Source organism: Giraffa tippelskirchi, chromosome 3 (assembly GCF_054371585.1).
Source record: "Giraffa tippelskirchi isolate mGirTip1 chromosome 3, T2T-mGirTip1v1.2.pri, whole genome shotgun sequence".
Lineage (NCBI taxonomy): Eukaryota > Metazoa > Chordata > Mammalia > Artiodactyla > Giraffidae > Giraffa > Giraffa tippelskirchi.
The window spans coordinates 115,243,915-115,388,093 of NC_137277.1; the positions used below are offsets into that span (position 1 = coordinate 115,243,915).

Sequence of the window (144,179 nt, forward strand, 5' to 3'; positions counted from 1 at the left end):
TAAGGGAGTCTGGTACTCCCATTTCTTTAAGAATTTTCCACAGTTTGTTGTGATCCACACACTAAAAAAGCATAGTCAGTGAAACAGAAGTAGATTTTTTCTGGAACTCTGGTGCTTTCTCCATGATCCAATGAATGTTGGCAATTTGATCTCTGGTTCCTCTGCCTTTTCTAAACCTGGCTTGTACATTTGGAAGTTTTTGGTTCATGTACTGCTAAAGCCTAGCCTGAAGGTTTTTGTGCATAACATTAATAGCATGGAAAATGAGTGTATTAGTATGGTAGTTTGAACATTATTTGACATTGGCCTTCTTTGGGATTTGAATGAAAACTGAATTTTTCCAGTCCTGTGGTCACTGCTGAGTTTTCCAGATTTGCTGGCATATTGAGTGAAGCACATTAATAGCATCATATTTTTGGATTTTAAAAAGTTCAGCTTGTATTCCTTCACCTCTGCTAGCTTTGTTCATAATAATGCTTCCTAATGTCCACTTGACTTCACACTCCAGCTATAGATAAGTGACCACACCATCATGGTTATCTGGGTCATTAGACCTTTTTTGTACAGTTCTTCTGTGTATTTGTGTCACCTCTTCTTAATATCTTCTGCTTCTGTTAGGTCCTTACTGTTTCTGTCCTTTATGGTGCCCATCTTTATATGAAATATTTCCTTGATCTCTCCAATTTCCTTGAAGAGATCTCTAGTCTTTCCCATCCTATTGTTTTCCTCTGTTTCTTTACATTGTTCATTTAAAGAAGGCCTCCTTATCTCTCCTTTATATTTTCTAAACTTCTGCATTCTGTTGGGAACATTTTTGATCCTTTTCTCCTTTGCTTTTTGCTTTTCTTCTTTCTCCAGCTATTTGTAAAAATTTCTCAGACAACTACTTTTCCCTCTTGTATTTCTTTTTCTTCAGGATGGTTTAAATCTTTGCTTCTTGTACCATGTTATGAACCTCTAGCCATAGTTCTTCAGGCATTCTGTCTGACAGATCTAATCCCTTGAATCTATTAATCACTTCCACTGTGTAATCATATTTGATTTAGGTCATACCTAAATGGCCTAGAGATTTTCCCTACTTTCTTCAATTTAAGCATGAATTTTGAAATAACAGTCTCTTAATATGAGCCACAGTCAGCTTCAGGCCTTGTTTTTGCTGACTGTATAGAGCTTCTCTGTCTTTGGCTGCTAAGAACATTATCAGTCTTCACAATTGACCATATGGTGATGGCCATGTGTAAAGTCGTAACTGGGGTTGTTGGAAAAGGATATGTGCTATGACCAATGTGTTCTCTTGAGAAAACTCTGTTAGCCTTGGCCCTGCTTCATTTTGTATTCCAAGGCCAAGTTTCCTGTTATTCCAGGGATTACTTGACTTCTTACTATTGAATTCCAATACACCCATCTGAATGCAGAGTTCCAAAGAATAGCAAGGAGAGATAAGAAAGCCTTTCTCAGTGATCAATGCAAAGTAATAAAGGAAAAACATGTAATGGAAAGACTAGAGATCACTTCAAGAAAATTAAATATACAAAGGGAGCATCATGCAAAGATGAGCACAATAAAAGACAGAAACGGTATGGACCTAACAGAAGCAGAAGATATTAAGAAGAGGTAGCAAGAATGCACAGAAGACTATACAAAAAAAAGATCTTTATCTAGATAGCCATAAAGGTGTGAAAACTCACCTAGAATCAGACATCCTGGAATGTGAAGTCAAGTTACCCCTAGGAAACATCACTACGAACAAAGCTAGTAGAGGTGATAGAATTCCAGTTGAGCTATTACAAATCCTAAAACATGATGCTATGGAAGTGTTGCACTCATTATGCCAGCATATTTGGAAAACTCAGCGGTGGCCACAGGACTGGAAAAGGTCAGTTTACATTCCAGTCCCAAGAAAGGCAATGCCAAAGAATGTTGAAACTACTGCACATTTGCACTCATCTCAGATGCTAGCAAATTATGCTCAAAATTCTCCAAGCGAGGCTTCAACAATACATGAACCAAGAACTTCCAGATATTCAAGCTGGATTTAGAAAAGGTAGAGAAACCAGAGATCAAATTGCAGACACATTACTTTGCCAGCAAAGTTCTGTCTAGTCAAAGCTATGGTTTTTCCAGTAGTCATGTATGGATGTGAGAGGTGGACTATAAAGAAAGCTGAGCTCTGAAGAATTGATGCTTTTGGACTGTGGTGTTGGAGAAGACTCTTGAGAGTCCCTTGGACTGCAAGAAGATCAAAGCAGCCAATCCTAAAGGAAATCAGTCCTGCATATTCATTGGAAGGACTGATGCTGAAGTTCCAATACTTTGGCCACCTGATGCAAAGAACTGACTCATTGGTAAAGACCCTGATGCTCGGAAAGGTTGAAGGCAGGAACAGAAGGGGACAACAGAGGGTGAGACAGTTGGATGACATCACTGATTTGATGGACATGAGTTTGAGTAAGTTCTGGGAGCTGGTAATGGACAAGGAAGCCTGGCATGCTGCAGTCCATGGGGTTGCAAGGAGTTAGACACAACTGAGCGACTGAAGTGAACTGACTGATGATTAAAATGACTTTTTTTTTTTTTGATGTTGGTTCTAGAAGTTATTGGAGATTTTCATAGAATCAGTCAACTTCAGCTTCTTTGGCATCAGTGGTTGGGCCATAGACTTGAATTATTGTGATGTTGAATTATTTTCCCTGGAAATGACCTGAGATCATTCTGTCACTTTTCAGGTTGCACTCAAGTAGGATATTGGACACCTTCTGACCTTGGGATTTCATCTTCGGTGTCATATATTTTTGCCTTTACACATGGGGTTCTTCTGGCAAAAATACTAGAGTGGGTTATAATTTCTTCCTCCAGTGGACCAGGTTTTGTCAAAACTCTTCATTATGACCCATCTATCTTGAGTGTTCCTGCATAGCATGGCCAGTAGCTTCATGGAGGTATGCAAACCCCTTCATCATAACAAGGCTATAATCCATGAAGGGATGAATAGTTTCAGGAAGCACTTATATTTTTTAAACAAATTTCAATAAATCTTATATTGTAAAACCAAGTAAAAATGACAAAAACAGAGTTTTAACAAATGTATGAGATACATAAATAAAGTAAAACATGTGAAATATGCAATCAGTACTGTAGGATACAATTTTGAGTAGTTTTACCAACAGTCAGAAGAAAGAGGCTAAGATAGTAAGAAAAGAAAAAGATGAACATTTTGTATAAAGTGTACATATTAATTTGTAATGTATAAGTAATATACTTAAAGTTTGTGTGTGTGTATGTGTGTATATATATATATATATATATATATATATAACATAATATGACAACAGGATAGAAATAATATACATATATATATAATTATATATATATATGTCCGTGGCCCGCCTGGACCGGTCGCCCGCTTAGCCGACCGAGCGCTACTGCGGAGCCCAGCCGGCGTCTGGGCCTCTGAGCGTCTGAGCTGCAGGCATGGCGACGCCATGGAGCACCTTGATAAAGCGGCGCTGAACGTGCTACAGCCGTCCGACTTCAGAAATGAAAGTTCATTAGCATCCACTCTGAAGACGCTCCTGTTCTTCACAGCTTTAATGATCACTGTACCTATTGGGTTATATTTCACAACTAAATCATACATTTTTGAAGGCGCCTTTGGGATGTCCAATAGGGACAGCTATTTTTATGCTGCTATTGTTGCGGTGGTCACCGTCCACGTGGTGCTGGCCCTCTTTGTTTATGTGGCCTGGAATGAAGGCTCACGGCAGTGGCGTGAAGGCAAACAGGATTAAAGTGAACATTACCTTTTGGTAGTGTTAAATTGATTTTTTTAAATGGTAAATCCATCTGGGATATTGATGATGTCAATAAAGTTGAAAGAACTTGTTAAAATCAATCTTGAGGAGTCACATTTGACCAGTGTAAATTTTGATCCTTCTAAAACAATGCCTTGTATCATCAGTTTTAATTGTCTGAGTCTCTCATTTCCAAACGAGAATTTGGAAAAGCTAAATTGGTTACAAATAAGTATGTGAAATTAATTATACATTATTCTGGGAAGAATTTGATTATCTTACAACAAAAAAAATGTTTTATAGTGTTTTGTCTTTTAGTTGGCTTTGAGTTTTACTCTCTGGTTGTATTCAGATGTACATAGTGGAGCAAACCTAAATTTTATTTTTCGCTGGAACACTTTGCCTGACTGTCATGAAAATACCAAGTCATTAGATTTTGGGTTGTAAATGTCAATTGAAAATTGCTTAAATTGTGGACACTGGAATTAATCTGAGTGTCACTGAGAAATTTTGTAGAAAGTAGTAGAAGGCAATGGCACCCCACTCCAGTACTCTTGCCTGGAAAATCCCATGGACGGAGGAGCCTGGCGGGCTGCAGTCCATGGGGTCACTGAGTTGGACACGACTGAACGACTCCACTTTCACTTTTCACTTTCATGCCCTGGAGAAGGAAATGGCAACCCACTCCAGTACTCTTGCCTGGAGAATCCCAGGGATGGGGGAGCCTGGTGGGCTGCCGTCTATGGGGTCGCACAGAGTCGGACACGACTGACGCGACTTAGCAGCAGCAGTAGCAGCATATATAATTATGTAGGTATGTATATATAAATATTATGTTTATAATATATGTGTATATGTATGACCATCAGTTCAGTTCAGTTCAGTCACTCAGTCGTGTCCAACTCTTTGTGACCCCATGAACCAGAGCACGCCAGGCCTCCCTATCCATCAGCACTCCTGGAGTCCATCCAAACCCATGTCTATTGAGTTGGTGATGCCATCCAGCCATCTAATCCTCTGTCATCCCCTTCTCCTCCCGCCCTCAATCTTTCTCAGCATCAGGGTCTTTTCAAATGAGTCAGGTCCTCACATCAGGTGGCCAAAGTATTGGAGTTTCAGCTTCAACATCAGTCCTCCCAATGAACACCCAGGACTGTTCTCCTTTAGGGTGGACTGGTTGGATCTCCTTGCAGGCCAAGGGACTCTCAAGAGTCTTCTCCAACACCACAGTTCAAAAGCATCAATTCTTCTGCGCTCAGCTTTCTTTATAGTCCAACTTTCATATCCATACATGACTACTGGAAAAACCATAGCCTTGACTAGACGGACCTTTGTTGACAAAGTGATGTCTCTGCTTTTTAATATGCTGTCTAGGTTGGTCATAACTTTCCTTCCAAGGAGTAAGCCTCTTTTAATTTCATGCCTGCAATCACCATCTGCAGTGATTTTGGAGCCCAGTAAAATAAAGTCAGCCACTGTTTCCACTGTTTCCCGATCCATTTGCCATGAAGTGAGGGGACCGGATGCCATGGTCTTAATCTCTGAATGTTAAGCTTTAAGCCAAGGTTTTCACTCTCCGTTCTCACTTTCATCAAGAGGCCCTTTAGTGCTTCTTCACTTTCTGCCATAAGAGTGGTGTTATCTGCATAGCTGAGGTTTTTGATATTTCTCCCGGTAATCTTGATTCCAGCTTATGCTTCATCCAGCCCTGTATTTCACCTGATGTACTCTGCATATAAGTAAAATTAGCAGGGTGACAATATACAGCCTTGACATACTCCTTTTCCTATTTGGAACCAGTCTGTTGTTCCGTGTCCAATTCTAACTGTTGCTTCCTGACCTGCATACAGGTTTCTCAAGAGGCAGGTCAGGTGGTCTGGTATTCCCATCTCTTTCAGAATTTTCCACAGTTTATTGTGATCCACACAGTCAAAGGATTTGGCATGGTCAGTAAAGTGGAAATAGTTGTTTTTCTGGAACTCTCTTGTTTTTGCAATGATCCAGCAGATATTAGAAATTTTATCTCTTGCTCCACTGACTTTTCTAAATCCACCTTGAACATCTGGAATTACACGGTTCACATATTGCTGAAGCCTGGCTTGGAGAATTTTGAGCATTATTTTACTAGCGTGTGAGATGAGTGCAATTGTGTGGTAGTTTGTACATTCTTTGGCATTGCCTTTCTTTGGGATAGGAATGAAATCTGACCTTTTCCAGTCCTGTGGCTACTGCTGACTTTTCCATATTTGTTGGTGTATTGAGTGCAGCACTTTCATAGCATCATCTTTCAGGATTTGAAATAGCTCAACTGGAATTCCATCACCTCCACTAGCTTTGTTCGTAGTGATGCTTCCTAAGGTCCACTTGACTTCACATTCCAGGATGTCTGGCTCTAGGTGAGCGATCACACCATTGTGATTATCTGGATCATGAAGATCTTTTTTGTACAGTTCTTCTGTGTATTCTTGCCACCTCTTCTTAATATCTTCTGTTTCTGTTAGGTCCCTACCCTTTCTGTCCTTTATTGAGCCCATCTTTGCATGAAATGTTCCCTTGGTATCTCTCATTTTCTTGAAGAGATCTCTAATCTTTCCCATTCTATTGTTTCCCTCTATTTCTTTTCATTGATCGCTGAGGATGGCTTTCTTATCTCTCCTTGCTATTCTTTGGAACTCTGCATTCAGATGGGAATATCTTTCCTTTTCTCTTTTGTTTTTCACTTCTCTTCTTTTCACAGCTATTTGTAAGGCCTCCTCAGACAGCCATTTTGCTTTTTTGCATTTCTTTTTCTTGGGGATGGTCTTGATTCCTGTCTTCTGCCCAATGTCACGAACCTCTGTCCATAGTTCATCAGGCACTCTGTCTATCAGATCTAGTCCCTTAAATCTATTTCTCACTTCCACTGTATAGTCATAAGGGATTTGATTTAGGTCATACCTGAATGGTCTAATGGTTTTCCCCACTTTCTTCAATTTCAGTCTAAATTTGGCAATAAGGAGTTCATGATCTGAGCCACAGTCAGCTCCCAGTCTTGTTTTCACTGATTGTCTAGAGCTTCTCCATCTTTGTCTGCAAAGAACATAATCAGTCTCTTTTTGGTGTTGACAATCTGGTGATGTCCATGTGTAGAGTCTTCCTGTATGACCATAGGCTTGAGGTAATAATTGAGTCTGGGATAGGACACCTTGTTGCTATTGTTTAGTCGCTTACTCATGTTGTTTGTCCCTTTGTGACCCCATATTTTGTAGCCCAATAGGCTCCTCTGTCCATGGGATTTTCCAGACAAGAATACTGGAGTGGGTTGCCATTTCCTTCTCCTGGGGTCTTCCTGTCCCAGGGATCAAACCAGTGTCTCCTGCATTGGCAGGTGTATTCTTTACCAGTGAGCCACCTGTGAAGCCAACCAAACAACTTACCTCAGCTTAAAGGTAAATTGAATCCTTAGCTTTCTTAGTTAAGCTGCAAGAATAATTAGAGAGCCTGGTGAAACTTAAATACATGGATTAAGAGAAATTTTAAAGACATTCAGGCAGGTAAAAGAAAGTTTACATACAAAGGAATAATGACGGCTTGACCTCAAGTTCTTTCTGTATCAATCATTTCAAAAGACATAGATATCAAAAGAATTTTGAGAGGAAATATTACCACCCAGAACTGTATAACTCTGTTATGTTTGACGGAATTCTCAAATACACACATGGATCAACAGTATAATTTTCACAATCTTACAAGGGGGAAAAAACCTTCACAGACATAGTCTTGTTTGAAATATGAGCTATTGTTTGAAAGCAGCATCAAAGTGAAGAAGTTAATATGTCAGTCATGATAAGAAAAGTCTTATAATCAGCATGAATTCGTTAAACATTGACTTAAGATAATTAATGTTTAAGCAGACTGAACACAAATGTCACAACAATTTTTGGACAAAGAGATACATAGTTTAAAAGTAAAGTGAATCTGAAATAAAAATATGACATTGTAATAAAAATGGAAAATAATTATGGGTGAAAGGTAAATAAATGTGTGTTATATTCTTCTTTGAAAAGGGTCAACATATAATTATCAATTTAACAGAGACAGCAAGAGAAATGTAGGCTCAAGTTTGATATTTCAAAATGTTAATCTCCAGTAGAATTGCAGAGAGTTTTTTCTTTCTTTTTGCTACAGCTATCAAATAAGTAAAGAAAGAAAACAGAATAAATCCTATCCTACTATCTAAAGAGAAAAAAATAATAAACACTTAAAATTTTTAAACAGTATTATAAGATTAATAATTAAATAATATATTACATATATATAATATATAAATTTAAGAATAAAAATATACTGTTTCCATAATGAAAAACAAAAAATGATTCTCCTTTTTGTCAGCAAATAAAATTCAGCCTCATTGTGATACATGTTCCTGGGATTTGAGGTTATTTACATTTAGTAAAATTAAGGAATTTTTGCTATGTATACAATGTAGAGGATTTAACAAGAAGTTCACAACCCAGTGGGCTTCCTTTGTGGCTCAGCTAGTAAAGAATCCACCTGCAATGTGGGAGACCTGGGTTTAAACCCTGGGTTAGGAAGATCCTCTCGAGAAGGGAAAGGCTACCCACACCAGTGTTCTGACCTGGAGAATTCCATGACTGTATAGTCAATGGGGTCTCAAAGAGTTGGACACGACTGAGTGACTTTCACTTTACTTACAACCCAGTAATCAAATGTCTTTTGTCACCAACTAGATATTTACAATAGGCAAGTTAAAATACTTCTCTTGTGTTATTGTTTGTCTGTAATATGAAAATAATAATAGGATCTACCTTACAAGCTGTTCCAAGGAGCTCAGAGAACAATTTGTTTTTAGGAAGTGCTCCATTAATACTGCTATGTAAGACATTCCGGAGGAGAAAAACTTGTAAGTGGGTAGTACTCTCAGATATGAAAACATCAAATCTATACTTGAGCTGGCACTGGCTGTGTGTACAATGTTTGATGGCAGGTAAAGACACTTTGTCCTAGGTGTTATAGTTCCAGATGTCCACTTGAGAGGCATTGAAGTCTCTAATAAGATTTTCTCAAATCTATTGGAATGGATATGGTGGCTCAGAAGGTAAAGAATCTGCCTGCAATACAGGAGACCCAGGTTCAATCCCTGAGTCGGGAAGATCTCCTGGAGAAAAAGGGAATGGCAACCCCTCCAGTATTCTTGACTGGAGAATTCTATGGACAGAGGAGCCTGGCGGGCTAAAGTCAGTGGGTTCACAAAAAATCACACACGATTGAGTGACTTAACACACTTTCGTACCTGAAATAGTGTCAAAATTCAGGGGGCCAGGAAGGAAAGATTTGAAATTAGAAATCTCCATTTAGCATAATTAAATTTTGACTATACTCTTATATCAGTCCGTTCCACCGACAGATTTTTAGAGTAGAAGCAGTCAACTTTCAAGAATAAAAACATAGATGTTCAATTGACTGATGAGAAATCTCATTTTCTTTCTAAAAGAGAACATAAAATAACTATTTATCACATTTTGACACAAAAATAATCTTGTTCTCTTTAAGAAAATGCAAAAATGTGCTGCATGATGTCTTGGGTGCTAAAATACACTGTTCGCCAGTATAAATGCATCCTCCATCTGAATGGGTAGGTGGGAGAGAAATGAAAGTGACAAGGGGAGTAAGCGTGGTCACGCAGCCCATTTAGCTTCCACTCTGATTATGGATTGAGCACTCCTCAGCGAAATGGATTCCACTTTTGAAAGTAGTATAGTGCAAAGATGAAAAAAGGAAGGTAATAAACAGGTTATATTTGTGATATGGCCCTTTGTGCTGAAAAAAAAGAGAGGGGAAGTATTTAAAAAATATAAACAATCATGCTAGAGAATTGTGAATGAGTGTCAACAGAATAAAATGCCAACTCAGAAGGTTGACACCCCAAAGTTTTATGACTTATTGAAGTTAAATATAGAGTAGAAACATACTCCTCATGCATACTGATAGGAAAGGGAAACCAGATAAATTTGGAAAAGAAAAACATACTGAGCTCTTTTAAAGTGGTATATTACCACTAGTTCAGACACAGACAGATATTGTCTTGAATATTATTTGTGGGTAATGAATATCATCCTGTGCAGAGTCCTGCAGACCCTTTCTTCTAGAACAGCAAGACAAACTCAAGCAAGCTTTAGTTAACATGACTGAAACTGCAGGTACAGAGTTATGTGTCTTATACAGAAGGTGAGATGTTATATACCTGACACTTCAATTACAAGGTTATGTGCTTGACACTAAAGGTACAAGGTTCAACACAGTCAGTACAGACTTCTGCTGCAGTTGATTAGCTTTCATATTTCAACATTTAAAAAGAAGATGACAGTGGCTAAAGTGTAAGGTCCTAATTCTTCCTGCTCATATTAATCCTCTGGTGAAGAGAATATTTCACCAAGGGAAGATTTAGAATGCAAAGAAGCAAAGGGTATGAGAAAGGTCTTGAGAAAATAGAAGATTAAAAGGAGGGAAGAAGTGTTTACAATTTGTATGTTGATAGTAATCAGAGGCTTCCTAGGTGGCTCAGTGATAAAGAATCAGCCTGCCAATGCAAAAGAGTCCAGGTTCGATGCTTGGGTCAGAAAGATCCCCTGGAGAAGGAAATGCAACCCACTCCAGTATTCTCGCCTGGAAAATCCCATGGACAGAGAAATCTGACAGACTACAGTCTATGAGGTCACAAAAGAGTTGGACATGACTTAGGACTAAACAACAACACAAGTAATTAGAAAAGAATGATGTGAGGAAGTGGAACTTTAAAATCTATCTAAGAGGAGGAAGGGAATCACATTAAGAGCAGAAGATGATATATGTCTTATTAAACACTTGCTAAAGTTTTGGTTTGAGGAAAAGGCATGACCTTGAGAAAAGGATTGCAGGGACTGTGTGGGAGACAGGATAAAGCAATTCATTTCTGAATATGTCAGAATATAGGGCTTTGGGCCTACTTATATTTAAGTGGAAAAAGAAGGATATGCTAATTACAACTGATGAATAATCACTCTGAATAGCATATACACAGAATAAAATATCTAGAGGCAGATGTTCCAGAAATAATTAATTAAATAGTAAAACAAAATGAAAAGTTAAAAAAAGCGAAGAGAAACTTTTGTCATCCAGTTTTCAGGTTTGGTATTGATATTCAATTTCTGTAGAAACTGTTGGAATTCTGTAGAATTTCTGTTGGATTGGCTCACGGGAGTTGGATTGTAAATATGTATAATACATAAATAACTTTAAGATATGTAAATAATTTAAAAAGAGGGATAATAGATATGAAAATGCTCCATAGTGAAAATCATTATAGACACTGGGATGTTGGAAGGAGTACCCAAAGAACATTTCCAATTCTTGTCTTATTTCTCCTGAAATGTATCTAATTGCCTACATAGGGTCACATATAAAATATAGTCCCTTCCTTATTGAATATATTTTCTTTCAACTTACCTTCTTTCGAGTCATTTCCTCTCAGGATTTCTGTATAGTGAAGATTCATTTGGGTGCTTTTCTATGTTTATATTTATTGTTTTTGTCATCCATTTTGGGCCCAACAATTCTAAAAGGCAGGAAATGTAGCTATTTACATTGCCTGGTCTGGAAAACATAAATATTATATGATAATAATAATCAGAGATTAATTCACAAGGCAGCATTTTAAACAATTCCATTTTAAAAATAAATTCAATTTCCTACATACAGCTTATATCTTCTAATAAAATTAACAGTAAAATTGGAGATGTGTTTAATATATAGTCAACTCTCAATATATAGGCAAATCTTATTTGCAAAATTTAGTGTTCTTCCAACAGCATCACTTTCATTATATTTCAAGGACCTTCAATGGTTTCTAGTTACATACTAAGTATGAATTCAGAATTTACAGCTTTAAAAAATCCCACTCAATATCACCATAGAATAACCAACCATAAAACTCTTGCTTTTGCTTTGATTAAATTTTGCCATGACTACTCATTACATTTTTTTTTCAGTCAGTCTCATGTTTTTCTTCACTGTTGCATGCTGATGTTTAATATATGACTTTACTTTGTGAAAAACACATTTCCTATAATAGCACCTTAGTACAGTGTTTCATTATGTCAGTAATAATCAATTTTTTCAACAGAATGAACATTGATTTAATTTTTTTGTATTTTGTAATAATTTACATGATAATAACTATAATTATAAAGGTGATTTGAAGTGTACTTCATAACTAAAGTTCAAAAGAAGAATGAGAAAAATGGAATATTCTGAAAGGAACCGAACTAAACATGATAAACTAATCATCGAGTTTTGTCCATTTTTCTTCCTAAGACTCTCGTTTCTCCTAAGACTCTTTTCTCCTAATTTTTCTATATCCACTTCCAGTTCTCAGTTTAGAACATCATATCTTGTGTGGATTTATAAGGCAAGGGTTAATAAGAACTCCTTGCTATCTAATTTCCTAATTTTATTGTTGCTTTTTCTGCAACTTTTTTAAAAATGTTTTTTCAAGAAAAAATAATGTTTCTAAAATGTGATCTGTTTCTGTTATCCTTCTACTTTAAAAACTCGCCAATGGCTCTAGCCTATCTTCAAGATAAAGTCTGATTTCTCACTAGCGCACCCAAAGTCCTTCACTGCCTGGTTCACTACCAGTCACTGCTCTGTTTCTTCTGTGAACATCGTGTCCTAATCTCTTGAATATGTTGGCAAGTGGCTCAGTCAACCATGTTTTCTATCGTCTATTTTATTTGGAAAGAATGCTCATGAGAACAACAAAAAAAAATGTTATGTGATTCTGATAAGCTCTAGTTTAATTTTTTACTTCTGTGACTTCCAAATAACTTTGAGGAGGCATGATGGAAAATTGTTAGATATGAGATAGCACTTTAAAAATTATATGGAACTAAGTAATTAATGTAACCTTAGTATAGTTGTTTCTATAGAGATAATTTTTATTTTGAACCTGAGCTCTTCCTAGTGGCACTAAGGCTTAGTCTCCATTTTCTAATTTTAAAAAGTTATGATAGGAGCACTACATGAGATTTACCTTCTAACAGTGTTTTCATATTATTTTGGGGGGGATTTCATTGAGATATAATTGAAAATGTCCATGGAAAATCCCGTGGACAGAGAAACCTGACAGACTACAGTATAACACTGTTTGAGTTTCAGGTGTACAGCGTAAAGATTTGACTTAGACTTATTGTGAATTGATTACCACAGTAAACTTAGTTAACAACCACCATCTTATATAGATATAATAAATAAAAGTGGGAGGGTAAAAGGAAAAAAACATCATGTAATAAGAACTCTTATGATTGATTCTTTTAACAACTTTCACATACAACAGTGGTAATTATAGTCATTATATGGTACATTATATCCCTAGTATTTATTTAGCAACTTTTTAAGTGTACAGTGCAGTGTTGTTAACTATACATATAGTGTTACACAGCAAATTTCTAGAACTCACTCATCTTGCATATCAGAAATTTTATACCCATATAATAACATCTTCTCATTTTCTTCCCTGCCTCAGCCCCTGGCAACCACCTTTCTACTCTATTTTGCTGTGAATTTGATTATTTAAAATACCTCATATAAATAGAATCATACTGTATTTGTTCTGTGACTGGCTGATTTGACTTTGTATAATGCCCTCAAGTTTCATTCATGGCATCAGGTTTGTCAGCCTTGCTTTCTTTTTTAAAACTAAATAATGTTCAATCATATGTATGTACCATATTTTGTCTGTTCATCTGTTGATAGATATTTAGACTTACTTTACATCTTGGCTGTTGTGAAGAATGCTACAGTGAACTTGGAGATGCAGATAGCTTTTTGATATTCTGTTTTCATTTTCTTTGGACATATCTGCAGAAGAGAGATTGCTGGATCATGTGATAATTCTTTTTAACTTTTTGAGGAAACTTCACATTGTTTTCTATAGCAGCTGCAAAATTTTACATTACCACTAAAAGTGTATAAGGGTTCCAGTTTTTCTATATCCTGACTAACTTATTTTGTTTTCTTTTTTTTTTTTACAATAACTATCCTAACAAATGTGAGGTGATCTCACTGTGATTTTAATTTGCACTGCCTTAATAATTAATGATGTTGAGCATCTTTTCATATGTCTGTTGGTAGTTGTATGTCTTGAAGAAATATCTGTTCAAGCCTCTTGCTCATTTTTTTAATGGTTACTTGTTTTTATTTGTCTAGTTGATTTTTAGTTTTTTGTTTTTGTGTTTGTGTATTTTTTTGCTGTTGAGTTTAGGATTACTTTCTACATTTTGTATATTAAAACCCTATTAGATATATGAGTTGTAAATATTTTTCCCACTCTCTAGGTTATTTTTCACACTGTAGATTATCTTTTTCTCTGCTGAGCTTTTGCTCCTTGTAATTTTGGTGTCATATCCATGAAATCACTACTAAGACCTTTGTTATGAAGATTTCCTCTTATTTCCCTCTCGAAGTTTCACAATTTTAGTCCTTATGTTTACTTTATTTTACTAATTTTGAGTTGATGTTTTGTATAATATATAATATGGGTTCAGTTTCATTATTTTGTATGTGGATATCCAGTTTTCTTAAGACCATTGCTGAAGAGACACTCTTTACCCTATTGTATAGTCTTGGCTCCCTTGTCAAAGTTCAGTTGACTGTTTATGTATGGAATTATTTCTAGCCTCTCTATTCTGTTCCATTGACCCATATGTCTGCCTTTATGCCTATATCAAATTTAGGCAGATTTCTTTTTTAAAAAATGTGTTTTTGCATCACTAAATCTGTATGAGAGTAATTTCTTAAAATCTGGTATTAGTATTTTGCTTTATCCATAATTTGCACCAAGCTAGCCCTTGTAAGTAATATAATCACAGAGTAGGGGAGTTACATGGTACTTGATCAGTGCTACTCAACTAAGTGGTGATGAAACAGGAATAACAACCTTGGTCAAATGAGATATTGCCCAGTGTTCTTATACCATATGACAAACCCTTTTTTCATATAATGATGAAAAACTTACTGTAGTTTTAACATATTAATTTTTTTTCATTTTCCTAGACCTAATTTTCATAATTAGTGAGTAAAAATAAAAACAGCAGATGGGACAGAGAAAGGAGACAGGCTGCTTCAGCAGCATTCCTTGGATAGCTGGACATGCAGATTGTGGGAACTGGAAAACAGTGATCAAATTACCAATGATAAAGTCACCAATCGGTCATAATCAAATAACTGTCAAACCTCAACCTTGTTCGTATTTCACATGGACCTTGGTCCTTTTCTAATTTGTAAATGAAATACACAAAAGGCAAAATTTTAAGGAGAACATATTGTAAGACAAAGGTTTAAAAATTCAACTTTATCCTGGTATTTCCCTGTGTCTTCAAATCTCTTGTCGATACAATTCATGTCATTCTTGCTTAATATGAAACTAAGTAAAATATGTGTAATTTTTAAAAAGCTGAGATATTTATTATTTACTCATAGTTTATATATTAAAAATAATAAAAAATAAAATTCTAAGTATTGTATTTTAGTGTAATATGTGATTCACACATGGCTGTGGTAAAGGGGAAAATTATTTTAGCTAAAGAAGGCTACTGCAGATTTGCAGAATGTAGAGAAGAATAAAAAGTAACAAGGCACAGTCAGTAGTCTGATCCTAAGTCTTATTCCTTATTCTTTGAAACTATACTTAATAAATATGTTCAGTCATTTATCTGATATTTAAAAATTTTATTTAAGAAATATAAAATGCTTATTGGACACACTGGACATGGTTTTCTTCTAGATTCACAAAACCAAAGCAACAAAAGAAAAAAGCTGAAATAAAGTAATATGCGTAGTTTAAGATGAATTGCTAAACATAATTCACATTTCCATTGTTAAACTAAGTGTGACCATGTGGCCATGGACATGTGAGAACATCGCAGCACTCTGAGGAAACTTGATGAAAATGACAGGAATGGCATATTTGAGAAGACGCACACTAGCCTGAGAAATATGGAAACAAGGGAGACAAGAAATCGATAGATATGCACATAATGAAGCTTGCTGACTAGATAGGCATCATAAAAGGACAAAGAGACAATGGAATAAATGCCCCCCTTACACTGGATATTAAGAATGATAATGATAGTAGTAATTAAAACAACTACTATATATTAGGCACTTACTTCATTCAGACTTCACAATGACTTGATGAGTTGGTGTTATCCCTCAACTTTATAGATGAAGAAATGTATGTTTTTTGTGGTCAAGCCACATGCCTAAAATTGTGGAGCAAGTCAAAGAACTCAGACCTATCTCAAAATCTTTGCTTTTAATCCATAATACTTCCTGCTCATACTGTTGACATTGCTACTGCAGAACCAGGTTAAGTTTGTGGTGCATAAATGACGGATCAGATATTCTGGATAGGTTAATAAATATTAGAATGCGATAAAAGGTGGAAGGTGGAAATCAGAAAGGAATTCTTAAGCAGTCTTCTTTGAAATTTTTAATGTTTTTACAGTTGAACAGAAGGTGTGTTATCTTCTGAAAAAAGCAAGCAAGCGAGAAAGGGGGGAGAAAGAAAAGTGATCCTTGCCTTCGTGTCTGGTGAGATTATCTTTAATGTGTATCTTTAATGCTATTAGATTCCTTTTTCAAAAGCCTGTCATCCCTGAACAGCTCTTTTGCCTTTCCTCTTAGCAATAATTTCTTTATTAGCTTTCTCTGTAATGTAAAGACTGTGAGAAATAATTTATATAGAGTGTACCATATTAAACACAAACAACTCTATTCTTATTCAGAATACAAAATAAAAGCTTTCCCTTGGATAATTGAATATTTTTATTCAATTTCCTGACTTAGCTGTCTATCCACTTTGTAGAGAAGTTCTTCTGTAATACACATGGAATAGATGCCCCCAAAGTGGCTAATGGATAAATCAGTGATTGAATAAATGTAATTTAAAAAGGAGATACTTACCTTGTTATATTCTCAGGGTACACTAAAGATAATGCATGCTTTCCTTGATTAATCAAAGGCTCTGTATTTCAAAACAATTGCTAGTTAATTGTAAACACTGTCTTATTTTACCTCAAGTTAAATATGAGCCGCTAAGAATTATGGTTGTCAATAAACGGGTATTACAATCTTAGGATGAATTAATAGAAGCATAGTATAACCTAAGAGAGAAGGAGATAATTCCTTTTTTCTTTTTTTTCTCTACCAATCAAATAATATGTAAAAGGGTACATAATACATAGGCTAAAACTTGATCATCATAAGAATTATCTATCGTGTTAAAAATAGAAAAAATACAGGCAAAAAAATGAAAAAGGGAAACATTCTTATTGAAACAGCATTATAAAAAATACTGAGTAATATTTGCAACAGACGTCTTAAACAAGATCTACCCTGTCTGAGTCTCACTTCAGTAGAGGGATAAGGATTAAGAATGAAGTAAATGTTAGGGCTATCTGAAGCACACTTTATAAATAGGAAAAATACTTTTTATACTGATTTTCAAGTGGAGAAATCACAGTATCAGAGCTTTGCATTTCGAATAGCATATTTGTTTATAGATGCTTCATTTTAAGAAGGAACATTTAAAATTTGAGGACTTGAAAACTCAAATGGTCATGACAATGTGGGTCTTCAAAATCTTTTCATTCAAGGGTATGTTTGAAGGATTACAGGCCCTGTCATGAGGAGAGGATATGAAAGGCAGAGTCACTATCATTTCTGTTTCATTATGAAATGGAAAAGATACTAATAGTCTAAGCTATCAATTCTTAGAAAGCATAAATTATTATTAATTTTAACATTTCTATTCTTCAGCAAATTTAAATATTAGTCACTTAATAATCACTGGACAGATGGATAGATGTATGTGTTTAGAGTAAATGGATTCTAAGTGAAAACTGAGTATCTGAAGAACTGTATCTGTGAAGGGTAGAAATTTTAATTTGTGAACGACTTTTAGTTGAACTGGAAAAGTTTCTAAGGCTGGATCTTAACTACTTCTTGATGGATAAATAATTGCAGTCATTTAATTCTGGACAGGATTATAACTATACCTAAAATAATTTGCAGAGTAGCAGAGTTGTTTAGTTTTGTTTCAGAAGAAAAGAATTATGTTGCTGAAGTTTACATAAAGAATTAAAGTTATAAAAATTTCTGAAATCTGAATCAGCTTCATAATATGTGAAAAAGATGTCACCAGAGTTTTCATAAATGTTGAGTCATATTCATTCATTTACCCAGTTAACAAAGTTCTTATAAACCTACCAAATGCTAGGCTCTATTTATATAAATGCCGAAGAATTGATGCTTTTGAACTGTGGTGTTGGAGAAGACTCTTGAGAGTCCCTTGGACTGCAAGGAGATCCAATCAATCCATCCTAAAAGAGATCAATCCTGGGTGTTCATTGGAAGGTCTGATGTTGAAGCTGAAACTCCAATACTTTGGGCACCTCACGCGAAGGGTTGATTCATTGGAAAAGACCCTAATGCTGGGTAGGATTGGGGGCGGGAGGAGAAGGGGACGACAGAGGATGAGATGGTTGGATGGCATCACCGACTCGATGAACATGGGTTTGGGTAGACTCCGGGAGTTGGTGATGGACAGAAAGGCCTGGCGTGCTGCAATTCATGGGGTCACAAAGAGTCGGACACGACTGAGCGACTGAACTGAACTGATTTATATAAAACATAATATAAAAAAAAACTATCTTCCAAGTACTAACATTTAATTTAAAACAGTTGTGTTACTAAATAATTGTAGGAACTGATACTTGCTAGTATAAAATTTGAGATGGAGATATTATAACCTAAGCAGGATGCACCAAACCTTGCTAGGACAGGTGAGCCTTGGTGCACCTGGTGACTCCCCAGAGGAGACAACGTATAAGCTAAGTCCTTGACCACTAGAAGCGGCATTCACCAGATGGATAATTTAAGAATGGGAAGTCCTGCCAGGAGCTGGGGTGAGGAGTAATTGCTCTCTCATTTTGGTGGAAATGGCATGAAACTTGGCAATGGATAAGAACTTCACTTTTCTGGAACACAAAGCAAATGGAGGAGAGGAAAACAAGAGTGTGCAAATATACTAGGAGCTAAATGAACAGATTGTGAAAGGGTTTGGATGTCATGTGCAGGAGTTTTACTTTGTACGGTGAATGATTTTTTTTTTTTTCATGAGAGTGACATGGTCAGATTTCTATTTCAGAAAGGCTACCCAGCACAAGTGTAGTGTCTGGATCACAAGAAGGCAGAGACTCTTGTTAGTGGGCTCTTACACCAGTCCAGATGAGGAATTGTGAGGGCTGAATCAAGGTAGGATAGACATGCTAATTTCAATTGCTATTGCTATTCTCAATAGAAAGAGGTTAGGGAAGATATGAAAATTTTGTACTGTGTCCCTTCTAAAGTAGGGAAATTGGCATTCACACTTGAAAATAATTAATACATAGTCTTTCATATTAATTGGGATCATGTGGAAGCCAGATTCTTTTAGTATGTCTGGTAGCTACACATGTAGCTACACATGTAATATTGGGTTCCAGGTACATCTCTATTTTACAAAAGAATGAACAGCATCAGGTATTTAAATTTTCTAAAGGTGATGTGACCAATGCTTTTATTGTGGGGGTGGGGGGACCTAATTATGTTAATCAAAACATATACAGCTTCTCTCTTCAGTCAGCACCTACACAAGGTAATAATACATCTTTGTCTCTTACCATCTTTTTTCTCAGTTGGGTTCTTTTGTTTCTGCCAATTCCAGGTGCTCCTTCTGTGTTGCTCATGATTATTCCTTTTTATCTTAAAGTGTATCCAAAGTTTCTGAACATCCTTCTTTAACCTTTTTGTAACTTGTAACCTTCCCTATTTGCCTACCCAATATTCTAGTTTTCATGATTTTCAGTAATTCAGACTGATTCTTCCTTTGCATATCTGACTTTACAATGGCACAGTAAGAATTCTTGTCTAAGAATGTGTTTCTTTGGTTCAGTCAACTAGTATTTGTACTGTACCTATTCTTGGTATAATATCATTTTTGAAATTTGGCATTTGTGAACTCATAAAACTTATCAGGTACAGGAGAGTCTCTGAATTTATTATATGTTCTTTAAAAGTGCTATCATGAAATTTATTTCTACTAGATTCAGTGCTACTGATTATCCATTTCTTTATTTTATAAGTTTATTATATTTAAGTTTATTGGTGGACATTCAAGATACCCTGATTATAAGAGGACATGAAGAAATTCCTGGTTTTTTATACCAAATGAGGGGGGATTACAAAAGTATATAAAATTGCATTAGTTAACACATTGCTTACAGTGAAAAAGTCAGTACATTCTAACAAATGCCCATGGTAGGTGATAGGCACGTATAAATTCTAAGATTCTACAGAGATGGTCCATAAATTCCTTCAAATTTTACATTTCCTAAGAATTCTCTCTTTGCTAAATATTCAATCTCCAAAATGACAGTGACTCTACACCCCTCAGCATGAAAATGCAGTTTCAAATACATGATGTCATCTTTTATTACTTTCTCATTATTTAACATAAATATGGTGGTGGACCAGCTACATGGAAAGCACTTCAAGAAAAGAGAACATGAAATTTATTCTGAAAGACTAAAGAATAGTCTTTAGCTTTTACTGTCTTTGATACAATGAAGAAGTAAAATGATATAGCGCAGTGAATTACACAATCAAAATTGAAAATAGTAGACAAAAGGGAAGAGGAGAAGTGTGTCAATAGAAAAAGAGGATGTGGTTAGGAAAATATCAGATAATGTATATTCTCTGAAGTTCTAGTTCCAAGATTTTACTATTATAATATATTATTAGCTATTCATCATGGAAAAGTTTTCTGGAAAATTTTGTTTCTTCTTTAAAAAACTATTTGAAAATGCTTAAGTGACAAGTATTTCATTGTTTAGGCTCAGATATTACTATATAAATCTAAAATAAATATTTTTAAAATTAATTGCTTCATTTGTAAATATTTTGATAAATATTATAATCCAAATAGCTATTATCTGTGTGTAAAGAGATCAATTTTTAATTATTTTATTTGTTTTCCTGGTTATTTAAATGTTATTTAAATGTGATCTAAGTAACTTAAGGTAAGAGGCATGTGATTTGTTTTTTTTTCTTTTTTTTGGCAGATATTTTCTACCACTAGATCTTTTCTGAAATATGTATTTTATTCCATTGTTCTATTTTTCAATCTTTGTAATTTTTCCATGTTGCTTAAATTATTGTATCATTCAAATACCTAGACAGACAAGCCACTACTTATTAAGTATTTTTTGGAATGCTTTTGGGGTTTGAATTGGCCTACAATTTTTATGTGATGTATAATTTTTCAATTTCAAAAGCTATTAACATATGTAAAAAAATTGTGGTACAAGTGAGTTTTAAATATATTGTCCTATACAAAGTGATTTTTAAGTTGTTCTTTAACTTCTTATAGTAATATTGTTGCAGTGAGTTTACTTCAAGAGTATATGCAAAAATAACTACTAGTGCATTTTTAAGCCTAATTTCCTACATTATATAAATGACTTCAAAATACATAAGTGTATTTTTTAAAATTTTCAATTATCAATTGTAATTCTAGTGTCTATATATTTCATAAGATAAACATTTTCTATTCTGAATCAGTGAACATGTGAGAATGTCTCTCAACTGGTAACTCCCCAAACTTGAAATCTTTACTAGCCAATAAATACAGCTTCTAAACTAAACTGGGAACATTTTTTTATATATATATTTCTTTGGGACTTTTCAGTACGTGTCATAGTATATATTTTTACAGCATTCTTGAGGTTTTCTGAATCAATCTTATTCACGTTACCTAGCAACAGACTCAATTCTCCTCTAAAAGAACACTTGAGGATAGGTGGGAGGGGATTTGCTTTTGGATGGCAAGCAAATCTGGGGTGCGTATTTTGCTGCAATTTTTTTTTCAATGTGTAGATATTTACTTATTTAAAAATAAAGTCTCAGACTGAGACCTGTGCTGTACTTGATCATTTGTTTTGAAGAAAGATTTGAGTTTTTTGTTTCTTTTTAATTTCAAAGTGAAGCTTTTCAATGTGAAGGCATGATTCACCACAAAACATTATCAAGACATTATTTATATTTCCATCTAAAATAAGTAATCAGTAAATTAGTCTTTGTATTTGGAAGTTTGATAGAAATACATCATATCACACACCAGAGATTGTAAACATGAGCGCTTCTACTAATAAACGTACATATATGGGTATAGTTAATAAAACATTGATAAATTCAAACAACTGAGACAATCTTACTATAATTAAGATGACAAATTTCAGAATCAAACACACCTGGCATTCAGTTGTAATTCTGTTATTTACATGCATGTAACTTTGACCACTTACCTCAAATCTGTAACTCTCAATTCTCTTTTCTTTAAAATTGGATAACAGCAGCATCTACTGAGTTCAGTTATTAGAGTAATAAATGACAGAGTTTATGTAAAACACTTTGAACGAAGCCTTATAAAGAAAAAAAGCTCAAAAATAGTAGCTATGAAAGTGAAATAAAGTATTTTTAATAAAATTAAAAATTAACACAGAAGGCATAAATTTGAGTGTTAAGTATTCTATACTAAAATTCAATTAAGGTCAAAATAGTTTTCATGGAAAATGTCCACAGAATGCTGCTTCATTCACCAAAACTAATGTTTTCTACAATAGCAAAAACAACAGAAAACATACCATAACTTACAGAAAAAATATCCATTTGCAGCTTAAATTTCCACAAGCATTTTAAAGACATGTAATACTTGTTCACCTGATTAAAGAAAAAAATGTGTTTTTTTTTTCTTTATGCTTAACTTAATTTCCTAGAGTGATTATTCTTATGCTTTGGTGAGTTGAAGGAGTTTTGAAAGTTAAGGGTAGAAACACAAATATTTAAGACTAAGAAAAAATTCGCAGGTAATTGCAGACTCTATTAAACCCTTAATTAAAAAGCACTAGGAAAGTGAATTAGCACATCTGAGATTTTAATCAAACTGCTGTTTCAACCAATTTATTAATTGACTGCAGGATTAGGCTGTAATTGTGCACTGTTAAGATGTATGTTTGTGATTTGAAAACCCCATGGTTATATCTTACTATTCTTATCTCAGGAACAACCAAATTGAAATGTGTGTTTAAAAGTAGTCTTCAAGGTTTATAGGGATAATTGTAGATCTTACAATGAGCATTGATCATGTTATGCCTACAATAGTTAAGCCTAAAAAATGATATAATCTGAAATTCAGCAGACAGTTGGTGAGTAGCTGGATGCTAATGGACATTTTGATTCATCTAAAGACAGAAACCATATTCTTGATGTGAAATATAGTTCAGGCAAGAGTTACAGCAAATGACTTGTAGAAGACGGGGCTTATGATTAACAATATGGTATTATACACTTCAGAACGTGTTAGGTGAGAAGATTTCATGTTAATTTTTCTTACCAGAAAATAAATAATGAAGGGACACAAGGAAACTTCTGAAAATGATGGATTGTGGCTTTGGTTTTGTATTAGGTATATTTGTATGTCCAAACTCAAAAATTGTATATTGTTCTGTATATTAAAAATAGTACAATAGAGCTTAAAAGATGAAAGAAATGAATTACTTCATTCTTGGCAGGAATACAAAAAAGAGAAAGTTTTTAGTTAGATACAAATAAAATTCATCTTCAAAATCTTTAAAGATAATTGTAGAAAAACCCAAAAGCATTTTCAAAATACACAGAAGAATCCTAAAATTCTAATCTAAACATTAAGTTTAGGGCCTTCTTTTATTTTTGGGGGGATGCTAAAAGAAATAACATAGATTGGGTGATTTAGAAATAATAAACACTTATTCCTCACAATTCTGTTGGCTGAGAGATCAAGTCACTGGCAGAGACAGTATCTACTGAAAGCTCCTTCCTATCCATGCTTCATTCCTTTTGCCATAGTCTCAACTGGTAGAAGAGATGAAAAATTTTGCTGACGACTCTGCCCTTATGGCATAATCACTTTCCACAAGCAGCACCTTCAAACACCATCACAATGCATATTAGGTTTCAGGGTATGAATTTGTGGTGGGTCCCAAACATTCAACCTATTTTACCCTGAAGTTGTCGATCAGTAGATTATTCTTCTGTATTTTTGAACCTGGAATGGTGTTCTGTTTCACATATGATAATATACATGTTTCAATGCTATTCTCCCAGAACGTCCCACCCTCACCTTCTCCCTCAGAGTCCATAAGACTGTTCTATGCATCTGTGTCTCTTATTCTGTCTCGCATATAGGGTTATCATTACCATCTTTCAAATTCCATATATATGCATTAGTATACTGTATTGGTGTTTTTCTTTCTGGCTTACTTCACTCTGTATAATGGGCTCCAGTTTCATCCATCTCAATAGAACTGATTCAAATGTATTCTTTTTAATGGCTGAGTAATATTCCATTGTGTATATGTACCAGAGCTTCCTTATCCATTCGTCTGCTGATGGACATCTAGGTTGCTTCCATGTCCTGGCTGTTATAAACAGTGCTGCGATGAACATTGGGGTACACGTGTCTCTTTCAATTCTGGTTTCCTCGGTGTGTATGAGTCATACCAAACCCATAAACATCTCAAAACTCACTACTGGAAACTCCATTGCCCTCCAGAGAGAAGAAACCCAGCTCCACCCACCAGAACACCAACACAAGCTTCCCCAACCAGGAAACCTTGACAAGCCACCTGTCCAACCCCACCCACAGCGAGGAACCTCCACAATAAAGAGGAACTTCAAACTACCAGAAAACAGAAAGGCCACCCCAAACACAGCAATCTAAACAAGATGAAAAGGCAGAGAAATACTCAGCAAGTAAAGGAAAATGATAAATGCCCTCCAAACCAAACAAAAGAGGAGGAGATAGGGAATCTATCTGAAAAATAATTTAGAATAATGATAATAAAAATGATCCAAAATCTTGAAAACAAAATGGAGTTATTCTTCTGTATTTTTGGACACACACCATCAAAGAAAGAAACAAGTCACATAGTCTTCTAAATAGAAATATAATAAAGCTTCAGAGTGAAGTGGATTTTCCTCTTCTGTATATGTTATATGTTACTTTGAAGGCAAAATGGGCATACTGAATTAGCTTATAAATTCTCATTCTCCCAGATGATTTTAGATATTAGCTTATATTCTTTTTAAGGTATTTTTAAATATTTATTTTAATTAGTTAAGTAATTTACTTGGCTGTGCCAGGTCTCCTTTGTGGCATGCAAAGAAATTGTGGCTTACAGACTCTTAGTTGAGGTATGTGGATTCTAGTTCCCCAACCAGGAATTGAACCCAGACCCCCTAAATTGGGAGCATGGAGTCTTAGCCACTGGACAACTAGAGAAGTCCTGACACAAGTTTATATTCTTGTCCCACTAGATAATCAAGAGAAAAAATACTCCTTTACATTAAATATTATTTTTTGAATTCATGATATGTTTTAAAGTTTTTTGAAAACACAAGCAAATGACAATTATGCATTTTCTAGTTTCTGCTTTCTCTCAACCTTAGCAACAAGAATAGCATTAGCCCAGGAGTTTTCAAGCTGTTAGTGAGATTAACCAGTTGGAGCTTGTTCTAAGTAAAAACAGGTTTGTCTTGCTTTTTTTTTTTTTTTTTCATTTTTCGGGTGAATAAAGATGGAGGCTTTGGAATTGAAGAATGTATTAATCCTGACTTTTTTATTTTTGATATTTCTAAAAGTTTGATATCTGGTGCCTTTCTGATCCTAGAGACACTCTTCCTCCCAGGGCTAGCCAGTTCTTAAAGACAATAAAAACGTTCCTACACATATGCCTTTCATATACAAACCAGCCAATCCAGAGCCCATGCTCCATCCACCTCTTGTATCAGCCTCTCACAGCACTCTTATAGTCCAAGCCATTATTCCTCTGCCTTTAATTATGTGGGACCAGGCACCAGACAATCAGAGAGCTGCTGCAACCTGGAACCCACTGAAATTATCCAGAATAGCCAATCCTAAACCTGCTTACTCTCCTTTGTCCATTCCTTTTCAGAGAAACCAGCAGGGAATACTTTGTCCCTGCCTTCTTCCTATCCCCTGTTCCCTCTGCCTCCTTATTGAACCTGTTGCTTCCCCAGATGGCCCCTGCGTCATATGGTATACCTCCACCTCTTGGACACTGTGAGCAGCAAAACTATCTCCTGATCTGTTGGCCCCACCATAACTAAGTAATAGTAAAATTTAAAAGTAAAAACAGTGAATACAGAACAGCTTTACTATTGAGAAAACAGATATAGCTTCCCACTTCTAGGCATGATCTGATTTTCTAGCCATACCTAATAGTAGAGCAAATAACGTTGCTTTAAGTAGATGTTTTTATGGTTTCTTGCTTTGTATAAACCAATCAAGGAGCCAGAACCCCTACTGCCAATAGATTTTTGTTCATGTTTACAGCAACAGCTCATGCTGCACTTGGCTAGAAGCAACATGATAAAAAATACTACATGAACATTCCATGGTAAGTACCTTTTGCAATGTATTAACTTAAGAATTAAAAGTTCTTTCACTGTCATCCCTAAGGAAAAATTACTGATAAGCATAGGACCAGTGAGAAATGTTTCATATATATGGATGCTTTAATTCAGCATTTTTGTTGTAATAATTTTGTTGTTGTGCTCAGTCATGTCTGACTCTTTACAATCCCATTTACTGCAGACCACCGGGCTCCTCTGTCCATGGGATTTTCCAGGCAAGAATACTGGAATGGGTTCTATGTCCTACTTCAAGCCAGGGATCTTCCCAAGCCAGGGATTGAACCCACATCTCCTGCGTATCCTGTATTGGCACTTTTTACCACTGTACCACCTGGAAAGCCTGTAAAAATTAATATATGTGAAAACAACTCATAGAATTCCTGTTTGTCATAATTATTTGACGTTAAAGTACAGCTTATGTCTCAATTTCACTTTATTATTATAACAGTCACCCTCTTTTCCTATTCAAGTCCACAACCTTTCCATTTTTAAAGTTCAAATCAAGAGCAGATTTCTAAAAGAATACAGAAAAAAAAATTAGTTTCTCACTTCTCAATGTGCCTGCACACAGGCCAACATGACAAAGTAGATAATAAATCTTAGTAGATACCATGGATTAGGTTATTTTATTTATTATGGTTTCAGTAAGTTTAAGTTCAAGACCTGAATGGTACTGGACATTTGCTGGCATTAATGGATATAAAAGCTACCTATGGATCATTTTAAGTACTTTTATAGACACCACTTTCCTTCATTATTAACTAATCTGTGCATGGCCATCAGTTTCTACATAATTAGTTAAATAAAGAAAGCCTCAAGTGGTTGAGCAGATCAATATTATTGACTTATCCAAAAAAAGATTGATATGTCTATGAGTTCAGAAATGTTTTAAGGATAATATATTATGAAAATAGTTGCTCATGGTCAGTACTTTGGATAAATAGAACAATAATCATCAACCATCCACCTATTGATAGTGGTCTGTAAAGTGTTCCTTCACTTTGGCCAACTTCATCAGAATAATTAATTGATTTTTAAACTGTCTAAATTCAACTTCCTCTGTTTCTCTTGTTCTGATTCTCCCCTTTCTAAAAAAAGATCAGGCTGGTTTAATGGTCCTCTGAACTGCCACAATTTCCTTCAAGCTAAGTCATTTTATCTGTATTCTCATCCCATAATAAATTTGTTCTTCAGAGTTCTACCAGAGAAGGAGGGCTAATATGTAGTGAGGAGCAGGTTTTTCCCATGCTTAATGTTCTTCAGTTATTGCTATTACTTATAGTGTATTGTAACAACTTCTTAATATGACGTAAATGGCCCTTTAAAATCTACTGCTTGCCCATATTTGATACAGTATGATTCAATAACAATTGACTATTACAAACTCACAAACACACGTGCATGCATGATCACGTGCATCTCTTCCACACATCATTTTCTTCTCTTCAGATGCCTTTTTACTAACTTATTATTGACTCACAAACACTCCCATGGCATTTTTCATGACTTTTTTAGAAAACTGGGTAATTTTAAATGGTAGATTTAAAAGAATCACAAGAAGTTTGATGCATCTACCCATTATGAGATGCAATCTATGTCCCTAACTTTGAATCTGGGTTGTGACTTGTACACTGAATGGAAGACAGTGGAAGCTGTAGCCTGTGATTCCTAAGGCTAGGTCCTAAAAAGTCATGCAGCTTCTTCCTGCATCTCTTGAACCCTTGTTCTCTAGACACTCTCAGATCTCATCTACCTTGTAATGAAAAGCTCATTTTTTCTATATGGAAATGAATAGAAATGACATATGTAAATGACAAGAGTAGGCGTTCCAGTCAAAAGTTTCAACTAAACCCTGGCTTTGAGTTATGCCAGGTATCAGTCAGGAGAGCAAAGACACCCCCTAAATGATTCCAGCCTCAAAGTTTCCAGTTACCCTTGGGTATCAGGACTTCCTTGAGCAGAGACAAGTTTCCCTGCTGTGCCCTGTCTGAATTCCTGACTCATGAAGAGCAAAATACTATGGTTGTTGTTTAGAACACTAATTTGGGGGTGGTATTTAATAAGTAGCAGCAGATAACTAGAAGAAAAAGCTTATTAAATCGTGAAGGAAAATTGAGCTTTTTTTTTTATAAGCAAGGGGAAAAAAAAGAGTTGTAAGAAATCAATCAATAATAGATCAGTCAAGGAAAACAGCATGGTTCTTGAGTCTACAAGAATGGTAGGAAAAACAGGGAAGAAAAGAAGAGTTGGCAGGAGTTGGCAGGTAAGGTCTCTTGGGATCTATAGATGACTGTCAGAAGATATTCAGGACAAATGTTGACTAGCAAGAGTAGAAAAATTATGCAACAGCAGTACTTATTGCGTGCCTGTGTCTCTGGGTGCTTACTTAGTTGCTTCAGTCATGTCCAGCTCTTTGCAAACCTATGGACTGTAGCATGTAAGGCTTCTTTGTCCATGAGACTCTCCAGGCAAGAATACCAGAGTGGGTTGCCGTGCCCTCCTCCAGAGTATCTCCCTGACCCAGGGATCAAACCAGCAAATCCTGCATCTTCTGCATTGCAGGCAGATTCTTTACCCACTGAGGCACCTGGGAAGCCCTAGTGAGTGCCTAATGTGTTCCAAATACAAGTTACCCCCCATATACACACACACTCACATATATGTCAGTTTTTGCCACCCACCTTAATATTGTTTATTGTCATGTTCTAATACTTCCTTTACAGTTCTTTGCACACTTGGAAAATCTTTTTAAAAGAAAAGTTTTCTAATATCTTATTATTGCTATTCAAGACATTGTTGCATTTGATTTTTCTTAAATTACAGTTAATGATGCCTGATTCATCACCCACTTATTGCTCCTTCCTCATAGACAAAATTAAATGTGACTGCTGACAGTTTACAAAGAATATTTGAGAAATGTCACAAAATCTCTCAGTCAACCATCTGTTCTAGGAACTGTTTCTTTTCAAAGAAAATATAAAGCTTATCAACAATTGGGACTCTTGATTTCTTACCAGCGGAGACTGAGAAGTGTCCAGCAAGTTACAGCCACTTGCTCTTCTAATGAATTCTTGGCATCAGTGAATAAGGCATGGCTATGTGTGCATGCTTAGTCATGTCCGACTCTGTGACCCCATGGACGGTGGCCCGCCAGGCTCCTCTGTCCATGGAATTTCCAAGGCAAGAATTCTGTAGTGGGTTGCCATTTCCTCCTTCCAGGGTATCTTCCCCAAACAGGAATCTAACCCACGCCTCCTGTGTCTCCTGCGTTAGCAGGCAGATTCATTACCACTGAGCCACCTGGGAAGATCTAAAGCATGGCTGCTAGGAACACTTTAAAATATCTTCTAAACAGTCAACTCATTTTCCACTTTCACTTATACATGTTTTAATACAGCTATGATGGTGGAGTTGCTTGTCTACCTGATAATACAAATGAGCAATTAAATCTTCGAAGTCTTTGTTGGCATGTTATCTGCTTGTAATGGATGGTAACTTCATAACTGTCAGTTACCATAAGTAAACATCTCACAGGTATTTGGATGAAAAAGTGGATATATTGAGCATCCTATTCAATCCAACAGGTATGTTAAGAAACAGTGCAGGTTTTTGAAAACATTAAATGAAAAAATATAGAGATTGCATATATAATAATGCAGATACTTTATGCCCTTTCCCTTTTGCCTTCTTGTCTTGATCTACTAGGGTCTCTTCTATGTGTAAAATTCAAATTCCTTCCATTGGTGGACACTGTGTCTATCTTTGTCTCTTTTCCTTCTATTCTCTTTGAGTAATATCCTCATATTTTTCTCATTTCTGGCAAACTCACTGTAAGTAGGGGACACTATTTTCTTTCACTTGACATTTTAATTATAAAAATAATTTGAGGATATATTCTTAGACTTCCCTCCTTAAACTGTTCTTTTGAAAATGTCTACCCTTTCCCACAGTTTACTTCATTTTTATTGTTATACTAATTCTGAAACAGCTAATATAGTGGTCCCAAACTTATATCTAGCAGTCTGTACATCAGTGTGGCTTAGAGTCCTGTTTTGTTTAAGGCCCACGGTTACTTAGGGCTTCCCAGGTGGCTCAGTGGTAAAGAATCTGCCTGCCAATGCAGGAGACATGGTTTCGATTCCTAGGGTGGGACGAGCCCCTGGAGAAAGAAATGACAAAACCCACTCCAGTATTCTTGCCTGGAATATCCTATGAACAGAGGAGCCTGGTGGGATACAGTCCATGGGATCACAAAGAGTTGGACACAACTGAGCACACATGCACAGTTATAAATTATATAGAGTAGTTTCCTTGTCGGTAATTTTAAAAAGGGAAGCCATCTATATATTTCTGGGTTAAATTAGAAAAGCAGGGTCTGCAATTGCAAGGGCACCAACCTATTGAAGTTGAGTGGCAGCTAACTCCTTCAGAAAGACACATAGTTTTTCATGGTGCTGTATGCCCCATGGCTTTATTGTTTGGAACATAGCCTATTACTTCAGTAGTCCCTGTATGCCTTTGAGTTTGCAAACCCTCTTCTAGTCCACATCTTGAGAGCAAAAGATTTAAACCTTAATTTTCAGCTACCAGTTGAACAACTTCATTCCAAAGTCTTGTCATTGTCCTTATACATAAAGATTTCCTTGCTTGGTCTGGTAAAAAATTCTCTTAGATACCAAGGTTGGAAGCTATGTACTTTTTGGTTTTTTTTTTGGTCTTATTTCTTTTTCCCTCTTCTATTGGCATTGATTAATGATGAGGACAGATCTTATGGATTCAGCTTCTATATCTTCTGTTAGCTCCTCCTTACCTTTTACCTGGAAACATTAGAGATTCTAAGTGATCCCCCCACAAGAATTAATCCTATGTATCTTTAGTAGATTAATCATCCAAATATATAACCTTAATCAGATTACTACCTGGCTCAGAAAAGTTTCAGCAAATTTCTGTTGTCTGCAGATTAAAAAGAAATTTATTGACTTACCATTCTAAGCCATTCAAAACAGGAACCAACCAATGCATTCTCTAGAGTATTTTAGAATAGGTATGATCTTAATGATTTTCCAATTCAATTTCTTCTGTGTGTCACTGACAAGACTAGGTCTACAAGGGCTAAGTGACTCAGCCATAATTCAATAGATAGTTGGTGGAGTGAAGATCAAAACTTAGCCCCCCAGATTAAGTTTTCAGGGCTACTTCTGCATTCATCAACCAACTAGTTGAAAGACTGGTTCTTGGCCTTTATCCCATTCATCATTACCAATACCTGAACCAATGCTGCCAAGACTATTTCAAAGGTACCTCCCTCCTTAAAGGTTTTGGTCATCTCTTCCCTTTGTTCATAGAATGAGATATATCTTAAAGTACATTATAAATTTTAGTTTTGTTAAGGCATTCACCACATTCTCTGTTACATTTCATCAGCCTGCTTATACCTATCTACTCTCTTACAAACACATTGAAGAAGGGATTGTACTCTTGTAGCAACTGGCACAGTGTCTTGAATGTAATGATTTAAATTACCATTGAGTCCCCAGCCCAGCCTCCTTTCTCCTTCCCAAGCTTATGGTCCACTAAAGATGTCTGTTATGACCTGCTGATTAGAAATTCCTTCCTCTGGCTCAGAATGATTCTCTTCCAAATGTTTGCCATGTGTTTGTCTCTTTCACATTTTCAAATGCTAAAGGTCATTCTATTGTTTTTGTTTAACACTTAACTGATTTCAATATAACTTTCCTCCCTTTGGCCTTTAAAAATGTAGATCAGGAACATTAACTACTTATGTTTTCAGTACCATTAGTGATGTGCAGACATATATAAAGAATCATCACATATCTAAAAGAGTATGGTTAGTATAAATTGTGATCAAGAATTGTTCAGCCACAGTCCCAAGTCACTGAAAGTCTGCCAGACTTGTGTTTGTGGCAAATTTATACTAATCCTCTGGCACGTGATATTACATCCTAAGAAATAAGCAATTTAATAATTGCTTAGTTTAATATCTATTACTAAGTAATTTTAATTTCATCAAACTGTTTATTCCAGTTATAACTCCATGCTGTGTTGTGAAATTTAATCAAATATTAATTTGAATTCAGGTCATAACGCTTCTAGTTATCTCCTCATAATTAAACTCTCGCTTCAAAAATAATTTTTTTAAAAAAAGAATATGCTTATATCTACAACTGCCTGTCTACTCCTACTTTGTTTTGCTGAAAAATATAATAATTAATGCTGAATACAATAGTAATCTGTCATATTTTTAGATATACAATTGAGGGTATTTTATATTTTTATTTAGATTGACTGAAGTAGATAAAAATCAAATTTTTTAAACTTTAACCTATGCTATCTTCCTGATATATGCATATACAAAGCCTTATTTTATCATTATATTTAAAATAAAAGTTGTCACAATTACCCATTCACTTAACACTTAAAAATATTTCATAAATGAAGATAAATATAAAATATTCAAATTATTGCTTATTTTCTTCATGATTTCTCTATCTTTTTTTTTTTTGCATTGCCTGCCAGCATCAGGCCTTTTAAATATAATCTTTTATATTTGATAAGCCTGATATCACTACCTCTCAAATTTCTTATAAGTGCATTAAAGGCAGGGATGGAATTCTACTTGAAATGAGTACAATGCCTTGAACCTAACCAATGTTTGAGGAATATTTTTTGAATTATTTTTGAACCCCAAGCCCTCCCTTTCCTTTATTTCAATTCCATCTTCTGTAGTTTTCTACTACTGCCTAGTACTTAGAAATAAGCTCTTTCCCAGAGAAACACATATGCAGTCAGAGTTTTTAATCATGAATAACAAGAACAAATATAAAATTTTAGTTCTCCAAAATACTGTAACTGCTGTATATGAGCTTAATCAAAATGTTTTAGATCACAGACTTTTAGTATTCTTTCTGACATTAATTGAATAGTCATACATAACGTGCTTACATGATACCAATAAATATAGGCCTAAGGGAGCCAAAGATGGGTAAAACATGCTCTTAATTGTGAAACACTTACCATATACTGGGCAAAAGAAACATACATATAATGAGAGTGATGTGTATATCATGCCATGGCAACACAGTGATGGGACCCAGCTGAATAAGCCTAAAGATGTAAGAGAATATCACAGTGAGAAGATAACATTTGAGATTAGTTCAGGAAGCATGAATAGCCACTCACGCTAGGTAAGGGAAATATCTTTGTCAGAGGAATTATGAGAAACAACAACAAAAGTGGTAAAAGAGAGCAAAAGAATGTCATGGCTTCACTTTCAAGGACCACAAGTGAAAGTTAAATGGAATTATGGGTTGGGGGCATGACAGGTCATGAGAGTATAAAGTACTTTGAAAAAAGACATTTTACTATCACATTGGCAATGAAGATCTATTGAACATTTTGAACATGGATAATCGTAAGATACAGTGTATTCTCTAGAGTCAACATAGGACTTAAAGTGAAAGGCATAATAGTTAATAGAATGTTAAAGATGAGAATTTGAACCAGGGGAGATTTGTAATATTTGGTTTATTTATTTTACATTAGAAAAAACAAAAATAGACTTATATGAAAAAACTAAAAGAAAAAATACTCTATTCTTTTTATATCCAACAATGGTTCTGTTCACCTATGTATAAAAACTTTTTCCATTTAGTCACTAATATTTTCAGTAAGTAATACACATCCAATAAGCATATGCTGGTAAGTGAATAATGAGTCTGAGTGATAAGTAAATGAGTTAAGTGTTACTATAGGGAATACATTTACACCTACCTCCATATGGAGATATTTGTTTTGATGTTTCCCATTACACTAAGAGGCATACTAAAATACAGCCCATCTAATCCTTCTCATCTCTAACTAGTAAGATTGTAATGTTCAACATCCCCCTTTCTCTTTGTTATCATAGTAACAATTGATAGTCTGGCTTCTTGATTTTATAACTCTTATTCCCTGAGATGATCTTGTTATTCATGTTCTTCAATCTATTGTTATGAAGCTAGAGAAGTTTGAGTCTCATTTGGTGCAAAGCCATCATATTGACCACTTAATGTAGGTACCCAAAATAGTTTAGTGTCCTACTGTATATAGAAAACTTTCTGTTTAGCACTGTTTTCCATCCCAAACCAATAGTGACTCCAGATAGCAAATAAAACTATCACTGACTTGCTAGACAAAATGACATCAATAACAAATATAAGAATGTTTCACATTTTAACCATGTGCATGAGAGCTTTAACAGCTGTAAAAAAGGTCAGTGTTAGTTTTTTAATGTCCATTGTGTCACGGGAAAGGGATATATTAGGCTTTTAATTTTCAATATTGAGGTAGTCAATAAACAAAAATACTTCATATAAGCACATATAAATAATAGAATGTATTTTCCTTTAAGTTAAAGTTTAGCTATATATCTCAACTTAAAATACAGTTATATATCTGAATATTAATTACTTATTACATATGTTAAATGTTTATTATTAAACACTACTTGTTTGATATTAAATAATACACACACACACTTACACATACACACACGCAAGAAAGTGAAAGTGTTAGTTGCTCAGTTGTGTCTGACTCTTTGTGACCTTATGAGACTGTTGTTGCCTGCCAGGCTCCTGTGTCCATGGAGTTCTTCAGGCAAGAATACTGGAGTGGATAGCCTTCCTTTCTCCGGGGATCTCCTGCATTGAAGGCAGATTCTTTACCATCTGAGAGGGAAGCCCGTATGTATATGGGCTTATATGTGTGTGTGTGTATATACACATACATACAGAAATGTTTATTCTGAGCTCTCTGGAGATTGACCTTAATTAGAGACAGCTGCCTTGCCCAAGGCACTTTCCCTTCTCACTGACAGCTTAAATCTAATGACTACTTAATATGTATTCAACCCCCTCTGTGCAACATGGTAAACCACTGAAGAACTTTCCAAACTTCAAGGCTCCCTGTGGGATTGACTAAGACCTATGTTGACATTGCATTGCCACAAACTCCTTCAATTATCCATTACTGCTTCCATCCTTTTCTTCATAGAAGTGTTTGATCCTAATCCCTTATCAGCGTTCAGTAACTACGTCATGTCTGACTCTTTGTGACCCCATGGACTACAGCACACCAGGCTTCCCTGTCCTTCAGTATATAGAAGAGTTTACTCAAACTCATTTCCACTGAGTTGGTGATGCCCTCCAACCATCTCATCTTCTGTCACCCCCTTCTCTTCTTGCAATCAATCTTTCCTAGCATCAGGATCTTTTGCAATGAGTTGGCTCTTCCCATCAAGTGGCCAAAATACTGAAGCAGCAGCTTCAGCTTAGTCCTTCCAACGACTATTCAGGGTTGATTCCTTTAAGATTGACTGGTCTGATCTCCTTGCAGTCAAAGGGACTGTCAAGTCTTCTCCAGCATCACAGTTCGAAAGCATCAATTATTTGGTGCTCCGCCTTCTTTATGGTCCAACTCTCACATCTGCACATGACTACTGGAAAAACCATAGATCTGACTATACAAACCTTTGTCAGCAAAGTAATGTCTTTGTTTTTAATATGCTGTCTGGGTTTGTCATAGCTTTTCTTGCAAGGAGCAAGTGTCTTTTAATGTCAAGGCTGTAGTCAACATCTGCTGTGATTTTGGAGCCCAAGAAAATAAAGTCTGTCATTGTTTCCATTGTTTTCCCATCTATTTGCCATGAAGTGATGGGACTGGATGCCATGACCTTAGTTTTTTGAATGATGAGTTGTAAGTCAGCTTTTCCACTCTCCTCTTTCACCCTCATCAAGAGACTCTTTAGTTCTTCTTTGCTATTTGCAGTTAGAAGGTATTGTCTACATATCTGAGGTTGTTGATATTTCTCCCAGATATCTTGATTCCAGCTTGTGTTTCATCCAGCCCAGCATTTTGCATGATGTATTCTGCATATAAGTTAAATATGCAAGGTGACTATAAACAGCCTTGACTTACTCCCTTCCCAATTTGGAACCAGTTTGTTGTTCCACGGCCAGTTTTAACTGTTGCTTCTTGACCTGCATATAGGTTTCTCAGGAGGCAGGTAAGGTGGTCTGATATTCTCAGCTCTTTAAGAATTTTCCATAGTTTGTTGTGATCCACACAGTCGTAGGATTTAGCATAGTCATGAAACAGAAGATGTTTTTTCAGAATTATCCTGCTTTTTTTATGATCCAATGGATGTTGGCAGTTTGATCTCTGTTTCCTCTGCCTTTTCTAAATTCAACTTGTACATCTGAAAATTCTTAGTTTATGTACTGTTGAAGCCTAGCTTGAAAGATTTTGAGCATTACTTGCTAACATGTGAAATAAGCACAATTGAAAGGTAGTTTGAACATTCACCACTGGTTTTCTTCGGTATTGAAATAAAAACTGAACTTTTCCAGTTCTGTGGCCGTTGCTAAGTTTTCCAAATATGCTGACATATTGAGTGCAGCACTTAAACAGCATCATCTTTTAGGATTTGAAATAGCTCAGCTGGAATTTCATTACCTCCACTTGCTTTGTTCATGGTAGTGTTTCCTAAGTCCACTTGACTTCACACTCCAGAATGTCTGGCTCTAGGTGATTGACCATACCATCGTGGTTATACAGGTCATTAAGACAATTTTTGTACAATTCTTCTGTGTATTCTTGCCACCTCTTTTTAACCTCTTGTTTTTCTGGTAGGCCCTTGTTCTTTCTGTCCTTTATTATGTTCATCTTTGCATGTTATTATCCTTTGGTTTCTCTGATTTTCTTGAAGAGATCTCTAGTCTTTACCATTCTATTGTTTCCTCTATTTCTTTGCATTGTTCACTTAAGATGGCTTTTTTATCTCTCCTTGCTCTTCTCTGGAACTCTGCATTTAGTTGGGTGTATCTTTCCCTTTCGCCTTTGCCCTTCACTTCTTTTCTCAGCTATTTCTAAGGCCCTCAGACAACCACTTTGCCTTCTTGCATTTCTTTTTCTTGAGGATGGTTTTGGTCACTGCCTCCTGTATATGTTATCAACCTCCATCTATAGTTTATCAGGTACTCTGTCAACCAGATCTAATCCCTTAAATCTATTTGTCACTTCCACTGTATAATCATTAGGGGTTAATTTAGGCCATACCTGAATGGTCCAGTGGTTTTTCCCTACTTTCTTCAATTTAAGTCTGAATAGTTTATAGCTGATCTATTATCCTGATGAAGATGCAAATGATTCACTTTCAGTTCACATAATAGCATAAAGTTGGGGATTAGCTGAGTCTAGTATGATGAACAAACCTTAGTACAATGAGAACCTTGGCCTATCATCTATTATTGTGAATAACTGAAATAAATTTTTATTGTTGTTGTTCAGTCACTCAGTCATGTGTGACTCTGCAACCCCATGGACTGCAGCATGCCAGGCTTCCCTGCCCTTAGCCATCTCCCAAAGCTTGCTCAAACTCATGTCCATGGAGTCAGTGGTGCTATCCAACCATCTTATCCTCTGTCATCCTCTTCTCCTACTGCCTTCAGTCTTTCTCAGCATCAGGGTCTTTTCCAATGAGTCAGCTCTTTGTATCAGGAGGCCATATTACTGGAGCTTCAGTTTCTGCATCAGTCCTTCCAGTGAATATTCAGGGTTCATTTCCTTTAGGATTGACTGTTTTGATCTCCTTGTTGTCCAAGGGACTCTCAAGAGTCTTCTCCTGAAATAAATCTGAAATAAATTTTAGAATTTACTATGTATATTTTTAAAATTTGATGATACGAGAATATAGAATAGATACTTCATTCATTAAAATGTTATTCAGTATCTGTCATCTTTCAGTGGGTTGTTAGATGCTGAGATTAAAAGAATAAATAACAATGCCCCCCTTTTTTGAAAGACATGCCATGTGTAAGAGCTAGATGATTTAGAGGAATCTTTAAATAATGACCTGAATATCATATAATTTATAACAGTTATTCTCAAATTTGGTCCCCAGAAAGCAGTATCAGCATTACCTGTTAACTTGTTGCCATTGCAGATTCTCAGACCCTATCCTAGACCAACTGAATCCGAAACTCTAGGGTAGATCCCAGCGATCTCTATTGACCAAGATATAAAATGATTCTGATGCTCATTACTATTTGGGAACCAATCCTTTAAAGAATTACAGCAAAGGAAGTTTTGAGAATGGTAATTAAGTTATGATTTTTCTTTATGAAGGTAAAAACTAATTTGAACTAAATGCATGTTTATCACTGCAGTGTATAGCAGTTTCTTAAATGAAATTGGAGAAAAAAATATCTAATTAAGATACCACATTCTTTAAAATAATTTTGTATATCCTAATAAATTATAAATACAGAAAGCAAATAAAAATAAAATTAAACCAAAACAACAAAACGCTCTCCTTCCTTTGCTGATTTCTTAAGAGTTTTCTTTTTTTTCCAAATAGGAAGACTCTCTCTTACGTAATACTCTTTGCCTGTTACAGTGGGAGGGATCCTTTTAAATCCTATTATTATTAGGGTATTTAGACTGATTTTATAAGGCATGGATTCCTTGACTACAGTTAAAGTGTCTGGAATTCACCTTAGTCCATCTCTGTCACTATTAGGAAATAATAACTTCTGTGGTATAGATGAACAAAAATGAAGTGGGAACAACAGTCTTCCAAATATATTTTATGACTTTTATCGTGGCGGGCATTTTGATTGAATGATTGAGGGAAATCCACAATCTTATTACATTAATGATTTTTGGACATACCTCCTTTTATTAAATATAGTGTAGTATTTGCAGTTATAAGGAATTCAGTTCAGCTATAGAGTATCTGAAATGTTCTGCATGCTTTTGTATTTATTCTAGATTCTATTACAGTTAAAATGGGGCTATGAATTAGTAGTTTGTAGACAATGGCTTGTGAGAAGTTAATAAAGTATATCACTTCTGGTCTCAGTTACTTGAAAAAAATGAATCTTCCACAGTCTCTGTTCCCTTGCCACTACTCTTTAATGTCCCATAATGGCAGGATCAAAATACAGAAGACACCTGACTTCTTGAGTTACCAGATGGACATTTAATCTAGATCATTATCTAATCCATATAACATTTGAGAAACACATCTTTGCTGCATTTAGATACTGAGATTTTTTTTTTTTTAGATACTGAGATTTATAATCTCGATGTAGCATAGCCTAACATCCTGTCTAATTATTCTGATTATTTTTAGTATGCTATGAAGCAAATTGTGTTCTCTCAAAATTCCTACATTGAAGTTCTATTCCTCAGCATGACTGGATTTGGAGACAGGGTCTATATGGAGGTAAGAAAGGTTAAGTCATAAGGGTAAGGCCTTAATCCCATAAGACTGATGTCCTTATAAGAAGAGGAGATAGCAGAGAGTTTTCTCTCTGAATGTGAACAGAGGAATTCTGATAGCCACTTTCTTATAAATATCTGCTTTCGGTCTTTTATTGAATCCATTTCTGTTTTTCAATATGTTGGCTTGAAGGTGATGAAGTATGATAACAACTCATTTATAGTTCTTTTTTCACAGATTATTTTAATAATTTTGAGGCATTTTTAGAACCATTGTTTGAAATAGATACTAACTTAGAATCTTTGTATTCCTAGTACCTGACACAAAGCTCTGATTGTGCAACAGATTTCTGATGTTACTTGAGAATACATGAGGCACTCTGAGACATTTTTGAGGTCCCGGTGCAATCAGTATATTTTTCTCCTGAAATGATCCATCCTGAAAAAATTATTTGGAGCCTTCAAGGCACCCACACACCTTTTCATACTTAAGAAAGTTCTGTGTATGGTTTGTTTTTATTGAAATAAATCTTGGATTTTCAGATGTAGTATGATAAAGATATTATGATTATTATTCATTAATTAAAAATTATTGAATGCCTATAATGTGTCCTAGGAATATAACAGTAAAAGAAATGAGCAAAAACTCTGTATCCTGAATCTGACATTTTAGTTTAGAGAAATCTACAGCAAAAAAAAAAAAAAAATCAAGTAGTAGTAAGTTATGTAAATAAAATGACATATCATCCCTTCCATAAAAGCAGAGTGCCACCCATCATTACTTAAAGACAAAATGTCAAAATATCATAAATCATTAATATTAGGCAGAATAAATTCAATGACCAATTTTAGTTATATGGTTTTCTTGAAATAAAACAAATTATCAACAATCCTTTTAAAAGACACTCTTTGAAGTGGGGTTAACTTATAAGTACATTACTCAGTGTACCCTCTACTTCTGAGTTTATGAAGTCTCATCTCCTTTATCTGAAGCTCATGAATTTTCCCTTCCTTAGCTAAGGATCCTTAACTAAGTCCCTTCCTTAGATAAGGACTCTCCATCCTGGCATATCGGAAGTCAATTCTTGGATGCTTCCTTTGATCATCTTCATTTTAGAGAAAGAAAAAAAAAAAGAAGCTTCCCACCTCTTTCTGAGAGTTCCTCTCTTTCTTAACATCTGTTAATTTTTAATAAAAGGTAAATTTTGCTTATAAATTTGAAATCTGTGTGTGCATCCTTGGGAAAGGGATGGGGGCTCTAACACAAGTGGAATTGACATAGCAAAGCAGTTCCCTCATGTAGGTATCTTTTCTGGTGAGATAATTCAACTGACTAATTGTGGGAACAGTTTGAAATACTTAGGTGGTCTTCTTTTTTGGCCACTCCCCTCTTATCCGTTTAAAGGTCTATATAACTAAACTGTTCCAGACATTTAAATACACGATTTGATCAACATGAGGAGATATATCAGAGAAGACTGCCCATTCACACTTGCAACAGAGGGCCAAAATATAAGATGTAAAAGGACTAAATAAACACAATAGAACATCGCCTTTTTCCTTCTTGCCTTCTATCTTTTGCCCCTTTCCCACTTGGCCCCCATATACTCAATTTATTTTCCTTTATGCTATCTTTCTGCCTTGTCTTGGGAACCATGAGTTGATTATACACTGTGAGGCTTCCAAAAGTCATTCTTGGAAAAACTGTTCTGATGGTTATTGTAACCCTGAGCAAAAGACATGACCTGCAACCATGAGTTTTGCTTAAAGTAAAAAATCACTGCCTAAATCAAAACTATGAAGGCAGCTACTCAGGTCTCCGCCTACGCTGTCAAAACTCTGAGTGCTTCAATTAGGAAGCTATACATCTTCAGATTTTTTGTTTCACAAAAGCTGAAGAAATCCTTTAACCTATATTGAAGTCACTTAAATTTCTTCTGAAAACTCAAGATCAGAGAGTTTAGGACATAGACACTAAAATTTTCATCGGGGCTTGGGGGCAAATGATAGGTGAACAATAAACTTTAGCACTGAATGACATTATGTAATAGTATAACATGTATTCTTATTCTTTAAAAATTGCCTAAATTTGCTTGAGGCAAATATCACGGTAATTCAAGTCTATGCCCCTAATGCTGAAGAAGCTGAAGTTGAACTGTTCTATGAAGATCTACAAGAACTTCTAGAACTAACACCCAAAAAAGATGTCCTTTTCATTATAGGGGATGGGAATGCAAAAGTAGGAAGTCAAGAAACACCTGGAGTAACAGGCAAGTTTGGCCTTAGAGTACAGAATGAAGCAAGGCAAAGGCTAATAGAGTTCTGCCAAGAGGACGCACTGGTCATAGCAAACAACCTCTTCCAACACAGGAGAAGACTCTACACATGGACATCATCAGATGGTCAACATCGAAATCAGATTGATTATATTCTTTGCAGCCAAAGATGGAGAAGCTGTATACAGTCAGCAAAAACAAGACTGGGAGCTGACTGTGGCTCAGATCATGAATGCCTTATTGCCAAATTCAGACTGAAATTGAGGAAAGTGGAGAAAACCACTAGACCATTCAGGTATGACCTAAATCAAATCCCTTATGACTATACAGTAGAAGTGAGAAATAGATTTAAAGGACAACATCTGATAGACAGAATGCCTGATGAACTATGGATGGATGTTTGTGACATTCTACAGGAGACAGGGATCACGACTATCCCCAAGAAAAATAAATGCAAAAAAGCAAAATGGCTCTCTGAGGAGGCCTTACAAATAGCTATGAAAAGATGCGAAGTGAAAAGCAAAGGAGAAAAGGAAAGATATTCCCATTTGAATGCAGAGTTCCAAAGAACATCAAGGAGAGATAAGAAAGCCTTCCTCAGCCATCAATGCAAAGAAATAGAGGAAAACAATAGAATGGGAAAGACTAGAGATCTTTTCAAGAAAATGAGAGATACCAAGGGAACATTTCAGGCAAAGATGGACTCGATAATGGACAGAAATGGTATGGACCTAACAGAAGCAGAAGATATTAAAAAGAGGTGGCAAGAATACACAGAAGAATTGTACAAAAAAGTTCTTCACGACCCAGACAATCACGATGGTGTGATCACTCACCTAGAGCCAGACATCCTGGAATGTGACGTCAAGTGGGCCTTAGGAAGCATCACTGCGAACAAAGCTAGTGGAGGTGATGGAATTCCAGTTGAGCTATTTCAAATCCTGAAAGATGACGCTGTGAAAGTGCTGCACTCAATATGCCAGCAAATCTGGAAAACTCAGCAGTGGCCACAGGACTGAAAAGGTCAGTTTTCATTCCAATCCCAAAGAAAGGCAATGCCAAAGAATGCTCAAACTACTGCACAATTGCATTCATCTAACACATTAGTAAAGTAATGCTCAAAATTCTCCAAGCCAGGCTTCAGCAATACGTGAACCGTGAACTTCCAGATGGTCAAGCTGGTTTTAGAAAATGCAGAAGAACCAGAGATCAAATTGCCAACATCCGCTGGATCATCGAAAAAGCAAGAGAGTACCATAAAAACATCTATTTCTGCTTTATTGGCTATGCCAAAGCCTTTGACTGTGTGGATCACAATAAACTGTGGAAAATTCTGAAAGAGATGGGAATACCAGACCACTTGACCTGCCTCTTGAGAAACCTGTATGCAGGTCAGGAAGCAACAGTTAGAACTGGACATGGAACAACAAACTGGTTCCAAATAGGAAAAGGAGTACGTCAAGGCTGTATATTGTCATCCTGCTTATTTAACTTATATTCAGAGTACATCACGGGAAACACTGAGCTGGAGGAAGCACAAGCTAGAATCAAGATTGCGGGGAGAAATATCAATAACCTCAGATATGCAGATGACACCACCCTTATGGCTGAAAATGAAGAAGAACTAAAGAGCCTCTTGATGGAAGTGAAAGAGGAGAGTGAAAAAGTTGGCTTAAAGCTCAACATTCAGAAAACTAAGATCATGGCATTTGGTCCCATCACTTCATGGCAGATAGATGTGGAAACAGTGGCTGACTTTATTTTTCTGGGCTCCAAAATCACTGCAGATGGTGATTGCAGCCATGAAATTAAAAGACGCTTACTCCTTGGAAGCAAAGTTATGACCAACCTAGATAGCATATTAAAAAGCAGAGACATTACTTTGCCAACAAAGGTCCGTCTTGTCAAGGACATGGTTTTTCCAGTAGTCATGTATGGATGTGAGAGTTGGACTATAAAGAAAGCTGAGAACCGAAGAATTGATGCTTTTGAACTGCGGTGCTTGAGAAGACTCTTGAGAGTCCCTTGGACTCCAAGAAGATCCAACCAATCCATCCTAAAGGAGATCAGTCCTGGGTGTTCATTGGAAAGACTGATGTTGAAGCTGAAGCTCCAATACTTTGGCCATTTGATGGGAAGAGCTGACTCATTGGAAAAGACCCTGATGCTGGGAAAGATTGAACGCAGGAGGAGAAGAGGAAGACAGAGGATGAGATGGTTGGATGGCATCATCGACTCGATGGACATGGATTTGGGTGGACTCAGGGAGTTGATGATGGACAAGGAAGCCTAGTGTGCTGCGGTTCATGGGTTCGTAAAGAGTCAGACACGACTGAGTGACTGAACTGAACTTAACTGAAAAGCAAACTGTAAAGACATATTTCTAACATTCATATAGACTTATTTGTGGAATTGTCATCCATGATTGGAGCATGAACCCTCTATTCATTTATTCATGTCTTTTTTAGTAGGTATTATGGTAATCAATTCCTCAAAGGTGTAATCTGTTGATAAACAGCACCAGCAGTCCAAGAAAATGCATCATGTTTTGAAATACAAGCGTATCTTCATTGTGGAAAAGCAATGTGATCACTGAAATGATGATCCAGGAAGAATTTTTAATGCTTCTAATTCCAATGCTATGTAACATTATTTTCTAATAGTCATTTTAACAAATCATCTACAGTTTCCTTTTGTGGAACTAAAATTTGACAAATATTATATATATCTAAGATATCTACTAAGTTAACCTTATCATTAAAATAGTTATATCAAAAATTGTAAATATCTTCATTTTGTTTACGATTCTCTTAGGAACAATGCTGGAATGTCCAGGTTAATACTCCTCTGTGTGTATGTATATGTGAGTATTCATGCATTTGTCCTAGATATTGCATTTATGCTTTAAGTTTATCTCTTTAAGTTTATCTCTGACTCAGTTTATACAGTTTTGAATTTGTAAACAGGCCATCAGAACAGAACAAACAGTGTTATCCAATGTAATCCTAAAGGAAGAGCCAGTAGCATGTCATTTAGAACTACAAATGTGGTTTTTGTATTTTCTTTTTTGTATAGAAAGATACATGGAAGGGAGGGAAAAGAAAGAAGTGAAAGAAGGAAATAAGGCGTGAAAGAAGGAAAGAAGAAAGAAATAAAAAGGGAAAACTCCAGAAGAGAGAGAACACATAAATAAAGATCTCCAGACCCAATTATGTACTTCAGGTGGGCTGTATATTTTATGACTTAAAATCCTACTGGTAATGGGACACTCTACAAAGCTACAAGAGTAAATTACTAGAGTTTTATAACAGTGTGATTTGTTTTATTTGGCCATTTTGTGATGTCTGCAGAGTTTTAAAATCAGTAGGATTAGGCAGGTACTCTGCTTAAGTAGGATGCAAGAAACCTAGCAAATACACATACAGCACACTTAGGGCTTCCCTTATAACTCAGTCAGTAAAGAATTTGCCTACAATATAGGAGACCCAGGTTCAATTCTTGGGTTGAGAAGATCCCCTGGAGAAGGAAATGGCAACCCACTTCAGTATTCTTGCCTGGAAAATCCCATGGACAGAGGAGCCTGGCAGGCTACAGTCCATGGGGTCGCAAGAGTTGGACATGACTTAACGACTAAACCACCACCGCAGCACACTTAAGATTCAGCACTTAAGAAGGGTCTATAGCCAGTGACTATCAGACATCCATTGATTTTTAAAATTAGAGCAATTTGAAAATTTCTAGAATCATAAAAACTAGTATCTTTGGAAAGAATTACATCATAGGTAAGAAAAAGACTGTCCAGGGACTAAATTGGAACAAATTGAAGATATTAACTCAGCAAAAATAGAGTCTGTGCTCAAACTGAAGCTATGCCAATTTAAGAGAAAGGGGCTAAAATTAAAAAAAAAAAAATAGAGTAGATGGAAAGACACTTATAATTGTTTCTTTGAAAACTATTGTGAAATTGTTTATCATAAAAGTGAAATGATTACAAAAGTATTTCCAGATTGCCTTAATATTAAAAAATGTAGGAGAGTTTCATGCAAAATGAATGAGATGAAGCTGTTCTTGCTTGACTCAGAGTTGGACTCTCGGTGTGAAGTACTGCAAAAGAAAGCTAAATATATTCAGGATAGAGGAAAGAAATCAGCAGCCTGTATTATTTCTTTTGGGAAAGTGGGTGATGGAGACAGAATGAGCATATGGGAGCCAAATCTCTGTAAAGGGACATTTATCAGTGGAACAGAAGGACTTTAGCTCTGCAATCTGCTTGCTACGTTTGTAGAAAAAGTACCATTTAAAATCTTTTCTATTTCATGAATCTTTTTTTACATAAGAAAACTCTGGTTGGAAATGTTACTATAAGGATTTGTTGCCTCATATGTGTATTATGTTCATCCATACTGTGAACTTGGTTGCTTAGATGTCATTAGGTTATCCTTGGAAGAGAGAACATGTCTGGAGAGTAAAATATTTTACCACAGTACTATTCCTCTTCTTGTCCATATTGCACATGCCAAATTACCCCTACCTCCTTTTCTCACAGTGCCCCACAATGGCTTCTTTCCTCCTCTTCCCTTCCCCCCACCATATGGTCCTATCATTGCTTGCAAATGTTTTCAATATGTTCCTACTCATCTTCTAAAGTGAAGGATGGTTCCTCTTGGTTCAGTTTTACCCACTATATCCTAGGAATGCAGGCTAAACTTAATAACCAATTTCCAAGTAAGGAAAACTGGCAGGGAAAAATTAAATATGCAAACATTCTGTGGGAAAACTTAAGTTAAACTTACAGGATCTGTGGGAAAGTTAAGATTTAAAAATGTGCCTTTTGCTTATACATCTATTGTAATCAAGACAGTATTGGGTTAGTGAGGTATGGATACATGGATCAAGGCAATAGAAGCCAGAAACAGATTCCCATAATTAACTGATTTTTTTAAACAAGGTCAAAGACAATTCAGTAAAAAATGACTAGTCTTTTCAATAAACAGTGCTGCAACAATGAGATGTTCATATATAAAATAAAGAATCAAACAAATCTGGGATCTTAGGTCACCTTCATTCTTTCTTTCCTCTATAAATTTTTGCATATGAGGTTCCTAGTAACACATGAAGCTATTGATACAGATCAGGGAACCCTTGATTATGTATTTGTAGATCTATCCTACATTGTTCTGTCAATTTATTTCTATCTTGTCTATGAAAGTCTTTAACAGTGGTTTACAGCCCAACTGAGATTAAGGCTTAGAATCAATCAAAATGAGCTTGCCCTGTCTTGAATTGACATTAACTTTAACAGACAGTTTATCTTTGTGAATCTCTTGTCCCCCAGAACTAGAAGAAAGTGGGTTAGGAAGAGGAGTGTAGGAAGAGTGTATGGAGGGGCATTTACATAACAGAAGAGCAAGAGTAGGATAAAAGCTGTCCTGTTCAGGTTAACTGTGTAGAAGGCCTGAGAGAATGAACTTAACATATTCACAGATTCTACTCATTTTAAGGGAAATGGTAAGGATGCAGTGTTATAAAATTATAGAATTTAGAAGCTCCGTCATACTAATCAAAAAGTGGAGATAAATAGGTGTTTGGAGTTTTGTTCCCTTTTTAAGACATCTCTCAAATGAACAGTTTTATTTATAAGTTCTCCAAATCCTACTGTAATTTAAAATTATCTCTGGTTAAAAATTGCCACTTAGAAATATACAAATTAGATTTATGATGTGAAATACATATTTTTTAAAATGCTAGCATCTGGCTTGGAGGAGACATACACTCAAATTATGAAAGAACAAGAATGGTTGATTATATATGTTGTTGGCATACTTCATGGCTTAGGCTCCCATGCTATTGGTTGGCTGCCTGAAATTGAAGATCCAGCAAATTCAGTGGATGGAAATTTTGATAGTGAGATCTACTACTAAGTCACACTCTCAGAAAATAAGCAAACAAATGAATAAAAACAATAGGAAAATTCTCATGCATTTTAAATAGACTACTTAAGCCAAAGTTTGTCCTGTAAGGACTGCCTGCTGCAACAAACCATTACATTGAAAGAGTATTAGAAGTTTTTCAGGATGAGGCAGTCAGTGGGTAATATTTATAAAATTTTGAGGTCTGAGCAAGAATGAGTAACTAAGATGGAGAAAATCTGTGCTATAACTGTTTAGCATTTGAATACACAGCATCAAGAGGCTTGAAGACCTAATAAATACATTGGTGTTTCAAAAGTGAGTTGTTTGACCAGATGAGCCATATGTTGTCCCAATGTTGTTGTAGTTCAGTCTCTAAGTTGTGTCTGAATCTTCGCCACCCCCTGGACTGTAGCACACACCAGGTTTCCCTGTCATTCACTATGTCCCGGAGTTTGCTCAACACTTTTCACTTTCATGCACTGGAGGAGGAAATGGCCACCCATTCCAGGGTTCTTGCCTGGAGAATCCCAAGGACAGAGGAGCCTGGTGGGCTGCCGTCTATGGGGTCGCACAGAGTCGGACACGACTGACGCGACTTAGCAGCAGCAGCAGCATGTCCATTGAGTCAATGATGTCATCCAAACATCTCATCTTCTGTCACCCTCTTCTCCTTTTGCCTTCAATCTTTTCCAGCATCAGAGTCTTTTCCAGTAAGTCAGCTTTTCATATCAGGTGGCCAAAATATTGGAGCTTCAGCTTCAGCAACAGTCCTTCCAATGAAAATTCAGGACTGATTTCCTTTAGGATTGACTGGTTGGATCTCCTTGCAGTCCAAGGGACTCTCGAGATTTCTCCAACATCACAGTTTGAAAGCATCAATTCTTCAGTGCTCAGCCTTCTTTATGGTCCATCTCTCACATCCATACATGACTACTGGAAAAATCATAGCTTTGCTTTTTAATATGCTGCTAGGTTTATCATAGCTTTCCTTCCACAGAACAAGTGTCTTTTAATTGCATAGCTGCAGTTTGCAGTGATTTTGGAGCCCAAGAAAATAAAATCTGTCACTGCTTCCACATTTTCACCTTCTGTATGCCATGAAGTGAAGAGACCTGATGTCATGATCTTAGTTTTCAGAATGTTTAGTTTTAAGCCAGCTTTTCCCCTCTCCTCTTTCACCTTCATCAAGAAGCTCTTTAATTCCTCTTCACCTTCTTCCATTAGAGTGGTATCATCTGCGTATCCGAGGTTGTTGATATTTTTCCTGGCAATCTTGAGTCCAGCTCAAGAGGACTGGAGAACTCCAGCTTGTATCCTCTCCAGTCATACAGTCATTCAGTCTGGAATTTCACATGATGTACTCTGCATATAAGTTAAATAAAAAGAGTGACAATATATAGGCTTGTCATACTACTTTCCCAGTTTTGAACCAGTTTTTCCATGTAAGGTTATAACTGTTGCTCTTTGATCTTCATACAGGTTTCTCAGGAGGCAGATAAGGTGGTCTGGTATTCCTATTTCTTAAAGAATGTTCCACAGTTTGTTGTTATCCACACTGTCAAAGGATTTCATGTAGTCAGTGAAGCAGAAGAAGATTTTTTTTTTATCTGGAATTCCTTTGCTTTCTCTATGATCCAACAAATGTTAACAATTTGATCTGTGGTTCCTCTGCCTTTTCTAAATCTTGCTTGTATATCTGAAAGTTCTCAGTTCACATAATGCTAAAGCCTAGATTGAAGGATTTTTGAGTATAACCTGACTAGTACATGAAATTAGGGCAATCATATGGTATGTTGGAACATTCTTTAGTATTGCTTGTCTTTGGGATTGGAATGAAAACCGACTTTTTCCAGTCCTGTGGTCACTGCTGAGTTTTCTGAATTTGCTGACGTATTGCGTACAGCACTTTAGTAGCAGCATCTTTTAGGATTTTAAACAGCTCAGCTGGAATTCTATCCTCTCTTCTAGTTTTGTTGGTAGTAATGCTTCCTAAGGCCCACTTGACTTCTCAATCCAGGATATCTGGCTCTAGGTGAGTGACACACCATCATGGTTATCCAGGTCATTGAGACCTTTTTGTATAGTTCTTCGGTGTACTCTTGCCACCTCTTCTTAATCTCTTTTTCTTCTGTTAGATCATTATAGTTTTTGCCCTTTATCATGCCCATCCTTGCAGGAAAAGTTGTCTGAGGAGGCTTTACACATAGCTGAGGAAAGAGAAGAAAAACCGAAGGGATAAAGGGAAAGATATACCCAACTGAATGTAGAGCTCTACAGAAGAACTAGGAGAGATATGAAGGCCTTCTTAAATCAACAGTTGTCATAATTAGAGAGATTTTTGCCAGAAGTAAACCGTTTGTCCAGATAAATTGGTTTACAGTAATTTCCCAAAACAAACAGTTAAGCCATGTCAACACAGATGGTCTGAATTTGGGGTCCTGATAGTTACATTTTGGTGACTATTATAAAGGTATCTTTAGTGTCATATTTAAGAGAACAAAAGCCAAAAAACAAAAGAAAACAACATACTTTGACGCCCAGTTCACATTCCAGTTTTACTGCATTCTGTTTGACCACCAAAGTCATTGCTATTTTAAGGCCATGTGTATAACATTTATTATAACTTGCACATTTTATAAAAGTCAATGTTAACTTAATCATGCATGTAAAGTATCTAAACCAGTATCTGTTATATAGAAGTTGCACACCAAAAGCAGTTCCTCCTCAGGAAGATTAAGATCAATAGAGGAAAATATTAATATTTAACTCCCTTGAATGTAGGAGATAACATCATACATTTTCTTTTATGTTCACAAGGAAGACTTCTTTACATGTACATTTGTACATTTGTGGTACTCATTAAATTGTGTTGATTATTGGCATGTGAGAAAGTTTATTAGTTACAAAAAATTAGAATACATTTATGACAGTTTTATCAAGTTAAATTTTATTTTTGTGTTGTCTATTATACAATTTATGCTATGAATTTATAGTTTGCTGAGTTTAAGGAATGGTTATTCAGTTGTTTAGTTGTTAACTTTGGTATGGATATACAGCATTGCATTATGTATCACATGTTGATGGGACATTTTGGTTGTTCCAGGTTTTGGCTGTTAGGAATAATGCTGCTATAAATTTACACACAAAAATAATTCTTTAGATGTATGTTTATTTCCTGGTAATTAAATGTCTGTATCATATGATAAGGATAAGTTCTTTATGTGTAAAAGTGGCCAAGCTGTTTTCCAAAGTAACTGTATAATGTATATGTGTGTACTCCTACCAGCAGCATATGAAGGCTCGAGTTCCTCCACATTCTTGACAATATTTAGATATTGCCTGTTTCTAATTCTAAATATGAGTTTATAGTAACATCTTACTGTGCGTTTAATTTGCATTTTCTTCTTTACCAATTTTGCTGAACATCTTTTCATAAACTTGCTACATTCATAACCTTTTTGTGTAGTGTCTTAACTCTTATTCAGTTGTGTAAGTGTTTAATATATTCTAGATACAAAGTTTTGTTGAACTTTGGTATACAATTAATTTTAACCAATCTGTGATTTGTCTAGTAATTTTCTTAAATGTTTGTTTTGAAAAACAAAAATTGTAAATTAACTGTATCTAATTTGAATATTTTTTCCTGTGGTTCAAATCTTTTGTATTCTAAGAAATCTTTTTAGAAGACTCAATTCATATGTTTTCTTCAGTTTCCTGTAGAGGTTAAATATTTTAACTTTGACATTAGGTCTGTGATCCATTTTCAGATAAATTTTGTTTATAGTGAAATGTCTTTCAGTTTCAGTTTTTAAGGATAGCTTTATTAAATAAAAAATATTGATTTATAGAATTTCATGTAATTCCAATGCCTTTTGGCTTTCATTTTTGTTAAAAAGTAAAAATTCTTATTCCTTGTATGTAATATATCTTATTTTTCTCTCTGATTTTAAGAGTTTTCATTTTGACTTTACTCTTAAGAATTTAAATGTGTCTAGAAACTTTTCATGTTTACCCTCCTGGAGTTTATTAAGCTTTTTTGAATCTATAAATTTTCAAAACAAATTTGGGGAGTTTTTTGACATTATTTCTTCAAAAACTCTTGTCATTTTACCTAGCTGTCTCTTTCTGTGACCCAAAATTACACATATGTTAGAATGCTTGTATTTTCCAAATAATCTGTGACTCTTCTTTTGTCATCTTTGTCTGTGTTCCCCAGATTCAATAGTTTTTGTTGGTTTATCATCACATACATTGATACATTTTATGTCATTTTTTTTCAGCTATCCTGGTTAAGTTACCCAGTAATATGAATTTCCTAAGGATGCTATAATAAGTTATTAAAAACTAGATTGGATGACTTAAAACAACAGAAATTAATTCTTTCACAGTTCCAGAGGTCCAAAGTCTTTTTTTTTTTTCCTTTTGTTGCCTCTTCCAGCTCTTGCTTACATTCCTTAGTTTGTAGTTGCTTTGCTCCAATCTCTGCTTCCATATTCACATATCATTTTATTTGTATGTGTGTCTTAAAATTCTCTCTACTTATCTGGTATAAGGATGCATGTGATTGTATTTAGGGGCCACTCAAATAGTCCATGATAATATCTTTCTCTTAAGAACCTTAACTTTATCACATCTTTTGCTGCATAAGGTAATATACAGTGATTAGGAGGCCATGTGTGAATGAAACACGGAACCATTCTTAAATTGGAACATTACGACAGTAGAGGCTTCCTAGGTGGTGCAGTGGTAAGGAATCTTCCTTCTAATGCAGAAGACTCATGATATGAGGGTTTGATCCCTGGGTCAGGAAGATTCCATAGAGGAGGAAATGGCAACCCACTCCAGTATTCTTGCCTGGGAAATTCCATGGCTCCAGTCCACAGAGTCACAAAGAGTCGGACCCAAATAAGAAGGCATGTATGTCATGCATGTCAGTGAAACAATACAATAGAATGTATATGCATGTGTGTGTGTGTGTGTATTCCATAAGCCCATAACTTTAAAAAATATATAATAATTTTTAAATCATCACACTAGGAGATCTTGAATATTAGGAAATGGAAACCCATTTATATGGTATCTAGGGAACATTGAAACATTTAACTCTACACAAAAATGTTATAAAACACAAATTGACTTCAGTTGAGCACTTTGGATATTTCTACACAGAGTTGAATGATCAATAAATTTCACATTTTGGAGTTCAGTTCAGTTCAGTTCAGTTCAGTCACTCAGTCATGTCTGACTCTTTGAGACCCTGTGAACCGCAACACGCCAGGCCTCCCTGTCCATCACCAACTCCCTGAGTCCACCCAAACCCATGTCCATGGAGTCAGTGATGCCATCAAGCCATCTCATCCTCTGTTGTCCCCTTCTCCTTCTGCCCTCAATCTTTCCCAGCATCAGGGTCTTTTTCAATGAGTCAGATCTTCGCATTGGTTGGCCAAAGTATTGGAGTTTCAGCTTCAACATCAGTCCTTCCAATGAACACCCAGGACTGATCTCCTTTAGGATGAACTGGTTGGGTCGCCTTGCAGTCCAAGGGACTCTCAAGAGTCTTCTCCAACACCACAGTTCAAAAGCATCAATTCTTCAGTGCTCAGCTTTCTTTATAGTCCAACTCTCACATCCATATGTGACCACTGGAAAAACCATTGCCTTGACTAGATGGACTTTTGTTGGCAAAGTAATGTCTCTACTTTTTAATATGCTATCTACAATGAAAGAAATTTTGATATACTCAATTATTGACAAGCAAGTAATCTCTATAGAGGGTACAATAATGCAATAAAATCAAAAGGTCTTGATTTTTGGAAAATATTTCAATTACATAGAGTATATTCTGTGTAAGATGCAGTTTGCTTTGAAAGGTATATAAAACCTATATTTTTAATTTCAAAATTGACTCTCTTGGTATTTCTCCAGTAGCTCCTTACTTACTGAGGAAAACTTCAACTTACAAAATTTTACATAGGAAAATTCAGAAAATTTCAGATGGAAATTATTTTCTAAATTAATAAAGAAATTATTAATTGTATTAATTCAGTATATAATTAAAATTTTATAAGTACACTAATAATTTATAATTTAAAAATCCCAATCTGAATACTAACATCAGTTTCATAAAATATATACTTACTTTCAAAAAATAGTGTAAACTGTTAAAACAAGAACCTTATAATTATTATGTAGTATCTCCAATTTTAGATTTTTCTTGATGACAGTTATCATTTGAAATAACATTAAGTTCAATGAATATCAAAATCTAAACAACCCAAAATTTTGAAAAGTTTCAGTACCTGTATTTGATTTTTCCAGCGTTTAAGAAATTTTCAAAATTACAGAAAAACTTTGAAAGAATATTTCGTTAGACATCCAAATGTTATTTTGCTTAAATCTAGCATCTCTTGATATTAATTTAATATTTATCATTTTCTGTCAGTTTGAACCATTGAAATTAAGTTGAAGTTATTGAAGATACTATGTTCATTGGATATCACAGAAAATGTCTGCTAAGAAAAGGACAGTCTCCTGCAAAATCTCAATATTATCACATCCAAATACTTGAACACTTTTCCTGACCCTGGGATTGAACCCTCGTATATCCCACATTGCAAGCAGATTCTTTACTGTCTGAGCCACCAGGGAAGCCTCTGTTACAAAAATAGAGCTTATATTCACGTTTTGGTAATTATTTCAATGATTCCTTTGTAAGCCACTAGTTGCTTTACCGGAGAAGGCAATGGCAACCCACTCCAGTACTTTTGCCTGGAGAATCCCATGGACGGAGGAGCCTAGTGGGCTGCAGTCCATGGGGTCGCGAAGAGTCGGACACGACTGAGCGACTTCACTTTCCCTTTTCACTTTCATGCATTGGAGAAGGAAATGGCAACCCACTCCAGTGTTCTTGCCTGGAATCCCAGGGACAGCGGAGCCTAGTAGGCTGCCGTCTATGGGGTTGCGCAGAGTCAGACATGAAGGACGCGACTTAGCAGCAGCAGCAGCAGCAGTTTCTTTACACCTTCAGCACTTCTCCATAGAAATAAAACAAGAACTATACTTTATGATTACTTTGTTTCCTTTGATTTACACCAGTCCCCCAATTAGTTTTGCCTTTCATATTTTCAACGTTTTTGAGAGTTTAATTCAATTGTGTTTAGTATATCACACAGTCTAAGTTTTGTTGCTTCCCTATGACTACTGCAAGCTATACATTTTTAGCAAGGTGCTACATAGGTAATGCTACATACTTCTCATTTCATCACATCAAAAAGCAAATGATACCGGTGTGTTTCATTATACAGTTCAGTTCAGTTCAGTCACTCAGTCGTGTCCGACTCTTTGCGACCCCATGAATCGCAGCACACCAGGCCTCCCTGTCCATCACCAACTCCCAGAGTTTACCCAAACCAATGTCCATTGAGTCGGTGATGCCATCCAACCATCTCATCCTCTGTCTTCCCCTTCTCCTCCTGCCCCCAATCCCTCCAAGCATTAGGGTCTTTTCCAAGGAGTCAACTCTTCACATGACGTGGCCAAAGTATTGGAGTTTCAGCTTCAACATCAGACCTTCCAATGAACACCCAGGACTGATCTCCTTTAGGGTGGACTGGTTGGATCTTCTTGCAGTCCAAGGGACTCTCAAAAGTCTTCTCCAATACCACAGTTCAAAAGCATCAATTCTTCTGCACTCAGCTTTCTTCACCATCCAAATATTACATCCATACATGACTCCTGGAAAAACCATAGCCTTGACTAGATGAACCTTTGTTGGCAAAGTGATGTCTCTGCTTTTAAATATGCTATCTAGGTTGGTCACACCTTCCTTCCAAGGAGTAAGCATCATTTAATTTCATGGCTGCAATCACCATCAGCAGTGATTTTGGAGCCCAAAAAAATAAAGTCTGACATTGTATCCATGGTTTCCCTATCTATCTCCCATGAAGTGATGGGACCGGATGCCATGATCTTACTTTTCTGAATGTTGAGCTTTAAGCCAACTTTTTCACTCTCCTCTTTCACTTTCATCAAGAGGCTCTTTAGTTCTTCTTCACTTTCTGCCATAAGGGTGGTGTCATCTGCATATCTGAGGTTATTGATATTTCTCCCAGCAATCTTGATTCCAGCTTGTTTCCTCCAGCCCTGCATTCCTCATGATATACTCTGCATATAAGTTAAATAAGCAGGGTGACAATATACAGCCTTGACGTACTCCTTTTCCTATTTGGAACCAGTCTGTTGTTCCATGTCCAGTTCTAACTGTTGCTTCCTGACCTGCATACAGGTTTCTCAAGAGACAGGTCAGATGGTCTGGAATTCCCATCTCTTTCAGAATTTTCCACAGTTTATTGTGATCCACACAGTCAAAGGCTTTGGCATAGTCAGTAAAGCAGAAATAGATGTTTTTCTGGAACTCTCTTGCTTTTTTGATGATCCATCAGATGTTGGCAATTTGATCTCTGGTTCCTCTGCCTTTTCTAAATCCAGCTTGAACTTCTGGAAGTTCACGGTTCACGTACTGCTGAAGCCTGGCTTGGAGAATTTTGAGCATTACTTTACTAGCGTGTGAGATGAGTGCAATTGTGCGGTAGTTTGAGCGTTCTTTGGCATTGCCTTTCCTTAGAATTGGAATGAAAACTGTCTTTCCAGTCCTGTGGCCACTGCTGAGTTTTCCAGATTTGCTGGCATATTGAGTGCAGCACTTTCACAGCTAAATATGATTATTTGGCTGAGGTGGTATACATCACATCTGCATTTCAAAAGTAGTTGTTCCTTCTCAATCAGTGGTACCCATGCTGATATTTTGAAATCTTGCAGATCACCTGTTTCACAACTGCCTTTATCCAATGATTTTGTATCCAATGATGATCTTTCCCTGAATTAATTTTTCTATTAAGATCTTCAAATGAGTTATTTTTTTAATTATGTCAGTCTTTTTTCTTTCATCTATTTCTTCTTCCCTCCTTCCCTCATCACTCTCTTTGTTTGAAATATTATACAACCATACATTTGTTTTTTTATTTCTTGTTATGATTTTTCTTAGGGGGCCCTTCAATCTAGATTTAAATGTGTTTATTATTCTTGGTATTTTCTGCTTCTAGTCCCTCTTAGTGGACATAGAAAGTGTATATACAATTATGTGTGTATGTGTGTGTACTTACATGATACTATATTTGTTGTAATATATATTGTTATATGTTAAATACACTTTCCATTTACAATATATTTGTATTCGAATACATGGCTTTGTTGAATATGTCTAATTCCTTCTGTAAAAGGAATTCCTTAAATTTTATCATCATAGAATAAAATATAAAATTTTCTCAAACACTTTGCAATAGAGCATTCTGATACTTTTTCATATCTGTTAGGCAAGAAATAATATTTAGCATAGTTTTGATTTTTATTTATTACTATGAATAAAGTTGAGTATTTTTCACAGGTTTAAGAGCCATTTGAGCACATATTTTTCCAAAATATTTGTAAATGTCGTTTTTCATTTTTCTCTCATATGTTTGAAGGAAAGAAAAGTGAAAGTGAAAGTTGCTCAGTCCTGTCTGACTCTTTGCGACCCCATAGACTATACACTCCATAGAATTCTCCACGCCAGAAGCAGCCTTTCCCTTCTCCTAGGGGTCTTCCCAACCCAGGGATCGAACCCAGGTCTCCCACATTGTGGGCAGATTCTTTACCTTCTGAGCTACAAGGGGAGCTCAAGAATACTGTAGTGGGTAGCCTATCCGTTTGCCAGGGGATCTTCCCAACCCAGGAATTGAACCTGGGTCTTCTGCACTGCAGGTAGATTCTTTACCTACTGAGCTATCAGAGAAGCCCATGTGTTTAGTCCTCTGCAATGTTTTGTGTGAGTTCTTTACAACTTAAGATTAATCTTTTACATATTATACAAATATTTTCTTCTGACTTTCTTTTGTCTTTTGATTTTGGTTTTTTGGTTATCATTGTAAATGTAACCAGATAAATCTGTTCTTTCTTTTAGTATAGCTGGATTTTAAATCACAAGTAAAAAGGTTTTTCCCTGCTTTCTGAAATTCTTTTTAAAAATTTGACATCTAGATCTCTGATCCCCTTGGAGCATTGTGGTTGAGTGATTTGGATATAGGAGCCCACTTATGTTTTCCCAAATTTCTGTCCATTTGTCTCAACCCTTTCTTCTTAGTGTTTTCTCCCTCTCATTAATGTGATCTGATCATCTTCATATTACTAAAATTTTATTATATATTAGAATCTATTTTTGAACTTTCTTAAAGCATTTTCTAGTAATCTAACTATTCGTGGTCAGTTTCATACTACTTTGTTTCTTGAGGCTTTGAAGTATGCTTTATATCTTGTAAGCCTTGTTTCCTCTCACTGATATCCTATTTAGAGCCTTCCTAGCTTTCCCTGAATGTTTGTTCCACATATACTTTAATGTAACTCATATCCTGAAAGTAATCATTTTACTGTATCTTTACATTAACTTTGGATGAATCTTTTAATTTTTTTATAATTTTATAATATTCTGTCATATATAAGTACATGAAACTAACCATACTTTTGTGGAATTTTTTTTTTAGTGTTTTCAAAGATTTCCTGTATTAGGGTTCTCAAATATGTTATTAAGTTTATTCACAAGTATTTAGTATTTATTTTCTTTCCCACTCTATCTTCTAACTGGCCATTGTTTGTATATATGAAAGCTACTGAGTTTTATGTGTTATTTTAGATCCTTTAACTACTTGGATCCTTTAACATTATTTGATCATTGTGTTAGTTTTGTCATTAATTTTCTGAGGTTATCTAGATAAACTGTCAAATCACCTGCAGATGAAAATATTTTCATTCAACTTATTTGCCTCTAATTGTTTCCTCTTTTCTGGTTACATTGGATAATATACTCAGTAAAATTTTAAATTGCAACGGAGCTAGTGGAGCATTTTTATAGTGACAAAAATTGATATGTTTATCTAGTGAAGTGTGCCTTTTTTAAATAAAATTTTTGGCTAAGGGATGTGTATGTGTAAAATTCCATATTAATATTTTAAATTAAAGTTGGTATATTTTAATCAAAAGCTTACAGCACAAGTACTTATATAGATATTTCCCCCTTTGTACTTACTTTTTTAATATAATTTATGTTTTCAAATGTTTTAAGACTCACATAAATTTTTAAAAAGAATGCAGAGAGTTTCTGTATGTACTTCACTCCTTTTTCCAGTGATATTATCTTACATAACCCTAGTACACTCTCAAAACTAAGGAATTAACATCAATAAGCTATTAGTAATTCAACTACGGGTGGTATTTGTAATTCACCAGCTTATACACACACTCTTTATTTGGAGGGTGTTGCATATTTTATAAAAATTTATTGTATCTATAAATTTGAGAAACCATTGCCACATTTGGCACATATAATTGTTCTGGCATCATATAGAAACTTATTTGTATTACCCCTTGATAGTTATATCTTTCTTTAATTTTAACCCCTGCAACAGTTGTTCTCATTAATAAAATCTTATTCTATAAGTGGAATCATATGAAATGTAATCCCTGGAGATTGACTTTTATTTTTTTCACTCAGTATGTTCCCTTGTGATATATTCAAGTGTTTGCATACATCAGTAGTCATTGCTTTTTATTGCTGAATGACATTCATGATATTAGTATTTTAATGTTTAGTCATTAACCTATTGAAGAACATTTGGGTTGTTTGAAACTAACACAAGTTATACTACTATGCACATCCATGTATAGATTTATTTTGTGAAGCTATTTTTTAATTTCTCTAGGACAAACACCCAGCAGTAGGGGTGTTCACCCTTCCTGGATCATTAGCAACTGTGAAACTTCCATACTGTTATCCAGAGTGGCTGTAGCATTTTACAACCCCTGCCAGCAATATATGATATCTATGTAGTTGCTCCATATCTTCAATAGTACATTGCATAATTAGCCATTCAAATAGATGTGTAATTATGCCCATAAAATTCTACTCGCAGTTCTCTGATGGTTAATAACATGAAACATTTCTTTTTCTTTTCTGTGTTTGCCTTCCACATATCCTTTTTGTGTAGGGTCTTTCTTACTATTGAATTCATGGAATTATTTGTATATTCTGTATACAAGGCTTTTGTCTTGAAAAATATGAAATTTGAAGTTATTTTCTTACAGTCTGTGGATTGTCTTTTCATTCTCTTAATAGAGTTCTTTGCAGAGCAATAGTTTTAAATGTCGATGATGTACAATCTGGGCTTCCCCAGTGGGTCAGCTGTAAAGAATCCACCTGCAATTCAGGAGCTGCAGGAGACTTGGATTTGATCCCTGGATCAGGAAGATCCCCTGGAGGAGGGCACGGCAACCAACTCCAACATTCTTGCCTAGAAAATCCCATGGACAGAGGAGCCTCGTAGGCTATAGTCAATGGAATTGCAAAGAGGCAGACATGACTGAAGTGACTGAGCACAGACACATATGTAAGGTACAATCTATTATTACCTTTTTTAAATGGATCATGCCTTTTTAGTCATGTCTGAGAACTCTTTGCCTATGAAATCATGAAGATTTTCACTTGTTTTCTAAGAGTTTTCTATTTTTATTTATAAATTCAGTCTGTAATTTATTTTGAGTTAATTATGTGTAATATAAGAAGTCAAGGTCACTATTCATTCTTTTTCACTTGAATATACAATTTTCTCAAAATAATTAGTTGAAAACAATATCCTTCCGCTATGTGTTGACTAAGGATAATGGTATTCTAGTTCAATTATCAAAATCAGGAACTATAACATTGATAAAATACTAGTAAACAATTTGTACATCTTATTCCAGTTGTGTCTTAAAAATGTGTTTCTAATAAAAGAAGATAAAGGAGGAAGAGGTAAAGGGAAAGAAAGAGAAGGAGGAGTAGGACATCCCTTAATGGGGGTGGGGAATGGCAAATAGGAAAAGTAATGGGGAGGAAAAAGAAATTTTAAAAAATCCCTGTGCAAGATCATACATTGTGTGTTTCCTTAGTTTCTTTGTGCTTTCTTAATTTCTTTCATCTGGAACATTTCCTGAATTTTTGTTTTTCTTGATAAAGGTGTATTTGTAAAGTGTCAGCCAATGTTTTGCTATTCCTCAGTTAGGTTTGTTCAGTGCTTCCTCATGGTTAGATACCTACATTTTTAGTTGAAATACCACAAATATGATATTTCTCTTTCTTTTTCTCTTATTTTTGTAAGAAGGCATATTATTTTTTAGATGATTATTGGTAATGTGAAATTTATTCATTTATTTAAAGTTGTGTCTTTAAGGTTTCTCTGTTCTACAGTTTATTTTTTTCCTATGATTAATTTGCAAAGTTCATGAGACAATATATTGGGACTATATACATATATATATGTAGATATACATATATACACACATATATATACATACATATATATCTCTCATAAAATTTTCACTCTCTAACATTTATATGTTTTTAATATGTGAATTAAGCACATACATATTTTATATTTAGTTTTTATTCATCATGTTCAGCTTCATTTGTGTCTGATTCTGCAAATCTATGGACTGTAGCCTGCCAGGCTCCTCCATCCATGGAATTTTTCAAGTAAGAATACTGGAGTAAGTTGCCAGGCATTTCCTCCTCTAGGGAATTTTCCTGACCCAAGGATGGAACCCACATCTCTTGCATCTCTTGCCTTGAAGTTGGATTCTTTACTGCTTTTTTTTGTATTTTTATTGTTTATTGTATTTATTTCTCTGTGTGATTTTCCTTGCATTTTGGTTTAAAATTTATTTTAGTATTTTCAAAGGTTTGTAGCTCTGCTTGGGTAGTTACCATTGTAATGCATTTTATAATGACATCAGTACAATTATATGTCTATAATTTGATTAAATAGCTTTAGTATATGTGTTGCCAATTAAAGCATTGATTATACAGCCTTAAACTGATGTCTTTTGATGTCAACCTGTTATGAATATTTTTAAAAATGTGCCAATTCAACTTATTTTTTCCTGCTCTTTGGACCCATTTATTGGGTTATATTATTTCTTTTTGCCCAAAACATATAAGATTTACTACCTATTAGCATCTTATTATGCTTCTATACACATTGGGCAGAATTCCCCCTATTATCTTGGATGTTGGATGATGTGCTTTTCCTAGTAGATTTAAGCACAGTGTGTGAGTACAGTGCTCCATGAGTTCTTTTTTTTTGTATTAAGAAGTTGTTTATTGATGTATTCAGAATATATTTACTATTCCTTTTTATATCACTGATACAAGATTAAAAGTTTAGAGGCATTTATTGAGATTTTGTGGATCTATTAAATATGATTTTTGATACAGAGGAAATCCCTGAATCTATTTAATCTATATTTGCAGCTCTGTTTAAGGAATATTGACTCAGACAACCAAACACTGTTGGTTTTTCCTAAACATTCAGCTGTTTACTCTCCCAGTTCTCTTCCTTCCTCTTCATTTTTGGACTGGATATCTCTACTTAGGCTCTCAAATTATTTAGTAGTCTCTGGAGAATTTCAAAGCCACTGAAGATCTGACTGCATGTTTCTCTGCCTGTATCACTGCTCTATCTGAATGAATAGCAGGGTATGTTTGTTATTTGTGTAGTGGGTGAGTTTCTCCCAAGCATCTCAGATGCATTGCTCCAAGAAAAGACCCAGATCTCCTGTTAGCAATATGATAGGAGTCCATGCCACTTCTAAAGACTTCAGGGGGAGCTCTCCAGTCAACAGAGAGAGGGTCCTTGTCTCTCTCTTCAGGTTGTCCACTGCTATTGCTGACCATTGCTATCTTACACATTTTATGTTTAAGATAGTTATGAATTCTTCCTCTGGACTGTTTTTTTTTTTTCCTTCTCTGAGAAGACTCTCAAACCATTTATTGATTCCAGTTTCTTTCCAGCTTTGCAAATGATCTTCTCTTGTTTCTGGAAACGCTTTTCCTTTTTATTAAAATTAATTTATTTTTTATTGGAGGACAATTGCTTTATAGATTTTTGCTGTTTTCTGTCAAACCTCAACATGAATCAGCCATAGGTATACATATATCCCCTCCCTTTTTAAACTCCCTCCCTCTCCATCCCACCCCTCTAGGTTGATACAGGATTCTGTTTGAGTTTCCTGAGCCATAGAGCAAATTCCTGATGGCTATCTATTTTACATGTGGTAATATAAGTTTCCATGTTACTCTTTTCATACATCTCACCCTTTCCTCCCCTCTCCCCATGTCCATAAGTCTATTCTCAATGTCTGTTTCTCCAGTGATGCCCTGTAAATAAATTCTTCAGTACCATTTTTCTACATTCCATATATATGTGTTAGAATATATTTATCTTTCTCTTTCTGACTCATTTCACTCTGTATAATAGGTTCTAGGTTCATCCACCTCATTAGAACTGACTCAAATGTGTTCCATTTTATGGTTGAGCAATAATTCATTGTGTGCGTGTGTGTGTGTGTGTGTGTGTGTATATATATATATACACATATACACATATATATTATATGTATATGCATACACCACAACTTCTTTACCCATTCATCTGTTGATGGACATCTAGGTTACTTCCACGTTCTAGCTATTGTAAATAGTACTGCAATGAACAATGGGATACATGTATCTCTTTCAATTTTGGGTACCTCAGGGTATATGCCTAGGAGTGTGATTGCTGGGTCATATAGTGCTTTTATTCCTAGTTTTTTAAGGAATCTCCATATGATCGTCCATAGTGGCTATATCAATTTAAAACCCACCAACAGTGCAAGAGTGTTCTCTTTTCTCCACATCCTCTCCAGCATTTATTGTTTGTAGACTTTGATGAGGGCCATTTTGACCAGTGTGAGGTGATATTTCATTGTGGTTTTGAATTGCATTTCTCTAATAATGAGTGATGTTGAGAATCTTTTCATGTGTTTGTTAGCCAACTGTATGTCTTCTTTGGGGAAATGTCTGTTTAGATCTTTCCCCCACTTTTTGACTGGATTCTTTGTTTTTCTGATATTGAGTTGTATGGGCTGCTTGTGTATTTTGAAATTAATCCTTTGTCAGTTGTTTCATTTGCTATTATTTTCTCCCATTCTGAGGGTTGTCTTTTCACCTTGCTTATAGTTTCCTTTCTGTGCAAAACTTTTAAGTTTTATCAGGTCCAACTTGTTTACTTTTGTTTTATTTGTTACTCTAGGAGGTGGGTCATAGAGGATCTTGCTTTAATTTATGTTATTGAGTGTTCTGTCTGTTTTCCTTTAAGAGATTTATAGTTTCTTGTCTTACATTCAGGTCTTTAACCCATTTTGAGTTTATTTTTATGGATGGTGTTAGGAAGTGTTCTAATTTCATTCTTTTACATGTAGCTGTCCAAGTTACCCAACACAATTTATGAAGAGGCTGTCTTTGCCCCATTGTACATTCTTGCCTCCTTTGTCAAAAATTAAGTACCCATACATGCATGGGTTTATTTCTGGGCTTTCTATCTTGTTCCATTGGTCTATATTTCTGTTTTTGTGTCAGTACCATACTGTCTTGATGACTGTAGCTTTGTAGTATAACCTGAAGTCAGGAAGCCTAATTCCTCCAGCTCCTTTCTTCTTTCTCAAGACTGCTTTGGCTATTTGGGGTCTTTTGTGTTTCCATATGAATTGTGAAATTTTTTGTTCTAGTTCTGTGAAAAATGCCACTGGTAATTTGATGGGAATTGGATTAAATCTGTAGATTGCATTTTGTAGTACAGTCATTTTCACAATATTGATTCTTCCTACCCAGGAATACAGAATATCTTTCCATCTGTTCATGTCATCTTTAATTTCTCTCAATAGTGTCTTATAATTTTATGTGTACAGTTCGTTCGTCTTCTTAGGTAAATTTATTCCTAGATATTTAATTCTTTTGTTGCAATGGTGAATGGGAATGATTCCTTAATTTCTCTTTCTGATTTCTGCGTAGTGATTTTATATCCTGCAACTTTGCTAAATTCACTAATTAGCTCTAGTAATTTTCTGATGCTACCTTTAGGGTTTTCTATGTACAGTATCATGTCATCTGCAGACAGAGAGCACTTAACTTCTTTTCCGATCTGGATTCTTTTTATTTCTTCTTCTTCTCCGATTGCTATAGCTAGGACTTTCAGAACTGTGTTGAATAATAGTGGGGAAAATGGACACCCTTGTCTTGTTCCTGATCTTAGTGGGGATGCTTTCAGTTTTTCACCATTGAGAATAATGTTTGCTGTAGGCTTATCATATACAGCCTTTATTATGTTGAGCTAGTTTCCTTCTATGCCCATTTTCTGAAAAGTTTTAATCATAAATGTTGAATTTTATCAAAGGCTTTTTCTGCATCTATTGAGATTATCATAAGTTTTTTATCTCTTAGTTTGTTAATATGGTATATGACATTGATTGATTTGCATATATTGAAGAATCCTTGTATCCCTGGAATAAACCCAACTTGATCATGGTGTATGAATTTTTTGATGTGTTGCTGAATTCTGTTTGCTAAAATTTTGTTGAGGATTTTTGCACCTATGTTCATCAGTGATATTGATTGGCCTGTAGTTTTATGTTTTTGGTGTCTTTGTCTGATTTTGGTTTCAGGGTGATGGCGACCTTGTAGAATGAATTTGAATGTGTTGCTTCCTCTGCAATTTTTTGAAAGAGTTTTAGAAGGATAAGCATTAGTCTTCTCTAAATGTTTGATAGAATTCTCCTGTGAAGCCATGTGCTCCTGGGCTTTTGTTTTTTGGGAGATTTTTGATCACAGCTTCAATTTCAGTGCTTGTAATTTGGTTGTTCATAATTTCTTTTTCTTTCTGGTTCAGTCTTGGAAGATTGAATTTTTCTAAGAATCTGTCCCTTTCTTCCAGATTATCCATTTTATTGCCATATAGTTGTCAGTAATAGTCTCTTATAATCCTTTGTATTTCTGCATTGTCTGTTGTAACCTCTCCTTTTTCATTTCTAGTTTTGTGGATTTGATTCTTCTCTCTTTTTTTTCTTGATGAGTCTGGTCAAGGGTTTGTTTATTTTATCTTCTCAAAGAACCAGTTTTTAGTTTTATTAATTTTTACTATTGTTTCTTTCATTACTTTTTCATATATTTCTGCTCGGATCTTTATGATTTCTTTCCTTCTACTAATTTTGCGGCATTTTTTGTTCTTCTTTTTCCAGGTGCTTTAGGTATAAAGTCAGGTTGTCTATTTGATGTTTTTCTTGTTTCTTGAGTTAGGATTGTATTGCTATAAACTTCCCTCTTAAGACCGCTTTTGCTGCTTCCCACAGGTTTTGAATTTTCATGTTTTCATTGTCATTTGTTTCTAGAAATTTTTTTATTTCTCTTTTGATTTCTTCAATAACCTGTTGGTCATTTAGAAACATGTTGTTTAATCTCCAAGTGTTTTAGTTTCCTACAGTTTTTTTCTTATAGTTGATATCTAGTCTCATAGCGCTGTGATTGGAGAGGATGCTTGATACAATTTCAATTTTCTTAAATTTACTGAGGTTTGATTTGTGACCAAGATGTGGTCTATCCTGGAGAATGTTCCATGTGCACTTGAGAAGAAGGTGTATTCTTCTGAATACAGATGGGATATCCTGAAGATATTAATGAGATCAATCTCATCTAATGTATCATTTAAGACTTGTGTTTCATTGTTAATTTTCTGTTTTGATGATCTGTCCATTAGTGTGAGTTGGGTGTTACAGTCTCCTACTATTATTGTGTTACTGTCAATTTCTCCTTTTATGTCTGTTAGTGTTTTTCTTATGTATTGAGGTGCTCCTATGTTGGGTGCATAGATATTTACAATTGTTATGTCTTCTCTTGGATTGATCCCTTGAACATTATGTAATGTCCTTCCTTATCTCTTGTAATCATTTTTATTTTTAGGTCTATTTTTTTCTGATATGAGGATTGCTACTCCAGTTTTCTTTTGCATCCCATTTGCATAAAATATATTTTTCCATCCTCTCACTTTCAATCTGTATGTCTTGAGGTCTGAAGTGGGTTTCTTGTAGACAGCATCCATATGAGTCTTGTTTTTGTATCCATTCAGCCAGTCTGTGTCTTTTGGTTGGAGCATTTAATCCATTTACATTTAAAATAATTATTGACATATATGTTCCTATTGCCATTTTCTAATTGTTTGGGGTTGATTTAGTAGATTTTTTTTTCTGTTGTATTTCTTGATTATATAAGACTGTTTAACATTTGTTGTAAAGCTGGTGTGGTGGTATTGAATTCTCTTAATTTCTGCATGTCGGAAAAGCTTTTTATTTCTCCACCAATTTTGAATGAGATCCTTGCCAGGTACAGTAATCTTGGTTTTAGATTTTTCTCTTTCAGTACTTTAAATATATCCTCCCATTCCCTTCTGGCCTGCAGAGTTTCTGCTGAAAGATCAGCTGTTACACATATGAGGTTTCCCTTTTATGTTACTTGTTGCTTCTCCCTTGCTGCTTTTAATAGTCTTTATTTGTGTTTACTGTTTGTTAGTTTGATTCGATGTGTCTTGGCATGTTTCTCCTTGGTTTTATCCTGTATGGGACTCTTTGTGTCTCTTGGACTTGATTGGCTATTTCCTTTTCCATCTTGGGGAAGTTTTCAACTATAATCTATTCAAAAATTTTCTCATACCCTTTCTTTTACTCTTCTTCATCTGGGAACCCTATAATTCGAATGTTGGTGCATTTGCTATGCTCCCAGAGGTCTCTGAGACTGTCCTTGGCTCTTTCATTCTTTTTACTTTATTTTGTTCTTCAGAAGTTATTTCCATCATTTTATCTTCTAGCTCACTGATTCGTTCTTCAGCTTCTGATATTCTACTATTGATTCCTTCTAGAGTATTTTTAATTTCAGCAATTGTGTTGTTTGTCTCTATGCTTATTCTTTAATTCTTCTAGGTTTTTGTTAATTGATTCTTGCATTTTCTACATTTTGTTTTCAAGGTTTTTGATCATCTTTACTATCAATATTCTGAATTCTTTTTCAGGTAATTTTCCTATTTCTTCTTCATTTATCTGGACTTTTGTATTTCTAGTTTGTTTCTTCATTTGTGCAGTATTTCTATGTCTCTTCTTTTTTTTTTTTTTTTAAGTTATTGTGTTTGAGGTCTCCTTTCCCCCAGCTTCAAAGAAAGTTGAATTCTTTCCTTGAAGAAGATTGAATTCTTTCTTCCTTTTGGTTTCTGCCCTCCTAAGATTGGCCCAGTGGCTTGTGTGAGCTTCCTATAGGGGGTGCTACTGGTGGTTGGGTGATGCAGGGTCTTGCATTCAAGTGGTTTCCTTTGTGTGAGTTCTCACTATTTGATACTCCCTAGGGTTAGTTCTCTGGTATTCTAGGGTCTTGGAGTAAGTGTGCCCACTCCAAAGGTTCATGATTTGATCTCTGGTGAGGAACGAAGATTCCACAAGTGGTTTGTTATGCCCTTAAGGAGAATAAAACAAATATTTAAAAATGAGAAACAAAAGATGAACCCCAAATGGCAGTTACAAAATCAGGCAAATAATAATTAAAATAATGGAATATACATGTATACATTATACACCTGTGTGCAAAGTGAAAACAATCCAACAAAAATAAAGTACAATAGATTGATCCAGCGATTAAAGCAAATCAAAATTTGTATTTACCAGTTAAGAACAAAACTAACTTAAGCACAAACTGGAAAACAAAACTAAAGCAAGGTACAAGTGGGGAATAAAGCAAAGACAATAAAACTAACAAATATGTTGAGAGGAAAGGAAAGCAAGAAAAAAAAAAAGAATAGATATGCAACGTTAAATTGAGGTAGATGAAGATTTATATACATTAAAGATTAACTGCAAGGGGAATAGAAGAGTAGGAAAACTAAACAAAGGAATAAATGTAGAAAAATGTAATAGGTTTAAGAAAATTAAAATTATAAAAAAGAGAAAAAATAAAAAATGGAGGAAGAAAGAAAAACGGGGGAAAAAGGGAAAACTCCACAGAACTGCAAAAGCACAATGTAGAGGCAGAGGTTTATAACAACAATAGAAAGTTTGACTGAATATACACATATACATTTACACCCTATAAGCAAAATCAGTACAGTCCAACAAAAATTAAATACAATAGATTGACCTGGTGAACAAAGGAAACCAAAAATTATATCTACTGGAACAAAACTAATTAAAGTACAAGCTGGAAATCAGAACTAAAGCAAGGTGCCAATTGGGGAATATAGCAATGAAAATAAAACTAACAAATACATTGAGAGGAAAGGAGAGAAAAGAAAGAAAGAAAGAATAGATATGCAAAATTAAATAGAGGAAGATAAAGAAGACTTATATGCATTAAAGATTAGCTGCAAGGGGAAAAGAACAGTAGGAAAAGATAACAAAGGAATAAATGTGGAAAAAATAATAATAATAAGAGGCTATGGTGATGGCCCCACCCCCTACACGTGACTCAGCAGTATCGCCTTGCTTCCGTGGCTGCCTGGCTTTCCTCCACCTGCCTAGCATTTCCCACCATGATCTCCTCCTTCACATCCCGTTGATCCGTCACTCCACAGTCAACAGCAGCCCTCGCCCTCGGATTGCTCCACAATCCCTAAACTCCAGCTCCCAGTTGCTGCCCCTTCCAGGAGACTCACATTCCTGCCCAGCATATGTATGGCTGTGGCAAGGACTGTCTGATTTTCATTCCATTTAGGCTGCCACAGAGCAGCTGTTTCACTCTCAGCCTTAAATGTTTCTCCTCTGACTCAGATAATTGCCCCCCTGTGGGGATCAGACCTCTACTTCTGTTTCCCCACCCACCGAGGGCAGGTCCAGTCCTACTAACACTCCTGCTTTTCCACCTAGTTCCTTCATCCTACCGAGTTTCGCATGGTTCTATATATTCTTTTCCACTGTCCAGGTCTTCCCGTCTGCTCGCAGCTGGTGTTCTGCATGCACTTCTGTGTCTGAAGGTGTATTCCTGATGTGTTCATGGAGAGAGATGTACTCCATATCCACTTATTCCTCCGCCATCTTGTTCTCTCCCAAGTTCTTACATATTTAAATTGTTTTACCATGAGCCGTATTCTTAAATAATGTTGAGAAGGATATATATTGGTTTATCTCCAGACAAATTTTTGTAGCATTTAAAAACAGGATGCATTCTAAAATTCTGAGTTTTTATTAGATTGGACAATTGATGTCAAAGATTTGGACCTCTACATGTTTGCCTCTAATACTGGAGCTCTCTAGATAATAGAGTTTTTTGGTTTTGTTTTGTTTTTTTAGAAAAAGAAACATATTCATTTAAAAAAGATTCCTTTATATAAAATGTAAAAGTTCTTAGGAACCAGAAATTTTTCTTATATAATATAAGTGGAAAAGAGTGTGTTTTAAGTCAGTTTTCAATGTCTTCATTTATATATAATGTTAGAAAAGTCACAGGTTAACATTTCACTTTTTGGATGGAATTTAAGCTCAACTGAAGCAGAGACAATAGGAGATGAGAAATGTAAGGATGATCTGGCTCATCCCTAGGACATAGTATAGCCTCATAGCTCAGTTGGTAAAGAATCTGCCTGCAATGTAGGAAACCTGGGTTTGATCCCTGGGTTGGGAAGATCCCCTGGAGAAGGGAAAGGTTACCCACTCCAGTATTCTGGCCTGGAGAATTCCATGGACGGTATAGTCCATGGAGTCGCAAAGACTCGGACACGACTGAGTGACTTTCACTTTCACTTGATAGAAGGAATGACATTGATATAAGGAATGAAGTGGCAGCCTATTCTATAAATATTCTATAAATACCTGTAACATCAATAGCCTACCAAGATGAATTACATAGTAGAAAGTATATTTAGTTAAAAGAAAGTTAGAAGCTCAAGTTGTGATTTTTCATTTTGCATTTAACAGGTAAAAAAGAATGGATCACTTATCTTCTCTGAATCTTTGTTCTCTTAATTTTCCAATGAGCATGATGTGCAGTTGGAAAGACAAAATCAAATAACATATGTAGAAATAATATAAATTCAAGTTGCTATTTTAACTTCTTGGCAGATTGATTATATTTTATTCATCTTTATTACTAAAGGATTTATAATATGACCTTGTAAACAAGAGATGATCCATAAAAGTTTGTTAATTGAATAAAATAATTTAACTTAAGGAAAACATGGTTTCTTAGTTGTGGAATGATGGTGCTAAACTACATACAGATTATGGCATGACACATCTGTAGAACATTTAGGAGACTATTTTTTTTAACGAGGATTTGTAGTAAACTCACAGTCCTCCTCTTCCCACATGGAAGCACTTTAGTGCTATCTCTAGCAAGTTGTGCTTTGCCATGGTTCATATACTGTCTTGAATTTCTTCATTTGTTTAGTTAATTAGTACTTCATCTACCTAACTGTTAAGACGGTCAGAATGATACAAGGGAAAACCCATTGTAAACTATGTATTCAAATTAACCAAAGAATTGAGTTCAAGCCAGTGAAAAAGCTTTAGTCTAACTTCCTTTAGTAGATGAAAGTATTTACGTACAATTAAAACAATAGTAGTTGTGTAAGATTCAATTTTCCCCTTTTTCTGTAATATTTTTTTTAAAAACTCTCAACTATTTAGAATAAAAAAGAAGATTTCAATTTTCATGCCCTTCTCATGAGATAGAAAGATTCATAACTACAGTAATATGAAAGAATACGTTTCAAATCTGGTTAGAAAGGCTTACTTCCTACTTTGCTGTGATAGCCTGTATCTCTTAAATGACTACTGAGATTTTGTTTGCCTTTGTTATATTCATCTTGTCAACTTCGTTTCATTTTCAGTTACCCAAATATAATATTATATACTTCCTGTAAAAGCCAGGAGATAAACCATCTAAGCCATCCTCTCCTATGGTAAGTTTTTTAAAATATCTAACCCACTTAAAAGTTCCTTTGATAATATACTAGTGGCCATTCTGTGAAATGTTAGTTTCCAAGTTGCCTCAGTGCATAGAATGAATGTGCAGCCTCTGTCTTCCTAAGTGAGAGATGACCTCATTTAGTTTTAATAGCATACTTAGGTGATTATTTGATGAATGCATTTTATATTTTTATTACATTCAGAGAGAGTCACTGACAATAAGAGGCACTTATGGTTGTAATGTATAAGCAGATATGAGTAACACATATATCAACCTGGTAGAAAATACAGTGCAACTCCAGAGTGTGTAGGGAGAAAAAAAAAAAAAAGAAGGTATTATTTTTCAAACACAGTGGTCCTTTGCTATTATATGCAAGCTATGTCATTGTTGTTCAGTTGTCCAGTTGTCTCTGACTGTTCGGAATACCATGGACTGCAGCACACCATCCACGGTGATTTTGGAGCCCAAAAAAGTAAAATCTGTCACTGCTTCCACTTTTTTCCCCATCTATTTGCCATGAAGTGATGGGACCAGATGCCATGATCTTAGTTTTTTGAATGTTGAGTTTTAAGCCAGCTTTTTCACTCTCCTCTTTCACCCTCGTCAAGAAGCTCCTTAGTTCCTCTTCACTTTCTGCCATTAGAGTGATATCATCTGCTTATCTGAGGTTGTTGATATTTCTCCATGCAATCTTCATTCCATGTTGTGATTCATTCAGCCCAGCATTTCGCCTAATGTACTCTGCATATAAGTTGAATAAGCATGGTGACAATATTTAGCATTTGCATAATTCTATCCCCATTTTGAAGCAGTCCATTGTTCCATATGTGGTTCTAAGTGTTGCTTCTTGTTGTGCATACAGATTTCTCAGGAGGTAGGTGAGGTGCTCTGATATTCTCATCTATTCAAGAAGTTTTCCATGGATGGTTGTGATCCACATACTCAAAGGCATCTTCAATGAAGCAGAAATAGTTTTTTTTTAATTCCACTGCTTTTTCTATGAAGCAATGATGTTGGTGATTTGATCTGTTGTTCCTCTGCCTTTTATAAATCCAGCAATTACATCTGGAAGTTCTTGGTTCATGTACTACTGAAGCATAGCTTGAAAGATATTGAACATTAGCTTGCTACCATGTGAAATTAGCACAACTGTATGGTAGTTTGAATATTCTTTGACATTGCCTTTCTTTGTAATTGGAATGAAAATTGAGTTTTTCCAGTCGTGTGGCCACTGTTGAGTTTTCCAAATTTGTTGACATATTGAGTGCAACACTTTAAGAGCATCATCTTTGAGGATTTGAAATAGTTCAGCTGGAATTACATCACCTCCATTCGCTTTGTTCATAGTAATCTTTCCTAAGCCCCACTTGACTTCACACTCAAGGATGCCTGGCTATAGGTGAGTGACCACACCATGGTAGTTATCATGGTCATTAAGACTTTTTTTTTTATATGTTTATCCTTTGATCCAGCAACTCCACTTTTTTTTAAATCAAAGTATAGTTGATTTATAATATTGTGTTAGTTTCAGGTGTACAGCAGAATGACTCAGATATATATATATATATGTATCTTTATCAGATTCTTTTGCATTATTGGTTATTACAAGATACTGAATGTAGTTTCCTGTGCTATACAGTAGGTCTTTGTTGTTTACCTATTTTTTTTTAATAAATTTATTTATTTTAGTTGGGGGCTAATTACTTTACAATATTGTAATAGTTTTTGCCATACATTGACATGAATCAGCCATGGGTTTACATGTGTTCCCCTTCCTGGACCCCCCACCCATCTCCCTCCCCATCCCATCCCTCTGGGTCATCCCATTGCCCCGGCCCTGAGCCTTTGTCTCATGCATCAAACATGGAATGGTGGTCTGTTTCACATATGATAATATACATGTTTCAATGCTATTCTCCCAGAACGTCCCACCCCCACCTTCTCCCTCAGAGTCCATATAATTGTTCTATGCATCTGTGTCTCTTATTCTGTCTCGCATATAGGGTTATCGTTACCATCTTTCAAATTCCATATATATGCATTAGTATACTGTATTGGTGTTTTTCTTTCTGGCTTACTTCACTCTGTATAATGGGCTCCAGTTTCATCCATCTCAATAGAACCGATTCAAATGTATTTTTTTTTAATGGCTGAGTAATAGTCCATTGTGTATATGTACCATAGCTTCCTTATCCATTCATCTGTCTGTGTGTTACTGCCACCTCTTCTCAATCTCTTGTTTTTCTGTTAAGTCCAAACTGTTTCTGTCCTTTATTATGCCCGTATTTGTATGAAATGTTCCCTTGGTATCTCCAATTTTCTTAAAGTGATTTCTAGTCTTTCCCATTCTGTAGTTTTCCTCTATTTCTTTGGATTGTTCACTTAAGAAGGCTTTCTTATCTTTCTTTGCTGTGCTTTGGAACGCTGTGTTCAGTTGGATATAACTTTCCCTTTCTGCTTTGCTTTGTATTTCTCTTCTTTTCTCAGCTATTTGTAAGGCCTCCTCAGACAATGACTTTGCCTTATTGTATTTCTTTTTCTTGGATATGGTTTTGGTCACCACCTCGTGTACAGTGCTACAAACCTCCATCCATAGTTCTTTGGGCACTTTGTCTACCAAATCTAATCTCTTGAATCTATTAATCATCTCCATAGTATAATAATAAGGGATTGAATTTAGGTCATACAAGAATTGTCTAATGGCTATCCCTACTTTCTTCAATTTAAGCCTGAATTTTGCAATAAAGAGCCCATGAACTGAGCCTCAGTCAGCTCCAGGTACTGTTTTTGGTGACTCTATAGAACTTCTCCATCTTTGGCCGCAAAGAATATAATCAACCTGATTTGGTGTTGACCATCTTGAGATGTCCATATGTTGAGTCATCTCTTGTGTGTTGACAGAGCATATTTGCTGTGACCAGTGTGTTCTCTTGGCAAAACTCTGTTAGCCTTTGCTCTGCTTTATTTTGTACTCTAAGGCCAAACTTGCCTGTTACTCTAGGTGTTTCTTGACTTCACACCTTTGTATTACAATCCTCTATGTCTTTTTTTGGTATTAGTACTAGAAGGTCTTGTAAGTCTTTATAGAACCATTCAACTTCAGCTTCTTTAGCATTAGTGGTTGAGACATAGATTTGGATTCCTATGATGTTGAATGATTTGTCTTGGAAACAAACTGAAATCATTCTGTCATTTTTGAGATTGCACCCAATTAATGCATTTTGGACTCTTTTCTTGACTGTGTGGGCTACTCTGTTCCTTCTAAGGGAGTCTTGCCCACAGTAGTAGATTTAATGGTCACCTGAATTAAATTCTCCCATTTCTGTCCATTTTATTTGACTTATTCCTAAAATATTGATGTTCACTCTTGCTATCTCCTGCTTGACCATGTCAAATTCAGCTTGATTCATGGACCTAACATTCCAGGTTCCTATGCAATATTGTTCTTTACAGCACTGGACTTTACATTCACCACCAGACACATCAATAACTGAGCATCAATTCTGCTTTGGCCCTGCCTCTTCATTCTTTCTGGAGCACTTTCTCTTCTCTTCCCCTGTAGCATATGAGACACATAGTGACCTGGGGCACTCATCTTCTGGTGTCATACCTTTTTGCCTTTTCAGACTGTGCATGGCATTCACGAGGTGAGAATACTTAAGTAGTTTGCCATGTCCTTCTCAGTGGACCACATTTTGTCAGAACTCTCCACCATGACCTGTCCGTCTTGGTTGGCCGTGCATGGCATGGCTCATAGTTTCACTGATTTGTGATTCATGTGATCATTTTTGTTAGCTTTCATGGACCGTGGTTTTTGTTCTGGAAGCTGGAGAAGTTTAGTTCTTGCTTCTTCTGTCTGCCCTCTGATGGATGAGGATGAGAGGCTTGTGAAAGCTTTCTGATGGGAGGGATTGGCTGTGGCTAAAACTAGGTCTTACTCTGGTGGGCAGGGCAGTGCTCAGTAAATGTTTAATCATGTAGAATTAAGGTTAACCCTATTGAAACAAACGAAGATGAACACCTGACCTTGTGCCCTTTGAGTGTTGTGTGCTGAGTTGCTCAATCATGTCCAACTGTTTGTGACCCCACGGACTATAACCCTTTGGGCTCCTCTGTCCATGGAATTTTCCAGGCAGAAATACTGGAGTTGATTGCTGTTTCCTACTCCAGGAGATCTTCCTGACCCAGAGATCTGACCCTCATTTCTTGTATCACCTGCATAGGCAGGAGGATTCTTTACCACTGCTTGACCTGGGAAGCCCAGAGATTTGTGAAAGCTGGCATGTATCATGAAACATTTACTCCTACTAAGTACTCCTTTAGTAAAAGAAAAAAAAAAAAACAAACCTAGAGGTGCATAGGTGGTTTAGGCTGTAGCAGTATAAACAGATATTTGCTAGCTCTGTTTCAAATAAACACAAAATATACTAAAAATTTTGGTGCTAGTGGTAAAGACCTTGCCTGCCAATGCAGAGACATAAGAGATGCGGGTTCAATCCCTGGGTCAGGAAAATCCCCTTGAGAATGAAATGGCAACCCACTCCAGTATTCATGCCTGGAGAATCCCATGGACAGATGAGCCTGGAGGGCTACAGTCCATAGCATCACAAACAGTTGGACACAACTGAAGTGACTCAGCATGCATGCATACTAAAAACATTAGTTACAAGACAGACTGGAAAGCGAATAGTGGTTTCTGTGTCCTAAAAGACCACAAGCACAACCAGAACTGTGGAATGAAGGCAGAAGGGAGCGATCTTCAGTCCTTGCTTTGGTTGAGGTTGGGGCAAGGACGGATTATGATCTGACTGGTCTCAGGATTTTCACAAAAGCTGTTGTAGACCTTTCCTTGATCATTCCTACAGGCTCACTATGTGGGGCTGTGCTGTAGAAAGCAAGATGCAGTAAGAAAAAGCCAGAAAAGTGAAGAATGACTGTTAATTAGACAGTGGCAAATGAACTGAGCAGTGAAAACATGGGACTGCCATACCTTGAGGAGAAATTTGGCAGATGTAATAGCTTGCACATTAGTGACAGCAAAGAATGTCTGCAAAGGATGGTTTTCTAAAGGTTGAGACTTTATTCTTGCTTCAGAGTTCCTTACATAGGAAAATGGTTTATCATTCACCTATCACTGTCACAAAATATAACAAGGGTTTTGTGATTTTCTACTGAACTTTAGGGGTGTTGGCAAAGCATTTATGCTGCTCTTAAAGGTACATGTGTTCCACCAGACTTACATAAACACTATTAGGAGGAGTGCAGCTTCTTAACCATTTTTCTCTTGTCAATGTCTTTGTTTCAAATATTATTTCTGAAATATAAATGGAACTTCCTTGTTCTCTTACTGTGGCATAGACTCAAATCTAATGTTGAAACAAAAATAGAATCATTGTGCCATTCAGTTGAGGTCCCTTTTCTGAGATCATATAATAAAAAATCTTTTGTGTGCTAAAAATTTGACATGGAAGCCTGAGAGTTTTAAGGAATAATGCGAACTTATTTAATGCATGCAATCCCCAGGCATTTTAATAGGATTTTTAGTCATAACATTTTACATAACCACACAGAAACAGTACTGTTTCAATTCTAGTCTTTTATCATCAGCGAGAAACTAGAAAATAGTGTTTCCTGTGCTAAAGAAAAATTTGCTGGTGATTATAATTTTTATAGTTGAGCTCCTTATAGACGATTCTTTTGGTTTGTAAAGAAAGTGGCAGTAACCATCTCATATTTTAACAGAGGTGCAAGAAAATAGATCCATTAGCATTGCATTGCATTGGGTCCAGAAAGATACTTCTCAGTCTAAATAGATTTTGTGTACAAAGATCATTTCTATATACTTGGCAATAATTTCAGTGGCTCTATAATTTACAAGCCTTCAAAAATATGAGATTGATAATGTTCCACGAATACAACAATACAACTGCTCTAGAGGAAACCTTTCCCTTCTCCCTGATCCAAGTTTAAATGAATGGACAACTTTTAAATATATGAAAAACTTAATTATAAAGTTGAATGCTAAGAGGAATACAATTTTGCAAATGAAGTTTGGGTGTCCACAAAGAGCAATGAATTGCTTTCTTGGAAAATTCAGCTAAGAATCTCTAAATATTTTTGTGGAAAATAGAAACTAAGAATATATAAAATCTAATTTATCTCTGTGCCTTGCAAGAAACGTAGAAAAATTATATAATTTGAAAATCTTATCTTCAACTGGAATGGAATCCAGATTAAATTTGGGAATTATAACTGGTATTAGAAATTTTAAATTCTTTTGATTAAGGAAAGTCTGTTTTATCAGAAATGCATGTGTAAATTTTTTTAACAAGGGTACACTCAACACTTTATGCTAATTCTAATAAGAACAATATTAACCATTATTATAAAATATTGAAGGTTTGTGATGTTCCATATAATGTAAGGGGTATTTTACATATATTTCACTTATACACAAACCGATTTTATGAAATAAGTACTTTTATCCTCAAATTACAAGTGACAAATCTAAAGTCACATGTAGCTAGCAAGTAGTAAAGTTGAAATTCAAATACTAGTAATTATGATTCCATAGATTCTGCTCTTGGCAGTTGTTTTGATTATATAATTATCATAATACGCTGCCCCAAAGTGGCATAGTGGTGTAAAATAACGTTAATCACTTATTAATATTATTTATGGTCCTGGGGGTTGACCAGGCAAAAGTAAATGGTTCTCTGTGGATCTCTCCTATGACTGCACTCACAACAGTGGGTAAAGTATTATTAACAAAAGGTTTCTCACTTACAGACCGCACTGTTGTCTGGAACATGGACAACATGTATAATCAAGACCTCTTCTTGTAACTTGGGCTATTTCAGAATATGGATGCAGATATCTAAAGGTGAATATGTCAAAAATAGAATCCAATGGAAGCTTTATCATCTTTCTAAAGTCATACAGCATCACTTCTCAGCATTCTATATGTCACAAGTTACTCAGTAAAGCCAGCATATTTTCAAATGGAGAATAAAGATGCTTCATTTCTCAATAGGTTCAGTGTCAAAGAATTTTATCATTTTATTAATATGTATTTTTTTAATCATGGTAAGCATATTTAACATAAAATTTGCCATCCTAGGCCTATTAAGTGTATGATTCAGGGGTATTAACTACTTTCACATTTTTTTCAACCATCAATCGCCATAACTCTTTTTATCTCGCAAAATATAAATTCTTTGACATTAAAAATAACTTTTTATTCCCCATTCATCCCAGCTCCTGGAAACTACATTCTACATTCTGTTTCTATGAATTTGACTGCTCTAGATACATTCTATACCTTTAGCTATTGTAAATAATTTTACTACAAATGAGAATATATAAATATTTCTTTAAGTGGTGGAATTGCTAGGTCATGTTAATTATTTTTTTGAAAAAACTGCTATACTGTTTTACTAAGCAGCTGTCCAAATTTAAATTTGTTCCAAGAGTACACAAGTGTTTCAATTTCTTCACATCTTCACCAACATCTGTTATTCGTGTTTTATTTAGAGTCACCCTAGTGGATATAAAGTAGTATTTCACTGTAGTTTTTATTTGCATTTTCTTAGCAATTAGTGATTTTGAGCCTCTTTTGATTACTATAGCTTTGTAATAAATTTTAAAATCAGGAAGTGTGAGTCCTCCAGCTTTGTTCTTCTTTTTCAAGATCGTTTTGGCTACTTGGTGTCCTTTGAAAAAAATTTTTAAAGAAATTTTATAAGTTTTTTTTTTTGGTTTGTTTCTTTTTAGTTTCTGGAAGAAATGTCATTGGGGTTTTGATAGGAATTACATTGTTTGTAGATTCAGTTAGGTTGTTAGTTCTATTTTTGCAATGTAAATGGGGTTATTTTCTTCCTGTTTCAAATTGTTCATTTGTTAGTTTATGGAGGCTTCCGTGGTAGCTCAGTTGGTAAATTGTCTGCCTACAATGTGGGAGATCCATGTCCATTCCCTGGGTTGGGAAGATCCTCTGGAGAAGGAAATGGCAACCCACTCCAGTACTCTTGCCTGGAAAATTCCATGGACAGAGGACCTAGTAGGCTACAGTCCACGGGATCACAAAGAGTCAGACACGACTGAGTGACTTCACTTTAGTGTAAGGAAGTAACTGACTTTTGTTTGTTGATTTTTGTATTCTGCTACTGCTGAATTCATTAATTAATTCTAACAGGTTTTTGAGGGTGGTCATTAAGGTTTTCCACGTATCAAACCATGTCATCTGTAAAGAGGGATCATTTTACTTCTTACTATACAATTTGGATGCCTGTTATTTCATTTTCTTGTCTAATTATTCAGGCTAGGACTGGCAGTACCATGTTAAATATAACTAGTGAAAGTTAGCATGCTGACTTGTTCTTGATCTAAGAGGAAAACTTTCAAGATTTCACCATTAAGTGTGATGTTGGCTGTTGTGAACATATTTGAAATTACCATAGTTATTTTTAATAATTTTGTTTAATTAATGTCATTTTCATAATCAGAATTTTATTGTATTTATAGTTAAGTCATAAGGAATCACTAAATATAACTTTTGTCTAGTTATGCAAGAATGAAAAGATAAAGAAAACAGTCAAAGTAATCCAGGGCTAATGACAAAAATGCTAGCTGTTTTATCTGGAATGGGAATATGAAACTAAAATTAATGCTATTATATCCAAGGCATGTTTGTTTATTTGGAAGTATTTTTAATTCTCAAAAGATTTAAGTTACTACCTTTATAAAACGAAGGAAATTGTTAGGCTAAGTTTATTAACCTTCAACATGTAAAATATAATTTAAATAGGTCAATGGTATAATTTCAAATAAGTGAACAAAGGATAGTTTAATAAATAGTGTTGGGGAAATTAGATACTAATTTTTAAAAATTTAATTTTAAACCTTAACTTATACTGTCCCCAAATCCATTTCAGAAGGATTAAGAAATTAAGCAGAACAATGAAACTGTTGAAGTACAAAATGAATAAACAAGACAGTTTTTATAATATTGGGGTACAGAATGTCATTCAAAGGATGACATAATGGTAAAGATTGGTATACATGACAAGATGAAAGTTAAAACTTCTGAATAAAAATAACATAGTAAAAAAGCAAAATCCTTATTTATGACAAAGTTATTAAGAAATGGATAAAGGAGATAAAGAAACTCTATCAAAAGATCTCAAAAACATTTCCCCACAGAAGTCTCAAATAATACAAGCAGATAATCCAGAAAAAAAAAAAAAAAAAAGAAAGAAAACAAATGACCAATGAACATTTTAAATCGTTTGAACTGGCTACAAATAAAATAAAGCAATATTTCCCTGTTGGAGTGGAAAGATTAAAAGACTGGGTAATATCTCATATCTGAAGTGTGACAGTTATTTGCCCATTTGCTCCCAAGTCCATTCCTTCTCTTTCTCCTCTTCATTCTTCATTGGAAGAGGACTGACTCCAAACACTCATGCCAGTTGCTTTCTAGCTGAATTTGCCAAAGGAATGAACTAGTAGGAGACTCAAATTATTTCTTCCCTCTCTGTCTCCTTAGAGCCGTGCTTCACTGAGTGACACTGCCTACTTGGCTCTACATAATTCCAGCTCATGATTCCAGCTTCCTAGTTCTGGTAATCTCTCTTCCAACTATCAGGTTTCCACCATGTCATACCCAGTGGGCAACATGGTATCAACAGTACAACTGGTTGCAGAATATTGGGGATAATCTGTGTGAAGAAAATTTAAAAAGCAGATTGAAACCAACTAAAAGTCAGCCAGAGAAACCAGAGATCAAATTGCCAACACCTGCTGGATCACCAAAAAAGCAAGAGAGTTCCAGAAAAACATCTGCTTCTGCTTTATTGACTATGCCAAAGTCTTTGACTGTGTGGATCACAACAAACTATGGAAAATTCTTAAATAGATGGGAATGCCAGACCACCTGGCCTGCCTTCTGAGAAATCTGTATGCAGTTCAAGAAGCAAAAGTTAGAAATGGACATGGAACAAAAGACTGATTCCAGATTGGGAAAGGAGTAAGTCAAGGCTGTATATCGTCACCCTGCTTATTTAACTTATATGCAGAGTACATCACGAGAAATTCTGGGCTGGATGAAGCACAAGCTGGAATCAAGATTGCTGGGAGAAATATAAAAAACCAGTACCATCAGTGAATGGCAAGTAGATGGAGAAAAAATGGAAACAGTGAGAGACTTTATTTTCTTGGGCTCCAAAATCATTGCAGATGGTGACTGCAGACATGAAATTAAAAGACGCTTCTCCTTGGAAGAAAAGCTATGACTAACCTAGACAACAGATTAAAAAGTGGAGACATTACTTTACCAACAAAGGACTGTCTAGGCAAAGCTATTGCTTTGCCAATAATAATTGTGGATGTGAGAGTTAGACCATAAAGAAAGCTGAGCTCCAAAGAATTGATGCTTTAGAACTGTGGTGCTGGAGAAGACTCTTGAGAGTCCCTTTGACAGCAAGGAGATCAAAGCAGTCAATCCTAAAGGAAATCAGTCCTGAATATTCATTGGAAGTACTGATGCTGAAGCTGAAGCTCCAACACTTTGGCCACCTGATGCGAAAAACTGACTCATTGGAAAAGACCCTGATGCTGGGAAAGATTGAAGGCAGGAAGAGAGGGGGACGACAGAGGATGAGATGTTTGGGTGGCATCACTGACTCAATGGACATGAGTTTAAGCAAGCTCCAGGAGTTGGTGATGGACAAGGAAGCCTGGTGTGCTGCAGTCCATGGGGTTGCAATAGTCGGACACAACAGAGCGACTGAACTGAACTGATCTGAAAAGTCAGCCTGTGTTTTCTATAACCATGAGCTAGCAATTGTAAACAATGTCAGTGACATTAAAGAAACACTCCTCCCACCAAGACCACCATTCTAAATGTTTTGCCTCTGCCACTCTTCTCGTGGGATGGGCATGCTACCAGTCCAGTCTGAGGAGTGGAAGTAGTAACTTCCTGCTGTTACTCATCTCAAGATTACCTAACCAGCCCATTTGGTTTCTCAACTCTTAGATTATCTGTTCTGTTTGGAATTGAGATGTTTCAGTTTCCATGTTGAACTCTGATGAATATAATCAAGTATGTGTAGAACTTGGTACTCTCATTCATGGTGAATGCTAGCAAAATAAATATAAACTGTTAGATAAAAATTTAGTCACATTTCTCCATTTTAAATTTACTTTTTATGAAATGAAAGTAAGAATCAGAGGGATTTATATTTTCTAGGTTAAAATTTTTTATAGTCTATTAGCTTTTTCTGTTACTTTTATAATGTACTTCTAATTTTAACAGAAAAAAAAATGCCCCATACTTCAAGCATGTACTACATTCTGTCAGCTAGAAAGAGTAAATGTGTACCCCTGATTGTAAGGGTGTGTCTACAGAAGAGAAATTTTTAAAAATAATCTTTAAAAATTTTAGTTAATGACAAACATGACTAGAATAAATCACAGAGACATAAAGGGAGGGCATTAATCAATGGGAAAGGATGGACCTGCTGCTAGTATGCAATTAATTTCCAAGCAAAAAAACTGAATGTACTCGGATATTCTAGTGTTACAAAATGTGCTGTGAAGTAACAGAAAATAGTAAGCATAGCTCAGAGGGAGGCAATATCCTGGTTTTCTCAAAAGAAGAAGAGGAAAGCAGGCTTTCAGGGATTACTTTTACCAGTGTGCAGGAAGCCAGTTAAGCGAGAGTCACATGTGTTATTGTAAAGCTCTGATGGATAATGTATCATCATATAAAGCATGCAGTGCTCAGTGGTGTAAAATATGACTTTTCAGACTATGTGACTCAGGCACTTGGGGAATTCGGTTATTGCAAGGATTCTGTATAGGCAGGACATTTTGGTTCCAGTATGATTGAATAGTACATCTGGCACACTACTATGAGACAGAGCATATCAATGTACTTGGAATCAGCATATCTGAGTTTGAATCTATTCCTTCATCTAGGAGTGAGGCACTGAACATATTACTTAAGTTACCCTAACTTACATCTTTTCATCTACAAAATGCAGATGACAATCCTTACATTATAAACTTGTATGAAGTGAGAAAGCACTTCTTATAATTGCTCAATACCCTTCTATTATGTAAGACTCCATATATTGATGAAAGAAATGAAAATTCATTAGTCCATTCTTATATTCAACATTGTTTTTTTGTCATAATGAAATCTTCTCTGTCAATCGTTATTGAAAATATGACTACTATGCTCTCAGTTCAGTTCAATTCAGTCACTCAGTCGTGTCCGACTCTTTGCAACACCATGGACTGCAGCACTCCAGGCCTCCCTGTCCATCACCAACTCCCGGAGTTTACCCAAACTCATGTCCATTGAGTCAGTGAGGCCATCCAACCATCTCATCCTCTATTGTCCCCTTCTCCTCCTGCCTTCAATCTTTCCCAGCATCAGGGTTTTTTCCAATGAGTCAGTTCTTCCCATCAGGTGGCCAAAGTATTGGAGTTTCAGCTTCAACATCAATTCTTCAAATGAACATTCAGGACTCATTTCCTTTAGAATGGACTGGTTGGATCTCCTTGCAATCCAAGGGACTCTCAAGAGTCTACTCCAACACCACAGTTCAAAAGCATCAATTCTTCACCACTCAGCTTTCTTCACAGTCCAACTCTCACATCCATACATGACTACTTGGAAAACCATAACCTTGACTAGATAGACCTTTGATGGCAAAGTAATGTCTCTGCTTTTAACATGCTGTCTAGGTTGGTCATACCTTTCCTTTCAAGGAGTAAGCTTTTTTTTAGTCCATGGCTGCAGTCACAATCTGCAGTGATTTTGGAGCCCAGAAAAATAAAGTCAGTCACTGTTTCCCCTGTTTCCCCATCTATCTGCCATGAAGTGATGCGACTGGATGCCATGATTTTACTTTTCTGAATGTTGAGCTTTAAGCCAACTTCTTCACTCTCCTCATTCACTTTCATCAAGAGGCTCTTTAGTTGTTCTTCACTTTCTGCCATAAGGGTGGTGTCATCTGCATATCTGAGGTCATTGGTATTTCTCCCAGCAATCCTGATTCCAGCTGTGCTTCATCCATCCCAGCGTTTCTCATGATGTACTCCAAATATGTTAAATAAGCAGGGTGACAATATATAGCTTTGATGTACTCCTTTTCCTATTTGGAACCCGATGGTTGTTCCATGTCTAGTTCTAACTGATGCTTCCTGACCTGTATACAGATTTCTCAGAAATCAGGTCAGGTGATCTGGTGTTCCCATCTCTTTCAGAATTTTCCACAGTTTATTGTGTTCCACACAGTCAAAGGCTTTGGCATAGTCAATAAAGCAGAAATCGCTGTTTTTCTGGAACTCTCTTGCTTTTTCAATGATCCAGCAGATGTTGGCAATTTGATCTCTGGTTCCTCTGCCTTTTCTAAATCCAGCTTGAATATCTGTCAGTTAGCAGTTCATGTATTGTTGAAGCCTGGCTTAGAGAATATTGAGCATTACTTTACTAGTGTGTGAGATGAGTGCAATTGTGCGGTAGTTTGAGCATTCTTTGGCATTGCTTTTCTTAGGGATTGGAATGAGAACTGACCTTTTCCAGTCCTGTGTCCATTGCTGAGTTTTCCAAATTTGCTGGCATATTGAGTGCAGCACTGTCACAGCATCATCTTTTAGGATTTGAAATAACTCAACTGGAATTCCATCACCTCCACTAGCTTTGTTCATAGTATGGTATTGGGCTCCACAAAATGTTTTTTTACAGTTCATACTTGTTGTTATCAACTAAATATAAATATCATGAATATGTGAATTTGTGACACTAAAGTTTTATTCAGGAGATCCTCATATTACAATAAATAAAAGTCATCATTTTAAGTGAAATCAATTTGAGTGAAGAAAAATTCCCACAAAATAACAGTTTAGAGACTGGCTTAAAGCTCAACATTCAGAAAAGTAAGATCATGGCATCCGGTCACATCACTTCATGGCAGATAGATGGGGAAACAGTGGCTGACTTTATTTTTCTGGGCTCCAAAATCACTGCAGATGGTGATTGTAGCCATGAAATTAAACGACGCTTACTCCTAGGAAGGAAAGTTATGACCAACCTAGACAACATATTAAAAAGCAGAGACATTACTTTGCCAACAAAGGTCCATCTAGTCCAGGTTATGATTTTTCCAGTAGTCATGTATGGATGTGAGAGTTGGACTATAAAGAAAGCTGAGCACTGAAGAACTGATGCTTTTGAACTGCGGTGCTGGAGAAGACTCTTGAGAGTCCCTTGGACTGCAAGGAGATCCAACAAGTCCATCCTAATTGAGATCAGCCCTGGGTGTTCATTGGAAGGACTGATGCTGAAGCTGAAACTCCAATACTTTGGCCACCTCATGCGAAAAGTCGGCTTATTAGAAAAGACCCTGATGCTGGGAAGGATTGGGGTCATGAGGAGAAGGGGACGACCGAGGATGAGATGGCTGGATGGTATCACTGACTCGATGGGCATGAGTTTGTGTTAACTCCAGGAATTTGTGACGGACAGGGAGACCTGGCTTGCTGCAATTCATGGCGTCCCAAACAGTCGGACACGACTGAGTGGCTGAACTGAAGTGATACCTTCATACACGAGCAACTCCAAATGATAGTGTGAAAACTTCTATTTTATGTAAATCTGTTCAGTTCAGTAACTCAGTCATGTCCAACTCATTGCGACCCCATGGACTGCAGCACTCCAGGCTTCCTTGTCCATCACTAACTCCTGGAACCTCTGCTCAAACTCGTGTTCATTGAGTCAGTGATAACTTCCACCCACCTCATCCTCTGTAGTCCCCTTCTCCTCCGGCCTTCAATTTCTCCCAGCATCAGGGTCTTTTTCCAACAAGTCATTTCTTTGCATCAGGTAGTCAAAGTAGTTGAGTTTCAGCTTCAGTATCAGTCCTTCCAATGAATATTCAGAACAGATTTCCTTTAGGATGGACTGGTTTGATCTCTTTGCCGTCCAAGGGACTCTCAAGAGTCTTCTCCAACATCGCAGTTCAAAAGCATCGTTCTTTGGTCTTCAACTTTCTTATAGTTCAACTTTCACATCCATACATGAGTATTTGAAAAACCATAGCTTTGACTAGATGGACTTTGTTGTAATGTCCCTGCTTTTTTATATGCTGTCTAGTTTGGTCATAACTTTCTTCCAAGGAGCAAAAGCGTCTTTAATTTCATGGCTGCAGTCACCATCGGCAGTGATTTTGGAGCCCAAGAAAAGAAACACTGTTTCCATTGTTTCCCCATATATTTGCCATGAAGTGATGGGACCAGATGTCATGATCTTCCTTTTTTGAATGCTGAGTTTTAAGCCAACTTTTTCACTCTCCTCTTTCATCCTCATCAAGAGGCTTTTTTGTTCTTCATTTTCTGCCATAAGGTTGGTGTTATCTGAGTATCTGAGGTTACTGATATTTCTCCCAGCATTCTTGACTCCAGCTTGTGCTTCATCCAGCCCGGCAGTTAGCATGGTGTACTCTGCATATAGTTAAATAAGCAGGATGATAATATGCAGCCTTGATGTACTCCTTTCCCAATTTGGAACCAGCTCATTGTTCCATGTCCAGTTCTAATTGTTGCTTCTTGACCTGCACATAGATTTCTCCACGTTTTGTTGTGATCCAAAAAGTCAAAGGCTTTCGCATAGTCAGTAAAGCATAATTAGATCTTTTTCTGGAACTCTCATTGGCATCACCATGTTTTTCATACATTTATGCAAATATATACCTTTTATCAGAGAAGGCAATGGCACCCCACTCCAGTACTCTTGCCTGGAAAATCCCATGGATGGAGGAGCCGGGTAGGCTCCAGTCCATGGGGTCGCTAAGAGTCGGACACGACAGAGTGATTTCACTTTCACTTTTCACTTTCATGCATTGGAGAAGGAAATGGCAACTCACTCCAGTGTTCTTGCCTGGAGAATCCCAGGGTCGGGGGAGCCTGGTAGGCTACGGTCTATGGGGTCGCACAGAGTTGGACACGACTGAAGCGACTTAGCAGCAGCAGCAGCATACTTTTTACGCAATTATATGTGTTTAAATAAAATGGGAGCAAATAAAGCTTTATTTACCCACATTTATTATTTCTAATGCTCTTTATTCTCTCTTGAGTATTCAGGTGTCCTCTTCTATCATTTTCCTTCAACCTACAGAATTTATTTTAGACTGTATTTCTATATCAGTCTGATGATAGCAAATTCCCTTAATTTTTCATTTACATGAAAAATGCCTATAAATCTTTATTCTCAGGGGATATTTTCGCTGAACACTGAATTCTTTGTTAACTTTTGTTTTTTGTTTGTCTTGTTTTGCTTTCAGTCCTTTCAAAGGTTCTCTGTTATCTTCTATTCTTCATGTTTTTGTTTAGAAGTCTATAATGGTTTAGATTGTATTTTCTTATTCTTAATATGTAACTTTTTCTATTTTTATTTTTTGCAAAATTTTATCTTCATATTAGTCTTTAGTATTTGACTCTTATATGACTAGATGTGAATTTTTTCAAATTTATCTAATTTAGGTTTTAATAGGTTTCTTGTACTAACATGCTAAGTTTCTTAAGTCTGTGAATTTATATGTTTCATCACATTTAGATACTTTCCTGCCTCTATTTATTAAAATATGTTGTTATCTCTAGTCTCTCTCTCTTCCCTTTTTGAGAAAGGAGAATTTTTTGATTAACCTTCCTTAGATCTTTAAAACTTTGTACATTTTGCAGTCTTTTATCTCTTCTTCTGAGTGGATAATTTATATATATATATATATATATTTATATATATAATCTGCCTTTAATTTTATTTTTTTCTTCTATTTCTTTTATTAATAAGTAAAACAAGTATTTTTTTTAAATTTTAAGTGTTGTTATTTTTCAGTTCCAAAATTTTCTTTAGATATTTGGTTGTTTCTTATATTTTTTACTTCTTTTCTAATATTCCTATCTAGTTTTTAATGAGCATATTTTACTTTACCTGACCACTAAACATATTTATATCAGTTTCTGATAATTCTACATCCTGGTCATCTCAAGTTTGGCACAAGTTTATTGCCTATTCTTAAAACAGAGTAATAGAATCTTGCTTCCTGTATGTTAAGGATGTCAATTTTATCCTGAACATTTTATATATTATGTTATGTAGATCATGAATTCTCCATATTTCCCCCCAAAGTATGCATGTTTTTGTTTTATTGGGCAATTAAATTGCCCAGACTCAAACTTTAAAATGACATGCAGTGATATATGGCAGTTCACATCTCAGTTCAGTGCTTTCAGCCTTAGCAGAAAGCTGCTTTCAGTTTTCCCCATGAAGATTTGGGGTCAGCTATAAATCTGGGTTGATACACATGGAAAATTTTCCTCTTTTTTGGCTCTCTCCTTTCTAGGGTTTTCCTAAATCTCCAGCAGAATTTTATTGCCCTGAATTCCTTCAGTTGATTTCTCAGGCAAATATATTCAGACTCTTTTTCCGGAAATGTGCCCCACATTATCTGCCATCATGGTCAAAAATTTATGGCCACCCTCAGGGAAACAAAAATAACACTGAGAAATTCACTTCAATATTTTTTTGTTACTACAAATTTTGACTTACTTTCAATATTTGACTACCTTTACTTTAAAACTTTCCAGAGCCCTAGATAGTTCTTTAATATATTTTGTTCAGAGTGTATAACTCTCATTTGCATAAGAATGGAACAAGAGTTTATAACTGATATTTGTGGGAAGATCCAGTATTCACTCTGTCCTATTGGTAACAGACTCTCTCTTCTATCTATTTTAACTAAGATTTGTAGTGAGAGAAAGTAAAGATAGTATAAAACCACATGGCATTTACTTACCTACTCAGGCTAGATCCTACGATTCCACACTGTTGAGTTATCATCATCATCAATGCAAGTATAGGTGATCACTCTACCAGTAAAAAAGATCAATTTATTCATATGTTAAAGTATAATTTCATTCTTTGTACTGTTTGTTAATTTTCCAGTATTTTATTTTCCCTAAGCATTGTGTATCTCTTTGGTATAACCAAACCACTTATCTATACTTCTGACCTTAAAATCATTGCTAAATTCATGTTTACTTTAGCAACTCCAGAATTATATTGGGCTTCCCAGGTGGACTCATTGGTGAAGAATCCACCTGTCAGTGCAGGAGATGCAGGTTTGATCCCTGGGTCAGGAAGATCCCCTGGAGAAGGAAATGGCAACGCACTCCAGTATTCTTGCCTGAAAAATCCCATGGAGAGAGGAGTCTGAAGAGCTACAGTTTATGAGGTTGCAAAAAAGTCAGATACGATTTAGCAACTAAACAATAACAATGACAGAACTGTATTATAATGTGAAAATAATGCTTGGATAATTTTCTGTTATTTCTTAAGATCAACTGCATAGAGTGATATCTATTTTTAAATTTTCAAACATGGCCCCAGACATTGTAAAAGCTGGTAATAATTTTTTTGTTTTATATTAACACAGTTTAGGGGAAAAAAATCTCTTTCTTGTACTTCAATACATCTAAGACAACATCACTTGTTGTTGTTGTTTAGTTGCTAAGTTGTATCTGATTCCTGGGGACCCCCATGAACTGTAGCATGCCAGGCTTCTCTGCCCTTCACTATCTCCCAGAATTTGCTCAAACACATGTCCATTGAGTCGGTGATGCCATCCAATCACTTCCTTATTCTTTTAAGGAACATCAAGAAAGTAGAAACATAGTTAATTTACATGTAATACAATGCTTTAAAAAATCACTTGAAATTTGTTTTCAACAACTATTGCTAATGAACTTTTCTTCTGTCTTGCTGTGGAGTTCTTTTTTCACTTCAGTCGCTCAGTCGTGTCCGACTCTTTGTGACCCCATGAATCGCAGCACGCCAGGCCTCCCTGTCCATCACCAACTCTCGGAGTTTACCCAAACCCATGTCCACTGAGTCGGTGATACCATCCAACCATCTCATCCTCTGTCGTCCCCTTCTCCTCCTCCCCCAATCCTTCCCAGCTAACTTTTCTTCTGTCTTGCCATGGAGTTCTTTTTTAATCATATATTAATCTGCTATATTGCCATATTATTCTACTCACACACATTTTTGTTTCCATGCTGAATCACAGTATCAAAATTTTAAGAGATATTTTAAGCTGCATTAAGTGCAACACTTTAAGTACAAATAATGCACATAACTCAATTGATGTGAGGACCATATGAACAACTCTGATTAATTTCAGGCTTGCTGAGGCTACATTGTAACTTTTGCCTGGTAAGCCTTCATCAATTTTAAGAATCCTCTTTAATTCAGAAATTTTTATGTTTGAAAATATGTTTATTAGTATAGTTAAAATGTTATTAAATATTTATTTATTTTTTAACCTGAAGATAAGCACACAAATTTCTTGAAAAAGGAGCCATGCCTCTAGATAAACACCTTTGTGTGTGGCACTTTTGTTTATTCACTACCTAACACAACATTTTGGGTTGTTTTCATTTCTTGAAATAACTCATTCATTGGAAGTTATTATTATGGACTCGTTTTCAAAAGTAAAAGCTAAGATCAAAGTTTTGGCTAATCTTCCAACCTAAGAGTAAACTAATTTGAGTTTTACCTTCTACCGCTGTATATTCCCTCCCTATATACCCCCTTTATATATACTATATTTAATCTGCAGAGAGGTTTTGATGTCTGCTGAAATAACTACACAGGAAAAGTCTGAAGCTGACCTTTTTATGTGCCAAGGCTTTTCTCTTTCATAAAATGAATAGGAAATTTCAACAACGGCCAACTTAGGATGTTCTTTTAAAAATAGAAACTATATGGTAGCATTTCTTAATGAGTCCTCTTAGTTCCAAATAAGCAATTGTGATCAGAGCACACACAAAGAACAAACACCCACAAGTCGTTATATTTCAAAGGAAGATTTTCCTTAGATATTTATATTGCAATTTTTCAAATATTCTTTAGCCAGTTGATATGCTGCTACCAAATGACCTCATCCCCCATCCTTCTTTGTTTCAAACTTCTTCCTTCATCCGCTTCTTGTTTTTCTGAGCTATTATGTTGTTTTATTGAGTCATTATCTTGTTTTCACCTTTATGGCTTCTTCACGTGACCCTGGTTCATGAAATGATCTCCCCACTTTTTTTTTCATCTTGGCCTAACTAACCTCTTTTTCATTCTTTAAAACACAGGCCATCACCTTACTCAAGGAAATTTCCCCTGATTCGAGCATATTTTATTTTAATCCAAATTCTAGTCAAGAGTTTAGGTTTCGGTTCTTTTTTTTTTTTCCCCTCATTCTTTTCCTTTTTAGTAAGATACTAGAGAATATAAGACAATATATTAACAGAGTTTTTTGGTTCTATATTAGCAGTTCAGGCTGCCATTACAAAATACCACAGCCTAGGTGACTTAAACTACATAAATTAATTTTCTCTCAGTTCTTGAGGTGAAAAAGTTTGGGATCAAAGTACTGGCTGATTAGATCATGGTTAAGAGGCTCTGTTTTGTGGTTTGCAGGTGCTGTTGTCTCACTGTGTGCTCACATGGTGAAGAGAGAAGGTGAAGGGAGAGGGAGGGAGAGAGAAAGGTAAAGCTCCCTAGTGTTTCATCTTGAAAATACACTAATGCTGCCAAATGAGGGTCTGTTCTTACGACCTCCTTGACCTTTCATACTTCCCTAAAGGCTTTATCTCCCAAAACTGTCACGTTTGGAGTTAGGACTTCAACATATACATTTTAGGAGGACGCAAACATTCAGTCTGTAACAGGTTATTTAAGTAATCCCTTTAGAATCAGAGAACAAAATGATGAACTTCTGGTTATTTAAATAAAATCACTCCCATACTCTTACTTAACATTGTTCAAATAAGTATTCACCTTGAGATGCAAAAGAGGGTTGCAGAGAGGCAAATGACAGGGACTCTGGTAGATGCAAGCTACTGTGAGAGTTTATTGAAGCTACTATTTTGGGTAGGTTTATTGCAAAGAAAAAATATCTCTCCTAAAAATAACTATCTTATATTTTAAAAAATACAAATACTATTTGTCCCATTGCTTTAACATAAAACAAGTCATGATCTGAGCAGTATTACCACCTTGTGCCTGAACTAGAAGTGAAGTCAGTACGAAGTATTATGGATAGTGCTAGAGACCGTCACAGGACTTCCCTGGTGGCTCATTTGAGAAAGAATCTGCCTGCAATGCAAGGGACCTAGGTTCAATCCCTGCTTTGGGAAGATCCCTTGGAGAAGGAAGTGGCAACCCATTCCAGTATGCTTGCCTGGAAAATCCCATACAGAGAGGAGCCTGGCGGGCTGCAGTCCACCCATGTGGTTGCAAGAGTCAGACAAGACTTAATGACTAAACCACCACCCCCAGGGACCATCATACAGTGATACTGTGCCCATCTGTTTCTGTCCTCTTCTCAGTTCCCACCCACCAATCCTGTATGACTCTTAAAATTTTCTACACAGTTTCATATTTTACTTACCAGATAATTTTCTGGTGCTGTGTGGATATTTTCATTTTGCCCTTTCAAGTCGACTCTCTTCTGCTTATCTAGTACACGGTGTTAAATGCTTTCTGCTCTAATTGGTCCTACTCCCCTGTTCTCTCTTCTGCTCATTCCCTTTCAAGTAGTCCCTTCATTAAACTTTCATCATTCACTTTTTTGATTGTGACATTTATTTCCAGCAGGACCCTAACCAATACATGCTTTTTGCCTATGTCTTTCCCCCCAGAAAACTGAGTTCCTCCAGGGTGTTATATGAAACATAATTAAATCTATGTTTCATAGTGCCTGGTGAAGTAAATAGTTAAATCAATAAATATATTCTATGTATATTATATTTTCAATCCTCATTATTTCTTTTGGTTATTGTTACAAATTCAGCCCAAAATGACTAGAAATATTTCAATGTCCACCATTTAGAGTGCACAGAAATTTTCTTTTGAAAAGAGTTTTTCAAAAGAGCTTTTCTTTGCATAGTTGCTGTTGTTGTTCAGTCACTCAGGCTTGTCTGACACTTTGCAACCCCATGAACTGCAGCATGCCAGGCTTCCCTGTCTTTCACCATCTCCTGGTGCTTTCTCAAACTCATGTCCATTGAGTCAGTGATGCCATTCAACCATCTTGTCCCCTGCTCCTCCTGCCATCAACCTTTCCCAGCATCAGCGTCTTTTCTAATCCGTCAGCTCTTCACATCAGGTGGCCAAAGTATTGAAGCTTCAGCTTCAGCGTCAGTCCTTCCAATGAATATTCAGGATTGATTTTCTTTAGGATTAACTAGTTTGATCTCCTCACAGTCCAAGGGACTCCCAGGAGTCTTCTCCAACACCATAGTTCAAAGGCATCAATTCTTTGGCACTCAACCTTCTTTATGGCCCATCTCTCACATCCATACATGACTACTGGAAAAACCGTAGCTTTGACTATATGGACACAGTCAGAGCAATAAATCAAACCTCCAAAAAAATGAATGTCCTTTGTTGGTGGTACCTAGCTTAAATAAAATTTTCTGAAGACCACTCGTTTGGCAGGTAGACATTAGATTTATACAGCTTGGACATTAGATTTGCCATCATGAAAAAGTGAAAGTGAAGTCGCTCAGTCGAGTACGACTCTTTGTGACCTCATGGATTGTAGCCTACCAGGCTCCTCCGTCCATGGGATTTTCCAGGCAAGAATACTGGAGTGGGCTGCCATTTCCTTCTCCAGGGGATCTTCCCAACACAGGGATAAAACCGGGGTCTGCTGCATTGCAGACAGATGCTTTACCATCTGAGCCACCAAGGAAGCCCTTCATATGTAAATAGAAATCAAGAGGGAACAGAGGAATATTACAGAGGAGAAGACAAACCAAATAATCATAGCAGAAACAGAAAGGGTAACAGGAGGATTGAAAGTCTGTCTTGGGACATATTTCCCAATGGCTCTTTTAAATTTGAAACATATTATTTTGTTTTCCTGTTTATCATTCACATGCATGCTGAATTATTGAATTTATACCATGCAGCATGCTTATGTAAATGCTTTGGCTTGATGACTCTTGCTAAATATAACTTCTTAAATAGAGGTACCAAGGAGAAGAAAAATACATGTATAAATCTCTCTAAGAAATTATAGTGGCCCTCTGAAATGAAGGCACAGATGGGAAAATATACTTCTCAGTATGTTGGCCCCTCAGTGTCTGTGGGAGATTGATCTCAAGACCCACATAAAACCAAAATTCTAAGATACTCTAGTTTCTTGTGTAAACTGGTATAATATTTGCATACAACTTATTGTATATTTTCCCATATATTTTGTATAATCTCTAGATTACTTATTATATCTAATAACATGTAAAAGCTATGTACATAACTGTTGGTGTGGCAAATTCAAGTTTTGCTTTTGGCAACTTCTGGAATTTCCTTTTTAGAAATTTTTTTATCCATTGTTGGTTGAATCGAAAGATGTAGAACCCAAGACTACAGAGAGCCAACTATATTCTTTCAGTGTTCTCGTAAAGATAGCTTTTTATTTTTTTGCTCTGTGATAACCATAGTAATTTGTTAGAAGGATAACACTAATACATTGAAACGGTAGATCCAACTACAGCTCACTCTGAAAATGATAAAGGTGATTGATATAATGCAGTTTAATTTGAAGATATTAATAGAATCACACTTGGCATTGTAGAAAACTCATTCTTTGTGTTTGGCCTGAGGAAAACCAAGGTGAGGATAAAATGATTCAATAAGCATCATCCTTTTACCTAGTCCTATTATAGCTGGGCTTCCTTGGAAGCTCAGACAGTAAAGAATCTGCCTGCAATGCAGGAGACTGGGGTCCAATCCCTTGGTCAGAAAGATCCCCTGGAGAAGGGAATGGCTACCCACTCCAGTATTCTTGTTGGGATAATCCCATGGACCTAGCAGTCTACTGGGCTGAAGTCCATGGGGTTGGAAAGAGTTGGATAAGACTGAGCAACTGACACACACATACATTATAGTCAAGAGTGTGGTGGGAAGATGGGTGGTAGATCAGGGCTCAGGTCCTCAAGTGCCACTACCTAGAACACACAGAGCTGTGACATAGGAAATTCTTCTTTTCTCAGTAACAGTAAAGATTGTACATACTAGATTCTGGAAATTTTGCATACAAATTGAAGAAAGGGTTAGTTAATCCATAGTCTCAGAAAACTGTTCTCGTGGTATATGGAAATTTATGAGTAAGTTAGAAAGCAGCTTGGAGTGAACCATGTAGCTTTTTTTCTTTCTTTTATTCTTTCCCCCCTTAGGTTTTTTTTTTTTTCTTTAATGTTTGTTTAAGAAATGTTGTAATATTCCATATGGTGCTTAGCTTCAGAAACTGAAGAATGTTTCCTCTAACTAACTTAACACCTTTATATTCTCCCAGAATATAGCCAGGTCTGGTAGGTTTATGGATTATGCTTGACTTTCCTAGGAGAGGTAGAACACACAGCTCTCATTGAGGAATCTGCTCATCAAAATTTCTCTCCACAGCAATGTAGTTTATTTCTAAATTTTTTAAAAAAAATGTTTATCTCAAATATTAAGTATTTCTTTTGTTCCTTGTGAAATAAAAGAACTTCTTATTACAATACTCTGAAAATCTAAATTAGCAATATAACAGCTCAACTGCATAAAGTGTAGTATGTATTGAAATTGCTGTGTTAAACTAGAGATCTAATGAAACCTTCATTAACTCGATCACTGAAATGGCAAACCCTTTTCCAAAATAACAGTTTCTATAGATACCACATGCTTATGATCAAAATTGCTTTTCTGAATGTGTTTTTCTCCTCTACTTGATTGTATTTTACATCTTCTTTCTGGCTCTAAGTTACAATTAAACATAAGGAAAAATAGTGCAAGGCAAAATATACTCTACATCTGTTATACTGCTCAAATAAATACACAATCTGCACAAACCAGATTTTTCTAGTGGGCAAATTGAAAATGACTGCCTTAATAGGTTCTAGATTTTTTTTTCTTTAATGCCACCAGGCGCCAACCAAATGTTACTGAAGAAATTTTCCATGTGTTCTAGTTAGCTACAAAATAGCATAAATATTCTGTCAAAACCATTTAACTTAAGCTATTATAATAACTGGTGCCACAAAAGATGGATTTTGGATAATGATATTTTTATCCTCCCAATATAAATAAGTTTCCTTAATTCATATTGGTTTGAAAACACACAGATAATTTGGGGAAGAAGTCTCTGAAACTGAAGGAAACTTTCTAAAAATCAGTGGAAAAGTTTGATTTGTCATTTCCCCTTGAAAATATCTTTCAGAGATTTTTATTGTTATTTGCATTTTTCTCATATACTATAATAATAAAAATAAAATCACTAATGGGAAATCCAGCACAATTCTATGCTATTTTCCATGAGACTAATTTTATGTTTAAATCTTAATATAAAACAATTTATTTTAGGTCATTTTTACCTAAACTGTGGAGAAAACTATGGCAAAGAACCAGTACCATGATCAGTCATACTAGAGCCTAAGAAAAAAGGAGAATTCAGTAATACTATTTTATTTAAAATTTTGATATTTTCTTTATCATAGACTTTCAAATTAACTTTTTAAAATATTTAATTACATATGATTCCTCTGATTACTGAGATTTTTATATTCCCTTAAACTTTTCACCTGAGGCACCTCATTTTCACTGTAGTCATTGTTGTTCACTCACTCAGTTTGAGACCCCTTGGAAGCATTCCAGGCCTCTGTGCCCTTTACTCTCTCTGCAGTTTGCTCAAACTCACGTCCATTGAATCGGTGATGCCATCCAACCATCTCATCCTCTGCCATCCCCTTCTCCTCCTACCTTCAGTCTTCTCCTGAGCTGGGGTCTTTTCCAGAGCTGGTTTTTCACATCAGGTAACCAAAGTATTCGGAGAAGGCAATGGCACCCCACTCCAGTACTCTTGCCTGGAAAACCCCATGGATGGAGGAGCCTGGTGGGCTGCAGTCTATGGGGTCGCTAGGAGTCGGAGACGACTGAGCGACTTCACTTTCACTTTTCACTTTCATGCATTGGAGAAGGAAATGGCAACCCACTCCAGTGTTCTTGCCTGGTGAGTCTCAGGGACGGGGGAGCCTGTTGGGCTGCCGTCTATAGGGTCACGCAGAGTCGGACGCGACTGAAGCGACTTAGCAGCAACCAAAGTATTAGAGCTTCAGCATCAGTCCTTCCAGTGAATATTCAGGGTTAACTTTCTTTAGGATGGACTGGTTTGCTCTCCTTGCTGTCCAAGGGACTCTGAATAGTCTTCTCCAGCACCACAATTTGAAAGCATCAATTTTTTTAGCACTCAGCCTTCTCCATGGTCCAACTCTTACAGCTTTACACAACTACTGGAAAAACCGTAGCTTTCACTATGTGGACACTTAGTGAAGTGATGTCTCTGCTTTTTTAATATGCTGTCTAGGTTTGTCAAAGCTTTTCTTCCAAGAAGCAAGCATCTTTTAATTCCATGTCTGCAGTCACCATCTGCAGTGATTTTGGAGCCCTAGAAAACAAAGTCTTTCACTGTTTCCATTGTTACCCCATCTATTTGCCATGAAATGATGGGACTGGATAACATGATCTCAATTTTTTTTTTGAATATAGAGTTTTAATCCCGTTTTTTTCACTCTCCTCTTTCACCTTCATCAACAAGCTCTTTAGTTCATCTTTGCTTTCTATCATTAGGGTGGTGTAATCCTCATATCTGAGGTTATTGATATTTCTCCTGACTGTCTTGATTCCAGCTTGTGATTCAACCAGCCTGGCATTCCACATGATATACTCTGCATATAAATTAAATAAGAAGGTTGATGAGATACAGCCTTGATGTACTCGTTTCCCAATTTCGAACCAGCCTGTTGTACCATGTCCAGTTCTAACGGTTGCTTCTTGACCTGCATACCAGTTTCTCAGGAGGCAGGTGAGATAGTCTGATATTCCTATTTCTTGAAGATTTCTCCACAGTTTGTTGTGATCCACACAGTCAAAAGCTTTAGTGTAGTCAATGAATTGTAGAAGTAAATGTTACTTTTAACTGTTACAATCTGTGAAAAGTATGAAATTTCACAACTGTGTTTCTGTTTGTCTTTGGCATTACAGTAATGTTAGCCATCTTAGTCCAAATATCTTTAAATAATTAGGCTTGTTTTGTCAACAGAATTTATGTCATTTTAGTGACATTTTATATAGTTTAATAAACTACTTTATAATTGATATGGAGTGCAAAACTACCACTTTGATCAATATACTTAAATTTAGGATATTTTTTATATTTACTTCAGTTATTTATTTTTAAACTGTGACCCAAGGTACAATTAAACTTTTTAGTATATCAGAAGTTCTTACAAAAATATTGTTCAAACTCAAATGATGTTTTGAAAAGCTGAAGAGGACACATTCCCAGGGAAGGTCACAATTCACATTTCTGTGTTAAATATGCTAAATTTATTTAAGAGGTGCATTTGTTTAAGTTTGTTTAATTCAATTTTCCTGAGTTATTGACTGAAATCTTTCAGTGCATTTTTCATGTGTAAAACCTGCTAATATCTATCAGGTTGTACTGATTTGTATAAACACAAGTATATGTACTGATTTGCCAAAACACAATTTGGGAAATAAAGTTTTGAAGGATATAAATATGCATTTGTTATATTGCTGTATAGTAAAGAGAGTGACTTCTTATCTTTAATATTATTAAAATGTAAATCTATATGTGGTAATATTTGACACGTACATAACTTTATTTTATAGCTTTGGAACCTAAAAGTAGAGTGAAAAGAAATTATACACAAAATTACATACTTTCTATCCCTAAATGATGTATTAATTCACCAGAAAATGATGTTTTAAAAAGCACAAGCTATGTATTCTACTTTTTAAATACAAATGCTTGATTGAAATATTTATAATCTCCAATATATCTTTTAATTTTCTTTTTAGGAAGCATTTTGCAATATATTCAAACATCTAGACATTCTAATATGAATGATATATTTTTCAGATTCTTTGACAAATCTTCCATGCCTTTCAAACCAGTTTAAACCTTTTCTTGTCTTAGTCCATATGAAATATGAATACTCCTCAAAGAAGTGTTTTATGAGTTATCTGAGCTGTTCTTTTATGTTTCACGTTATAAAATGTTATCATCTTAAACTATGAGTTTTTTAATGTTAATAGTTGTTTTCCTTCTTTAAACAAACCATGGTAGGTGGCACATTGATTTATGAATTAATTAAAGTCAAATTATTAAAATGTTAAAGCTCTGTTTAATTAATATACTTAATTGGAGAGTCATTTTATATCACTCTTCTTTTTAAAACTGCTTATTGAGAACTTATCAAGTTGTAGAAGGGAATAAAGTCAAGCATAGTTGAATGTATCTGGACCTCAGTAGCAGACATATGTGGTTCATTCAAATTTCAAATTTCAATTCAAATTCAAATTTCAATTGTGGTTCATTCAAATTTCAAGCTCTTTTATTTATAAGTTGTAGGAAATTAGGGAGTTATCTTGATTTTATATAATTATAAAATAGAGATTTTGCAGAGCTTCTAAGATCATTAAATGACATAATATATTTTGAAGGGAATAACTACTGTCAGTTTGATTCTAAAGAATTTTCCAAGTACTTACTAAGAGTAGTCCATAATGTTTGGAATCAACCTTCATAAAGGTATCTACCATTAATGTAGATATTCAACATAATCTTAACATTGTATACATAGGTCTTCACCCAGGATAAGCAAAAAAAGTTTTATTTTTCCTCCTATTTATTTACCCCTGGATAAGATATCACTCTAGTTCCATTACTTTCCGAGCTCAATTCAGTTCAGTTCAGTTCAGTCGCTCAGTCGTGTCCGACTCTTTGCGACCCCATGAACCGCAGAATGCCAGGCCTCCCTGTCCATCACCAACTCCCGGAGTCCACCCAAACCCATGTCCATCGAGTCGATGATGCCATCCAAACATCTCATCCTCTGTCATCCCCTTCTCCTCCTGCCCTCAATCTTTCCCAGCATCAGGGTCTTTTCCAACGAGTCAGCTCTTCGCATCAGATGGCCAAAGTATTGGAGCTTCAGCTTCAACATCAGTCTTTTCAATGAACACCCAGGGCTGATCTCTTTTAGGATGGGCTGGTTGGATCTCCTTGCTGTCCAAGGGACTCTCAATAGTCTTCTCCAACACCACAGTTCAAAAGCATCAATTCTTCGATGCTCAGCTTTCTTCACCGTCCAACTCTCACATCCATACACATCCATACATCACATAAAATAATAGATTGTTGGTCATTTTTATTTCACAAGGGGTTTAGTACATAAACTATTCAATCTAAGCATCTGATTTTCCAACTTTAAAGACATGGCTCTTTCCTGTCTTCCATCTCAGTCAAACAGTAGACTGGGAAAGAAGTGATCCGTTTCTCCCTTCCTGTCTACTGACTTGCTGACTGTAGCTCTGAGTTCTTCAGTTATGTGAGAGAAAGGGGGCAAAGTCAGGGGCAGCAAATGGCCTAATTGATGTCCCACTCTCATTTTGCATTGCTTTTCTCTAAGTTTGGTGGATTTTCTAAGCTGACTCTTTTTCTCATAGAAATAGTTTCTATTTCTCCAGGATCCCTTTGCTAAGAACATCCTCACTAAATTGAATTGCCGTGAATAAAATTAATTTCATCCTTCAGTCCCTCCAAGTATGGTTCATCGAAAGGATTTAAAGTGGAACCAAGTCTTTTCTCTTCACTGAGGCTTATATTCATCCATGAAATATATCTACATATTATGGTCTAGAATATGAAGTTGAAATCTGCCAATTTCCAGTTGCTTTAGTTTGCTAGGATTGCCATAACAAGATACCAAAAACCGAATAGCTTGAAAACCAGAAATTTATTTCCTCATAGTAATAGAGGTTGAAAGTCCAAGATCCAGTGTTGTCTCCCATCCAAGTATTAACCAGGCCTGACTCTTCTTAGCTTTCAAGATCAGACAAATCAGGTGTGTTCAGGGTGGTATGGCCATGAAAATGGTGCTGTCAGTATTTGTTTTGAGACCTCTCCTTCACTTGTAAATGCCACCTCTCTATGGCCTTACATACTCTTCCCTCTCTGTATCTGTGTCCTATCAATGCTTTAAAAACACTATTTTAAATGAATTACCTTTTCCAGAAACCATCGATGTCACAAAGTCCAGTTGAGTCACTTCTGCTCCTGCTCTTCTTCAGTATTCAGTTCCGTTGCTGCTCTTTTGTAATGGTATCTCTTGACAAAGTCAGTCATCAAATATGGTTTTCCCTAATCTGCAATCCATGCGTTGTTTTCACCTTGTGTAAAATTCTAATGAAGTCTTACTGAGGACTCTGCTTGCCATGAAAAATTCAACATCCATGTGGACTATGAAACCTTCCATTGGACTGTCTGGGTTCTAAGAAGAGCTGTTGAGATCTTGGCTTCCAACTTTTAGTCACACTTTGTCACTTGGTTCTTGAAGATATTCTGTTTGTGTCTAAAATCTGACCAAAATCAATAAAAAATGTCCACCATATTCTGGCTCTTTGACTTCCTACCACAGAGACTGAACCTGCCCACAGGACTCTTGAAACAGATAAGATACCAGCAACATCATTTTTTACCCTCTCTTCCAAATTCTCATTATTCCTTTTATTCCAGTTAAAATACTTGATTTTTATTCATATTGGTACAGTTAAGTTGCTTGGTCATGTACAACTCTGTGATCCCATGGACTGCAGCATGCCAGGCCTCTCTGTCCATGACCAACTCCCAGAGCTTACTCAAACTCATGTCCATTGAGTCGGTGATGCCATCCAACCATCTCATCCCCTGTTGTTCCCTTTTCCTCATGCCTTCAAACATTCCCAGCATCATGGTCTTTTCCAATGAGTCAGTTCTTCTCATCAGGTGGACAAAGGACTGGAGTTTCAGCTTCAAATTCAGTCCTTCCAATGAAATTCAGGACTGATTTCCTTTAGCGTAGACTGCTTGGAACTTCTTGCAGTCCAGGGGATTTTCAAGAGTCTTCTCCAACACCACAGTACAAAAGCATCAATTCTTCACCGCTCAGCTTTCTTTATAGTCTGACTCTCACATCCATACATGACTACTGGAAAACCCATAGCTTTGACTAGATGGACCTTTGTTATAAGGTCTCTGCTTTTTAATATGCTATGTAGGTTGGTCATAACTTTTCCTCCAAGGAGCAAGAGTCTTTTAATTTTATGGCTGAAATCACCATCTGCAGTGATTTTGGAGCCCCCCAAAATAGTCTGTCACTGTTTCCACTGTTTCCCCATCTATTTGCCATGAAGTGATGGGATTAGATGCCATGATCTTAGTTTTCTGAATGTTGAGTTTTAAGCCAACTTTTTCACTCTTCTCTTTCACTTTCATCAAGAGGCTCTTTCATTCTTCTTCTGCCATAAATGTGCTGTCATCTGCATATCTGTGGTTATTGATATTTCTCCCAGCAATCTTGATTCCAGCTTGTGCTTCATCCAGTTCAGAATTTCTCATGATGCACTCTGCATATAAGTTAAATAAGCAGGGTGACAATATACAGCCTTGATGAACTCCTTTCCCAGTTTGGAACCAGTCTGTTGCTCCATGTCCAGTTCTAACTGTTGCTTCTTGACCTGCACACATATATCTCAGGAGGCAGGTCAGGTTGTCTGGTATTCCCATCTGTTGAAGAATTTTCTACAGTTTGCTGTGATCCACACAGTCAAAGGCTTTGGCATAGTTAATAACACAGAAGTAGATAACACTTCTCCAAAGAAGACATACAGATGGCTAACAAACACATGAAAAGATGCTCAACATCACTCATTATCAGAGAAATGCAAATCAAAACCACAATGAGGTACCATTTCACGCCCGTCAGAATGGCTGCTATCCAAAAGACTACAAGCAATAAATGTTGGAGAGGGTGTGGAGAAAAGGGAACCCTCTTACACTGTTGGTGGGAATGCAAACTGGTACAGCCACTATGGAGAACAGTGTGGAAATTCCTCAAAAAACTGGAAATAGAACTGCCATATCACCCAGCAATCCCACTGCTGGGCATACACAGTGAGGAAACCAGAATTGAAAGAGACACATGGACCCCAATGTTCATCATAGCACTGTTTATAATAGCCAGGACAAGGAAGCAGCCTAGATGCCCATCAACAGGTGAATGGATAAGGAAGCTGTGGTACATATACCTTATGGAATATTACTCAGCCTTTAAAAAGAATACATTCGAATCAGTTCTAATGAGGTGGATGAAACTGGAGCCTATTATACAGAGTGAAATAAGCCAGAAAGAAAAACACCAATACAGTATACTAACACATACGTATGTGTTTAGTCAACATTTAGTATTTAGTCAATCGGTAAAGATAACCCTCGCCTTTTCTAAATCCAACTTGAACATCGGGAAGTTCACAGTTAATGTATTGTTTGAAGCCTGTTTTTTTAGAATTTTGAGCAGTATTTTGCTAGCATGTGAGATGAGTGCAATTGTGTGGTAGTTTGAGCTTTCTTTGGCTTTGCCTTCTTTTGGGATTGGAATGAAAACTGACCTTTTCTGGTCCTGTAGCCATTGCTGAGTTTTCCAAATTTGCTGTCATATTGAGTGCAGCACTTTCACAGCATCATCTTGTAGGATTTGAAATAGCTCAACTGGAATTCCATCACCTCCACTAGCTTTGTTCCTAGTGATGCTTCCTAAGGCCCACTGGACTTCACATTCCAGGATGTCTGGCTCTAGGTGAGTGATCACACCAGCATGATTATCTGGGTCATGAAGATCTTTTTTATATAATTCTTCTGTGTATTCTTGCCACCTCTTCTTAATATCTTCTGCTTCTGTTAGGTCCATACTGTTTCTGTCCTTTATTGTGCCCATCTTTACATGAAATGTTCCTTTAGTATCTCTCATTTTCTTGAAGAGATCTCTAGTCTTTCCTATTCTACTGTTTCCCCTTTTTCTTTGCATTGGTCACTGAGGAAGCCTTTATTATCTCTCCTTGCTATTCTTTGGAACTCTGCATTCAAATGGGTATATCTTTCCATTTCTCCTTTGCCTTTCACTTCTGCTTCTCTTCTTTTCATAGCTATTTGTAAGGCCTCCTCAGACAACCATTTTTCCTTTTTGCATTTCTTGGGAATGGTCTTGTTCACTGCCTCCTGTACAATGTCACAAACCTCCGTCCATAGTTCTTTAGGCACTTCATCTATCAGATCTAATCTATTTGTCACTTTCACTGTATAATTATATGGGATTTGATTTAGGTCATAGGTGAATGGTATTGTCGTTTTCCCTACTTTAAGTCTAAATTTGGCAATAGGGAGTTCATGATCTGAGCCACAGTGAGCTCCTGGTCTTGTTTTTGCTGACTTTATAGAGCTTCTCCATCTTTTGCTGCAAAGAATATAATCAATCCGATTTCGGTATTGACCATCTGGTGAAGTCTTTGTGTAGAGTCTTCTCTTATATTGTTGGAAGAGGTTGTTTTCTATGACCAGTGCATTCTCTTGGCAAAACTCTATTAGTCTTTGCCCTGCTTCGTTCTTACTCCAAGGCCAAATTTGCCTGTTACTGCAGGTATTTCTTGACTTCCTACTTTTGCATTCCAGTCCCCTATAATGAAAAGGATATCTTTTTTGGGTGTGAATTCTAGAAGGTCTTGTAGGTCTTCATAGAACCGTTCAACTTCAACTTTTCAACATTACTGGTCAGGTCATAGACTTGGATTACCGTTATATTGAACGGTTTGCCTTGGAAATGAACAGAGATCATTCTGTCATTTTCGAGACTGCATCCAAGTAATGCATTTTGGACTCTTTTGTTGACTATGATGGATACTCCATTTCTTCTAAGAGATTCCTGCCCACAGTAGTAGATATAATGGTCATCTGAATTAAATTCGCCCATTCCAGTCCATTTTAGTTCGCTGATTCCTAAAATGTTGATGTTTACTCTTGCCATCTTCTGTTTGACCACTTCCAATTTGCCTTGATTCATGGAACTAACATTCCAGGTTTCTATGCAATATTGTTTTTTACAGCATTGGACTTTACTTCCATCACCTGTTACATCCACAACTGGGTGTTGTTTTTGCTTTGGCTCCATCTCTTCATTCTTTCTGGAGTTATTTCTCCACTGATCTCTAATAATATATTGGGCACCTACTGACCTGGGGAGTTCATCTTTCAGTGTCCTATCTTTTTGCCTTTTCATGCTGTTTATTATTCCTTCTTTTCCAGTTAAAATACTTGATTTTTATTTATATTGGTAGCTGTAATTTATCCTGTGAGGAAGGAGGGTGAGGATTCAATTAAAAGAATATTGCCACTAAAAATATGTGTGCTGAATAATTCTTAATTTTTTGAAACTACTCGCCATCCCTTCACCATCTTGTTCCGTGCCCTTGAGGCTAAACTTTGTTGATTGTATCAACAAATTATCTTTCTTTAAGACTTGGGATTTGGTCAATGAGAGACAGGGAAGAGTAAGGTTAGATTACCCATTCTCCTGGACAGATCACAACAGGTGACAGCTTCTGTCTTCTTTCATGTGCCCTACTCTGGTAGCTATTTTATCTGATTTTCAAGTAATTACTCCTTCTTCTTGGCTTCAAATTTAGAACTTTGTAATGGTTCCCCATATTACTACCTCTAGGTTCTTTACTAAGTTTTGTTGGTTTTCTTTGAAATTTCTTCTCAATTTTCTTGTTTGTATATGGAATCTATTTTCAGCAAGAGGGCTTATTCAGTCTGTCCTCCTTTGCACGTGTGCTAAGTCACTTCAGTCGTGTCCAACTCTTTACAACATTATGGACTGTAACCCGCCAGGGTCCTCTGTCCATGGGATTCCCCAAGGAAGAATAGAATACTGGAATGGGTTGCCATGCCTTCCTCCAGGGGATCTTCCGGACCCAGGAATCAAACTCCCGTTTCTTATGTCTCCTGTACTCTCAGGTTGGTTCTTTACCACCAGTGCCATCTGGGAAGCCCCTGTCCTGCATTCCTGTGAGCCAAATGCTTCCCATGTTAGTGCTTAGCAAAGAAAAATATGACATTCTAGATCAAAATGTTTTGATGTCTCTTTGCCATCACAGCTAAGGAACTCAGCCTGGCTCCTCTAACTTCCTGGCTTCTCATCTTCTTCCAATCACATCTTTCCTTTCTTTCCTGGAAACTTTCTCGCCTAGCTAATAAGAAAATGTTAACCTGCACAGTTTAGTGAGTCTTTTGTATATCTACGAGTCCTTTAATAATGTAAAATAAAGCATTTGAAATATCAGATCAGATTTTTTCTGTATTGTGAAAGCTTCACGTTCAAAAACCTAAATACAATTTCTCAGAAAGTACTGCAAATGGAAAACAGTCAACACGGTTCTTTCTTACATTGTGGAGAGCATTAGGTCCTTGAATATTCACAGCAAGATTATTCTTCAGGGATAATCATTCTTTGGTGAGGGCTAAAGCACAGCCATGGATTTTGACAGATTTGCCACTTCTGAAAAGACTTGAGATTTGAAATAAAAGGCCACTATGAACCTTTGCTTCACTCTGAGAGAATCCCTTTTGTAAGTTCAGTTCTCTATAGGATTTGAAGCAGTATTTCAGAAGTCTATTTAATGTATGTTAAAATGAGTCATCTTCACTCTCACTATTCTGATACTTATAAGCTTAACTCTCAAAGGAATTTTTATACATGAAAAGCTATTTTTCCAGAACAACTTTCTAGTAATTTACAAATTAAGTTATTGGCAAACTTCAATAATAAAAGTAAATCAATGGTTTCCAAAAGTCATTTATAATTCCATTATCACAAATATAAATTGTTAAAATATTTTACTGGAGTCATATGTTTCATTTTCTAATATTGTGTAAATATTATGTTATTAGCATTGGTCATGTGAAAAGTTGCAAGGCATATGCATATTTTTAGCATTCCATTACATATAATTACATTGTGTAATTATATGACATGTACTGTAAAGTGTTAAGTGATTCCCTAACGTTGGATATTTACAAGGCTTTCAGTTCCTAATTATATTTTGGATTATTTTATGATTAGTTTCTTGAAGGATAATTCCTGGATGTCAAGGCACGAACATTTTTTAAACTCTTGATATTTATTGCTAAATTTCATTCCAAAGTCATTATTTATGCTCTCACCAAGAATTTGAACACAGATATTTTCCCATCTCTGATCTGTTTCTTAATCCTAAATGGAATTACCTTTTGGAGAGTTTACATAGTAAGTGTCCAGCGAAGAGGAAGCATATCCATTCGATTAGATAGATTTCATATCATTTTGTATCATAAGACTTTGAAAAAATTTTATATTCTATATTCTATTTGTAAGATTATTTATATGCCATTTTTTGAACTATTAAATTTTTGAACTAGTTTATATTTTTGTCTCAAATATTACCATCTATTCTGACTCTTCTAATTTTCTATACCAATATAAATGAATAATATTTTAGTTATCTTGACAAAACAATTAACTTCTTGGGGAATACTAAGTTTTATCTTAGATATATCTGTAATTTTAAGCAAAAAGAAAACTTTGAATGTATTTCATTTCATTTGGAACATTCTAAAATGTTAGTTTTAAGATTTTTGAGAGAGTGCTTAAAACATAACAATGCAAAGGCAAAATCAGACTTTCACTGCTCTCTCTACTTTCATTTCCATTATATTTTCACTTCTAAAGGTTGACATATACAAAAATATATATAGTATTTTACCTTTATAACCTTAAGACATTCATTCAAACTATTCAGCAAAACAATTTTCAGTTTCTGACCTTCTGGTTGGTCATCTGATATCCAAGACATCCAAGCATATTGCAAAATGTTACAGCAAACTGCTTCCTAAAAATGTGGTACATGATGCCTGTCTTTATTCACCCTAATGGCAAGTAAAGGTCCAAGATACCACTTTCCTTAGAAAGGAAGGAGTAATAGAAAAATTGGCAAGCTCTGTTTCTCACAGCAGAATCATTCCCACAGTTGTATATTTACTTCTGTTTCTTAATTAGATTGATCCTCTGACATATTAAGCCCAAGTTAGGACTCACTTAATGAGCAAAAGTTATTTCTTTCCTCATGTGTGAGAAGAACAAATTGTAGTAGAATATGAGTTGCTATTGCCTGGGACAGAAATAATTAGTCTTAAAAAGTCCCTGTTTAACTTCCCTGTCCAATATTTAGTGGCACACAGGGAAGTCAAAGCCAGAAATTCAAGGAGCCAGCTGGCAATGCAGAGAACAATTTGGCCTTGAACTTGACCCTTTGTGAGAATGAAATGAGAAAAGCCTGAAAGTTTCTTTTAAAAGATAAAAATGTTATAGACAAATGGAAGATTATTAAGAGTTGGGTGAAATCAATTGGGGACAAAGAAATCTATTTTCCTTGCATCCTCAGGGCAGTGCTGGGAGTAGAGTTGAGCTATACAGCATGGACTCTCTTAGACTTTAAGACAATTTCTGGACAGAAATAAGCCCTATGGCTTTTTTTATGCCTTTTGAAGGCATACAAGACACATAAAATGAGAGGTAGGCTCCAGAACAGCAGCTATGTAGAACCAAACAAAGTAAAAAAAAAAAAGAGTCACAAATAGATTTACTTTATGTGTTTTAAACAGAAGTTAACTTTTTAGAAGTAAGAAGTAGATGTAGAGATGGTTTTATGTGGGAATCTACTGCATGTGTGTTATTCCTTTATGTCTCTAGGACATAAGGAAGGCCAAAAATATTCTTTTAAGTCAGTAAATGTGAAATTTGAAACCTATTTTTTTTTTTTTTTTAGAGATAGTCCCCTAATACTCTTTAACAGATTACCCTTGAGATTTTTCCTCGTCCCTCCCAACTATGTCTTAAAGTAGAAACACAGAGTGTAGGAACAAGTGAGCTGACTGTCTGGGTAAGCAGAATATGCCTCTGCCACTGACTTTAAAATGACGTTTTCACTTATTTAAAGATATTTCTTCTTTCTACTGCTCTTGAGCCCATATAGCCAAGTTCCGCTCCATCTGTTTTGTCATGACATCTCAAAGGATCAGTGCTTTTCAGGTTTGTACAGTATTTCCTCTGGTAAGTTTCAGTTTCTTGGTAGCTATTCATATCCTTTACACATATCCTTTTAACTTTTAACTCTTACGCTGTTCTTGGTTTGTGCTATAGTAAGTACTAAAGCAGCTCAGAGAAGCTGGGTTAGTTTGTAGTCATTGTAAACATGATACTTTGGACTTACCCTTCTACTAAACTTTCACACTCTGGTGACAGAGAGCAACAAAGAAAAGTTCAAAATATGGAACAAGGACATGCCCCCTCTGGGGATTCCTCATGGAGGCTTTTGGCAAAAACAAAAGTTCTCACAAGCTTGACACCTGTGCAGTTAGTTAACTGGCCAGCGAGGACTCTGTAATCCAGCCTGGCTCCTGGGCACAGGATTAATGCAGTTCTCCTCTGGACTCTTTTATCCATGGCTCATGGCCATGGTATCTATTACCAAATCATTTATCTAGCTCACTGATTATATGACTTTCCTAGGGCTGCTGTAATAAATTGCCACACACTTGGAGGCTTAAAACAACAGGAATTTTTTGTCCTATAGTTTGGAAGCCAGGAATCCAAAATCAAGGTTTTAGCAGAGCTACACTCCCTCTGAAGTCTCTTGGGGCAAATTCTTCCCTTCTTCTTCCAGTTGCTGGTGATTCCATGCATTCCTTGGCTTGTGGCTTTATCACTACAATCTCTGTCTACCTCCACGTGTAACTTGCTCTCTGTCTCCTCCTCTGCTTATGTCACTTGGCAATGGATTTGGGGACCACTCTAATTCAGGATGACTCCATCTCAACTTCCTTAACTTAATTTCATCTTCAAAGACCGCTGATGCTGCTCTGGGGTTCAGATGAGGATTTTGGAGTTCAAAAGCTGGAGAATGGATAGTATGTTTACATCTTTTATAATTTAACTCAATACTAGGGTTTCTCAGGCAGTACTTTTTTACATTAAAAAAGGTTTTTGTTTTAGTCAGGATTATGGACTAAAATTATGTTTTTTCTTGTTGGATTTCAAGAAAACCACATACTATGTGTTACTTATCAGAGTGAGAAAAGTGACATTCCTATTATCATATCACTCAGTCAGTTTTTCCAGCTAGCTCTGTGACTGATCCTGAGAAGGATAAAGGATGGGCCTTTTCACTGTCTCTCAACAGCTGCTTATAGATAGTCAAATTGTAATATACTGTTCTTCACTATATAATTGTCATTCAAATAGAAAAAAACATTGTATAGGAAATTAATACGAGAGGAATAATTTAGTTTTATGCTTAGTCTACACACATAAAGTATACAGGGATACTTAGTTCTGAAATTATCTAGAACAGTGAAGTAAAGAACATTTGAACATCAGTTATCTAGTATGTTATAGTGTTATAGACTGAATTGTTTCCCAAAAAATGCATATTTTGAAGCCTTAAACCCCCAGCATTACTGTATTTGGAGATGGGGACTTCGTGAGGTATTTGAGACTAAATGAGATCATGAGGAGGCAGAGAGTCTATTCAGATGGAACTATCCTTGTAAGAAAAGAGACACCAGAGCTCTGCTTCTCTCTGTTTCTACATGAGTTCAGAGGAAAGGCCACATGAGGACACAGCAAGTAGGTAACTGCCTGCAAGTCAGGAAGAGAACTCTTCTCTCAAACTGAATTTCCTTGCACCTTGATCATGGACTTCTAAGCTCCAAAATGTGAGAAAATAAATGTCTATTTAAACTAGCCAGTCTTTAGTACCTTGTTATGGTAGCCCAGGCAGACGAATCCACATAGCAAAGTGTGATTGGTCTGTATTACCTTAGATAATTACGCTGCTTTGCACTTCACTGTCCACCTCTCGTTGTCATGTCAATGTCAAAGTCTGATGGAAATTATTTCATCTGTGACTTTGCTGAGACATAGACAAGCATTTCATTTTGCAGAGTGTGGGAAATGATTTTGAGTTTAATCCAGTTCTTAAAAGACAAAAGTTGGCATCACAAAAATTCCCATCATCTCTGGTACTAATTAGTCTCCTCCTTGACAGCTAGCTAAAGTAGGTATGACTAGGATTGAATATTAATCCAGATGCAAAAACCTGCTCTTTTCCCCAGAGCTTATCTATCCTTCCTATGGTTAGGATATTATTTCTTAGAAGCCAAAGGAAACTTATTCTTAGCCACCCTGGTTTTCTGGTCTATTAGAGTATTTTCTTCTTCTGTTATTATGACATATTCTACCAGAAGATAATATCACAGCAGAGGAATAAAAAATACCTTATAATCCTATATAAAAATGACATACAATTGTAGCATATTTTGAAAACTAAAACACTTGAATAATATTTTTATGTAAGAAGTGATGCACAAAGTGTTTTATTCCTTATGTCTTCAAGGTGAGTTTAAAACAATACCAAAATGGATTTGCTTTATTGCAGAATGGAAGAAAGTATTCATGAGATCCATAATCATTGATAATTCAGATCAATCAACCATAAGGTGGATCTTTTCTGTTTAGCTTACTTAGCATTTATACTTTGTGCTTTGAATTTGCAAAGTGCTTATCAGCCTTATTAATTAACCCTTGTAATATATCCATGAAGTAGATGGATGGCAAGCATTAGTGTGACATACATTAGTGTTCTCCTTTGAGAAATGCCAACAATGAAGCACATAGAGGTTAAATGATTGCTACATGATTGCCCATCAAGACTGACAACAACAACAAAAAGGTATTGGTCTCAATTGCCTACTTTCTAACTCTTAGCAATAACAAGAATAAAACTAAGCATAACATCATCTACAAGAATTCAATGTGTAGTCTCCTTTAAAAATGAAAGTTCTCAAATGCATTTTCATAGGGTACTGAAAATCTATCCAATGAGCAAGTATATTAGATACATATTTCTTTGTCACTGCCCCATTTAAGATGGGATCAGCTTAAAAAGCTAGACATAAATTGTTGTGGAAAAGATCGATTAGCTTAAAAGCTTTTCCCTTTTAACAGATCAGATAGTCATTATATCTCACTCTTTTGTGTGTGATCCTCATTGAGCCATTTTAATCACTTATTCATTTGAAAAAAATTCACCAAAACTATGAGGTTTTACAAATCTATTTTTCACTTCTGGCTTTTGTTGCTAATCACTAGATTCTAACTTCTGGGAACTAGGGATAACTGCCTGATGCTGGAATCCATTTCTCTAGAAGTAGACTTTTTTTTAAGAGCTCTTCAATTGTCTTCATGGATCAGACTCACTAATTCATTTATTGAATTCTTTCTTTTATTTGAGTACATCATTAAAGCAATGTCTATGAGATATGAAAGAATGACATTTTTTGAACCTGAGGGTAAAGAGAAAGATCTTGTAGTCAGTTTGATGGAAAGAAGCCTCAGTGATTCACTTTTTAGATAAATCCATCCTTTAATTTTAAATCTGTTCACAGGATTTTATTCCTTTTGTTATTTTACACTTTTATTTGGAAATGAATACAGAGGAAAAAGTGTTTAGAGTACAGTTCATAGTTTTTCCTTGCCTCTTTTTTAAATGACAAACTGATGGGAAGTACAGTTAAAAGGAGTTTGACACAATGAAACTTACAATTATGTATTATACATCTCTCTTGAACCCAAACATGGAAAATACAGCTCATTGAAATAGTCGAAGAATATCATAATATAATGACTGATATTTGCATATGTTTTTGCATTTTACAAAGTACTCATACATTCAGTATTTATTTTGATCCTCATATTAAGTTTGAGGATTAGCATTATATATTATCATTTATAGTTGACAGGTAAAGAAAGCCCAAAGAATCTGAGTCTTGTCCAATTCATAAGGTTGATAACTTATAAATCCTACTACCAGGATGTGAAGTCCAGAGGATTTCTTATTGTTATTTATTCTAATTATTTTATGCTATTAATCCATGAAGAATATTCATGAATAAATCTTGGAGTATATACAATAAAACATGTTGCTTCTAAAACAGTAAATATGAAAGGCTTGACTGAGAAAATACCAATAAAAATCTTGATAAATATTTCTCATAATAACCTGCAAGGATATAGACCAAAATATCTGATATTTTCAATATGCTGTTGAAGCTTTTCATCCTCTTTTCTATAATTAACCAAGTGAGTAGTTTCCAAATTAAAATTGATCCAAAATATTTCATCTGATTATCACACAAGAGGTAAAATTACTTTTAAAAGCTCCAATGAATAACTTTTTCGAAAAGTACTTGAGTGTAAATTCAGTGCTTGTCTACTCATCCAGGAATCTTGTTATACAGCCTAAAAATGTTGATACTTCACATATCACCACAGTGGGCTATTTATGAGAGTTAATGTGCTTCCAGAACAACCCACTTCATGGAAAACAAAGTCTGTTTACCTTATGAAATCATGCCTGCAGGTAGCAAGTCTTTAATGACAACTTGTTGGCTATAAAATCAAGTCTAATCAAATAGATTCCTGCAAATTGGTCAACTTTATGATGGTAAGCATAGTATATTATTAATTGTTTGAGTCCTCTGTAAATTTGTTGTAGTTTCTTATATGTAGTAAGAGTGTAAATAAACTGCATTGGATAAATTGCATTTTGAGAAAGATAATTTGGAAGTGACTTTTGACGTCAAGGTAGATTTTCACATAGGCATCTTCTTTCTCTCTACTTTTTCACCAATAGTGTCTAGGAAGATGACCAGTAAGATGTATAGCTGTAGTCTGTGGTTATTAGATGAGAGAGCTAAATGAGTCATGTGATCCCAAATATATGATACATCACAATGTCATTAAAAATCTGACAGTGAAGTTAGACACTGTGGAGAATAAAATCCACTATTATGCAATATCCATCACCCAAGAAATGTAGATTTTGAATTCAGAATAAAAGGGAACAATGGGATGTTTCTTCTGAAACATAAAACTAGACTTCTGATTTTTTTTTTTTGAATATTTCAAACTGCTCAGAATCAGGCTTTTTAAGAACAATTTTATATTTCTTAGCCTGAATAAAGGGACTGTTTGTAAAAACTGTTTTTAAAAACTCCACTCCCTTCTTTTGATTTTCAGAGATTCCCTGATAACTGAATAATCATATCACATAAGACATCAAGACATAAGAAATGTGACTCCATAAAGGCAAAAATCTTTCTCAGTCCCAGACTTCTTTCTCAGTTCTAACAGCAGCTTGCTTGTCATTACATGCTTTGGCTGCAATTGGTAAAGAAAGTAGCCAGGGATCCTGACAGATACATCCCTCCTATGTTAAGAGTTCATCTCCTGAGTCTGAAGGTTGTTTTTAGAATTAACCCCCCAGTGTTAGTGTGCCTTGACTCATTGGTGGATGTAACAAATCAGTGACAGCTGAATTAGAATTCTTTGCCCTTGACACTGCAAAGTACTGCTCAGCCCAGTGAGTTAATGGATACTGCAATGGCATATTACAGCATCCTGATTTTCAAATACTTTCATACCTAAGAACAGAGTGACAGGACACTTTAAGTCATCAACCAGGAAAGATTTCTCCACTCATGCCTTGAAAATGGGAATAAATGTGCAAATCTCTACAATTGTGCTTCCCTTCCCATTTATCTTGTCAAAATGAAAATCGACGTGGGAATCAAGTCAAATGTACTTCAGCAGATTAGAAAGAAATAATGTATATTTTTCCTCTTGAGTCACGCAGAGCAGCTATCACTTCTTGCTGTTCCAATTTGTCTTGGGCTAGTGATTCTGAAGGTGAAATTGTGAAGGTCCTATGAATGAAAAATCAGTATTAGAACACAGAAAGAGCAATGTGTGTAGAATAAAATGTAGATTCCATTTTCTTTTTTTTTTTCTTTCAAGAGAATTCAGTGTTATATTGAATACTTTGAGAATTAATTTAAAAAGAAGCTTTAAAATTATACATAAAATATTTTTCTAATATAAAATTAAGAAAACTATGTAGTTTTTAGTCTTCATTCTATACTCTGTTATTTGAATCACAAGTCACTCTGTAGCTTCCTTATGTAAGAAAGTGTATGCGTGTGGTTGAGGAGGTTCCACAGGAGGGTCAGGGAGGCCTATGAGAAGAAACAAGATATAACTAAGGAATTAAACTTGAACGATTTGAAGAATGGATTTTGGTCAGTGTCAAAGCCAAATGTGATTCACTGTAAAAACCACTCATTCATCACACTGCCTACATGTTTGCTTTCTCCGTTAACACTTTTATGTTCCCTTTACTATCCCCTACCACCATGATAATTTACTCACTTCTGTACAGATCCTTTTTCTTTTTCAAGGAAATGGCATGCTGTTATCATTTCTAAGCTGCAATGTATTTTTTTTTCTTTTTTAAGGAAAAGGCATTGACCTATTCAAAGTGAAGCGCAGATAATTCTTAATTATGTTTTGCTTTGGTGAGATCACTTTTTGAAATTCATCAGGTTGACCTATATTGAAAACCAAAAATATTGTACTCTCCCTTAACCCTTGGGACTCACCAGCATGTCAAGTTGTCTAGGAAAATCTCATTACTCTTAACTCACTGTCTAAGCCACTATTAGCAGAGAGAGAAAGCAGGGATGAAAGTAACACAGGTAACTGTCTGCAAATTGACACATATTAACTGCCTTTTTTACTTTTTTTGTCCATATTCTGGTGGAATACTGGAGAGCTGCAAAAAGTCATTTTCAGATTAAACATTGAGAATTGAGCTGAAAGATGATACATACCTTGTATGAATTACTAGTGCCACACAGCAAGTACATCAATAAGTAAAATTAATCTGATCTGAGACAACATCCCTAGGAACGGTTTTAAGCAAGCTCTAGCATGTTCTTGAAGCTGACAGTTTATTTAATTATGAAGGCTATTAGCATACTTGATTGCAGTAGGCAGAATTCTATGAGATTGTAGAACCTTATACATAACCACAGGTTTATCTTTATTTCTCCTTGTATTCAACTGGGGACACTAATTGAATTCATCTACAAAGCACTGGATTTTATTGTGGATGGAGTTGGTTTCTTTCCAGGAATCAATTCCCATTTTAAAAGGAGACTTAGAGTGTCTGGGCTTCAGCCAGATGTTCCTGAGAAGAGGGTGATTAAAATGGTTTCTAATCCCATGGTGAATATTTTCCTCATAATTCTTGCATTCCACCTTGAAGGGCTGAGACAAACCACCCTTCTGGATTATAGATTTCTGAGATAGTGTTAAAACGTATTAATTTAAAACAAATCTTAACATGTGTAAAAAGAATTTGGGGAGAACATAAGCTTGATAAGGACTTGCATACAATATTGGGGCTAATGAAATATTTATTTTTGGAAAGATAACAGTGTATATTCTGGGATTATGATCATCTCAGTTAAAATAAGATTTTTTGTTACTTGTGATCACTAAGAATTTGGAATTTTTCTTGCACTTAAACTTTATTAAGTCTTTACTTCCAATGATATTTCATAGTATAAGTTTGAGACCAACTAAAAATAGATGCATTTTTGAAAGAGTAGTAGAAGTAAAAATGACAATTTTCCCTATGGGAACCCAAATTTGAGGAGTAACAGGTACACATATCAACACCAAAATCACAAACATTCAACTTATGAGTGATATAGGACACTTTATTAGTCTATGATTTTCCCAGAAGTTTTCTTGTCCAGTCATTTTCAATTTCTGTAATTGTACGATACAAAGAGCCCTGATCTTTCTATTGGTGACTTCTCAGCATCCACACTTTAAAATTCAGGCAACTGCTATAACTGTTTTTGACATTTTAATTCTATTACATTTGATACTTAAATTTCAGTCTTTAAATACTGTTGCATAAATCTATCCATTTCAGGCAGGTGACTCAGCAAGTGTGATTGTCCCTTGTAATTTCTTTCCATAGAAAAGCACTAAAGGAATTTCAGTCTGCAATGCGTAATCTTGTATAAGAAGTCTGGAAATCAAATTGGCCTAAAGTGGGAGAAATTTTAATATCATGACCAACCTATAAATATTATTTCTGTACTCCAGATGGGTAAATCAAAAAATCAGAGGAAATTATCATATTCAGTGAAATCTAACAAATAAGGCAAGCAAAGCAGAAAGGCTATGATGTAATTACAGGCCTCAGAGGATCCTTGGAAAAAGGAAGAGGTGATGAGGTTGGGTTGATTGGGAAAGCTTTAGCATCTCTCATTTAGAGCAAAGTAACTTCATGTACACATGATGATATGTTGGAATTTTAAGTAAAATTTGCTATAATAACAGATAAAGATCTTAGAAAATGTGCTGTGCAATGCATACAGTGATGAACGATTCTGGTTTGCCTAGAACTAAGGCCATTTAGGACACAAGAGTTTCAGTGTTATAATAGGGAAAATCCAAGAAAAATGAAGATGAGTCGATTGCCCTACTAATTCACCTTCCTATACTATATTGACTTGTTGAAACCTAAAGGCTTAGCAGATGGGAAACAGTGCACACTGAGGGCTCTAATTTATGTGGAACATGACCTTGGTCTATAGCTTCATGTGATGAAGCATTGAAAGAATATGCATATCTCTCTATGTTTTGACTTAGCGCAAAAGAGATATAACTGTGTATTGACCCATCTGAATTTTTCTGTGCTCACTCTTCAGAAACAGGCATAAATACTTGTATCAGTTCAGTTCAGTTCAGTCACTCAGTAGTGTCTGACTCTTTGTGACCCCATGGACTGCAGCATACCAGGCCTCCCTGTCCATCACTAACTCCTGGAGTTTACTCATACTCGTGTCCATTGAGTCGGTGATGCCTTCCAACCATCTCATCCTCTGTCGTCCCCTTCTCTTCCCGCCTTCAATTAAAATTCTGTTTTTATAAATAAATATCTGTGTTGTTGTTGGTTCAGTTGCTGTGTTGTGTCTTCTGACTCTGTGACCCCATGGACTGCAGCACTCCAGGCTTTCCTGTCCTTCACTGTCTGTCAGAGTTTGCTCAAATTCATGTCCATTGAGTCAGTAATACTATCTAACCATCTCATCCTCTGCTGCACTCTTTTCCTTTTGCCTTCAATCTTTCCCAGCATCAAGGTCTTCTCCAATGAGTCGGCTCTTAGCATCAGGTGGCCAAAGTATTGGAGCTTCAGCTTCAGCATCAGTCCTTCCAATGAATACTCAAGGTTGATTTCCTTTAGGATTGACTGGTTTGATCTCCTTGCAGTCCAAGGGACCCTCAAGAGTTTTCTCCAGCAACACAGTATAAAAGCATAAATTGCTTGGTCCTTAACCTTCTTTGGGATGGGCCAACTCTCACATCTGTATGTGATTACTGGAAATTATTGACTCTATGGACCTTTGTTGAAAAAGTGATGTTTTTGCTGCTTAATAGTCCGTCTAGGTTTATCATAGCTTTCCTTCCAAGGAGCAAGTGTCTTTTAATTTCATGGCTGCAGTTACTGTCTACAGTGATTTTGGAGCCTAAGAAAATTAAATATGTCTCTGCTTACATGTTTTCCCCTTTTGTTTGCCATGAAGTAATAGGACAGCATGCCATGATCTTAGCTTTTTGAAGTTGAGTTTTAAGCCAGCTTTTTTCACTCTTCTCTCTCACCATCATCAAGAGGCTCTTTAGTTCCTCTTCACTTTCTGCCATTACAGTGGTATCATCTGCATATTTGGGCTTCCCTGGTGGCTCAGTCTATAAAGAATCCTCCTGAAACGCGGGAGACCTGGGTTCGGTCCTTGGGTTGGGAAGATCTCCCTGGAGGAGAGCATGGCAACCCACCCCAGTATCCTTGCCTGGAGATAAAAGGAGCCTGGAGGGCTATAGTCCATGGGGTCTCAAAGAGTCAGACATGACTGTGCAACTAAGTACATCTGCATATCTGAAGTTGTTATTTCTCCTGACCACCTGGATTCCAAGTTGTATATGTATGCAGATATTAATATTATATTGTTTTATTTTTTTTATTTCACTAGAGCAAGGGTTTTTTCAAATATTTTTAACTCAGCCCACAGTAAGAAACGAATTTTATAATGCCGCTCAGTACACAGACCTTAAAGAACTGTTACAGAGGTTTCATAGAGCATTTCATTGTTTGTTACTAGTCTTCAGAATAGCACATAGAGGGCCTTCAGGTGCTGCCGAAGTTCAATATCATAGGCTTCCATTCCTGGAATCTTCCCCTCATATTTCATATTTATTTTATGGCCTGAGGCTATGGTTATCAAACTATACGGAACATGAACATCACTGTGGAGCATATTAAAATTCACAATATGATGGTACATCACACAGACCTTTGTTTGGGGCTTGATTCTGAGCTGGGACCTAGGGACTTGTGTTTAACAAGTAAGGTAGACACAGAGTTTCTCTCTCCATGCTAAAGAATACAATTTAAAGGCGATAGTACTGAGCTATCCCATGGATTCTACATTGTCATTGATTTATTGTTCTGCTGTTAAGTTATTTAAGAAACTAATATGTGTTCCATATCTATGAGAGATACTCTGGGTACCAGTGTCACATGCTGGAACAGAGTTGAAAGAAATGCAAAAATTGGAATATAATATCATCAGTTCAGATCAGTCGCTCAGTGGTGTCCGACTCTGCAACCTCGTGAATCACAGCATGCCAGGTCTCCCTGTCCATTACCAACACCTGGAGTTTACGCAAACCCATGTAAATCGAGTTGGTGATGCCATCCAAACATCTCATCCTTTGTCGTCCCCTTCTCCTCCTGCCCCCAATCCTTCCCAGCATTAGGGTCTTTTCCAATGAGTCAACTCTTGGCATGAGGTGGCCAAAGTATTGGAGTTTCAGCTTCAACATCAGTCCTTCCAATGAACACCCAGAACTGATCTCCTTTAGGATGGACTGGTTGGATCTTCTTGCAGTCCAAGAAACTCTCAAGAGTCTTCTCCAACACCACAGTTCAAAAGCATCAATTCTTCGGAGCTCAGCTTTCTTCACCATCCAACTCTCACATCCATACATGACCAATGGAAAAACCATAGCCTTGACTAGACGGACCTTTGTTGGCAAAGCAATGTCTCTGCTTTTAAATATGCTATCTAGGTTGGTCATAACTTTCCTTCCAAGGAGTAAGCGTCTTTTAATTTCATGGCTGCAATCACCATCAGCAGTGATTTTGGAGCCCCCCAAAATAAAGTCTGACACTGTTTCCACTGTTTTCCCATCTATTTCCCATGAAGTGTTGGGACCAGATGCCATGATCTTAGTTTTTTTAATGTTGAGCTTTAAGCCAACTTTTTAAACACTTCTCTTTCACTTTTATCAAAAGGCTCTTTAGTTCTTCTTCGCTTTCTGCCATAAGGGTGGTGTCATCTGCATATCTGAGGTTATTGATATGTCTCCTGGCAATCTTGATTCCAGCTTGTGCTTCTTCCAGCCCAGCGTTTCTCATGACGTACTCTGCATACAAGTTAAAAAAGCAGGGTGAAAATATACAGCCTTGACGTACTCCTTTTCCTATTTGGAACCAGTCTGTTGTTCCATGTCCAGTGCTAACTGTTGCTTCCTGTCTTGCATACAGGTTTCTCAAGAGACAGGTCAAATGGCCTGGTATTCCTATCTCTTTCAGAATTTTCCACAGTTTACTGTGATCCACACAGTCAAAGGCTTTGACATAGTCAATAAAGAGAAAATAGATGCTTTTCTGGAACTCTCTTGCTTTTTCGATGATCCAATGAATGTTGGTATTTTGATCTCTGGTTCCTCTGCCTTTTCTAAAACCAGCTTGAACACCTGGAAGTTCACGGTTCACGTATTGCTGAAGCCTGGCTTGGAGAATTTTGAGCACTATTTTACTAGCGTGTGAGATGAGTGCAATTGTGTGGTAGTTTGAGCATTCTTTGGCATTGCCTTTCTTTGGGATTAGAATGAAAACTGACCTTTTCCAGTCCTGTGGCCACTGCTGAGTTTTCCAGATTTGCTGGCATGTTGAGTGCAGCACTTTCACAGCATCACCTTTTAGGATTTAAAATAGCTCAACTGGAATTCCATCACCTCCACTAGCTTTGTTCGTAGTGATGCTTTCTAAGGCCCACTTGACTTCACATTCCAGGATGTGTGGCTCTAGATGAGTGATCACACCATTGTGATTATCTGGGTTGTGGAGATCTTTTTTGTACAGTTCTTCTGTGTATTCTTGCCACCTCTTCTTAATATCTTCTGCTTCTGTTAGGTACATACCATTTCTGTCCTTTATCGAGCCCATTTTTGCATGAAATGTTCCCTTGGTATCTCTAATTTTCTTGAAGAGATCTTTAGTCTTTCCTATTTTGTTGTTTTCCTCTATTTCTTTCAATTGATCACTGAGGAAGGCTTTCTTATCTCTCCTTGCTATTCTTTGGAACTCTGCATTCAGATGGAAATATCTTTCCTTTTCTCCTTTGCTTTTCACTTCTCTTCTCTTCCCAGCTATTTGTAAGGCCTCCTCAGACAACCATTTTGCTTTTTTGCATTTCTTTTCCATGGGGAAGGTCTTGATCCCTGTCTCCTGTACAATGTCACGAACGTCTGTCGATAGTTCATCAGGCACTCTGTCTATCAGATCTAGTCCCTTAAATCTATTTGTCACTTCCACTGTGTAATCATAAGGGATTTTATTTAGGTCATACCTGAATGGTCTAGTGGTTTTCCCTACTTTCTTCAATTTAAGTCTGAATTTGGCAATAAGGAGTTCATGATCTGAGCCACAGTCCACTCCCAGTCTTGTTTTGGCTGACTGTATTGAGCTTCTCCATCTTTGGCTGCAAAGAATATAATCAATCTGATTTCGATGTTGACCATCTGGTGATGTCCATGTGTAGAGTCTCCTCTTGTGTTGTTGGAAGAGGGTGTTTGCTATGACCAGTGTGTTCTCTTGGCAAAACTCTGTTAGCCTTTGCCCTGCTTCTTTCTGTACTCCAAGGCCAAATTTGCCTGTTACGCCAGGTGTTTCCTGACTTCCTACTTTTGCATTCCAGTCCCCTATAATGAAAAGGACATCTTTTTTGGGTGTTAGTTCTAAAACCTCTTGTAGGTCTTCATAGAACCGTTCATTGTCAGCTTCTTCAGCGTTACTGGTCGGGGCATAGACTTGGATTACCGTGATATTGAATGGTTTGCCTTGGAAATGAACAGAGATCTTTCTGTCTTTTTTGAGATTGCATCCAAGTACTGCATTTCAGACTCTTTTGTTGACTATGACGGCTACTACATCTCCTCTAAGGGAATCCTGCCCACGGTAGTAGATATAATGGTCATCTGAGTTAAATTCACCCATTCCAGTCCATCATTCTCCTTAATAAATTTATATGAATGTATATCTTCAATGTAAGATTTTATTTTGTCTCCTCTGAACAACAGGTAACCATTAGAGAAATGTATGCAAAAATGTAGCACCATTTATTGCTGATTATAACTTCATTTGACATGACAAGGGTGAGACAAGGATGAGACAAGGTTTCAGGAGTCTGTTGCAACATCCCAGTTGAGTGATGGTTGGTTAATGTTCTAAGGAATAAGACTGAAGATAGTTGTGGGTTCTCAGGACACAACAAGCTGTGAGAAGCATAATTTCTCATTGTTAATAGGTGAGGTAGACAAGCAGATGGTCATCCCGATGCAGTGCAACATGTTCTGTGCTAATGGTATTTATAAGTTACAGTGATTGCAAAAGGCAGCAACCCACTCAGAAACACTCTGGTATGCATTGCAGCTGTGTCTCAGAGCAAGGATTAGAGGGAATGAAGATGAGCATTTGACACCGAAATCAAGATGGCTGGAAAATAGAATAAGCTCAGAATCTTGAATTACCTTTTAATAAATGTCAGGATATGATACCATTTAACAATGTGATAAGTGACAAAGTGTGACTTCTTTTTTATATCTTCAGTAGTGAAACCCATAGGATGTAAATCTAGATTTACAAAAGGTATGGATGCTACAGTGTCTTTCCCAATTTTTATAATATTTTTTCATGGCTAACAGAATCATTTGTTAAAAATCCTCAGGACCCTCTTCTCTAAGACAGCCTGGAGATTGATGACTCTCCTCCCCTTGACATTCCTGTTCTGTTAGGTAGAGGTCAGGGAGACATCTGCTTCATATTTCACCAGTGAGTATTAAGGACTTCAGTGTAAGTGAAGTTCCCTAATTTTAGGTCTTGGCACACAAAAGCAAATTCACCTTCACTCATTTTACAAAAAGAAGTGCTAATTAGTCAACTTTCTCAATCAATTTCTTCATTTTAGATTTTCCTTTAAAGTCTGCTCTCAATATTTATTGTCTTATTTTGCTAGTTTTAACCTCTCTTTCCAATCTTCCTGTTTGCCTCTTTTGTATACAGCTTGACTCTGGATCATATACAGCGGAAGGTCTCATTAAATGCTGAGCAGGCAGTTTTGACAAACTCTACTTTCACACAAGTTACACAAGAGAAATACATAATATAATTTTTTATGGTTGACTGCCTTGAGAAAATTTAGCACACCAGTAGCATAATTCATTCAAGAGAAAAAAGTCTGTTTGGCTGACTTATTACCTAAGTGCAGCTCTGTAGCTGGAAATAAAGTTTGAAAGCTTCTACATACATAAGGAGTTCAAATGGATTTGGGTCACAATAACGTGACTAAGTTTAGCATCAGAGTTTAAGGGATTTCCTCTAATGAGCAATAATAGCATTCACTGTATGTCTGTCTCTTATGTGACAAAGTCCCTGTCCTATACTTTAAACATGCCATCTCACTATAATTCTAAAAGTTCTATCATATGAACACTGTTATCCCCACTTCCAGATGAGAAAGCTGAGGATGAAGAAGGTTAAATAAACTCCCATAGGGTCACAGCACTGGTAAACATTGAATCCAAGTCTGTTGAATTCCATAGCCAAGGCTTTTCCTAGGACTTCTGTAAAATTTTTACTTCTCCTTCCTGACCAGAGGGTTTGTTTATCAATGAGTGCCTGTAACCCATCTATTTGATGTTCTGTTTCTTGATGCAAGCAAGAGAGAGTAGTAGAAGTACAGCAAGTGGTAATCTGTCCAAAGAAAAGCAATCAGAAGATTTTAGACTCAGAAACCCCATGCTGCGATCCTACTCATCGAGCTATAGATGACGAGGAGGATGGGAGCCAGAGCTGATTTTGATGCTGATACTCAAACTCATGGGAATGTGTATTCCTTGCCAAATCATATATTTGCTGTTGTTTGCAAAGTCTAATTGTATCACACTACAGAGTGTGAAATGCTAAATAAAATGTGTCTTTGCCATATCTATCTATATATAGAGAAAGCTTTGATTTCCTCAATGCAATATTTGCGTATATCCAATATAGTTATAAAAATAGAACCACACTGCTGTGACATTTTAAGACAGAGTCATTTCACATGTAAATGAGAAATAAATATGAGACCTATAGCTTGAAATATATTATGCACTATTTTCTACTGATTCCTGGCCTACTCCCTTTAACCATCTAATTCATTTCTTCATCTATATTAGGACTTTTTGTTGCAAGAAGTAAACTTAGTTATTATTCTTTAGGAAACAAAAAGGATGGAAAGTGGTTAGGTATGAGAAGAGCAACGAAATTTCAAAATGCATAGGCATGAGGCCCTTGGATTACTAATAGTATCTCATCTTCACTGCTTTTTGTGATTCTTACTCACTCTTTATCTGTGAATTTTTTCTTATATTCAGCCTACCTGGCAAGCAAAAGACAGTCGTGCAATGGTTGCAAGTTTTTATATGACTAGATTATAATAACAACATGAAAGGACAGATATTTTTAGTACTAAGTTCAATTTTCTTGAAAATCAACAGAAATATCCTCATTTTTATTCAAATCTTCACTATTGTCCTGATTAATGTGGTCTGGTGCTCAAAAAATACAAAGATGATTTGGGATAACCCCATTTGGTGGTCACTTGAGAATCACCCTCAATATAACAAATACTCCAAAAATGATCCACTACAGCTTCTTTTGTTGACTCATTGAAGTTAGGGCTTCTGTGCCCAAATTATCTTCTTGTTTCTAAATTTCTCTCAAAATATATTTGTAATAAACCTTATCTGATTATATTTCTCTACCCACAGGAGGAGTCTTGGCAAGGTTGATGTGAACACTGTGGCTTTCCAATTAACTGACCAAAATGGATTATACATGACTGACCATTTAGGTCATGACAACTAATGTCAATTAAAAAAGTTTAAATTAGTCACAGTGATGTCTTGCTGTGATTAAAGAAACTCTGTTTTTGTCACTTATTACCTAGCTTATAACCTATTTCCAACCTATGTGATCCCTACATAAGAGCCCTACTATCTAACTTTTAACATAATAGTTTTCTCATGTTCTTGATGTAATCATTTTGTTTTCTGCTAATGGTAAAAAGTTAAGGCCATCTGTTTTTACACTGTATAACTCTTAACCATGGGAGTGGCATTCAAATTGTTTCATCTAAATACTCATAAATGTCCTACAAGAAGGACTTGATAGCTTTAGCAAAAATATTTCCTCTCGACAGAAAGGATGTCTTTTGGAGGCCTTGCATCAGTACTGGTCTGAACAAGGTCTATTTTCCCTTGATCATATTCAATAAACCATTTTTTTCCTCAGATGTCACTGCCTTCCTGCCATTATCACCTTAGGACTAGACTGTAGAATTTGATCACCAGCCATTTAAGCATTAGTATCACCTCTTCGGTGAAACATCCATAATAAGATTTCAACTCAAATTCTACTTTTGTCCCTCTATATAGATCACTTACCAAAGTCATCTTTTCCCTTTTCAACTCAGCCTTCAACTTGTACAGTTTCCTCCTGCAATAATTTGAAATAGAGATTTATATGTAAACTAGATATGAATAAATACACACTCTTGAATGCAGTAGAGAGCAGGGAAGCTATGGACAGTCACTAATGAAGACTCAGGCCTTGGAATGTCTTCTATTATACAGTAAAAAAATGTACAAATTAACTTGAACTTTAAACTTTATTCTCTTTATATTGCACTCCTCTTCTAAGACTGCACTGCAGTTTCAGTAAATAATTCCACATAACTATCACAGTCTATTGTGTTGTTGTAATGATTGTGAAAGGATACAAAGAATGATTTTTGCCAGCCTCGTATCATATTGGGCTCTGAAAGAGAACACACGGTGGCAGCTCTGGGTGCAAGGAAACACAGATTCTCCAGTTCCCAGCAGCAGCTGTGGAGAGACCTTCAAACCCAGAGGAGCCATAGAAGACATTCGCCATGAACACATTAAGACCAAACTTTTTCTCTATAAGTTAATGACAGCTTTGGAATGGGTAAAAAAAAGGCTGAGAGATGACAGCTTTTATTTTGTGGATTGCTGGACACTTGAAGACGAAATAACATTAAAAGGAGAAAGATAAGTTTTATATTTAAATATAAAGACTCAAGATCTTTCATGGAAATTAAAAAAAAAAAGATAGTATACTGTCATATTCCATAAAATCAGGCCAGTGAGAATAAGTGGCTACTATAAGAAAAGCATGACAGTTAGAGAAAATAGAGGACTAAGACCACTCTCCACCATCTAGCTCCAAATTGTGACTGTTAGTCAAGCAACTTTGGTAGGAAATAGAAAGGCAGGGCCTTCAGCTTCTATAACGGAATGAGGTCTAACGAGGTACTTTTAACCAGAAAAATGCTGAGAGGGTTGGGATAATATAGTAATGCCTTGATGGCTAAAGATCAAATTCCTAACAGAGAAAGCAGAGAAAAAATTATATGTACTAGAATTTTAGCAATAATAACAGGGTAATATGGAAGTTGCCATCGAGATTGGATGTACCCTCCCATGGAACTGCTCAGTTGTCAGGAGTAAAGGAGAAAAAAGTGTGTTGGGAATGAAATGTTGGCAGTGTATAATTTCATAGCTTCTGTGACACTCAGAATTATCAAACTTAAATTCATAAAATGTTTGATTTGGCTATTTCGGATTTTTGTTGTTGTTGTTGTTGTTTTGTTTGTTTCTGTTGCATCTGTTGAAAGCAAAAAGCTTATACCACATCTTGTGGGGCAGAATTTAAGCAGTAGGTATGGATGAAAGGGTAGGAAGGAGAGGCATCAGAGGAAGATCGTAGGTGTACAATAATGATAGTTAAGATCTGGATTTAATAAGTCATGAAACTAGCAGTTGAGCCAAGCTGGTAGCCATATAATGAGGACTAGAGATACAAAGTGAAATGTAGTTTACATATAACTTGCCCTTATATTTTATTTTTTAACTAAAGTATAGTTGGTTTGCAATGTTGTGTTAATTTCTGCTATACAGGAAAACGATTCAGTTAGCCATATATATATATATATACACTTCTTTTTCATATTCTTTTACAATAATGGTTTATTAAATGATAGTCAGTCTCTAAGTTGTATTCAACTCTTTGCAACCCCATAAACTGCAGCATGCCAGGCTTCCCTGTCCTTCACCGTCTCACTGAGTTCACTCAAACTCAAGTTAATTGAGTCAAGGATGCCATCCAACCATCTCGTCTTTTGTCGTCCCCGTCTCCTCTTGCCACAATCTTTCCCAACATGAAGGTCTTTTCCAAAGAGTTAGCTCTTCACATCAGGTGGCCAAAGTATTGTAGTGTCAGCATTAGTCCTTCCAATGAATATTCAAGGTTGATTTCCTTTGGAATTGACAGGTTTGATCTCCTTGCTGTCCAAGGGACTCTCAAGAGTCTTATCCAGGACCACAGTCCAAAAGCATCGATTCTTTGACACTCAGCCTTCTTTATGTTCCAATTCTCACATCTGTACATGACTACTGCAAAAACCATAGTTTTAACTATATGGATCTTTGTTGGCAAAATGATGTCTCTGCTTTTTAATACACTTTGTCATAGCTTTTCTTCCAAAGAGCAAGCGTCTTTTAAATTCGTGGCTGCAGTAACTGTCCACAGTAACTTTGGAGCCCAAGAAAATAATATTGAAAATAATTCCCCGTGCTATATTGTTTATCCATTCCATATATAATAGTGTGCCTCTGCTAATCTCAAGCTCCCAGTTTATCCATTCTCTAACCCCCTCCCTCTTGGCAACCACAAGCCTGTTCTCTATATTTGCAAGTCTGTTTCTGATTTGTAGATAAGTTCATTTGTGTCATATTTTATATTCCACATATAATTGATATTATTTGGTATTTGTCTTTCTCTCTCTGACTTACTTCACTTAGTATAATGACCTCTAGGACCATTTCTGTTGCTGCAGTTAGCATTATTTCATTCTTTTCCATGGCTTCCTTATCCATTTATCTGTCAGTGGACATTTAGGTTGTTTCCATGTCTTGGCTATTGCGAATAATGCTGCTATGGACATAGCGGTGTGTGTATCTTTTGGCATTATAGTTTTGTCCAGATATATGCCCAGGAATAGGATTGTTGGATCATATGGAAATTCTGTTTTTAGCTTTATGAGGAATCTCCATACTGTTCTCCATAGTGGCTGCACCAATTTACATTCCCACTAACGGTGTAGGGGGGTTCCCTGTTCTCTATACCTTCTCCTGCATTTGTCATTTGCAGACTTTTGAATGATGACCATTCTGACCAGTGTGAGATGGTACCTTATTATAGTTTTGATTTGCATTACTCTAGTAATTACCAGTGAGTAGTAACTGGGCAGATGGATTTTCTTCCCCTCAAGTTCCCTATATGATTATCAAACCCAACCAAATTTGAGAACTTTGACACAGAAGTGCTGAATTTCCACTCAAGAATTACAGCCTTAACTTCAACTGGATAAATGAAGGCAGAATTTTTGTTGTTTCTGGAATTTGTTTCTTTCTGTTATCATTTTTTATGTATTCATTATATCCCTTAGGGACTGCATTTCTTTTAGATACCTATATTATATTAGGTACTGAAGATGAGGAAAAATCTTAGCCCCAGACTTAGTGTAGTTGATAGTATTATGGAGGAAATTTATGAGCCAAAAGTCACTAAAATAAAGGTATAATTACAAATTGTAATACATATTTTAAAGGAAAGGTGTAGGTTTTGATGGGCATGTAATAAGGATCCCTGATTGAGATTGATGAGGGAGTGGGAATAATTCCTATGGAATTCTTTAAGCAGAAACCTAAAAGGATGAGTTATGAGTTATTGTATTTAAAAGGGGGTGGGAGGTAACTGGATTCTGAGCAGAATAATCAACTCATGCAAAATCCTGGACTAAGAAAAAATAGCCATCTATTGGAGGAAATGAAAAAAAACACCATGTTGGAAGAGAAGATGAAAGATTAGTAAGAAGTAACAATGGAGAAGTAACAAATGCCAGTTGAAGCAGGGTTTGGACACCTTGCTAAGAGTTTAGATTTTTAAATTGCTATTTTTTTCTTCATAATAGGTACTATTAAAATAACACTTAGCTTTTGTGGCAAAGCAAATTGCACCACATAGAACAGCATTTCAAAATTATAAAATTAAGGACTTATTTTGTTTCTAAAACTTATTTCTTGGAGTACTACTGATATAATTTGTAGAAAATGTACAGTGCCTGGAGTTACTTATTTTTTTTAATAAGATTGACCAACAATTAGCAGTAGACAGTACCATGAAAACACACTTATAATACAGCAGTGATGGCTATAAGGAAGATGAGGGCTTAGATCATGGTTACATCTTCTTCCTAGAAATATCCAGCTTTAAGCTTCAACTCTGAGTAACAGTGCATCCAGTTCTTGTTGTCTATATGACATTAGTGGATTACCTCAAACCATTCAATGTTTCTTATTAGGTTTTTAATCTTACAGAATTATTAAAATAACAGTTTCCTGATTGATTGACTGGTTTTCTGGGGATTTAGAATTTGGAAAAACACTTAAATTTCCAGAGAAATGACAAAAGAATAAGTGCGTGAAACACTGGATGTAGGAAAGTATGTTGGTTCCTATTGCTATTTAAAACAGGTTACAAGATCATGGGTTTTGTTGTTTAGTTCTAATATTTGATGATGAACATTAAGCACTTAAAATAGTCCCTCAAAAACATTAAATGCTGAATTATTTTATGTGTAATTATTATTGTTGAAGCAACTATTTGATGAAGTAGTCTCTTACTGAGCAAAGGATCTGGTTGAGAAAAGAGGGAAATGTGAAGAGTTCCATTTGGGGTGTGAAGTTTAAAACGTCTATTAAATCCTCTAAGGGAGATATCAAAGAAGTAGTTGGGTATAGGGTGGGTGCAGTTAGTAAAAGTCTAATTTGGAGAAATACATATTACTTGTATATAGATAATATTTAAATTTACAAATGAGATAAAGCACATACACAAGTAGTACAGTGTGAGGAAAGAAGAAGGCCAGGCTCAGGCAACAACCGAGATTTCTGGTTATCTGTATATCTCCTGAACTGCATTTTCCACCTATGTCATTTTAACCTTTTAGTGAAAGTTCGCTGCTTTTTAGTTTTTCCTAAAGGTAGGCTACCTGGGCTTGGAAAATTGCTTGGTCTAGAACCTAATATGCTGCCTAACTCTTCCTATTATCTCCTTGAGCCCGAACCACATATCCTCAAGTCTTTTGTTAAGCTCCTGTCCCAATGTGATTGGATTCAGAACTTTGTCATTGACCTTAAGAGCTACCCCTTTTTTACTTACTTTGCGGCGTTCACTGCACAGGCAGTCTTGACCACACACTGAATCAAACCCTTGATGGCTTTTGAAGCCTTTCCTGTTCTTGATCCCCCCTATCATCTGTTTGTGTATTTCTAAGAATGCTTTATGATCATCTGCATTATGATATTACTGATGTGTTGACAGTATTTGCATAAGACAGTCATTTTAGGAGAGGAGGCATTGAATCATGAAGAAAAATAAATGTATTTTGTATTATTTCTGTTTTAAATATTTTCTATACCTGAGCTTTATTGGTCATACAGAAATATCACAGGATGGAGCCAGAATTTGTTGTGATTTAACTAATATAAGTTTTACTATCAATACACAGTATAATTTTAGGCAAAAAATAATATCTCTGCTTTTCATCTGAAAATTGAATGTGATAGCATTTTCACAGGTGCCTCCAACATATTGGTAGAAAAAAACAAAGTGAAATTGCTTTAAAATTGCAGTTGCTAAATGAATTAAATCTTTTATTGACATGAATGATGAGCATATTTTCAGAAACAAAATAGATATTTTTCTTCTCTGTTTATTGTTTTTGTGTTTAACATACATAATTACTTTTAATTTATTTTCTTATGTAAAAGAAAAAAATTTAAGAACTTTGAGTGCAATGGACACAATGTGTTCTTTCAAAAGAAGCTTTAATTCCAACATGACTTGATTTAGAGATAGGAGACATGAGGAAATAATTAATGTTAAATGCAATCATAGAATGGGGACCTAATTCAATACAATTAGTACTTTTATGAGAGGAAACAAGAGAGTGCTCTATTTCTATATACACATAAGGAAGAAGTCAGGTAGGCATACAGGAACAAGGAAGCTATCTGAGCATTAGGAAGGAAGCTCTTCCAGAAACCAAACCCTGCTTGAACAGGAATTTCAGGTTAGAGAGACATAAATTTCTTTCTCTTTTAAAAAAAAAGTATTATTGTTTCAGACAGATCATGGAGGAGAGGTCTGACAGAATGTGGTCCACTGGAGAAGGGAATGGCAAACCACTTCAGTATTCTTGCCTTGAGAACCCCATGAACAGTATGAAAGGCAAAAAGAGGACAATGAAAGATAATCTCCCCAGGTCAGTAGGTGCCCAATATGCTACTGGAGCTCAGTGGAGAAATAACTCCAGAAAGAATGAAGGGATGGAGTCAAAGCAAAAACAACACCCAGTTGTGGATGGGACTGGTGATAGAAGCAAGGTCCAATGTTGTAAAGAGCAGTATTGTATAGGAACCTGGAATGTTAAGTCCATGAATCAAGGCAAATTCAGTTCAGTTCAGTCGCTCAGTCGTATCTGACTCTTTGGGACCCTATGATGTGCAGCACGCCAGGCCTCCTTGTCCATCACCAAATCTTGGAGCCCACCCAAACTCATGTCCATTGAGTTGGTGATGCCATTCAACCACCTCATCCTCTGTCGTCCCCTTCTTCTCCTGCCCTCAATCTTTCCCATAATCAGGGTCTTTTCCAATGAAGCAGCTCTTCGCATCAGGTGGCTTTCAGCTTCAACATCAGTCCTTCCAATGAACACCCAGGACTGATCTCTTTAGGATGGACTGGTTAGATCTCCTTGCAGTCCAAGGGACTCTAAAGAGTCTTCTCCAACACTAGAGTTCAAAAGCATCAATTCTTCTGCACTCAGCTTTCTTTATAGTTCAACTCTCACATCCATACAGGACCACTGGAAAAACCATAGCCTTCACTAGACAGACATTTGTTGGCGAAGTAATGTCTCTGATTTTTAATATTCTATCTAGGTTGGCTATAAATTTCCTTCCAAGGAGTAAGTGCCTTTTAATTTCATGGCTGCAATCACAATCTGCAGTGATTTTGGAGCCCAGGAAAATAAAGTCAGCTGCTGTTTCCACTGTTTCCCCATCTATTTGCCATGAAGTGATGGGATCGGATGCCATGATCTTACTTTTCTGAATGTTGAGATTTAAGCCAACTTTTTCATTCTCCTCTTTCACTTTCATCAATAGACTCTTTAGTTCTTCTTCACTTTCTGCCATAAGGGTGGTGTCTTTTGCATTTCTGAGGTTATTGATATTTCTCCCAGCAATCTTAATTCCAGCTTGTGCTTTCCCCAGCCCAGCGTTTCTCATGATGTACTCTGCATATAAGTTAAATAAGTAGGGTGACAATATACAGCTTCAATGTACTCCTTTTCCTACTTGGAACTAGTCTGTTGTTCCATATCCAGTTCTAACTGTTGCTTCCTGACCTGCATACAGCTTTCTCAAGAGGCAGATCAGGTGGTCTGGTATTCCCATCTTTTTAAGAATTTTCCACAGTTTATTGTGATCCACACAGTCAAAGGCTTTGACATAGTCAATGAAGCAGAAATAGATATTTTCTGGAACTCTCTTGCTTTTTTGATGATCCAGCGGATGTTGGCAATTTGATATCTCAATCCTCTGCCTTTTCTAAAACGAGCAGGAGATGGCAAGAGTGAACATCGACATTCTAGGAATCAGCGAACTAAGATGGACTAAAATGGGTGAATTTAACTCAGATGACCATTATATCTACTACTGTGGGCTGGAAACCCTTAGAAGAAATGGTGTACCCATCATAGTCAACAAAAGAGTCCAATATCCAGTACTTGGATGCAGTCTCAAAAATGACAGAATGATCTCTGTTTGTTTCCAAGGCAAACCATTCAATATTTGATATGATATTGATATGATATTACACAGTAATCCAAGTCTATGCCCCAACCAGTAATGCTGAAGAAGCTGAAGTTGAACAGTTCTATGAAGACCTACAAGACCTTTTAGAACTAAACCCAAAAAGGATGTCCTTTTCATTGTAGGGGACTGGAATGCAAAAGTAGGAAGTCAAGAAACACCTGGAGCAACAGGCAAATTTGGCATTGGAAAACAGAATGAAGCAGGGCAAAGCCTAATAGAGTTCTGCAAAGAAAACGCACTGGTCATATCAAACACCCTCTTTCAACAACACAAGGGAAGACTCTACACATGGACATCACCAGATGGTCAGCACTGAAATCAGGTTGATCATATTCTTTGCAGCCAAAGATGGAGAAGCTCTCTACAGTCAGCAAAAACAAGACCAGGAGCTGACTGTGGCTCAGATCATGAACTCCTTATTGTCAAATTCAGATGTAAATTGAAGAAACTGGGGAAAACCACTAGACATTTCAGGTATGACCTAAATCAAATCCCTTTTGTCTATACAGTGGAAGTGAGAAATGGATTTAAGGGACTAGATCTGATAGAGTACCTGATGAACTATGGACGGAGGTTCATGACATTGGACAGGAGACAGGAATCAAGACCATCCTCAAGAAAAAGAATGCAAAAAAGCAAAATTGCTGTCTGAGGAGGCCTTACAAATAGCTGTGAAAAGAAGAGAAACAAAAGGCAAAGGAGAAAGGGAAAATATACCCATTTGAATGCAGAGTTCCAAAGAATAGCAAGGAGAGATAAGAAAGCCTTCCTCAGTGATCAACGCAATGAAATAGAGGAAAACAATAGAATGGGAAAGACTATAGATCTCTTCAAGAAAATTAGAGATACCAAGGGAACATTTCATGCAAAGTTGGGCTCAATAAAGGACAGAAACGGTATGGACCTAACAGAAGCAGAAGATATTAAGAAGAGGTGGCAAGAATACACAGAAGAACTGTACAAAAAAGATCTTCACACCCTAGATAATCACAATGGTGTGATCACTCACACTCACCTAGAGCCAGACATCCTGGAATGTGAAGTCAAGTGGGCCTTAGGAAGCATCACTATGAACAAAGGTAGTTGACATCATTAAATTCCAGTTGAGCTATTTCAAATCCTAAAAGATGGTGCTGTGAAAGTACTGCACTCAATATGTCAGTAAATTTGGAAAACTCAGCAGTGGGCTCAGGATTGGAAAAGGTCAGTTTTCATTCCAATTCCAAAGAAAGGCAATGTCAAAGAATGCTCAACTACTGCACAATTGTACTCATCTCACATCCGATCTCATCATTTCATGGCAAATAGATGGGGAAACAGTGGAAATAGTGGCTGACTTTATTTTTCTGGGCTCCAAAATCACTGCAGATGGTGATTGCAGCCATGAAATTAAAAGACGCTTACTCTTTGGAAGGAAAGTTATGAGCAACCTAGGCAGCATATAAAAGCAGAGACATTACTTTGCCAATAAAGGTCTGTCTAGTCCAGGCTATGGTCTTTTTCCAGTAGTCATATGTATATGTGAGAGTCAGACTATAAAGAAAACTGAGCACTGAAGAACTGACGCTTTTGAACTGTGGTGTTGGAGAAGACTCTTGAGAGTCCCTTGGACTGCAAGGAGATCCAATCAGTCCATCCTAAAGGAGACCAGTCCTGGGTGTTCATTGAAAGGAGTAATGTTGAAGCTGAAACTCCAATACTTTGGCCACCTGATGGGAAGAACTGACTCACTGGAAAAGACCGTGATGCTGGGAAAGACTGAAGGCAGGAGGAGGGGACGACAGAGGATGAGATGGCTGGATGGCATCACAGACTTGATGGACATGGGTTTGAGTGGACTCAGGGAGTTGATGATGGACGTGGAGGCCTGGCTTGCTGCAGTTCATGGGTTCGCAAAGAGTCAGATGCCATTGAGCGACTGAACTGGAACTGGACTAGAAGGATAATTGCTTACAATATTCTGTTGTTTTCTGCTACATATCAACATGAATCAGCCATACATATACATATGTCCCCTTCTTCTTCAATCTGACTCCCGCTTCCCACTCCATATCACCCCTTTAAGTTGTTACAGAGCCCCAGATTGAGTTCCTTGAGTCATGCAGCAAATTCCCATTGACTGTCTATTTTATATATGGTAGTGTATGTTTCCATATTACTCTCCCTTTGTCCCACCCTCTCCTTCTTTCCCCTACCCTCCATGTTCATAAGTCTGTTCTCTATGCCTGTGTCTCCTTTGCTGCCCTGCAAATAGGTTCATCAATAGTGTCTTTCTACATTCCATGTATATATGTCAATATACAATATGTGTTTATATCTTTCAGACTTAACGTCACTCTGTATGAGGCTCTAGGTTCATCCACCTCATTAGAACTGACTCATATGTGTTCCTTTTTATGGCCTAGTAATATTGCATTGCATGTATGTACCACAGTTTATTTATCCATTCATCTATTGATGGATATTTAGGTTGCTTCCATGTCATAGATATCGTAAATAGTGCTGCAGTGAACATTGAGGTAAACATGACTTTTTAAATTTTGTTTTCCTCAGGGGGTTGAAGAATCTTCATACTGTCTTCCATAGTGCCTGTCTCAATTTACATTGCCACCAACAGTACAAGAGGGTTCCCTTTCCTCTACACCCTCTCCAGCATTTATTGTTTTTACAGTTTTTATGATGGCCATTTCTGATTGGTGTGAGGTGATATTTCATTGTAGTGTTGATTTGCATTTCTCTAATAATGAGTGATATTGAGCATCTTTTCATATGTTTATTAGCCATCTGTATGTCTTCTCTGGAAAAATGTCTCTCTGTGTCTTTTGCCCACCTTTTGATTGAGTTGTTTCTTTTTCTGGTATTGAGTTGTTTGTACATTTTGGAAATTAATCCTTTGTCAGTTGTTTCATTTGCTATTATTTTCTCCCACTCTTAGGGTTACATTTTCAGCTTGTTTATAGTTTCCTTTGCTGGGCAAAAGCTTTTAAATTTGATTAGATCCCACTTTTTTTTTTTTAAATTTGCATTACTCTAGGAGGTGGGTCATAGAGGATATTTCTGTGATTTATGCCATACAGCATTCTGCCTGTGTTTTCCTCTTACGAGTTTTATAGTTCCTGGCCTTACATTTAGGTCTTCAATCCATTTTGAGTATCTTTCAATATGGTGTTAGGAGATGTTCTAATTTCTTTCTTTTGCATGTAGCTGTCCAGTTCTTCAAGCATCACTTATCGTAGAGACTATCTTTTCCCCATTGTATATTCTTGCCTCCTTTTTCAGAGATAAGATGCCCATAGGTGTGTGGGTTTTTCTCTGGGCTTCTGTTTTGTTCTGTTGGTCTGTATTTCTGTTTTTGTGCCAGTAGCATACTGTCTTCACGACTATAGCTTTGTAGTATAGTCTGAAGTCAGGAAGGTTGATTCCTCCAGCTCCACCCTTCTTTCTTGAGGTTGCTTTGGCTATTTGAGGTCTTTTGTGTTTCCATACAAATTGTGAAATTTTTTGTTCTAGTTCTGTGAAAAATGCAATTGGTAACTTGACATGGATTGCACTGAATCTATAGATTATGTTTGGCAGTACAGTCATTTTCACAATATGTGTTCTTCCATCCCAGGAACAGGGAATATCTCTCCATCTGTTTATGTCATTTTTTATTTCTTTCATCAATGTCTTATAGTTTTCTGTATGCAGCTCTTTGAGAGATATAAGTTTTGTGTTATTTAAGCCACCCAAACAATAATGTTTTATTATAGCCATTAAAGCTGATTAGCTAAATTATTTTGTGTGAAATGATCTTTTTCTGTGCTCCCCAAACTTCTGGTAACATTATTATCAAATTTACATGTTATTAAATTTTGCCTTGCATTATAGTCTTGTCACTTGAATGTAATCTTTGAGGGCTAGAGCTATAAGCTCTTTCAAGTTTGTATCCCCATTATAAAGATATTGTTTAACATAGTAGGTGATTAGTAAGTGCCGCTTATTCAAGTAATGTTACATATGAGCTCTAGGTCTGTTACCATGGAATAGTTTTATTCTGGTTTTGCTGTTGTCTTTTTTTTTTCACATAATGATAGTTCTGAGTCCATTTTTTAAAAGATGATTTTCTTGATTGTTTGTTTTATGCTGCTTTGATTACCTAGTTTACTGATAGTGCTTTAATATGATCCACAATTCATGGTGAGTAGGATTTGTTGCCATAGAATTACATCACAATCATTCTTCAATAACCTCTTGTCCAATAAATAAACTAGGTAATATGAAAAATACTGATCTCTGGATAAGTAACTATACTATCTTAGATACAAAGTCAAGAACCTAATTTTATAAAAGAGGAAATGTGTATAATCCAGTACTCAGGCATGGAAAAGGAAGCCAAAAAAAGATCAGAACTTTGCACAACTGTTCTGCATGCAAGAGTAACAAAAGGAGGATGAGGGACCAATGCTACATGAATGCAACAGATAGCACAAGATTACATTAACATATAAAAGAGGTTATACTTACCCTTTTTAATAGTTTGACTTCAGTAATATTGTTTTTGCTGATATTGGAAAACTGCAATTCTTCAGCCAATGTCATGAGTGTCAGAAAAATTCAAATATGTTTCAGCTAAGCCAGCAAAAAAGAAAGAAAGGAAAAATAAATATTGTGAATATGTTTTATATTGTGGTTTGTGGGTGAATACATAAGAAAACTAGAAGTTAATATGGACAACTCCAATGTCAGTTTTCAGTGGCATAAGGGAAGATAGTCTTGATCTTTTGCTAGGTTATTAACACAGAGAGCAAAAAGACAAGGTACTGAAATCCTATTACTCACTATCCAGTGATAACATTTAGAAGAGAGGATTTTTAGTTGAAATGATGTTTCCTAATTTAGTGCTCAGCTGACAGTGACTTTCTTACTGGATGTTGATAGCTATACTGTGGGGGAAAACAGTGTTTGGAAGTCAAGTAACTTTGGATGCCAATCAAAGATAACAAATTGTGTGTGTATTAATCGCTCACCTGTGTCTGACTCTTTGCAACCCCATGGACTGTTGCATGCTAGGCTCCTCTGTCCACGAAATGCTCCAGACAAGGATACTGGGGTGGGTTGCCATTCCCTTCTCCAGGGAAATCTTCCTGACCCAGGGATTGATCCCTGCTCTCCCGCATACAGGCATATTCTTTACAAATTGAGCGATTGGGGCTTCTCCCATGGCTCAGTGGGTAAAGAATCCCCCTGCAATGCAGGAAATACAGAAGTCATGGGTTCAATCCCTGGGTCAGAAAGATTCCCCTAAGGAGGAAAATAGCAACACACTCCGGTATTCATGCATGAAAAATCCATGGACAGAGGAGCCTGTCAGGCTATAGTCCAAAGGGTCACTAAGAGTCGTACATGACTAAGCACAAGCATCACTGGTTTTAAGATAACAAAAGAAATATATTATTTAGCATATTGAAGTCTTGGAAAATTTCTTCAATAATGTGCAGTGTAGATCTCTTGAGCAGGGGAAGAAACACAGAGTCTTAAGCACTGAACCACCAGGGAAATTTGCAACATGTTCTTAAAAGGACTCTAATTCCTTTTATTGTAAAATAATATTTAGAAATTAATCTCCAGATGCAAGTATGTGCATTGCTACTGGGTCAAAAGTTTCATGATAGAGTTTTAATAAAACTACAATGGTTGAAAATCATTCCTAGATATCTAGAACTTTTGACATAATTTCTAGAGTGTAAAGAGATTTTAATACAGCACTTTTTCATCTAGTATTAATAGACGCTATACTTTTTTTCAACTTATTTTTCATATTCTTAATAAGATTCTTATTCTTTTTTTTTAAATAATATGAGTGATATATTATGTATGTTTATTTATTTATTTATTTTTTCTGTCGTGTGACTGGTGGAATCTTAGTTCCTTGACCAGGGATTGAATACGGGCCCCTTGCATTGGAAGCATGGAGTCTTAACCACTGAACTGCTAGGGAAGTCCCTCAAGTAATTCTTATTCTCCTTAATAATGACTTCAAAGTATAAGAGTAGGGGAGTTGGCACTTTGGATATTATTTTACTGTGCCTTTGTTGTTGTTGTTCAGTGTCCAAGTCATGTCTGATTCTGCAATTCCATGGACTGCAGCATGCTTGGCTTCCCTATCCTTCACTATCTCCTGGAGTTTGCTCAAAATCCTGTCCATTGGGTCACTGATGCCATCCCACCATCTCGTCCTCTGTCACCCCTTCTCCTCTTGCCTTCCAACTTTCCCAGCATCAAGATCTTTTCTGTGCCTAATTTATAGATGAAACTTCATCATAGTTATGATTGTATGGGAAAATCATTGTACATGTAAAGTTTGGTATCATCTGAGATTTCAGGCATCCACCTCAGATCTTGGAATGTATCCCCCATAGACAAGGGGGACTACTGTACTGTAATTGCATAAACGGAGAGTTTCTTCTGTGCTTCAGACTGGTAAAAAATAACTGTTTTCTCTTTTTTGCCATTCAGACTTCCATTTCTTTGTCTTTCAAAGGTACCTTGTTCAACTCAGAGCAGTTGTTGAAACAGATCTCCCTAAACTCCTCATCCTACTGATTCCAACAAGATGAGAATGAAAAACCCATAGGATATTATATAAGACTCTGCTTGGTTATAATTTGCCAACAGTTAATATGTCAAGATAATAAAATATTATAGCTTGTACTTTGAGCAAAACTATAAAAAATATAAGATATTAGATATATGTTATCACATTATGTATGAAATTGCCTATTTAGAAAGAGAAATAGTGAAATGATAATTGTTATGATGTTAAAATCTCTGAATAAGAATTGCTACATTGTCAGCAAAACCAAAATTTCCTGTTGATTTATCAGTAAGATTGTAATTTCCTTTGGGCTACATTACTGCCTTTTGAGTTTTTCATCTCTTCCACCACTGAGGAAGTTGAATTTCTCTAGATGGTTTCAGTGGCTGGACAGCTAACCTAATGCTCATGCTCATATTTTTGTTTAGGTGAACTGAGTGTAAATGATTATCAAAGGCAATGAGGAATAAGAGAGGAAACAGGGAGGAGCTGACAGTTCTGCCTAAGAACTGCTAGAGATTTTTGCCTGCTTTGGGTATGAGCTTATTTTATTAATAGGCAGTTGGAATTCAAAGGAGCTTACAAATGTATTACATGTACACAATTGAATCTTGAGTATCTTCAACTCCTGCTAGCTGTTCCTACACGTCAGGGACTAAATCCTGGAAATGGGGGTTCAACTACATCTCAGAAACCAGGCTATAATCCCTGAGTCATGATAACCTTGGCATAGCCTTGGGAGAGATTTTTAGATATTGATTAAGAGGTGTAACACTTGAAGACAAAAGGAACTTCTTAGGTATATCTGGGCTTTCTCTGAAGCCGAGTCACTAATTCAGCTCACTTTCTGAAGGATACATCATTTGACATGGAAATGATTAAAAATTTCAGTTTTTCTTCTCTTAGCTTTGAAGTACAAGTGATGCAGCAGGGGACATTTCAAGCTTGGACTTATATTTTCCTCTTTTCAAAAGTCACTTGAAACAAAATATATTATTTATAATTTTGTTAATCTATAATGGCAATCCTAAGGATTCTGTGGTTGCCATACAATGATGGTGCACTTAGTGAATATGTTAAAGCTATTTAATCAGTGTTTCTATTATATATGAACATATGACTGTTGCTTTTATTTATTATCCCAAATGCTAATAATGAGGAAGACTGGGGCAGAGGTAAATAAACTCTAGAGAGATAACCACAAAGTTTCAGTGATTTAATTTCTCCAAACCCATACAAATGGTTTTATTGGAATTGTTGTACTTTACTGGGAAGAATTCACCTACTGACTGGGTTGGTCCTTCCTTCACAACAATGAAACAGGTCCTCAGAGTTCAAACTACCATTTCTCCATATTCATCTAGGGAACATGAGGAGGGAACAAGTATATAATCACCTAATGGAAGCTCAAAAAAAAATGGTTCAGCTTCTCCTTTCTATTCCCCAATGCCTTTCTCAATTCTCTCCTCTTATAATTATCATGGGAACTTCAGTACCAGATGTACAATTGCTTTCTAAAGGAAAAGAGGACCTCAGTCAGAGCCTGATGTCACGTTCTGCCTGCCATTTTATTGCACTCAGGGTTGTCCTAGAATATGTTTTATGTTTTAGCAATGTTTGTCCCAGTGCCTGCTTTGTACTTGAGTTGTATCGATCCTTAATCTCCCCTCTAGTACTAGTGTGCAGGTCTTCCGCTGGTCCTCTGTTTCATGGCTGCCTGCTCCAGAGTCTACCCGTCAGAGTTTTCTCTCAGCCTTGCTGTATTGCATGCATCCACTGAATGACTGCCTTGGCTTTTTCACTGATTAATCTACATCTCAGTTTCTGTTGTTTGATCTATAAATTTAAATTCTTATGTTCCTTTCCCTTTGGTTAATAAAGGGAAATCAATTTAACTGTCACACAGCACAACATTTTCTATTCTTCATGCTGTAAAAGTTTTCTTTCAGGGGCCAGGAAAATGTCTTTTCCTACTAGTGGCCATCCTGGTAATATCTGGTATGTGTTTCTGGGAGAGGATATTTTGTGTTCAAACATCAAATCCTAGCCATCACTTTCAATCAATAGCTAATAAGAAAATCAAATTCATATTTAAATTGATATTGATATTCACTGATAAATAGTAATTTTAAGAATTATGTTTCAAGTCACAAAGTTATTTTAGCCTCCTTTATCAAAGAAAACAAAACGAAACAAAATAAACCTGGAAATCTATTGGATGGACATTAAGCTATCACAGGAAACTTAAGAAAAGGAAATGCAACAGGAATTAAAAGCCATTAGGGACATAAAAATCTGTGTTATTCATTTTCTCTTCCTATATCTTCCCTGTATTCCATAACTTCCATAGCCAGATACACTAGTATCTGTGCATTTACTTCATTTATTCTTCTTTTCTGAAAGTTCTTCATTTTATGCTTTTGAGTACACATAACCACTTCCACCTCAGCTTTCATGATCTCTTAATTCTTTTACAAATACAAAGTGTCTATGTCAGATTCAAAGTCTGTGCAGAAAATATCTAATTGAGTCATTTTAGCTTAGCTGTTCATCCCTAGTCTAATTATCAGTTCTATGGATCAGCCAGTTGCCTCATCAGCAAGAGTATATAAGGAGACTCTCAGAGAAGAGGACCAGCTGCCCAGGTATCACTACAGATACTACTGTTTGGTCTGTAACATTTAGAGATAGACTACAGATTTTTATTGCACTGAAAAAAGTAATTTGCATGACGTTCTTTATGTCGGTTTTGCATGTAGATTCTTCTTCCAACAAAAGTATTTGAATAAGATTGGTACAATTAGCTCTTACCTAATAAGATTTCCTCTTGCTGAAGGGACTCATTATAAGCACAATTTTCTCATTCTTTTTTTCTAAGCATTTGCTGTCATCCATTAGGCTAAAGATCACTTTCACTAGAGTTAATGGTTCAAGACTAACTTTCCAGTAAAATTTGTGGTCATTTATGCTACATATGTGGTTTCCTAATTTAGTGGTTTTTAAACTTCAGCAGGTGTGAGGATTGTCTACAGGACTTGTTATAACACTGACTGCCGGGCTCTACTCCCAGAGCTCTGAATCAGCAAATCCAGGTAGCATCTGAGAATTTCCAGGTAGGAACTGAGAATTTGCATTTCTAGCAAACTCCCAGGTGATGCTGTTGCTGTTGGTTCTAAAATTGAATTTTAAAAACCACTAACTTAGCTCATTGTTATTCTCATTATGAGAGAATAAAGCTGAGCAAAGGTCTTATCCTTTAACATAAGGAATTCAAGATTGGGACTGTGTTCCATTTTTCTCCTACCTATATTATACCCCCATTCTAAAATCCCTGGGCTATTAAAATTCAAGGGACTTTCAAAATTGTCAAGTCCTGTCCTTTTTTTATATCTTTATACTACATTAATGAATTTAACCACACCTATGTACCACCTCCATTATTAT

At 36.1% G+C, this 144,179-nt stretch overlaps 2 long non-coding RNA genes and 1 pseudogene across 3 annotated transcripts; 2 read left to right on the top strand and 1 right to left on the bottom strand.

Moving 5' to 3' along the window:
* The first annotated feature begins 3,455 nt into the window (after positions 1–3,455).
* Positions 3,456–3,788, top strand: LOC145540773 (vacuolar ATPase assembly integral membrane protein VMA21 pseudogene; annotated as a pseudogene). Its single transcript, XR_014078548.1, has one exon. The product of XR_014078548.1 is annotated as a vacuolar ATPase assembly integral membrane protein VMA21 pseudogene (transcript).
* A 3,283-nt stretch (positions 3,789–7,071) lies between these two features.
* On the top strand, positions 7,072–92,391 carry LOC145543412 (uncharacterized). Its single transcript, XR_014080701.1, has 6 exons — positions 7,072–7,219; positions 16,336–16,421; positions 39,595–39,687; positions 45,035–45,181; positions 71,664–71,735; positions 92,277–92,391. It is a non-coding gene; the product is annotated as an uncharacterized LOC145543412 (long non-coding RNA).
* Positions 92,392–113,235: 20,844 nt separating this feature from the next.
* On the bottom strand, positions 113,236–126,630 carry LOC145543413 (uncharacterized). The gene is made up of 2 exons (XR_014080702.1): positions 126,578–126,630; positions 113,236–115,596 (listed from the first exon to the last, which is right to left on the bottom strand). It is a non-coding gene; the product is annotated as an uncharacterized LOC145543413 (long non-coding RNA).
* Between the last annotated feature and the right edge of the window lie 17,549 nt (positions 126,631–144,179).